General features: G+C 41.4%; 2 protein-coding genes across 4 annotated transcripts in view; one reads left to right on the top strand and one right to left on the bottom strand.

Moving 5' to 3' along the window:
• scai (suppressor of cancer cell invasion) overlaps positions 1 to 46,594 on the top strand; it is a 108,695-nt gene extending 62,101 nt beyond the window's left edge. For both annotated transcript variants that reach the window (XM_078271060.1, XM_078271059.1), the window contains 9 exons: positions 15,562 to 15,660; positions 15,925 to 16,026; positions 16,485 to 16,563; positions 31,370 to 31,469; positions 31,804 to 31,885; positions 38,726 to 38,798; positions 39,630 to 39,803; positions 41,870 to 41,970; positions 44,149 to 46,594. In XM_078271060.1, the coding sequence (XP_078127186.1) occupies positions 15,562 to 15,660; positions 15,925 to 16,026; positions 16,485 to 16,563; positions 31,370 to 31,469; positions 31,804 to 31,885; positions 38,726 to 38,798; positions 39,630 to 39,803; positions 41,870 to 41,970; positions 44,149 to 44,295 (957 nt within the window). In that variant the 3' untranslated portion in view covers positions 44,296 to 46,594. The remainder of the gene's footprint in view (positions 1 to 15,561; positions 15,661 to 15,924; positions 16,027 to 16,484; positions 16,564 to 31,369; positions 31,470 to 31,803; positions 31,886 to 38,725; positions 38,799 to 39,629; positions 39,804 to 41,869; positions 41,971 to 44,148) is intronic.
• Positions 46,595 to 57,427: 10,833 nt separating this feature from the next.
• On the bottom strand, positions 57,428 to 141,073 carry pam (peptidylglycine alpha-amidating monooxygenase). 2 transcript variants are annotated; one of them, XM_078271816.1, is made up of 19 exons: positions 140,994 to 141,073; positions 137,890 to 137,938; positions 137,721 to 137,788; positions 134,903 to 134,983; positions 134,740 to 134,816; positions 133,918 to 134,021; positions 111,855 to 112,048; positions 111,573 to 111,632; positions 92,080 to 92,209; positions 87,698 to 87,814; positions 85,255 to 85,327; positions 84,213 to 84,423; positions 82,625 to 82,825; positions 81,323 to 81,438; positions 72,014 to 72,110; positions 71,066 to 71,116; positions 70,259 to 70,504; positions 68,565 to 68,624; positions 57,428 to 60,838 (listed from the first exon to the last, which is right to left on the bottom strand). In XM_078271816.1, the coding sequence occupies exons 1-19, from the start codon at positions 141,043 to 141,045 to the stop codon at positions 60,660 to 60,662; spliced, it is 2,166 nt and encodes a 721-aa protein (XP_078127942.1). In that variant the 5' UTR covers positions 141,046 to 141,073; the 3' UTR covers positions 57,428 to 60,659. The 2 variants fall into 2 exon arrangements, with proteins under 2 accessions (XP_078127942.1, XP_078127943.1); XM_078271817.1 differs by lacking the exon at positions 57,428 to 60,838 and adding an exon at positions 61,313 to 61,510.
• Between the last annotated feature and the right edge of the window lie 3,106 nt (positions 141,074 to 144,179).

The raw sequence follows: 144,179 nt of genomic DNA, 5'->3' as shown, positions 1-144,179 counted from the left end.
GACACTGTTTTATAGGCAAAACGCAATACAGTCACTGCTTCCTAAAACGGGAAGGAAAGCTGGCAAAAAAAAAAAGCCGACGCTGTAAATGCGTAAATCGCAACGCTTATGAATATCACTCCCCCCATCAGTCAGGCACAAGATCTGACCATAATTACACTTGTGCTTTCCATAAACTGCCGTTGCTTTAGCCTATTATTTCAGTTGTAACCCTGGCAGTGGTAAGCGATTGTGAGAGCAAAGAAAAAATATAAAAACATAATTCAAACCGATGTGCGCATTGGCAACGCATTGGCAAGAAGCTGACAAATAGCCTTTACATAATTCCCTCCGCTGAAAATCTATATCTTTCATAAAAATACCCATCAGGGAATGTTTTAACTTGTGATACAAAAAACCCTGGGTTGAACCTGAAGTTACCTCGTTAACGCCAAATCTTGCTTCGTTTTCTCAAACAAACTACTGTATATCTGTGTGGACCTGTGTGTCTGAAAAAAAGTTGAACTGAATATCAAACACACCTTTTCAATATAAAACTTAGCAGTATTACCTGCATTGCTCTTGAATAATAGTTTCACTACCAAAGGACGTAAATGAATTTTTTTTTCACTCTGTTATTAAATACATTACACACACACAGGCCCGAAATACACACACATGCAAACAAGACCTATACACATGCATTAATGGATAGATGTTAGGTCGAGGGGCTGTCCATGGCCATGCGCGCCGAACATTTGGGGGGTCAGTGCCTTGCTCAAGGGCACCTCGAAAGTGTTCTGGAAGCAAACTGGCACCTCAGCTACCAGTCAACATTCACCCTAAGTCTTGTGGAGAATACTGTATGTATGAAGTATGTCAATTGTGTATACCAATTTTTTATAGATGTCCTATTTCTTTTTTGTGATTAACAAATTTTTTCACATTTTTCATTTCGCAAAACAAACAACTTGCAACATTAACAAATCTCCCCCCCCCCCCCTCGTCATTACCACACAAAAATCAAGAAAAGATGATAGTAACTACAGTATTCCAGATCATTTAACAAAATAGTCAATAAACATATGTATAAATGACCACACCATAAGCCCAGGATTAGTGTTTTGAATGTGTTCAGGTCAGTACAGTCACGGATGTGTATGAGTTCCGGAGGGAGGGGGCTGCAATGGTGAAAGCTCGGTCACCTGGTTATGGAGGACTTTGTGGGTGAGGAGGAGGACTTTAAACTGGATGCGTTGGGAAACAGGGAGCCAGTGGAGGTTCTGAAGGATGGGAGTGATGTGATCACGGAAACGGGTGTGGGTGAGGAGACGGGCAACATAATCATCTGCATAAAGCATAAGTTTGTGCACTACACCTCCTACCATAACACCTTGGCTGCTACCAAAGGCTCTATGGCTAAACAAAACAACAAAGGAGAGGAGTATTTTGTTCCCCTTCCAAGAGCAAAATATTCAGAAAGTAACCCGTTAGTTTGCACCACAGTTTCTGGGTGCTTATACAGCACCTTAATCCACTTTATAAATATGCTGCCTAAGCCATACATTTCCAAAATTTTGAACATAGCCCCATGTAACCATATGAAACGCCTTTTCGGCATCGGGGGAAATAGCAGCTATTGAGGATTGTCTATCAGCTACAGACCATGCAATATTAATGAGATGCCCTATCTGACGAGCTACACTGGCAAATAAACCCCACCTGATCAGGATGAATTAGAGAAGTAATAACCTTATTTAATCCATTTGCCAACATTTTTTAAATAATCTAACTGCATTAGGGAAATTGCAAATTCAGCAGCCTTTAAACTCTCGACGCAGCTTTCAACCTCATTCATTCTAGTGACCAGGCTGGAGAGCTTCGACTCCATTGACACAATGGAGCGGTGAATTTCCTTCAGACCTAGCTCAGCGGAGATTTTCTCTAGTGCTGCGAATATTTTACCAATATCTGACGGCGATATGTCGTTGTTAGCCTGTTGCTTTTCTGCCACAGTCACAGCAGCGGCGCCATTTTGACTCTTTTCATCCGCGTCTCCACCATGGAACATTTGCTGTTTAATATCTCCACCGACCGCTGACTTTTCGGCATCCAGAATGTTTCTCATCCTGGCTGAGCACAAAGATCTCTGGTCAGTATCTTCAAAAGGATAAATACAGCTGTGCACTACATGGAGCTCGTCAAGCTCCATGTAGTTGACCATTAGGTCACATGACTCTCCTAGTCCTGTCCTATTTCTAACAAGTAGTATAGACCGAATCACTATGACATCACACTAACAACAATCATTTTCAGCCGTAACTGTAATGTTTAAAGATAAATTGTTGTAAACACAGTGGTCCAACCTATCTGACGTTTCTGCTGGGCCTATTTGATGTACTGTGTTGCTTTCCTAGCTTCTTTGATAAACCAAATCTACCTAACATCTCACTGCTGGTCAGAGTGCTAGTTTTGGGTAAACTCATGCTGTCCTTTTCTTTGTGTCCCAGCAGGTAAATTAGGTCTCCAACCTAACATTAGTGAAAGTGTTGTTGATAATGAGATATGAAAGCATTAAACATGCATTTTAGATGAATAAGATGTATACACTTTTAAATAACAATTGAAATAACTCACCCCTGTTTGCTTGGCGCTTAATGTGAATTATAACGCTAAGTAGGTACATAGTTTACGTTACCATGGACGCAGTGTTCCAACCGTGAAGACGTAACAGACTATTTTCTTTAGCTGAAGCAATACAATTGTTTTTAAATTAATAATTCCTTTTTAAATTAATATTTTGTGTAAAATTCTTGATTTATTTGGTAAGTAGCCATGTAATAAGAGTTCGCTATAGTGACCAGCACTCTACATTATTCCTTACTTTACAGCTCACCACAAAAAGTATCCTGTGGAGTTTATTTGTAAACAAACAAAATGTTTGTTTACATTCAGTGTTTCTCATCAAAACACACCATTTGTATATTTGAGACCTAACTTGTTTTGAATGCATTTCCTTCCTCATGAAACATTTGCGAAGCCATTTTTCTTTTGAAATTATTTTGCTAGCAGTCCTTTTCTTCGCTACGTATTTGTTGGGCACGTTAACATCACTTGTACATCAGTGGAATAGTTTGAAACAATTGACCAGAACGTGTATCATCTTTTTACTCTTGGGTGACATTTTTGTAACTGCAGCCTGCCCACAGATGTAGCAGAACAGGTAGCCTTGTATAGCAATTTGGAGGTATGTATTATGCTAATTATCAAATCTCAAGAATGCAGCACCCTCTTATGAACATGTGGCATTCATCAAATTGAAACAAGCAATTTACAAGAAATGTTTGCGTTTAGAGGGTTTAGTGACCTTGTTTGGGAGGCAGACACCATCTCCACATTTAAGAGTAAGCTAAAAACTCTTCTCTTTAATAAAGCTTATAGTTAGGGCTGGCTCAGGTTTTCCTTGGTATAGGTTTAGACTGCCGGGGGACCTATTATACACTCAGTTCCTCTCTCCCCCCCTCTTTCTCCATCTGTTCTAACTTCTTCCCCAGAGTCCTTGTGCTTTCTCACCTCACAGATTTCCTTGGATTGTTGTTTTGCAGCTGCTGCTGTGGTGCTGCTCAATGCCCTGCAATGCTACTACTATTATTAATAACAATAATACATTTCATTTAAGGGCGCCTTTCTCTGCACTCAAGGACACCCACTCAAGGACACCGTATAGGGATACATAAGACATGTAAAAGCAGCAAAAAATATAAATAAAAATAAAGAATAAAACAACAATAGAAACAACAGACAGAGGCAGAGCAATTGACATCAAGTGGAATAGGCAGTTTTAAACGGATGTGTTTTGAGTTGCAATTTGAAATGAGGGAATAAATCAATGTTTCTGAGTTGGGGTGGTAAACAATTCCAGAGACGGGGAGCAGAGCGGCTGAATGCTCTGCTCCCCATGGTGGTGAGACGGGCGGAGGGGACAGACAGGTGTATGGAGGAAGGGGATCTGAGGGAGCGGGAGGGAGTGGGAACCTGGAGGAGATCAGACAAATATGGGGGGGTGGGGTTGTGGATGGCCTTGAATGTAAACAGGAGGACTTTGAATTGGATACGGAACTGGAGGACTTTGAATTGGATACGGAACTGGACCGGGAGCTGTTGCAGGACAGGAGTGATGTGGTGGATGGAGGGGGTTCGAGTTAAAATGCGGGCAGCTGAATTCTGGACCAGTTGAAGTTTATGGAGTGATTTGTGAGGGAGGCTGAAGAGGAGAGAGTTGCAGTAATCCAGACGGGAAGTGACAAGACTGTGGACAAGGATGGCGGCAGTGTGGGGGGTAAGGGAGGTGCGGAGGCGATTGATGTTTCGTAGGTGGAAGTAGGCAGAAACGGGTAATGTTATTGATGTGGGGTTGAAAGGATAGTGTGCTGTCAAGGAATACACCCAGACTCTTAACCTTGGGGAGGGTGAAACGGAGGAGTTATCAATAGTGAGAGAAAAACTGTCGGTTTCGGATAAAGTGGATTTTGTGCCAATGGGGAGAACCTCGGTTTTATTACTGTTTAATTTGAGGAAGTTTTGGGTGAACCAGGTGTTTATTTCAGAGATGCAATCAGTAAGGGAGGTGGGCGGAAGAGTAGACGAGGGTTTGGTGGAGAGGTAGAGCTGGGTGTCATCAGCATAACAGTGGAAGTGAATGTTAAATTTGTGGAAGATATTGCAGAGGGGAAGGAGGTAAATGATGAGGAGTAGGGTCCCCAGGACAGAGCCCTGGGGCACACCTGAAGTGACGGAGGAGGGAATGGATTTAAAAGACTTGAGTTGCATGAACTGAGTGCGTCCAGAAAGGTAAGATGTGAACCAGTCTAACAGAGTGTGGGTGATGCCGATGGAAGATAGCCTATTGAGGAGGGTGGTGTGACAGATGGTATCAAAGGCTGCACTCAGGTTGAGGAGGATGAGGATGGTGAGGAGTCCAGAATCAGCTGCCATAAGGAGGTTGTTGGTGATTTTGTTAAGTGCTGTTTCACTGCTATGGAGTGGGCAGAAACCGGACTGGAACTGTTCATACAGGTTATTGTGGGATAGGTGAGAATGGAGTTGAGAGGCAACTGTTTTTTGGAGATGAAGGGTAGATTGGAAATAATAATAATAATAATAATAATAATAAATTGAATTTATATAGCGCTTTTCACGAACTCAAAGTTGCTTTACAGGGCAGGTATAGATAATAAAGACAAACAAAACAAAACAAGATTCAGGCACAGATGAAAAGGGAAGGGGCGTGGGGCTACGGATAGGCAGTGGTGAAGAGATGGGTCTTGAGGCGAGACTGGAAGATGGTGAGGGACTCAGAGGTGCGGATCTCTTGGGGGAGGGAGTTCCAGAGCCTGGGAGCTGCCCTGGAGAATGCTCTGTCCCCAAAACTGCCTAGGTTGGACTTTTGGATATAGAGGAGACCGGCTGAGGTGGATCTGAGGGACCGTGAGGGTTGGTACGGGGAGAGGGGGTCAGTGAGATATGAGGGGGCCAGATGGTGGAGGGCTTTGTAGGTGATCCGGTGGGAGATGGGAAGCCAGTGGAGTTGTTTTAGGACTGGAGTGATGTGGTGCCAGGATGAGGCGGGCGGCTGAGTTCTGGACCAGTTGGAGTCGGTTGATGTTGGTAGAGCTGATGCCGAGAAGAAGTGAGTTGCAGTAGTCCAGTCGGGAGGAGATGAAAGCGTGAATGAGTCTTTCAGCAGAGGTGTGGTTAGGGAGAGAGATGAAGTGGGATCTGTTGGAAAGGTAGGAGCGGAGCCAGCTAAGTGCAGTACCTTCGATACCGAGGTCTTTGAGTGTGGTGAGGAGGATGTTATGGATCACGGTATCAAAGGCTGCACTCAGGTCGAGGAGGATAAGGATGTTGAGGGAACCAGTGTCAGCAGAGGTGAGGAGGTCGTTGAGGACTTTGAGGAGAGCGGTTTCTGTGCTGTCGAGGGGGCGAAAACCAGATTGGAGAGGTTCAAATCGGTTATTGGCATGAAGATGGGTTTGTAGTTGTGAGGCGAATATACGTTCCAGAGTTTTAGATAGAAAGGGCAGGTTGGATATTGGGCGGTAGTTGTTGAGGGAGGAGGGATCCAGACCAGGTTTTGTAAGGATTGGGGTGACAGCGGCAGTTTTGAAGGTAGAGGGGACAGTTCCAAGGGACAGTGAGGAGTTGAAGAGGTTAGTGAGGTAGGGGCATAGGACGGGGAGACAGGACTTCAGGAGTGGAGTAGGGAGGGAGTCAAGAGAGCAGGTAGTGGGTTTGGAAGAGCTGATGAGTTTAGAGATTTCAGGAGTGGTGACCGAGTCAAACTGGGAGAGGAGGCAGTGTGGAGAAGGGGTCAGGAGGTCAGGAGGGATGGGGAGAAGAGGGGCTGTGGTAGGTGCTGGAGTAGATCCTGGGAGGTCAGATACAGGGGATAGAGATTGGTAAATTGTGTTGATTTTGTCAGCGAAAGGGGAATGCTTGGTTGAGGGAGAAGAAGTCGTTGGGTTGTTGCCAGGTTTCGGTGAGCAGAAGGAAGTCCAGAGTGTTGTCAAGGATTAGTTTATGGAGGGCAGGGGCTTTATTGTTGAGCGATGGGGTGTTGAGGAGGGCAAAGTTGGCATGGTGGTGGGATGGGGGCAGGCTGGAGAGATCTGAGGTTGTCCCGGTTAGCAGTGTGTGTGGTCGGTGGGGAGGGGGGGGGCATTGCCGTTGAGGAGAGTAAATGATTGGAGAGTAGGTGTATGTGAGGTGCGGAAAGCACTGTAGTCCAGTCCGGATTTTCTGTGCAGCCTGACAGTGCGTTCAGCCCTATGTGATCCAGTGGGGGAAGCATTCTGATGACGTGGGAGAGGTGCGACAGAGCGTGCAGGTGACCAGATGGATGGAATGGATTGTCCGTGGTGGAAGTAAACAAACTTGCGGGGAGAGCTTCTGTGGATGTAACGGGGTGACCTAGAAGTATGAGCTGTTTGATGACTGGGATGCAGGATGGAATGGAGTAGTTGAGTTCGACCAATTGCAGAGTTGAATATTTGAACATGATGCCGAGCGGAGGGACTGAGGGCTCCGTGATAGCAGTTAGCCGTGGAGTAGTAGGGGCACAGAAGTGGATGACTGATGCGAGTGCCAAAATGATCCACGGCATGACAGGAGGAGATGAAAGTCCAGTCTCAGTCACGGCTCGCATCTGGTGGAGGTTGCCTGTGAGAAGGAGGTCGGCAATCGGGTTAGCCGCTGTAGCAGCTAGGATTAGCCACCACGCTTTGGGTGAACGAGGGCAGCCAGCTAGTGGCTAACCGACAAGGCGACAGTCTGGTTGAGGAGCCCAAGCGGCTTCGGGAACCAGCTGAGAGGCTGTCCAGAGGTAGAGAGGCTGTCCATAGGTAGGGGTACAGCAAACACAAACAAACAGGAACACAAGAGAATAGCAGACGGAGAAGCAGCGAATAAACGGCGCCAGCATCCTCTCACATCTGATTTTCAGTGCTGAAGAAGACTCATATCAAAAATGTAATTTATATATAGGATATAGGACGGAAGTTGGAGGGGTCGGCACAAGGTTTTTTTTTTAAAATAGGGGTAATGGCAGCAGTTTTGAAGGATGTAGGGACACTTCCAGTCGTGAGAGAGGAGTGGATGGTAGCAGAAATGAAGGGGACCAGGGAGGGAAGGCAGGCTTTAACAAGTTGTGTGGGGAGGGGGTCAAGTTGACAAGTGGATGGCTTGGATTTCTTTCTTTTATAAGATCAATTTTTTCATTAGTTTTATATTTTTGAACATACAGAAAAGATAAAAACAATTGAACAAGAACAAAAACTCTCTCTCACCCCCCACCCAGAGCGAGTGGGGGGGGAGCCAGCGTTGAGCTATCATTTTCTTGGTTGTGGTTGAGCCGGCTAGCCAAACTTTCTTCTGTCTATCAAGCAGGTGTAGTTTAGAGTCGTCATTAAGTAACAAAACAACCGGGTCAGTAGGAATTCAACATCCTATCACATCAGATATTATTGATGTTGTTTTATTCCAGAACTCATGCATCTGTTCACACTCCCAGACCATGTGTAGGAAAGTTCCAGTTTGTTCAGGTTGACAGAACGTGCAATAGGGAGTGGGAATGACTTTAGAAACGTATCTCTTCAGAGGATTCCAGTATGTCCTATGACATATGTTGAAGTGGATATACTGGTGATTTGGGTTCTTGGAACAATGGAAAATGTTGTCCCAAACTGTCTCCCAATTAATTACGTTCCCCTCAGGGCTCAGCTCTCGCTCACATTTCCTTGCTATTGGGAGTTCTCCTATGGATACTTGCACCAGTTTAGCATAGATCTTGGATGCTAATCCTCTCACAGGAAAATCAACAAACCATTTAATAACTGGGTGCGGCTCAAGACTGTTTACCCATGGCACTCCATAACATTTTAGGGCTGCTCTTAAGCGCAGATACAAGAAGAAGGATGTCCTGGGGACCTCAAAACTAGCTCTTAGGTCTTCAAAACTCAACATACCTTTCTCATTGAATATCTGGTTTACAGTATAAATGCCTCTGTCACTCCACTGCTTACAAGCAAAGGGTTTGTTACCAGACATTAAGTGTGTATTGTGCCAAATTGGGGTGTCCAGATGCCACTTGTTGGTGTAGCATAGTTGCTCCTCCACCTGTTTAAAGTTAGTCAATGTGTTGGTGATAATACGGCCATAGGCTAGCATACACTTATTTGGACACACACCTGTAAAGGCAAGGTCTTGCAGTCTTAAACTTCCAGTGAGGTTTTGCTCTATTTCTCTCCATGGGACTGTAGACGAGGGGTCCATCCACACTCCCACGCCCATAGCTGAAAGGCTCTGTGATACACTTTAAGGTTGGGGAGGACCAAGCCTCCCGTGTTTGTGGTACGTTGCAGGGTAGAGTATTTTAGCCTAGGTTGTTTATTATTCCAAATATATTGCCGAAATAAGGTATCAAGTTTCTTTCAGAAATTTGGTGGGGGTAAGGGGATCATTGTACTTAAGAAATTCACACAAGGAACTATGTTCATTTTAACAACGGCAATCCTGGAGCGTAGTGATGCCGGCAGCGCAGACCGGCAATTGGCCAGATCCCTTTGAACACTACTTAATATAGTTTCATAGTTGTCCTGGACAACTCGCTGTAGGGATGCGTGTACGGTGATGCCCAAATATGTAATTTTGCTTTGGGTTGGTATTGTAACACTAATGGTTGATGCCACATGCCTGTTGTTCAATAAAAGGTTAGATTTATTCCAGTTCATTTTATAGCCCGAGATTGAGCCAAATTCGTTGAAAATCTTAAGAATTTTTGGAATAGAGTCCTCAAGATCAGCAATGTACAACAAAATATCGTCTGCAAATAATGATATTGAGCTGCTACTGGATTTAATCTGGATATTACAGATTTTATTTTGCCTTATGGCTTGGGCTAACGGTTCAAGAGAGATTGCAATTAGCATGGGGGAGAGCGGGCATCCCTGTCGCGAGCCCCCCTTAATGGGAAACGGCTGGGAGTGCAATCCATTGGTTGAGACTATGGCCGTGGGATTCACATATTAAGTACGCACCATGTCAATGAATTTGGCCCCCAAACCAAGCCTCTCCATTACTTGCCACAAGTAGTTCCACTCTAGGCGGTTGAAAGCCTTTTCCGCGTCTACTGATAAAACTGCTGCCATTGTTGGAAGGTTTTTGGCTTCTTCTATTACATGAAATAGTCTGCGTACATTGTCTGCAGCATAACGCTTGGCTATAAAACGTGATTGGTCGGGGTGGACTAGCTTCTCCATAAAACGCTCTAAGCGAGAGCCAGGACTTTGGAATAAAGCTTAATTTCAGTCCTGATGAGGCTGATGGGCCTGTAATTTGAGCAATCCGTAGGGTCTTTACCCTTCTTTGGCATAACAGAAATCAGCGCGGTGTTGGTTTGTTGGTGGAAAGTACCCTTCTCTATGGCTGAAGTTAAAGCTTGTAAAATGGTAGGTCCTAATATGTCAAAATACTGTAGAAGTTCTGATGGAATTCCATCCAACCCTGGTGTTTTCCCTTTAACTGTTTTTAATGCTGATTTAAGTTCCTCTAAGGTCAGTTGACCCAGTTCTTCTGCCTCTTCTGGGTCAAGAAAAGGCAGGTTTAGTTCTTTTAGGAACTTCTGGCGCTGTGTCGGATCTGGGTTGCAGGAGGACTCATTCAACTTTGAGTAAAAGGATTGAAAAGTGGCACTGATATCCTTAGGATTTGTTGAGATACCTCGATCTGTGCGGATGCTGTTGATAGTAGCCCTTGATTTGCTTGGTTTACAGCCGTTAAAAAAGTAATTTTGCCTCACTCTGTGCATTATGAACTCAGCCTCCTTCTTAGCAGATCATTCAGCTCTGTTCAACTTGTGACTAGAAGAGTTTATGTAGATTTAGAAAAACAAGTCTTAAGAGATTGCTCTAACGATTTACAGCGTTCTTCCAACTCCGCTATCCTTGCCTCTCTTTTCCTATTCAAATTGACCGCAAAGGAGGATGTAAAATCTCTAATAAATCCTTTAGTTGCTTGCCATGTATATGCGGGGTCAGAAACTGAGTCTGTATTAATTGATATAAATTCAGCCAGTTTGGTTCTAAATTCTGTATCAAAAGCTGTGTTCTGGAGAAGGGAATTATAAAATTGCCATCTCCTAGATCTTTCTCCTAACATATCACAACGGAATGTGGTTATCAGCATATTGTGATCAGACAGAATTGCTGGTTCTATTGCTGTCGTGTGGAACATTGTCTTAAGCTCACTGGAGCACAACATATAATCAATGCGGGAGTGGGTGAGGTGGCGTGTGGAAAAGAAGGTGTAATCCTTGCTAGTAGGATTGTGCATCCTCCATATATCTGTAAAATGGTGGGATTCCACAACTGCTTTAAACATGTCCGATATGCATTTTTGGGCTTTCGTTGTGATTGATCCCTGATCTATCTTGATTTAAATCTAGTACTGCATTCATGTCTCCCCCTATGATTAGTGAATATTCGTTGAGAGAGAGCAATTCATTGGTTAGGCGTGGGGGAAAAAACTATCATATGTAGCCTGTGCATATACCGAAACAAAGGCTATTTTCCTACTCCTTATCGTATATAATCTTATATATGTACTGCCTGATAAGTCTTTACTGCTTTTGTCTACGGTGAGTGCGCATTTCCGCAACAGCAACACAATGGAGCCCTTGGTTTTGGTGTCATCACTAGATGAGGCAGCAACCTTAAAGTATTTATTTTTTAGATGATTTACATCTCTTTTACGTAAATGTGACTCCTGTATAAGCGCCACGTCTATGTTTTTCCTTCTTAAATAGTCCAGGAATTTAGCTCTTTTGATTGGCTCGTTTAGCCCCCTGATGTTGACTGAAAGGATTGAGAGCTCAGCCATCTTCAAAATGTACACGCATATGTGTCTCGAGTACCCTACCGGATTTTGCCAACAAATCAGTAGCAAAGGGTGAACTGTTAGCTCTGAGCAAGGTGTGACAAAAACATAAAAAGTAAAATAAATCCCCTAACCCTCTGAGACCGCAGACCCCCTCCCCTATCTGTAAGATGCGTGACCACATCAAACGCAGTTTGAGCAAAACTCCAGCTCAAAACTGCACCTCCTCTCTTAAGTCACAGGTTAATTGAAACAGGTGAAACTAGTGAATACTTATGTTAAACATGAACAATATTATAAACACCTTAGAACTAGGTCTCAACCAGCTGTTAAGTTCTGAAGTAGGCTATGTGAGAAACTTTCTGGAATAAGCTGTGTGTAAAACACACCAATCTAGTTGGAGCAATAAGCAGACTATGAGCTGAACAGACAACATCCCTCATGATCTTTCAATCCAGGTAAATGTTAACAAACAGACTGTAAACTGACCAGCCAGTATTTATCATGTATTTTCAGTCTGGTTAAGTGTCCCTTTAAAGCCTGACTCCGAAACTTACATACCGTATCCTCAGGATTTATCATGTTTTTTTCAGCCCGATTAAATGTCCACAAAAGCATAGACTGTAGATTGAGTTGCCTGCATTCATCATTTCTTACAGTCTGATTAGATGTCCCTTCAAAGGTTGGTTCCAAAACCTACACACAGTGTCCTCCTGTCAAACTCGGTATAGTAGCCTAAATACCGTTAGTCCACCGGTGCTGAGTCCTCCAGTCACGGCCACGACACCGACCGCAAAGTCCCACCGCCGCCCTCCGCTTCCTCTGTTGGTAACGGTCCGTGGCGCGGGACGACCCATGCATGTAGCATGTCTTCCTCCAGTTCTAATTCCATCCAGAAAACACCCGGCTCTGCGGCTGCAGCAAAGGCAAACTCTCTCCCTCCGTGGATGGCGGGCAGGCAGCTAAATGAGTCTGAGTTGCGTTCAGCGTGTAGTTCATGTTGAGTCCCTTCAGGCACCCGAAGCCGCCGGACCGCGGACCGCAGTCAGACTGCTCCAGCTCACATACCATGATTTCCTGCATCTCAGGTTCTGCCTTGATGTGATGCTTCGAGGCATTAATTTCCACCAACACTCCTTTCACTGCGTTGTAGATCATGGATTCAAGCACACTTAGCTGCCTCTCCAAAACCCGAGCGATTAAAGGCCTTTTTATAGTTGTGCGTCGAATCGACGGCAGAGAGTCCAGCCGTAGCCTGACGTGCACCTCTCGAAAAATGTTAACTATACGTTGCGGCGACGCACGTCGCTCGGCCATGGTTTGGAAGCGTTGCATTTCCCCCGACTTATTTCCTGGTTCTCTTTCTCCATAAACAACATGAAATCAAGGAGAGGGTTAACTTTTCCTGCTACAGATTTCTCACCGTGGTAAGAAAACACAGGGCAGACACTTTGTTTCTCTCACTCTGACTCTAGACATAATCGGAGATAATCACTTTCTCACTTCTCCCTCTATCACACACACGCATGCCGGCTCGACGCACACACCAGCGCACAAGTATAAACATCAGGCCACGTACGTAGGCTATGGCGAAAGCTCTGCGTGGAGCCTCCGCAGAACTGTAAAACAAGCTTAAGTCCTCCATGTTAGAGAACGCGTTCACATCAGTTGCTCCATTAGCTAATGTTCCATTAGCCGCCGCCATGCTAACAAATTTCTCTGAACGACTAAATAGTTTAGGCGACAGCGAGACACGCTTTTTTGTGCCTGCAGGCGTTTTACTGAGTCACCGTGATAACAGACAAAACGGTTTGGCGTCGAAGAAAAAGTAATAGACCTGGTTATTTAATGAAATACGGAGGTGAGTGTGGGAGACTCAGTCTCTTGCAACCATAGCGGTGGCTGGTCACGTGATCCCCCGATGGCTTGGATTTCTGGGTGAGTTCTGTGATTTCTGAAATATCGGGGAGCTAGAAGGAAGAGAATGAGTGTGTGGATGGGTGAAAGTCGGTTGAGATGCTGAGGTGAGGGATTGATCCAAGGTGCTGGTGGATGTTCTTGGTTTTTTCAGTGAAAAAGGAGATAATGGAGTTGCAGAAGGAGGTTGTATACAAGTGAGGGGAGAGAAAGTCCTGGGGTTGGGTGATATTGTTAAGCAGGGAAAACAGTGACTTGGAGTTTCCTTTGTATGCAGTGATTATACTGGAGTAGTAGTGGGTTTTGGTGCTAGCAATGGAGTCCTTATAACGTAATATGTGGTTATTGTACATTTCTTTGTGAATAATGAGACCAGTTTTTCTATGAAGACGTTCAAGTTGCTGACCTTTGGCTTTCATGAGACGAAGGTCGGGGGTGAACCAAGGGGCGGAGACGGAAAAAGAAACATCTGTTTTTTTAACGGATCAAGGGAAATAAGAATATTATGGAGTCCAGTGTTGTAATGAGAGACCAGATCATCGGGGGTGGATAGATTGTGAGTGTCAGGGAGGCAGGAGGAGTGGATACTTGAAGTGAGAGTGGCAGGGTTGATATTCCTTATATTCCGAAATGAAATAAGGCGTGGTATTTTAGAGATGGAGAAAGTGAGTTTCACTGTAAATGAGAGGAGAAAGTGATCAGTTATGGGGAGTTCATCAGCTGTAAGGTCAGAAGGGGTGACACCAGAGCAGCAGATCAAGTCCAGAATATGTCCTTTGGAGTGTGTGGGAAAAGTAGTATGTTGCTGACATCCAACACTCTCTAGGCAGAAGGTCAAGTCTTTGGTGAGATGCAGATTGATATTGTCCATGTGGATATTGAAATCACCCAGCAGTATTATGTTTGGTGAGAGAGAGGATAAGTAGGTGAGAAAAGCAGCAAAGTCATTTAAAAATTCACTGTTCGGTTTAGGGGGGCGGTAGACAGTAGCAATGATGGTTGGAGTGGGACCAGACAACTTGCAGACAGCAGATTCAAACGAGCTGGAGACAGGCACAGACACCGGCGAGACTTTCCATAGACAGGTAGATTATCGTGAGTCGTCCTCCCCGGCGGGAGCCACGGGGTTGACAGATGTAAACAAACCCACTAGGAGTGGATTCATTCAGCTGAGAAAAGTCGTTGGGCTGTTGCCATGTCTCGGTTAAACAAAGAAAGTCTAGCTTACGATCTGAGATGAAGTCCGTGACAAGCCATGACCAACTGGCATCCTCCGGTCATCAGGAATCACGTCAGGCTCCAACCCCATTTAAAACAAAAATACGGCGTAGAGATGACAAAATGCGTAGCTATATATAACTATTGAACTTTGCTAATGAACTGAGTATGAAAATCAAACAAAATGATCTATGCATTTGCGAAAAAGAGTAAAATTACAGAAAGTAAACAAGCCAGACAGAGCGGCGTCCCCGTTACTAGGCAACTCCTATTAATTACTATTAGTCATAATTCTGTTATCTTTACTGTTACTATAATTGCCACTGTTCATCATGCCATTCCATTATACCTACTGCTATAATTATGAGTCATATTTCTGTCTCTCTCACCGGCCTTTTAAAAGTTTTTCCTCGACGCTGTTGCACCAAATGCATGTTCTTGTGGGAATTGTTGGGTATCTGTAAATTATAGAATGTGGTCTAGACCTACTCTATCTGTAAAGTGTCCTGAGATAACTTCTGTTATGATTTGACACTATAAATTAAATTTAATTGAATAGTGAATCTGACTCATACTGACTTGAACACTTGCACAAGCAAACCACACAGAAAACATTGAGAGGTTTAGGATAAGAATTATTGTTCTTGCAAGGGGCCCATGATCTCAAGTCAGCTTTTCATGTGCTTCTCTACTCTGACAAAACAAATCTGCATGTTCACCCTGGTCCTAACAACAACACTAACATAAACACTATGGGGTAGGAAAGTGTTAACCTACAATGTTTAGTCATTGGCCTTCTACCAGAGTAGAATCTTCATTCATATCAACATTGACTAGTAAATGAAATAATGAAGAATCCTGAAGAGTTCTCTTTATACTTACTTAATACAAGTCTGTATGGATATTTGAAGACATTTTTGTCAGAGGTATAAACTCAATGCCTAAAATACTGATTCTCCACAAATGTCTTAATGGTAAGGTTATGTCAGTGTTGTGTTTCTTCCATTTTTTTAGGTGAAGTTCAGTGAATTAACCATCGATATGTTCCGCATGCTTCAAGCTTTGGAAAGGGAACCTGTAAACTTGACACAGACCCCAAAACAAGGAACTCTGGTGAGTGTCATACGTCTCATAAATGATACAGTCTCTCACAGGGCCAATCAGTAGCAAAAACCTGTATGTCACCATGTTTTGGCCCGTATCAGCACCCCTGTAATTATGCTATCCTTGAGTGAAATGCATCATTCTTTCAAGAGTTGCATCATTCCCTACTGGTGTCTTACTAATTTAGGGTGACAAACATGATACGTCATACTTAAAGTAAACTGAAACTGAAATACGAACATATGAGTAATTATATAAAATATTTTTCCACAGGAGCCCAATGAGAAGCCAGCTAAAAGAGAAAACCCTCACAAGTATTTGTTGTACAAACCAACATTCAGCCAGCTTTTTACTTTCTTGTCGGCCTCGTTTAAGGTCAGTATTAACTTTAATCCTAGCCTTTCTGGGTTAAATGCTGCTTAAGTTGATGGTCTATTATTAGACATGCAATATCACCAAGATACCGTTACGTAAAATATATTGTATCTCTCATCCTCGAGGTTCACAAGTGTTGTTCTATTGTTGTTGTTGCTATTTAGATTTCTCACCTTTCCACTGCCATATTTATGTGAACATCCAAATGTTTTTGGGTTATTTTCTTGTTTTACTGAGAGAACATTGATTGTGACACAGGATCACAATCCCATTTACTGACTGGGGGAGAATTTCATAATCTGGATCCATATTAGGTTAGGTTTTCTTCTACACCCCCTACCCATTATTTTAGTTTCTGTTTTAATCTAATAGTCTAATCTAATAAAGTATATGTTGCACTTACATTAAACATAATCATATTACATTATAATGTTTTTCCCCATTGCCCTTATTTTCAGGAATTGCCTGCCAACAGCGTTCTGCTTGTCTACCTGTCAGCTACTGGAGTCTTCCCTACTGGGCATTCAGATTATGAAGGTAAAATGCTAAATATTAAACCCCACATTTCTTCCTGATATCATATGGAATTTTCTTGAAATATGGACATGCCACTAAACGGTTTAAATTGTTAGATTAAAAAAATTATCTAATATTGTTAAATGATGAAATTGCTGAGAAAATGTATTAGAACTGCCTTACTCAAACTATGGGCCGTGGACTGGCACCGGGCCGCATAGGAATGCCGACTGGGCTGAGGGACCTCCCAAATCAATATTAAGAGTTATTAATGAATACATTACCGGTGTTACGACCTGATGTCTAGGGGTAAACCGGACGCAACATAATGTGTGTGCCCCGACCCCCCCACTCCCAAACAGCTCCATGTGGATATTGAAATCGCCCAGTAGTATTATGTTTGGTGAGAGAGAGGATAAGTAGGTGAGAAAAGCAGCAAAGTCATTTAAAAATTCACTGTTCGGTTTAGGGGGGCGGTAGACAGTAGCAATGATGGTTGGAGTGGGACCAGTCAACTTGCAGACAGCAGATTCAAACGAGCTGGAGACAGGCACAGACACCGGCGAGACTTTCCATAGATAGGTAGATTATCGTGAGTCGTCCTCCCCGGCGGGAGCCACGGGGTTGACAGATGTAAACAAACCCACTAGGAGTGGATTCATTCAGCTGAGAAAAGTCATTGGGCTGTTGCCATGTCTCGGTTAAACAAAGAAAGTCTAGCTTACGATCTGAGATGAAGTCCTGGATGAGATGTCCCTTGCCCGTCAGTGAGTGGATGTTGAGCAGAGCGAAGTTGAGTGTGTCACAGCTGGTGGTGGTGCTAGCCGACCGAGCTAGAGCAGGGCAAAACAAATCACAAAACATGACCCCAGGGTCATAACACCTCCCCACCCAAGAGCAAATATTTTCAATAAAAAGTTTGACTCAAGATCTAGATAGAGCATCAGCCATAACGTTTTCCAAACCCTTTTTGTAACGAATCTCAATATTAAAATCTTGCAGTAACAAGGACCACCGCATGAGACGCTGGTTGCTATTTTGCATCCGAGACAGGAACACAAGCGGATTGTGGTCAGAGAAAACAAGGGTTGGCACAGGACTAGACCCGAGGTACACTTCAAAGTGTTGTAATGCTAACAGCAATGCTAAGGCCTCCTTCTCAATGGTGCTGTAATGTAGTTGGTGTTTCTTGAACTTTTTGGAAAAATAACAAATGGGGTGATTTAACAAAATGCTCACGGTCAACATAGGTTTTGAGCATGTTGACATGACACACGCGTTTTCTTTCTACGATCAGGGGTCTGGATTACATAATCTGTGTCACTAAGTCTACGATCGACCACGTAAAGACCAGAAAACTTTGCTTGCAGACTAGAACCAAGAATGGGTAACAGAACTAGCACGCGCTCACCTGACTGAAAGGTACGCGCTACAGACTTCTTGTCATAAGTAACCTTCATTTTTGTCTGGGCGCTCGAGTCTCGGGCAACATCGCACGCATGATGTAGCCTCTCTCGGAACAAACTAACATAGTCCAGAACGTTTTCATCTGGACTAGTTTTGCCTGAGAGCCACTTCTCTCTCAGGAGGCGTAATGGGCCACGCACAGTGTGACCGAAAACTAGATCGGCCGGACTAAACTCTAAGGATTTTTGACGTTCTTCGTCGTCTACTTCGTGACGTTTCCCACACTGCAAACAACAACAGCGGCACCCCTCATCCCACTCACGAGTTGACTCAGTGCAAAACTTGCGCAGCATACTTTTTAGAGCTTGGTGAAACCTCTCTAATGCGCCCTGACTTTCTGGATGGTACGCACTAGAGATATGGTGTGCCACATTTAACTCTGCCATGACCTGGGCGAAGATTTTGGACATAAAGTTTGTTCCCTGGTCACTTTGGATGCGTTTAGGAAGTACCAAAAGTAGAGAAAACTTAACAAGCGCATTCACAATCACACAGGCTTTTAATGAGCGCAACGGAACGGCTTCGGGGTAACGAGTAGCAGAACACATAATAGTGAGGATGTACTGGTTACCGGACTTTGTTTAGGTAAAGGACCAACACAGTCAACAATAACGTGCTCAAATGGCTCACCGACAGCTGGAATGGGCCTTAACGGAGCAGGAGGAATTACCTGATTTGGTTTACCTGAGACTTAACAGATGTGGCACGATTGACAGAATTTCACAACATCAGATTTAAGTCTAGGCCAAAAGAAATAACGAAGCACACGGTCGTACGTTTTCCTTATTCCCAAGTGGCCGGACATGCTATGATCATGGGCTAAACTCAAGACCTGCAAACGGAAAGGCTGTGGCACTACAATTTAGGACACCGACTCATGTGTAATACCAGAGCTTGGAGACCAGTGCCGCATAAGAACACCATCATCAACAAGGTAGAACACAGGCTTTTCACACGGTAGGTCCTCTGCAAGAGAAAAACAAGAAGTTAAAGTAGCATCAGCTTCCTGTGCTTTGATCAGCTGCTCTTTCTCTACAGCAAGAGTTAAGGTTCTATCGTCAGGCTGAAGCTCTACACAGATAGGTGCCTTATCATTAGACTCTTCATTACACTCTTGAGATGGACTCGTTGGATCAGAGCCACTCATGAAAGAGTTGCTAAGATCCACCAAGTCACCAAGCTTTCGTGCTTGAGCACGGGTTACAGCACACACAGGAAACAGAGGCAAGTCAAGAACATTGGAGTCGGGAACACATTCGTTCACAGTCGGATATTCGATCACCTGAGGAGATGGAAAAACTTTACCACCAGCCAAATCATTCCCGAGGATTAAGTCTACACCGGCTTTCGGTAACTGAGGACGTTTGGCGATACTAAATTTGCCTGACACAAATCTGGACGACAACTGAATGAAGTGCAACGGCGCCCGCACTGCACACATTTTAACACCCCATGCCAACACATCTGCCCCACAATAGGTCTCAGCTGAGAGGGGCAAAATACCATCTCAAATCAGTGTTTGTTTAGCTCCAGTATCCCGCAGGATAGTGATAGGGACTTGTTTTTCCTCACCCACTAGAGAAACAAAACCATGCGAAATAAACGGCCTAAAAGCCTCATCGATTTGGTCCCTTTGAGCATTAAGATTTAAATTTTTGCAGGGTGTAGTATGAATGAGCCCTATTGGAGAGGCTGTTGTGGCATTCTTACGGTGCTCCCTCTTTTTAAGAAGAGGGCAGGCAGCAATAAGATGTCCTTGCTCATGACAGTAAAAACACTCGCTGGCTTTGGTGGCGGCAGTTTGGTGGCGGCAGTGCGGTTGCGGCGATAACTCTTAGGAGAGTTACCCTCACGGACAACTGAGATTGGCTCCCTACGAACAAAGGGGGAAAAAACACATTTATGAGTTAATGTGAACTTGTGTGTAGATAACAATCTTATCTGGGAGCCGATTCTTAAATTCCTCCAACAACACAAGTTCACGCAGATCACCCAAAGTTCCCACCTTACTGACCCGACACCATTTATCAAACCGAGCGCCTTTCTCCCTTGCAAACTCTACATACGTCTGGGTGGCAGTTTTTTCACAACTTCTGAAGTTTTGCCTATATGCCTCTGGCACTAACTCATAGGCATGGAGGACAGTGGCTTTAACAATGTCATAATTCAAGTTGTCTTCTATGGACAGAGAGGTATAGACTTCCTGAGCCTTGCCCACTAACCTACATTGGAGCAAAAGAGGCCACACACTCTTCGGCCTATTCAGTGTAGCAGCAATACGCTCAAAAGCATTGAAATAAGAATCTACCTCAGTTTTTCTGAATGGTGGAACCAGTGCAATGTGCCTACTCACGTCAAAGCTGTCTTGGGGTCTTGGAGCGGGTGATGAAGTAGTATTGAAATAGGAATCTACCTCAGTTTCTCTGAATGGTGGAACCAGTGCAATGTGCCTACTCACGTCAAAGCTGTCTTGGGGTCTTGGAGCAGGTGATGATATGAGAACTGGCAGATATAGCGGCTTTTCAAATGCATGGCTTGCACCTCCAACTCTCGATTTCTCACCTCAGCCTCTCTGATCTGCAGCGTTAGCCTTAGCTCTTCCGTGGTCAAATTTGCCTGAGGCGCAAGGCCTTGAGGTGGTATTACTTGAGTGGGGCAACAATACCAGCCTGTTCACCTGGAACTCCCTCTGAAAGAGCCGACTCCCCAAACAAACCCCTTTCAGTTAGCTCTGAGCAAAGGAGCTCTTTCAACTCCTGCTTCTTAAGACTAGAGGGCACATGCACATCATAAAAGTTCCCCACCAAAATTAGGTCCTTCTTCTTACACCTATCCAATTTATCAACTGATGGACTAGTAGCAAAATCCTCCAATTGAAAGTCCATACCTGCCCCTATCACAAAAGAAAACTGCCAACCAGACAAAGAGCCTCAAGAAACAAACAAAAGTAAATCTCAGCCAAACGACACCGAAGGACAAAAAAAGAACAGACGAGCCCCCAATTTATGTTACGACCTGATGTCTAGGGGTACCTGTGTACACTCAGGAGAACAACTGATAGAGCAGGGCAAAACAAATCACAAAACATGACCCCAGGGTCATAACACGGGGCATGTGTTACGATGGAGGAAATTAAAGGACCCAAATGCAGGGAGAGGCAGGCAGGCAGGCAGGAGAAGGTTTGAGCACGAGGATTTATTAATGAAAACACAACAAAGAACCAAGGGAGTCCTGGGGGAAGCAGGCAAAAAAACTATTCCAAAAAGAAGACAAAAGGTATCCAAAAAACCAAGGAAGTCCAAAAAACCAGGGAAATACAGGAAGCACAGAGACTGACCAGAACGGACGGGGGAAGACACGACAGGCACAGGCATACACTCAAACTGACAGGGCACGAGCACAAACGGACACAAAACAATCTGACAAGAGACAAGGGGAACACAAGGACTAAATACACTGGGTAACGAGGGGCAGGTGACACAGCAGTTGAAACACATTAGGACAGACAGAGTAATCAAAAAAGGCGGGAAAACACAGGAAGTAAAACAAGACCCGACAAGACAGAAAACTAGACTATCAAAATAAAACAGGAAACGGAACATAATACAAAACAGGGAACAGAAATATACACAACGAAATACACAGTCACAGAATACACAAAACAGGATAAATTTACAAGACAGGGAACAGAATATACAAAAACAGGAAACATACAGAAATCTACAAACAGGCAACAGAAATAGAACAAAATACAAAGCAAAAATACCGAAACCATAACAGCATGGGCTTCTGTAGGACCGCTGTACTAGAGTGTGCACGGACAGGTCCGCAGTAATGACAGAGAGGCACGCAGGTGTGTGGCTCAAATCAAACAGGTGTCTCCCTCTGTTTTGGCAACTCCTTTGGCGCCGCCAGGTCATTTTTCTGGGGCAATATATATTTTCGAACTGTTGTTTCTGCTATGAGTACTTTCACCCAGAACGCGAATATTACGAATATTATTAATTGTGTTGTTTGTGACGATCATAATACAACGTGTTGTTGTAGGCTGTTGTCTGATTCATAGACTATAGAGATGGAAAACCTTATCGCTCTTTTCGTCCTTGACAAAGGCAGTGTTTACCAAAGACAATCTTTCTGTTCTTACCTTTCACAATACAAGCCCTAGTTGTAAGCACAGGTGAGACCACCTGCAAGGCACTTCTGCCTGACGCACTTCCGTCAGTGCCTTTTGGTCCGGCTGCAGGGTCATCAGTCAGGAGCCACCCTTCATAGATGTTTCGCTCCTTTAATCCCGGAACACCTCCGGGTGGTGGAGCAGTGGCAGGGACGTCTCCCTGCCGCCCCCAGCAGCCAGCCCTAGGATCCATCTCTCTCCCAAGCCTTGTCCTTGCTACAGAGCCAGAGCCAAAAGGGCTCTTTGAGGGCTCTCTCCAGTTTGGCGCCTCTGATGCCAATGGTCTTGAGGATTCGCTGGATGGAGGTTCCAGTGAAGCCCCTGCAACCAACTTCCACTGGGTAGGTGTGTGCTCTCCACCCAGCTTGTGCGCATGCATCTGCCAGTTCAGCATACCTCTCCTTTTTCCTTTCAAAGGCAGCCTCCAGCCCATCCTTCCATGGCACGGTCAGTTCGGCCATAATGACCGCCTTCGTGGCGATGGATCAAATCACGATGTCTGGCCGGAGGGAGGTTATGGCGATCTCCTGAGGGAATTTCAACTGGCGATCCAAGTCAGCTCTAAGGGCCCACTCCCCTCCAGGTGTCAGCAAGGACCTCTCTCTTACTGTGCTACTGAGTGCCTCTCCCCCTTGTCTAGCTAACTGGATGGATGGGTGCAATGTTGTGGTGGTTCACTTCTGCGGCTTCTGCTAGCTTTCGCAGGACTCTGTCGTGACGCCACCCGTAGTGCCCCTGGGTCAGCGCAGTCTTGCAGCCAGAGAGGATGTGCTGGAGGCTGGGACTTGCGGGTGGCCGCAAAGTTGGCACGGCTTCTCTGTGTCGTACCAGCGGTGCAGGTTTTGGGGGCTTGGGAGAGTGTCATACGTGGCTCTGATCAAGAAACTTAGCCTTGCTTGGGGCAACTTCCATAGATCAGACCACGTGATGGACCTGTCGGTGACAGCCTCCCAGGTTTTCCATCTGCCTTGCCTTGCATTGGGTCACAGCCATGAACTTGTAGCCCTCCTCTTCCTTCCTCCTGACTTCCAAAATCATGTTTCCTTTCCTCCCCTGAGGCTTTGGACCATGGCTTGGGTGGTGTTTGCCATCCAAAACCTGCTGTGCCATGTTGCACCACCCCTACGACCTTCTGGTGTTTCAGCCGGGTTATGGCCTGGTCTACTGCTTGCGATGCGTCCCATCTTCTTCCTGTTCGGACTTGGACTTTGGCACTCTGTACCAATGGGTCAGGTGAATCTTTCCGTTCAAACTGCAGTCTCACCTTCTCCAGTTTATAGCCCAAGCTGATGGTTTTCAGCAGATGTCTCAAGGTGTTCCTTCCAAATAGAGCTGCACTTGACAGGCATCAGGGAAGGCCTAGCCACTTCCGGATGTAATTGTTTGCCTTAGCATCCATCTTCAGGACTGTTGAAGAGGGGATGTCACAGCTTCTTTTTTTATGATCAATTTTGTTTATTATTTTTATATTTTTGAACATAGAACATACAGAACAAACAACTACAATCAAACAAGAACCAAAACCCTACAATAAAACAAAACAAAACAAAAATCACACCTTGCCTAGTCACTCACCTCTAATTCTTGTGGTATTGAGGTCATTAGGACTGATACTTGTGCTGCTGTGTTTTTCCATAGGTCTAGAGTCGATGACTTGGCTTTCTTTAATCCTTGCTGTAGAGAGCTCCAGCATAATTATGTCTAGGAAGTACGCCAACCACTTGAGCTATCATTTTCTTGTTTGCGGTTGAGCCAGTTAGCCAAATTTTCTTCTGTCTCCCAAGCAGATGTAATTTAGAGTCGTCATTAAGTAACAAAACAATCGGGTCAGTAGGAATTTGACATCCTATCACATCAGATATTATTGGTTGTTTTATTCCAGAACTCATGCACCTGTTCACACTCCCAGACCATGTGTAGGAAAGTTCCAGTTTGTTCAGGTTGACGGAATGTGCAATAGGGAGTGGGAATGACTTTAGAGACTCTTCTGAGGAGTCCAATATGTCCTATGGCATATGTTGAAGTGGATCTGCTGGTGATTTGGGTTCTTGGAACAATGGGAAATGTTGTCCCAAACTGTCTCCCAATTAAGTATGTTCCCCTCAGGGCTCAGCTCTCGCTCCCATTTCTTTGCTATTGGGAGTTCTCCTACGGATACTTGCATCAGTTTAGCATACATCTTGGACACTAATCCTCTCACAGGAGAATCATCAAGCCATTTAATGATTGGGTGTGTCTCAAGACCCCAAGTTCCCCCATGGCACTCCATACCATTTTAGGCTGATCTTAAGCGAAGATAAAGGAAGAAGGATGTCCTAGGGACCTCAAAGCTAGCTCTCATCATTGAATAGCTGATCTAAAGTATAAATGCCTGTCACTCCACTGGTTACAAGTAAAGGGTTTGTTACCAGACATTTGGTGTGCATTGTGCCATATTGGGGTATTCAAATGCCACTTATTGGTGTATCGTAGGTGCTCCTCGACCTGTTTAAAGTTGGTCAGTGTGTTGGTGATAATAGGGCCATGGGCTAGCATACACTTTTTTGGGCACACACCTGCAAAAGCAAGGTCTTGCAGTCTTAGACTTGCAGTGAGGTTTTGCTCCATTTCTCTCCATGGGACTGTATGAGGGTCCATCCACACTCTGAGGGCCCGTAGGTGAAAGGCTCTGTGGTACACTTTAAGGTTGGGGAGGGCCAGGCCTTCCATGTTTGTGGTACGTTGCAGGGGAGACTATTTTAGCCTAGGTTGTTTATTATTCCAAATATACTGCCGAATTACGGTATCAAGTTTTTTCCAGAAACTTATTGGTGGTGGTAAGGGGATCATTCAGCCAAATTCGTTAAAGATCTTAAGAGTCCTCAAGGTCAGAGATGTACAGCAAAATATCATCTGCAAATAACGATATTGAGTTGTTATTGGATTTAATCTGGACATTACATATTTTATTTTGCCTTATGGCTTGGGCTAACTGTTCAAGAGAGATCGCAAATAGCATGGGAGAGAGCGGGCATCCCTGTCTCGAGCCCCGTGCGATGGGGAATGGCTGTGAATGCAAGCCATTGGTTGAGACTATGGCCGTGGGACTCGCATATAAAGTACGTACCATGTCAATGAATTTGGCTCCCAAACCAAGCCTCTCCATTACTTGCCACAAGTAGTGTGGTGAAAAAAAGTAAAAAATACACATCTAGGTCTTTATTTTACTACACTTTGTCTGTTTGCGTCTGTAGATTTCTCCTAAATTCAACAAAAGTTGGCGTCCTAAATCATCCCGCTGCTCCGCGATCGCTGTCTGCACCCTGTCATGACATATACTGTTAGAAAGCTCTCTCTCTCCTGTGCAATGCTGTCGGATCCAAATATGGTCATTTCCTTTTTATCAGCAACCAATCGTGGAAGGGCGGATTTTACTCTAAATGTGCAATCTCATTGTCTGATGCCAATTTCTGACAACGTGATTCGTTTAGAATCGTCACGTGACGTGCTTTGACATTTCCGCGGTAGTTCAGAATGTCGAAAGAAATGTGTCAAATGGTCGAAAATCATCTCAGAGAAGACGAAAACAGTTGTCATTAACAAGAAGACACAGGGGTTACAAACTAAAACAGCAGATGATGAAATGCCATCACATAGTACGTCGATGTTTAAACTGTCATTCAGAAAACAGGAGTTTTCAGACAGCAGAGGTACTCAGTGTGTCTCTCTCTCTCTCTCTCTAACCAAGCAGTTTACAGAAATTCATAGCCTACATGTCATATATTATGTCATATATTATGTAGGTGTCACATATATATACTATTCTAATATAATTACTATACAATACTAAACAAATCTGTAATTTTGGGATCCTAAGTGGTGGTGAGTCCCTCAGGCTGTGGCAGGCAGATACATATTTAGCTGTCAGTGGAGCTGCTGTCACCTCTCCTAGGAGAACTTCCGGCTTATTTTCTGGTGTTAACTATTTTTGGCTATTTTTCCAAGGTGTAAATCTCTTAGTGAAGATACTTTTTCCCAGTGGAGGAGGAAGTCTGACCCAGTTGGTGGTCACTGAGCCTGTATTTAGTCAGGATCCGTCTCTTCTTCGTATCTCTGACAGTGTGCAGATACTCTGTCAAATAACAATTTAGACTACTTTGTTTGCTTTCGCTGTTCTAAATATTGGTCTTTTGAATGATTCAGAAGAAGCTCATCCCTGTGTATCACCGGATGTCCAGTGACAGTGCAGCATGGAGGCACTCAGAATGCCAACACATGCCTCAACTTGGTTGTATGGGCCCAATGTCCAAGTGTTTGTGGGGAAAAGCAGGGTTGAGGCTGCAGTCAGTATGGCTATTTCTGCATTCAATGAGGGTGCCTCTGCCATGCTGGCTGTGATGGAGAAATTGTGGCTTCAGAGCACAGTCTGTCAATGTAATGAAGGATGACGACATGGTTAGGATCTCAAAAGCCAATAGTGTCCATTCCGCCAGTGCAAAGCAGAGCTGTAAAAGTGTAAGCACAGCCAAAACAGTGAAAAGACACCAGCAGGAGATGGAAGAGGGCCATACATATGGTGCTGGCATGGATATGTAAACTGTAAATTAACTTGGGGGGAACTAGGCTGTGTAATGGTTGTGTTCTGTCAGTTCGAAGTTTGTGATGTAATGGTCTTCAGTTGAAGGCCATGTTGACGTGTTGTTTGAGATGTTATGATCAGTGATGGATGAAGCAATGAGTTTTGGATGTTAAACAGTGTGATACATGGATCTTACTTGGACCTAAAGGGATGTGTTTCTGTAATTCATGGCTTTCAATAGAAATTAGTGGAATTTTGCTATAAAAATCTTTAAAGCCCGTTTTCTCAAAATTACTTTTCTCTCATACTCCAAGTCTGAAATCTCCACTTCAGTAGCACCTTTATACACCAAACTTTCCAGTCTTGTACCTAGTTATATTATGAAGACATTTACAGAGGGATTTGTAAATATATTATTCCTAGCCTGATTTATATAACATTTTATTCCAAATAAAATTGATTTTTTTAAGGCTATTGACAGTATATTCTGATTTACAGGATAACAAAAGTAGATATCCATAAATCCCTCTGTAATGTTTTCCCATCTAATATGTGAACACAATGAAAAAAAGAATTTTGAACCTGGTTTATCCAATACTACAATTTCATAGTATTGGATAATTGTATAATTGTATGCAAATTAGCGCATATTTAATTAGATAATGCATAATTTGCATATTTAAACTTAAATTACAGAAAACTTGTAATACATTTTCTTCTCATCTTAATGTAAGTAATCAACTGGGAGAGTTTCATGGTGATATCTGCTAGTTAAAAATCTTACTCTAGTCACCTGGAGTGTCTCGTCTTAAATAGTCCAGGAATTTAGCTCGTTTGATCGGCCCGTTTAGCCCCCTGATGTTAACCCTTGTGTTGACTTCTGGTCACATTGACCCGTTTTAAATTTTTGTTTTATATCAGAAAATATGGGACGTAGAAATAAGCGCTGAAAATGTGTAGAAGAGAAATTTAAACAAACGTCGGGAAAAAAGTGCTTTTTTCAAGGTTGAAGGGAAGACAACACAAGTTAACTGAAAGGATTGAAAGCTCAGCCATCTTCAAAATTTACACGCATACGTGTCTCGAGTACCCTACTGGATTTTGCTGACAAATCTGTAGCAAAGGGTGAACTGTTAGCTCTGAGCAAGGTGTGACAAAACCTCCCCTAACCCTCTGAGACCGCAGACCCCTATTTGTAAGATGTGTGACCACATCAAACACAGTTTGCGCAAAACTCCAGCTCAAAACTACACCTCCTGTCTTAAGTCACAGATTAATTGAAACAGGTCTAGTGAATTCTTATCTTAAACATGAACAATATTATAAACACCTTCAGTCTGGTTAAGTGTCCCTTTAAAGCTCGGCTCCGAAACTTACATACAGTATCCTTAGGATTACCAGCCAGCATTTATCATGTATTTTCAGTCTGGTTAAGTGTCCCTTTAAAGCGCCCATATTATGCTCATTTTCAGGTTCATAATTGTATTTTAAGGTTGTACCAGAATAGGTTTACATGGTTGAATTTTCAAAAAACACCATATTTTTGTTGTACTGCACAGCTCTCTCTCACTGCTGCAGATCCTCTTTTCACCTGGTCTCTGTTTTAGCTACAGAGTGAGACCGCTTTTCTTCTTCTTCTTCTTCTGTACTATCTTTGATTGCACTCGCACATGCGCAGTAGCTCAGATGTAGATCATGTCAGCTAGCTAGCTCCATAGACAGTAAAAGAGGCTGTTTCTCCAACTTCGGTCAGTTACAAGGCAGGATTAGCTGGGAGACTTCTAAATGAGGGCGCACATGTAAGTAGTTCTTTTGTAGATTATGGTGAACTTGTGTGTGTTGTAGGAGTGCTTTGCTATTGAGAACGAGGTAGCATGCTAGTGTTAGCATTAGCGTTAGCATGCTAACGCTAACCCTACGAGCTAACGGTTGCGGTTAGCCAGCTCGTTTCGGCTTGTGACATCACAAGCCATGCCGATTTTGAACAGCTCACCCGGAGACTGAAGGCAGGACACATTCAGAAACCGTATTTCACTCAAAACAGCATGGATGGATTTTTTTCAAAGTTTGTATGCGTGTGGAAGCACCAGAGACACAAAAGAACACCCCAAATCCCAGAAAAAGTGTTTTTTTCATAATATGGGCACTTTAAAGCTTAGTTAAGCTTTAAAGGTGGTATTGAAATTTGACGATGGCCTAAAGGTGGTTTAGGGATGTAGCCAGGTGGACCAAGGGGACTTTCCCAAAGGTTGTTGCTTGTCTGGGTTTTTATATGGTCCTCCAACTCCCATTCAGTGATTCTTTTCTTTTCCTCCAGCAAACCCGCGGGCATACTTGAAAGGGTCACGGAAGAAGCTTGACCTTGCTTTCTCCTTGTGGCTTCTGCGTCTCCAGATTCTCTCTGCTCTCCTTAACAGTCCAAGTTTGGCTCGGATCTGGTCCCACAGGTTTTTGAGGCTCTCCTTTTCGTGGTCCTCGGATCTTTTCCATGCTTTCCGTAGGAGGCGGCGCTCTTTCACTAGCTGGTGTATTTCCCTCTCCCGTCTTCCGCTCTGCTTGGGAAGGCTCTTTCTTTGCTGCAGCTCTCCAAATCTTGCTTTGCCCTCTTCGTAGATGATGTCACCGAAGATGTTCAGCTTAGCGATTGTGTTGCCTTTCAGGGCGTTCTGGAGGATTGTATGCAGGCTCTCGTCGAAGCTTCCCCACTCATCCTTTTCACTGGCTTTCAGTCATTTGACCTTGGTTTTTCAGTAAGGTTCCGTGGCTGTAGCTCTTCTGGGCTCATCGCTTGCGATATCACAATGTTCAGGCTGTTGGATTTGTGGCGGATGATGCGTATCCTCTTGCAGGGGCTGGTCTGGCGTCGTTCTCCCAGGTGCAATGGTGGGCTCAGTAGCGCTGTGGTGCTCAACCAGGCTACTGTTCCTCCTTGTCTGATCTGCTGCTGCAGTGCAAGCTTGCGCCTGGGTGTTCCTGCCACACTTTCCCTTCCCCTGATGGATTTGCAGGCCAAGGTATGTGGTCACTTTGGTCCATCCACAGCTGCATTCTCTTAGGATCCTTTCTTTGTTCGTTGTGTCCGTTCCAGTCGCTATCAGGTTGTCCGTCCTGTTTGGTCCATCTTCCATCCCGCCTCTCGGTGGACCATCGGGCTGTTTCTCTTTATTCTGCTTGTAGTTAGTTAGGGAGTCTGTGAGACAGTTGCTTCACAAACGTGCGGACAGGGTAACTAGCCCCTCCGCCCCTCGTGCAGTCTTTCCTGGAAGCCAACTGCTCTGTTCACAGTAGTCACTGGTGGGCCAGAATGACTAGTTGTAAGCACAGGTGAGACCACCTGCAAGGCATTTCTGCCTGACGCACTTCCGCCGGTGCCTTTTGGTCAGAGACATCTTGACCTAGACATATAAACTACACTCCATACTGTTTACCAGAGGGAATTATGAGTATTTAGACCTCAAACTGTCCCACCGACATGGTAGATGAGCTGGCGCAAATATTCAAAACTTTTATTGAAAGCTATTATTATATTTGCAGCCGATTATTTCGCCTTTTCATGTCGTTTATTCGTCACGTCCCTGGTGTGTAACCTTAATAGTAAACAGTGGAGTTATAGTTCTACAATATTGTGCAAAGTTTGTGAAAAAGACACTACGGTTCCAGGCTGGATTACAAAGCTTCTGGATGGCCTAGGATCACACATCTTTGGAAGGCCGAGATTTTAGCATGCTAAACAATCAGAACGATGCTGGATATTGAATACTACATAACTTGATTTATGGATTCATAATTATGGATTTATTGTATAAAGGCACTGTAGTTTCAGGCAAAATTTCTGGAAGGCCTAAAAGCACAATCTACACTATTGATTATTATTGAGCTATTGAATATGACATGCTCTGGGGTCTACAATGTCGACCCCAGAGGGTTCTCCCTCTCACACATCAGGCGGCAATTATAGTGTGAGCACCTGAATAAAGCCGTAACAAACATTTAGCTAACACACATTTAGCTAATGCACACCTCTGTCTAAATGACAAAAATACATTACTTAGGCAGATAATGCCAATAATGTTAATGTATTCCATTATAACACAAGGCGGGAGGAGGGGGGGGTTGCTTAATTATCTGACAACAATGTAAAGCAAAATAGGTGCTTACTTTGTATATCCGGAGCTTATGAGAATTACTGCTTAAAGGTAAGGTATGTTGAACAAAAGTTTACAAAACTTTTTATTTTAGTACACTAACAGACATTAACAAAGCAATGGGCCTTGCCATTTGACATTGGAATTCAATCCATTTCTTGTGGACATGGTTACGTATTCCATGTCTGTATAGGGCCTCTGTCAGTCTTATTTCATTTGTCACAGCAATCTAATAAAGAACCCAAGTTTAAGTTATATTATTATTATTATTATTAAAGCTATTGGCATATTCACAATATTAATAAGAATATGTTCTGACCTTTAAGTGTCTGGTGTTCTATCTGGTCCACCTACTAATGCTTTAATTTCCAGTCTTTTAAAAGCAAAAATGTAGTGTAGAGTTGCACTAAAATATTTGATTTACATGTCACAATTCATGTCTTTTCAAGTTAAAGCAATTCATCTTTAACTTTCCTGTAGGACCATATGATTTTGGAGGAGTTCTAACAAATACAAATCGAGATGTGGTGAATGGAGAGACGGTGCAGAAGAGGAATCAGGCCCAGAACGAAATGCACTGGTGATTATTGATTTGTGTAATGTATTTATTATAATTTTTCAAAATGTTCATTTCACATTTTAGGAAAAGCTAACATTTTTAAATGTGTCAAAATGTGTAACAGAATAATACTTCCTGTGTACCTAACCCAAGACTAAATCAGTTTGCTTGTTGTGACTAATGACAAATAACCTCTATCTGACTCAGACGTCTGACTGCGGTCCACTCTCTGTCTTAATAACAAGTTTAGAATCTCTAACCATGTGTACACAACTTTAGCAGTGCAGAATCTCACAGTGGCCTTGCTGGGATAGAAATGTAGGTTCCTGATATTTACTTGTTTTTAATGTTGCAGCCTTCATCCAGGCGACTTATTCCCTTTCACCCGGAAGCCTCTTTTTGTCATTGTGGATTCTTCTAACAGCACAGCCTATAAGGTACGTAATTAGGTTAAGTTAACTGGGAAGAAAAAAAAACACATCTATATTATAAGACTTAAAGGAGCGGGAGGGAGAAACGTGACACACAGGAAGTTAGTTATTGTGGTTTGGCTGCTAATTTGGCTGCTCACCAACATGGTCAGCAGTAGCAGCAGTGTCTGTGACACACCGCTCATGGAGGCAATTAATGTACTTTAAAACACTTAACCCCAATTATTTCCCAGTCAAATCTTAACACACATCATTCGCATATTTTTTTGATTCAGTGTGAATCACATTTTCCACTTGCCTGAGAATCATCAGGTTTTTAAGTTTTCTTTTGAGTATCAAATTAATCCAGTAATAGTTGTCTGTACATCCATGAGTATGAACTGCTAATAGCTAATTCATCATACTTTTCTTCTTCTTTCGGCTGCTCTTGTTAGATGATCCACTGTGGCGACCCCTGTTTCATGTCGCGCCAACCACCTGCATCTTCTCCCTGACCACATCTATAAACCTCTTCTTTGGCCTTCCTCTTTTCCTATTGCCTGTCTGCTCTGATCTTCAGCATCCTTCTCCCGATATACCCAGCATCTCTCCTTTGCACGTCTCAACCATCTCAACCTTGCCTGTCTCACTTTGTCTCCAAGCCCTCTAACCTGAGCTGTCCTTTTTATATACTCATTCCTAATCCTGTCCATCCTCGTCACTACCAATGAAAAATCTTAGCATCTTCAACTCTGCCACCTCCAGCTCCGCCTCCTATCTTTTTGTCAGTGCCACTGCCTACAAACCATACAACATAGCTGGTCTCACTACCATTCTGTAAACCTTCTCTTTTACTTTTGCTGGTACTCTGTGACCAAATCACTCCTACAATCTTCTCCACCCACTCCACTCTGCCTGCACTCTCTCCTTCACCTCTCTTCTGCTCTCCCTGTTACTTTTTTTTTGTGATCAACTTTTTATTAGCACCTTCGGACATACAAAACAAATTCCACAATGTGTAACAGGTAATATCAAATGGTGCACAGAACAGAGAAACACAAATTGAACAAGAACAAAAACCCTCTCCCACCCTCCGCGGTCTCAAGGAAAACAAAACAAACAAACAAATAGAAACCACACCTTGCCCAATCACTCTACTCTAATTCTTGTGGGGTTGAGGTCATTACGTCTGATAGTAGATGATTTGGCTTTGTTAATCCTTGCTGTAGAGAGCTCAAGCATAACTATGTCTAGAAAATACACCAACCATTGTTTTATACAAAGCGAGTGAGGGGGGAGTCAGCGTTGAGCTATCATTTTCTTGGTTGCAGTTGAGCCGTCTAGTCAAATTTTCCTCTGTCTCCCAAGCAGGTGTAATTTAGATTCATCATTAAGTAACAAAACAATCGGGTCAGTAGGAACTCGACATCCTATCACATCAGATATTATTGATGTTTTATTCCAAAACTAATGCACCTGTTCACATTCCCAGACCATATGCAGGAAAGTTCCAGTTTGTTCAGGTTGACAGAACGTACAATAGGGAGTGGGAATGACTTTAGAGACGCATTTCTTCTGCGGAGTCCAATATGTCCTATGACATATGTTGAAGTGGATATACTGGTGATTTGGGTTCTTGGAACAGTGGAAAATGTTGTCCCAAACTGTCTAACAATTCATTGCGTTCCCCTCAGGGCTCAGCGCTCGCTCCCATTTCTTTACTATTGGGAGTTCTCCTATGGATACTTGCATCAGTTTAGCATAAATCTTTAGCAGTTGTTTATTGTTCCAAATATACTGCGGAATTAAAGTATCAAGTTTCTTCCAGAAATGTATTGGTGGGGGTAAGGGGATCATTGTACTTAAGAAATTCACACGGGGAACTATGTTTGTTTTAACAACAAGCGATCCTGGACCGTAGTGATGCCGGCAGCGCAGACCAATTGACCAGATCCCTTTGAACACTACTTAATATAGTTTCATAGTTGTCCTGGACAACTCACTGTAGCGATGCGTGTATGATAATGCCTAAATATGTAATTTTGCTTTGGGTTGGTATTGTAACACTAATAGCTGTCAACAGGTGTCATATGCTTGTTGTTCATAAAAGAAGATTAGATTTATTCCAGTTAATTTTATAGCTGGAAATTGAGCCAAATTCGTTGAAAATATTAAGAATTTTTGGAATAGAGTCCTCAAGATCAGAGATGTACAACAAAATATCATCTGCGAATAATAATGATATTGAGCTGTTATTGGATTTAATCTGAACATTACAGATTTTATTTTGCCTTATGTCTTGGGCTAACGGTTCAAGAGAGATTGCAAACAGCATGGGGGAAAGCAGGCATCCCTGTCGCGAGCCCCGCTCGATGGGAAGTGGCTGAGAATGCAAGCCATTGGTTGAGACTATGGCCATGGGATTCGCATATAAAGTATGCACCATGTTAATGAATTTGGCCCCCAAACCAATCCTCTCCATTACTTGCCACAAGTAGTTCCACTCTAGGGCAGGGGTATTCAACTAAATTTTAAAAAGGTCCAGTTAGAGAAAATGTTTTGAAGCAAAGGTCCGGAAGATCATAATGTCTAACAATTTAGTGTTATATATATTTAAGTAGCCTAGTAGTTGTATCAACATCTGAATGTAATCAATAACTGACCGTCAAATCAAATTAATTCAGTACAATTCAAATACTTGACAATATTTATTGTCACGTAACAGAGAACTGAACATATATGTATGACTGTAGATATGTATAATGTTCTCTCATTAACTAAATAAAACTAGGGCTGCATTTCAAAATAAGAGAAAATAAATAAAATATGAAAATTGTGCATTTTCAAAAAAAGTGCTTAACTTCAGAAAAATAATATAAAAGGAGGAAAAGTTTGAATTTTCCCTTTTCTGTTCCACATCTTGACTCAACAGTCTCAACCAATTTTACAAATAATAAATCTCAACAGATCTTAACAGTTGAATAGTTTTAGAGTATCACTTTCTTCCCCTCATATCCCACTCCCCCATGTTTTTGCTCAGTGAGAGAATTGAGCTTTAGCCTGTCTTGCCAGGATTTTAAACCTGGGCTTGAATGGAGTCAGGGCCATTCTCATACACATGTGAAGGTGCTCATTGGTGAGCCTGGAACGATATTTAGTTTTAATTATGTTCATTGTGGAGAAAGCTGCCTCACAGTTGTATGTGGAGCCAAACATGGTCAAGATATATAGGGCTACTTTCCTCAGATCTGGGAAAGCAGTCTCAGGGACCATTTGGAGCCAGAAAGTGAGACACACTGGTTTAGTGCTCCCATTGGGAAGTATGAACAGAAATGAGTCTGTCCATTCTGGATTAAATGCTCTGTTTTCACTGTTCCCTTTTCTTTTTTTTGGAGAGTGTCATTTGTTCCTTATTTCTCTGTTACCCTTTTTCTGCCTCACTCGTCTGTATCCCTCCCTTTCTCCGTCTCACTCGTCTTTTTCTCAACTTACTCCGGCGCACTCGTATGTAGGCTATCTCTCCCTTTCTCCGTCTCACTCGTCTTTTCCTCAACTTTCTCCGGCACACTCGTCTGTATCTCTCCCTTTCTCCGTCTCATTCGTCTGTTTTCGCTCCCTTTGTTTTCTACATGTATCGCTATCTTTTTAATCCGACTTTCTTTTCCTGTGTAACTTGCCTCTAACTCTCTCATCTGTCTGCACTGTAGAGTCCCAATGTTTATCGCCCAGAATGCAAAGACATTGGCTGAGTGGTATCACGTGGGATGGCTTAACTCACATGCAATGGGTCTGTGCGTTTCCTCATCCACTAAACCACTACCGTAAAGACTACTAAAGCTGCGCATATTAAAATAGAAGCGCCCCGTCAGGTTTTAATTCATAATCTTTTGTTTTGGTCCGGGTCCTTATGGGACGGCTTCTAGGTCCGGATCCGGACCGCGGTCCCCCTGTTAGTGACCTATACTCTAGGGGGTCGAAAGCCTTTTCTGCATCCACTAATAAAACTTCTGCCGTTGTTGGAAGGTTTTTGGCTTCTTCTATTACTTGAAGTAGTCTGCGTACATCGTCTACAGAATGACACTTTGCTATAAAACCTGATTGGTCGGGGTGGACTAGCTTCTCAATAAAGCACCACGTGACTGATATTAAGTTTTATTCCAAAATCTTGGCGGAGTGCCAAGACTTTGGAATAAAGCTTAATATCAGTCCTGATGAGGCTGATGGGCCTGAAATTTGAGCAATCCGTAAGATCTTTTTAGGTATAACAGAAATTAGCGCAGTGTTTACACTTTACAGATAGGTCTAAACCACACTCTATAATTTATAAAGTCCCAACAATTCTAGTAATTCCAGTAATTCCCCCAAGAGCAAGCATAGTGCGAGGAAAAACTCCCTTTTAGGAAGAAACCTAGGCAGACACAGGCTCTTGGTAGGCGGTGTCTGATGGTGCCGGTTGGGGATATGATGAACAGTGGCAATAATAGTCACAATAAAGATAATGTAACAGTGACTAAAAATGGTAGTCGTAGTAGTTCATGTCATGTCATAGCAGGGCACTGCAGGCAGTGTTGGTCATCTTACTTTAAAAAAGTAATTAGTTACAGTTACAAATTACTTCTCCCAAAAAGTAATTGAGTTAGTAACTCAGTTACCACATTGTAAAAGTAATTAGTTACTCAGCAAAGTAACGTGACGTTATTTTTTATGTTCTATAACGCTATTACGTTCTATAACATCTTTAACGTCTCCCCTCTCCCCGTTATTTTGAACAGTTGACCCTAGGTATTTATAGTCATCCACCTTTATCATCTCTACTCCTTGCACCTCCTGTCCTCCCTTTCATTCACCCACATGCATTCCTTTTTGCTTCTACTTCTTCCGCTTTTCTCCAATGCATACCTCCACTTCTCCAGGCTCAGAGCCAGTCCTTGATATAATCCCACCTTTATCTAAACCCATCTGCCACTCCTACCGCACACCTCACCCTTGTCACACTGCCCTCGTACTTATCCTGCACCACTCTTAAACACTTCCCTTCTACTCCCTGCTACTTCAATATCACACCTCCTCTCTCAATACATATGCTTTCTTTAGGTCCACAAAGACACAATGTAACTCCTTCTGACCTTCTTTATACTACTCAACATTCTCAAAGCAAACATTGCATCTGTGGTGCTCTTTCCTGGCATTAAACCATACTGCTGCTCGCTAATCATCACCTCTCCTCTTAATTTAGCTTCCATTACTCTTTCCCATAGCTTCATGCCATGGTCGGTGGAGGAGGACTTACTCCATCTGAGGGTTGTCCCCCCCCCCTAAAAATCATTATCATTAAAAACCATGCTGTGTAATGTAAATAATATAATAGTATGTACTGTACTTAAAATAATTGTGTAAGTAGTAAAACAATACAAACTGAAACACTGTTTTAAGTTTAGAAACAGCTTAGGCTAGCCTGCCTTGTCTCACAGTGGTTTGGTCCACTGCCTGCTTTCCCCCTTTAGGTCACTTACTCACAGAAGTACGGTGGGACACCGTGGGAGATAGCAAAGTTTGAATCGCTGCCATAGTTGTGAAACTTCAGTAAGTAGCCTGGTAAGGCTATTTTAGATGAAGTGATTATTTTCTCTAATACATCTGATGACTCAGGACAACATGCAGCAAAAGGCCACGGGATAGAATTGAACCTGGGCCACTGCGGCAAGGACTGAGCCTTTGTACATGGGGCGCACGCTCAACCAGGTGAGCCACTCAAGACGCCCCATACTTGCTGGAGTTTCACAACTACACATCCTATAAGTACAATTTGGGCTGTATAATTTGTGTCCCCTTTAAAAATTGCTCTTGAGACATTTTATTTTTATTGATCCCCAACTGTTGGATGAAATGTACACCCATGGTTGCAGGGAAACAAACCATCTTCAAGTACAGAGATGCCTACATTATGGCCTTTAGTGAGACATGGCTCACGTCTACAGAAACAGACCAGACAATTAGCAGATTTGGAGTGCCTGTAAGGCTGGACAGAGACACAAATGCTACGGGGAAAATCCCATGGAAGCAGAGTCTGTTTATATATAAATCAGCAGTGGTGCAATAATAATAATAACATTCAACAACATTCATCATCACACCTTCCAGCTTCAAACTCATTCTTGACATACTTTTTCCTAACCCCATTGCTTCTCCCATCCACACTATGGTAGAACAGTTTGAATCCACCTCTGATGCTTCTGGCCGTGCACCCCTTCCCCCTGGTGTCTTGCGCACACAATATATTTACCTTCTTTTTCTCCATCATATCAGCCAGCTCTCTCCCTTTACCCAGTCATAGTGCCAACATTCAAATTTCCAACTCTCACCTTTCACACTCCTACCCTTTAACCTATCCCACTGCCACAGGCAGGCAGGTAGGAACCTCTCCTCCTTCACCTCAATAGTAGCATAGCTTCCACTGGCACCCTGCTGACCAACAGTACCGGTGTCATTGTTAAACTGGGCCTCAACCTATCCGATATGGAAATCTGATTTATGATCAGCATATTTGATCTGGCATAGGTTTTACGCTGGATGCCTTTTTTAATGCAACCCTCTCCATTTATCCAGATTTGGGACCGGCACTAGAATGCACTAGCTTGTGTATTCCCAGTGGCTGGGTTTAATTCAGCATACTTTTAACTCAACATTAAAGTCCGTCTTTACATTCCCCAAAGCCCCCAAATTATAGGAATAATAACTTTTTTTCATGTTACCCTGAATGTTTATTGACATTGGGTGGTGGGGGGGGATTTGAAATGTGTGTATATGATGTGAATGTATATTCTAAAATGAATGGATTCTTTTCTGTCTTTCTGTTTATACAAATAGCATTTCACAAATCTGTTTGGCCAGCCTCTGGTGTGCCTACTATCACCTACAGTATATCCCAAGAGTGTGCAAGGTGTGTGTCACTTAAGAGCAACAGTTCATTAAATGATAAGTGATATTCTATGTTTCCTTACTGTCAACAAATTCCATGAACAGATCAAACCAACAATGTGTTAGTGTGTCTCTCAATACTTTATGACTACCCTGTTTGTAGCAGTCAGCCTGAGCCCATTGGTTCATACATAATTCTTTAAAAACGAGTCACAAATATGGTATTTATATTATATAGTTTCTTTAAAGGCTCAGTCATTTTCTGAAACAGCTGGCTAGTTTTTATCAAACATTACTCAACAGAAGAAAATAGTACATTTGTTGGATACTTTTTTCAGATGCGGGGTAATCCACATTTAATGTTCTAGTTGAGTATTTCTGGCAGCAGGACAGTGTACAGGTTACAGTGTGTGTTCATAGCATTGAAGAAACAGTGTGGCTCATTGAAGTTTTTAATAGTTTCACACAAAATACTTGTTAGTAAGATACAGTGGTGTTTTGGTCTTTTCATGGGGTTTGGTGACGATAAGAAAAATATAGAATATCACCAGGCATATGCTTTCAGTTAACAACAAGCTACAGTTATTTATTAGCTGACAGTTTTACATAATTTTATCTAAATCTTTGATTTAGAAATCTGTCCTTATCTGTTAACCTAAATCTTGGTTGTTAAGTTTTTAAAATTTCCAGTGTGTATGTATTTTATCATGTACTCACAGGTAGACTTTTTCATGTACTGTAATTGGTAAAGTTAGTGGCACAATGTTTTCAGGCATTGTGTTTATGTGAACATGGAGAGAAAATGTCATGTTTTCACATCTTACCTGTGCCGTGTCTTTGCTTACCTGTTCAGATCAGTCTCAGCGTGGGAGTCTCTTCACTCTGTTCCTCTACAGCCCACTCTTGGCTTTCTCTTCTGTGTGCGGCTTAAACAGCGTCCAACGAGGCCTGTGGGAAAGGGCTCAAGAATTTCTTCGTAAAGTCTACCGTGACATTGGGCAGATGATAACTCGATCACGGACCATAGGTAGCACATTTACCATTAATTTTAATAACATACTAGCAGACCTGAAAGAATAGAGTGGACCAGGAAAATTCTGTATTCATACATGTTTTTAGGGGTCCAAGCCCGAGTCTACAAGAACGGGCAATAACAAAGCTATGCCGTTCTTACAGCGGGGCTGTAGAACCCTATTGTTTTTCTACTGATTATTCATTATTTTTAGGGGTCCAAGCCCGAGTCTGCAAGAACGGGCAATAGCAAAGCTATGCCGTTCGCACAGCAGGGCTGTAGAACCCTATTGTTTTTCTACTGATTATTCATTATTAGGGGTCCAAGCCCGAGTCTGCAAGAACGGGCAATAGCAAAGCTATGCCGTTCGCACAGCAGGCCTATTGTTTTTCTACTGATTATTCTTCTTCTCCGCCTAAAACTCCGACTACAGCCTAAACCGTACATGGTGGGGGTCCAGAACTCCGCAAGGACCTCAGGCGCAACAATTCACCCACTTCCACCATTAGGTGGCGCTATAGCAGAAAAAACACGTTTGGCCCTATAACTCCCACACCGTACACCATACATTCAAAAACCATACATCCACGCGTTCCCTGGATAAAACTGAATCACGTCACATAGGCCACGGCCATTTCCGCCTAAACTTTTATGTGTGAAAAATCGCGATTTATCAAAAACCTACTTTTTCAAACTCCTCCTAGACCGTGCGACCATCGGCATGAAATTTGGCAGATAGCATCTCCAGATGGGCCGGACAAAAAGTTAATAAAAAGAATTTTGATAGGATAAAAATTGCAAATATTACGCACAAACAAATTTGTGTAGCTAACTATGAAAACACCAACTTTGCCATATCTTGGCCAAAATAAATGCCATCAACGCCAAACTTTAGATTCTTGTTTACCATGACCCTCTGAAGTTCACACACGCGTTTTACAAAAATTGGCCATTAGGGGGCGCTACAAGTACAAAAAGTTTATATCTCATGAACCGCTCATCTGATTTTTACAAAATTTGTAGGGTACCATCTAGGCCACTCCTGAGGCCAACCCTAGAGTGGGGTACTGAGGGGTCAAAGTGGGCGTGGCCTATGGGACCCACATCTAAATTTACTACTTACACTAACGTGAACAACTTTAAATTTACAGGGTAGATAGACAATGGGTCATGGACCACACCTACCAAAAATTACACATGTGGACCACTAGGTGGCACTATAGTGTTTTTTTTGCCTTTAACTCCCACATTACACTTTACACATTAATTTGGCAGCCCCCCTGCAGTAACTCTGAAGACATCCTAGGGGTCCCAGACCCCCTGTTGAAGATCTCTGGTTTAGGGTGTTAGCTGGTTCTGATAGACTCCAGAATTGAACGCAAGTGTCAATCTGGGCACTGCTTAGGAGCCTAGGTCACAGTCCAAATAAGTCCTATCCTTATTGGTTTAGTGCTGTTTTACAGTTCACTTCCTTGCGGGTGAAGTTACTAGGGCTATAGACCTTTTTCACGGCAGACATGTTGACATGTCATAGTAGGAAAAGCACAAGTGTATTCAAAACCATTAATGATGGCTGCATTCCACTTTGGAGAGGCCCTGGTATTGTGCATGCTGACTCACTGAAATAGCTTACTGGGACACTTTTTGGAATTGACCCATAGTTAAGGTTATCAATTTCAGCTGTGCTTTTCCTACTATTACAAGTCAAAATGTCTTCTGTGAAAATGGTCCATTACACTGCCTATTGCCTATTGGAGTAACCAGGATGTAGATTGTTGGTTGCCAATGGCACCAGTGAGTACGGCAGGCGTCGTACCTGCTTTGTCTGTTTTTCAGTTTTTTTACTAAACTTACTAATCTAACCTGAGCTATGTCACTTACATACGACAAGAAGACACTTTTAAATATACGGGACTCATCCCGTCTCACTAAAAATATTACTCCCGATCCAACCTGGCCCAGCGAGATTGCGTAACAACAACAACAACAGACGCACTAGCAACAGGTCACGGAAAAGGCATAAAGGGCAGGCATCAAAAACAGACATCAAAAAGTTGTTACTTTTTTCACTGTCTCCACAGATCAAGCCTTTTTGCAATTCTTTGGTGACGAGTTCCTTCGGCTGCTGCTGATCCGCTTTGTGTTCTGCTCAGCTGCATTGAGACTGCATAGACTCTTCCGGGTAAGTCACTGCTGCTGTCTAAGGAAGCCACATTATTTATTTGAAGTTATTATTTGAATTTAGAGAATTTAGAGCAGGGGGCTATGTGTATCTCACAAGTTATCACAGGCAGTAGACTACAGGCAGTAGCACTACACCTGCATAGTTGCTACTCAGACCAAAATTCAAACCTTCGTTCTCTAACCCCAAAAAAACATCAGGCCACTTACGTAGGCTACGGCGAAAGCTCTGCGTGGAGCCTCCGCAGAACTGTAAAACAGACTTAAATCGATTTGGATAAAGGCGTCAGCTAAATGACATGTAATGTAATGCTTAGGCAACAGCTCCACCCTATGGTTAAATAGGGTGTGTTGATCTGTAACAGCAGAGCCCACTGTGTGAGCCAGTATGTTTGTAGCCTATGTGAATACACAGATTAAGTGACAGACTGACTAAAAGGGTATGTTGCGGCCGTTTCGTCCTGCCACAAAGGCTACTGAGAGGGTTTTTGCGCATCCTTTGGTGAAGCATTTGTGGAAGGGGGTCAGACGACAGAAACCTGTCAACCACCTAAATGGGATTTAATCCCAGTGCTCCAGACTCGGGGGCGTTCCCCTTTTAAATATATGGCACAAATCTCTCTCAGAATGTTGTCCCTGACAACAGTGCTCCTCCTAGCCTTAACTTATATGCGCGCTGTCGGTCTCACCGTCCTGTCGGTCTCACAATTACGCATGCGAGAGGGATAAACCCCATAGCAAGGGCTTTGCCTATACTCATAGTATCTCAAGTTACAATGCAATCTGCTTGAATGCTACTTAAAAATCTGTTGGAGAAAGATGGATCGTCGTCTGTTGGGACCGTATATGTTGGCAATTGTGATTTTCACTGAGTGAGTACAATGGTTATAAAATAGCGACCTTCAGAGTCAGCATTTGTGGAGTGGTGACTTTGAGGGATTTTTTTTTAAGATTACATAAAGAATTGTTATGTAATTCTAAATGTGATAAATGAGAGCTCTTGCAGCAAACATGTCTGCTTTTGGTTTAGGAAAATGGTTTAAGATTTTTTACTTTTAGTCTGAGATGAGACATAATACGTAAATTTGTATGAGGACGTAAGTGGAGAAGGAGGGGAGAATGGTAAGGAAGAGCTGTGTGTGTTTATCGGCAGGTCGATAGTCGTGAGTGTATGTGCCTTCTCACTCCATGTTTATGCGTGCACCAGCTCTGCTCCTGGTGCACGCATAAACATGGAGTGAGAAGAATACAAGACGTAAAAGAATTAATAATAAACAAACCGAGTAAAGAGAAACCAGAGAGAGAAGCAGAGAAAAGGCGACAGGTGCATTATGTTGATCATTATGTCTATTATATGTTTAAAAGAGCCATGGAGTTATTAACTTTGTATTTCGGAGGAGTTGGCCGTCAATGTAAAGTTTGTCCACACCTACACAGCTGATTTTAGGAGGCCGTTGAATAACCATTACAGTAGTTTTGTCTCCTTGTTATTAATGCATGGATTCATTTCTCAGTCAGAGACAGAAGCACACACCCTTAATTCCCATGAATTTGGATGACTTACAGACAACAAATGCAGAAATTAGGTTAATATTGTTCAAACACCCATAGTCCATCTGATTTTTAACACTTTTCTTTCTGTACAAACGACTCTTTATTACTGTAGTAATAGTCGTTTGTACTCATTGCAACGAAGACAAGTGTGTCATCTAATGTATTCTGCTCGATGTACCTTCATATTAAGCTGGTTACATTTGTAAACATATCTATGTATTTCTTCTACGGAGCTTTTCAGTGAGGGTAACTTTTGCCGTATTTGTTCATAACATTATAGCTACACCAGCAGAGCTGTTTTTAACCTTGGATTTATGTTGCTCAGCACATCACCACCATCCGTTTTGAGATCTATGCATGTGTTTTTGAGCAAGAAAATCAATGTTTTAGTCTGTATGGATGGCTGAAATAGAGAGTAAAAGGTGCTTTTACAAATGTAACAGTCTTAGTTGGATGTGTTTCCAAGGTCCATTTAGTATAGACCTCTGTCTACAGTGAAACACTAATTAATGGCAGCTAGTAGTGACAGAAGCAATCTTTCTGCCAGTAAATAGTATTCCTTCAAAGCATGTTTGATATTTGCCAGTAATATTTGAGTCAGAAGTGTTTGATTTTGTACTTGCAGGAGTCCCAGAGCTTCCCGGAGTCCTACCCTGAGCTCCCTAAACAGGATACAGTGGAGAGCAGCCTTCTGCAGAAACATATTTTGGAGCTGGCGACCATGCTGGATGTACAGAGCCTATTTTGGGATGATCCACTGGAAGTCTACTAACATCTTTGCACAGGGCAAAATGGCATACGTGTACATACAGACTAAACAGCCAGAGCCCTCACTGTTGTTTTTTTTTTTTTTTTTTACAGGTAATGAAATACTGATTCAGCACATAGAATTCCATGTACTGCATTTAACTGTTACCTGTGGAGGCAAATGTAGTGCAACGTTAAAATGTTGACATAGATAAGCCAGAGTTGAATATAGTATAAATTCCCCATTTTGAGTCTAAACCGCTGGCCTCATAAATATAAGCAGCATGTAGGACATACTATAGTAAACAAACTCACCATTCCCCATTTAAATGTAAGTTTAAAAACGCAGCCTCATGTCAGAAAATTGTTGGCAGTTTTTTTTTAATAATATTTAGCATTGTTTATTGAAGTAAAGGATAGAGAATTGAAAAGTCCTGGGCAGCTTCAAGGTGTGACTTTATCTATCTGTATGAAGGCAAAGCAGGGTGGTGAGAACACATAACAAAACCCTTCATTGCATCAGTACAAATTAAAAACAAGTATAATGTTAGCACATTTTTTCCACACTAGGTTGGAATTCGAAGGATTTCACCAAAAATGTTGTTAATGGTATTTGCTTAACTTAACAGCTTAACTTGTAGCAGGCTGAGGTGCATGAGTTCATGTTGTGTGTAGTCCACATTAGTAAATATATCACACTACTTCATGGCATTAACCAGCAATTGTTGATTGTTTCAGCCTTGTGTGTTTTGTGATCATTATTGCTGTTCCATATCACTGTGCTGTATGCATGCATAATGCAAAAAAAGCATTCAATTTTGTTGTTTTACCCACAAAGAATGGCCTCCAACGTTAAGGATATAAAAAGGGTTGTAGGTTTTAAAATGGCATGGGGTTGGGCAGTAAATGGAGCCAGTGCATGTGTTGCATGTACATTTGTAGTTGTGTCAACAAATAAGAACAATCTAGTTTGATAAGAGTAGATGAAGGAAGGTAGCATGGTATGCACACCAACAAAAAAATCACCACACAGCTTTTATCATGTTACCCGCTGGTTGCTTGAATGGAATATCATTGCAACACCACTCATCTTCCTCATGCAGTCAGGTTACTTTCCTGACATGTCTGCTACTACATGGGGTTTACTTTTACCGTTGATCCACTGCTTCAAGCATAGTATAGTATAGTATTTGTTGTAATACTATAAAACAGATCAAATTTCCGAACTTTGCTGTGACTGTCCATAGTCTCAAAACAATGAATACTAGTTTTCTAGTTGACCCTTGACACATGCTCATGCTCAACTAGAAAACAAAATCAAATTGCCATGAAATTTCCTTTAGCATAAAGAATTAGACTGTTGCTTTTTATTTGTATTATAAGACCAAAATCAACAATACATTAGCTGGTGCTCAAATGACATTTGGGTCAGCAGGGCAATGAAGTTCATAGCTCATTCCTATGTGATGATAAGCTATATTAGGCTTTGGGACCAATATGGAATACCACTAGCCTTATCCTCTAAACATTAGGTTAGCCCACATTGTCAATATGTAATATATTTTCATCCATCACTACTAAGGCTACTAGCTAGGCTTCAGGCATGTTTGAATTATGTTCCACATCTGAACATACACCAAAGTAGAAACAAGCTGAATGCATCATTTAATTCTGACACCAATAGGGGGGGAGTGATTGCGCGAGGCCATTGTAGTGACTGCCCTTGACCAAAATGTTCAAATGATGGAAGAAAGTAGCCAAGACAGCTGGTTGGGATTAAGATTTTTGAATTGACAGAAATGATAGAACGTGTGTAAAGAGTGTTTATTACATGTATTGTTATTGTTAAGAGTATGTGTACAGATAATTTAACGCAATGTTTTGGCACAATGTGATTGTTCAGTATTTAGTAATGTCTATGAAATGTAATGAAATATGAAGTTGAATTTAAGGAGCAAAATGTTAATGAGGCCAATTTGTTCTTTGGCTATTTTTCTAAATATGTTACATTCCAACTTTCCAAGGACTTAAAAGAGAAGCACAGAAAACTACCACTGTTTTCTCCATTTTACATTTGTCTGGGAATTTCTACATTTTCTTCTATTTTCATTATAATATCAATATCCATGTTCCCTTGTGTTGAAAGTTAGATGATACAGGCTTGTAGTTTATGGTTTAATGTTGTTATGATCTTGTTGTTGTGCTTTAGGAGGAAAAAAGAGAAAGAAATCCTCTCATGTGAGTGTTCTTTATGCTTTATTTACACTGGTGACCTTTTTTTTCTTCTTTTTTTTTTACAAAGTAAAAATTGTGTGAGTCAGTGATTCAAACATTTTCATCACTTTTTTTAAACAGCCTCTGCCTGAAACATGTCAAATGTCTAATGTCCAAAAAGTGTTGAATAGGCAGCAATAAACATGCGTGGAAGAATTAGAAATCCTTGTGATTTAAGTCAGTGGTGCTCTAAAACAACAACAAAACATATCTACATATCAATCAGAAGAAATGTAATAATTTTATCTGTTAAATAATTGCAAGTTGACAAGTTTGTACGTGATCTAAAAATGATGTTTATATGTTTACAACGCATGTGTTCCCTGAACTCAAAATCCATGAAAATATCAAATATGTGACCTAATGGCAAGAAATAATCATTATTTAATGGAAAATAACCCCAAACGTGAAATACTTTGATATAATTATCACTATAAAAGAAACAAGCAAGAAACTTTTAGCTTTTGTTGAGATTTGCTTTACTGGTGCTTAATATTTAAAACAGGATAACTAGTAAATGTATTATCTAACACCAGAGGGATCATAAGCACAGAAAAAAATATGAATTAGAATTTGTGTAACTAAGCTAACGCTCCTTAAAAACAGGATTGTTTTTGATTTATTCCATGTTCTTAATTTGACATAAACTACCGCAGCATAACGGAGTGTACTATTGCGTACTGTAAATGACATTTCCTGCTTCAGATAATTTGATGAGTCTATCGGAATAGATTGTTACAGAGTCCTGGAAGCTAATACATTCTTTTTTAATATATATATATATATATATATATATATACTCCTTCATCAGATTGCAGCATTAGCCTGCTACGAAAACCAGAGGCTGAAACCGGAGGTCTCATTCTACTTCAAATTCTGGCGTTTTTTTGTTTCGAAAAACCTTTCGACAACTTCTGCACAGATAACTTGTAAAAACAAGATATAAGAGAGAATTGGTGGCTGATCTACAAAGATATGTAGGGTTCATAATAGTATGAACCCTACATATCTTTGTAGATCAGATGAGGGGCTCATATGGGGATTATATGCGAGGTGGACACTGTGACAAACCCAAGATAAAACCCCAAGATAAAACCCCACTCAAAAGGCTTCTTCTCTCTTCTGCTGCCATTAGCTTTACCTACATTTTATATATAATTGTTTTATGAGTGTTCAAATATTCTAGTGATTCGTGTATTGTAACCTGAGTTAGCCTTATTTGATAAAAGTTTCACTCTGATTTTAACCCTTTTTCACCTTTTTAACCTTTGGGGTATTATATATATATAGCTACTTTTGCATTCCTGAACCCATTATTGGGTTTATTGCCTTTTACTTATTCCCTTGCATAACTGTTCAAACTTAGATAAACATAGATGTGATCACTTACAAGTTGATTCAAGCAGCTACAATGAAGTTCCCTAGAGAAAATGTCTCCGCTACATAAAACATCAGCAAACAACAGATTTTTTGTTGCCGTCCCACAGAATCAATGGTTTCTTTTTCTAAAGCTGTGCACTTTTATCCAACATTAATACCGAGATGATGCAGGAAAATCAACACAAGGGTTGAAGGCTAATCTTAGGAGTATGATCTGGTAGGACAAATCAGTGCTCATCAAGTCAGTATTAGAATCTACAAGAGCACAAAAAATCACTTGATTTTGACAGGGACACGAAGCACAACAGCCAAAGCTCCATTGAGAAGCATGTTGACACTTTTTGGGAACAAAACACAAAAAAAACTGCCGATCAATTCTGTTTTCTACCCCAGAAACACAGGGGTCATTTCTACCTTTTTATACTTTAAAAATGTCCAAAAGATGGGTGCAGCCTTCCTTTATAGCAACATGTGCTTGTTGTGATTTTTCAGTCACTGTCAAACTGAAATGTATTTTCAAAAATTCAGTTTAAAAAATAGATAATTTTCTGTGTAAGCTGCATTTTTGTTTAGAATAGAAAGTGCCAAAATATGTGGTGTACTCTTGCTTTCCCATCTTCACAATAATTGAGTTCAATTATTGTATGATGATTTTTGTTTTTGTTTTGTTTTATGTTGTTTGCCAAAAGGAGCCAATAAAGAAAAGGAAAATTTGGCTTCATAAAAGGAACGACGAGTGTCTTTATTGTGGGAATGGGAATAATGTATAATTGTTACTTATCAAGTCAAGACAATGTTGTAATCAAACTCAAACTAACAATACTAAAACAAAACTAGCTATCAATATTGTAATTGCATCATCAACTTGTGAAAACAACATTTACCAGACCTATAACTAAACAAGCTTAACTTTCCTAAGTAGGAAATTGGTTGGTGCATTTAAATGCAGTTTTAGGAAAGTAATACTTGCAAAAAACAATATAAATGGGTTAGGGGTTTTAGCAGTATCTTTTATAGTTTGGATTGCTTTTCTGGTAGGTAGCTGTTTTATGATGGGAACAATCAGAATCACAAAAGACTGTATTGCCTAGTAAGTTACAAGTTACACTTGAATTTGCCTATGTACACAACAAACAAACAGAGATTCCGGTAGAAATGTTACAGAGTGATGGAAACCAGGTTTAATGTCAATACACGATTCTGTCATAGAAACATGTCATAGAAACATATCACCTTTATCAGAAAGTCTGTCTGACTGTAGAGAGGTTTTAGTGATGGGAAAAGGTTTCCACACTACAAGAATTACTTTGGCACTCAAACAATACAAATGATTCTGCATAGAAACATCTTTATAAAGATTCTGGTAGAATTTGAACGCCATAAAACGACATTTATAAATGATTCTAATAAGGAAATGACTGCAGAGAGGTTTTAGTGATGGGAAAAGGTTTCCACACTAAAAGATTACTTTGGCACTCAATAAACAATTCAAATGATTCTGCAAGGTTTATCTTCATAAAGATTCTGGTAGAAACTAACGCCATAAAACGACATTTATAAGAGATTCTGATAAGGAAATGACTGCAGAGAGGTTTTAGTGATGGAGTTTAAAAACGGAAGCCTCATGTCAGAAAAGCAGTCTTTTTTTTTTTTTTTTTTTTTTTTACAATATTTAGCATTGTTTATTGAAGTAAAGGATAGAGAATTGAAAAGTCCTGGGCAGCTTCAAGGTGTGCCTTTATCTATCTGTATGAAGGCAAAGCAGGGTGGTGAGAACACATAATAAAACCCTTCATTGCATCAGTACAAATTAAAAACAAGTATAATGTTAGCACATTTTTTCCACACTAGGTTGGAATTCGAAGGATTTCACCAAAAATGTTGTTAATGGTATTTGCCAAACAGCTTAACTTGTAGCAGGCATGAGTTCATGTTGTGTTAGTCCACATTAGTAAATATATCACACTACTTCATGGCATTAACCAGCAATTGTTGATTGTTTCAGCCTTGTGTGTTTTGTGATCATTATTGCTGTTCCATATGCTGTATGCATGCATAATGCAAAAAAAGCATTCAATTTTGTTGTTTTACCCACAAAGACTGGCCTCCAACGTTAAGGATATAAAAAGGGTTGTAGGTTTTAAAATGGCATGGGGTTGGGCAGTAAATGGAGCCAGTGCATGTGTTGCATGTACATTTGTAGTTGTGTCAACAAATAAGAACAATCTAGTTTGATAAGAGTAGATGAAGGAAGGTATGCACACCAACAAAAAAAATCACCATTCTGTTTATTACTTAAATGACACCAAAACACCTCTGTAACCTAAATGATGACAGCTTTTATCATGTTACCCGCTGGTTGCTTGAATGGAATATCATTGCAACACCAGTCATCTTCCTCATGCAGTCAGGTTACTTTCCTGACATGTCTGCTACTACATGGGGTTTACTTTTACCGTTGATCCACTGCTTCAAGCATAGTATAGTAGTATAGTATAGTATTTGTTGTAATACTATAATACAGATCAAATTTCCGAACTTTGCTGTGACTGTCCATAGTCTCAAAACAATGAATACTAGTTTTCTAGTTGACCCTTGACACATGCTCATGTGTCAAGGGTTAACTAGAAAACAAAATCAAATTACCATGAAATTTCCTTTAGCATAAAGAATTAGACTGTTGCTTTTTATTTGTATTATAAGACCAAAATCAACAATACATTAGCTGGTGCTCAAATGACATTTGGGTCAGCAGGGCAATGAAGTTCATAGCTCATTCCTATGTGATGATAAGCTATATTAGGCTTTGGGACCAATATAGAATACCACTAGCCTTATCCTCTAAACATTAGGTTAGCCCACATTGTCAATATGTAATATATTTTCATCCATCACTACTAAGGCTACTAGCTAGGCTTCAGGCATGTTTGAATTATGTTCCACATCTGAACATACACCAAAGTAGAAACAAGCTGAATGCATCATTTAATTCTGACACCAATAGGGGGGGAGTGATTGCGCGAGGCCATTGTAGTGACTGCCCTTGACCAAAATGTTCAAATGATGGAAGAAAGTAGCCAAGACAGCTGGTTGGGATTAAGATTTTTGAATTGACAAATGATAGAACGTGTGTAAGGATGTAAAGAGTGTTTATTACATGTATTGTTATTGTTAAGAGTATGTGTACAGATAATTTAAAGCAATGTTTTGGCACAAAGTATTTAGTAAATCTATGAAATGTAATGAAATATGAAGTTGAATTTAAGGAGCAAAATGTTAGGCCAATTTGTTCTTTGGCAATTTTTCTAAATATGTTACATTCCAACTTTCCAAGGACTTAAAAGAGAAGCACAGAAAACTACCACTGTTTTCTCCATTTTACATTTGTCTGGGAATTTCTACATTTTCTTTTATTTTCATTATAATATCAATATCCATGTTCCCTTGTGTTGATGATATATATTGTAGGCTTGTAGTTTAATGGTTTAATGTTGTTATGATCTTGTTGTTGTGCTTTAGGGGGAAAAAAGAGAAAGAAATCCTCCCATGTGAGTGTTCTTTATGCTTCATTTGGTATTTACTGGTGACCTTTTTTTTTTACAAAGTAAAAATTGTGTGAGTCAGTGATTCAAACATTTTCATCACTTTTTTTAAACAGCCTCTGAAACATGTCAAATGTCTGATGTCCAAAAAGTGTTGAATAGGCAGCAATAAACATGCGTGGAAGAATTAGAATTTGTGTGTGAATATTTTTTTTATTCGATGTTCTCAATTTGACATAAGCTACCGCAGCATACGGAGTGTACTATTGCGTAATGTAAATGACATTTCCTGCTTCAGATAATTTGATGAGTCTGTCGGAATAGATTATTACAGAGTCCTGAAGCTAATACATTCTTTTTAATATATATATATATATATATATATATATATATATATATATATATATATATATATATATATATATAACATGCGTTGCTGCCTATATATATATATATATACTCCGTCATCAGATTGCAGCATTAGCCTGCTACGAAAACCAGAGGCTGAAACCGGAGGTCTCATTCTACTTCAAATTCTGGCGTTTTTTTGTTGTTGCAAAATAAACTTTCGACAACTTCTACACAGATAACTTGTAAAAACAAGATATAAGAGGTTAAAATTGGTGGCTGATCTACATAATAGTATGAACCCTACATATCTTTGTAGATCAGATGAGATGGCTCATATGGGGATTATATGCGAGGTGGACACAGTGACAAACCCAAGATAAAACCCCAAGATAAAACCCCACTCAAAAGGCTTCTTCTGCTGCCATTAGCTTTACCTATATTTTATATATAATTGTTTTATGAGTGTTCAAATATTCTAGTGATTCGTGTATTGTAACCTGATTTAGCCTTATTGGATAAAAGTTTCACTCTGATTTGAACCCTTTTTAACCTTTGGGGTATAAATATAGCTACTTTTGCATTCCTGAACCCATTATTGGGTTTATTGCCTTTTACTTATTCCCATGCATAACTGTTCAAACTTAGATAAACATAGATGTGATCACTTACAAGTTGTTTCAAGCAGCTACAATGACTAGATAAAATGTCTCCAAAACATCAGCAAACAACAGATTTTTGTTACCGTCCCACAGAATCAATGGTTTCTTTTTCTAAAGCTGTGCACTTTTATCCAACATTAATACCGAGAAGATGCAGGAAAATCAACACAAGGGTTGAAGGCTAATCTTAGGAGTATGATCTGGTGGGACAAATCAGTGCTCATCAAAAATGTAAATCAATACAATTTTTGTAATAAGAAGCAAGCATTCAAGTAAGGCCTTAGCTTGTAAAATAAATAAATCAACAGTTCTAGTTAGACGTTGCCGGTGCCAGTGCCAGCTGGAGACGTCCTCGAGGGATGCGAGTGGAAATAAGAGCTGAGACGGGGCAACACTGTTTAAACTGTGAAACCATCCACATAAACCTATCAACATGATCCCCTTAGAAAGTAATAACACCATAAACCATCTTAAATTCCAATTTGTTATGAGCTATAAGCCCCAATCTCCACTGGGATTGATTAGAATCTCCATTGAGAAGCATGTTGACACTTTTTGGGAACAAAACACAAAAAACTGCCGATCAATTCTGTTTTCTACCCCAGAAACGCAGGGGTCATTTCTACCTTTTTATACTTTAAAAATGTATATGTTTTGTAATGTATTTTCAAAAATTCAGTTTAAAAAATAGATAATTTTCTGTGTAAGCTGCATTTTTGTTTAGAATAGAAAGTGCCAAACGATGTGGTGTACTCTTGCTTTCCCATCTTCACAATAATTTACCAGACCTATGACTAAACAAACCTAACTTTCCTAAGTAGGAAATTGGTTGGTGCATTTAAATGCAGTTTTAGGAAAGTATTACTTGCAAAAAACTGTATAAATGGGATGTATTTTAGCAGTATCTTTTATAGTTTGGACTGCTTTTCTAGTAGGTAGCTGTTTTATGATGGGAACAATCAGAATCACAAAAGACTGTATTGCATAGTAAGTTACAAGTTACACTTGAATTTGCCTAGGTGATTGGTGCATGAACAAACAGAGATTCCGGTAGAAATGTTACAGATTGATGGAAACCAGGTTTAATGCCAATAAGCTCTCTGGCGCTCAATACACGATTCTGTCATAGAAACATATCACCTTTATCAGAAATTCTCATGAAATGACTGCAGAGAGGTTTTAGTGATGGGAAAAGGTTTCCACACTACAAGAATTACTTTGGCACTCAATAAACAATACAAATGATTCTGCATAGAAACATCTTCATAAAGATTCTGGTAGAAACTGAACGCCATAAAAAGACTCTATCTTTATGAGAGATTCTGTTAAGAAATGACTGGTGTTTTATTGATATAAACAAGGGTTCCACGCTAACAGAATGATTTTTCACTCATGAGTTAGGATCTCAATATACGATTCTGACAAAAAAAAAAAAAATCTTTATCTGAGTGCAGAGAGGTTTTAGTGATTGGAAAAGGTTTCCACACTAAAATAATTACTTTGGCACTCAACAAACAATACAAATGATTCTGCATTGAAATCTTCACCTAGATTCTGGTAGAAACTGAAAACCATAAAAACACATTTATGAGAGATTCTGATAAGGAAATGACTGCAGAGAGGTTTTAGTGCTGGGAAAAGGTTTCCACACTACAAGAATTACTTTGGCACTCAATGAGTTAGAAACTCATACACATGATTCTGACATAAAAACATTTTTATCTGACTGCAGAGAGGTTTTAGTGGTTGGAAAAGGTTTCCACACTAAAAGAATTACTTTGGCACTCAATAAACAATACAAATGATTATGAGAGATTCTGTTAAGAAATGACTGGTGTTTTATTGATATAAACAAGGGTTCCACGCTAAAAGAATGATTTTTCACTCATTAATACAATACACATGATTCTGACATAGAAACATCTTTATCAAAGATTCTGATAGGAAATGACTATCCATTTTAGTGACGGGAACAAGGTTTACATGTTTATATTCCTTACATAGAAACAGCTTTATTAGAGATTCTGATAGGAAATGACTGCAGAGATGTTTTAGTCAGGGGACAACGGTTTCAGACATAAGAAGTTAGGAACTCAATACACATGAGTCTGACAAAAAAAAAAAAACATCTTTATAAGAGATTCTGATAAGGAAATGACTGCAGAGAGGTTTTAGTGATTGGAAAAGGTTTCCACACTAAAAGAATTACTTTGGCACTCAATAAACAATACAAATGATTCTGCATTGAAACATCTTCATAAAGATTCTGGTAGAAACTGAACGCCATAAAATGACTTTATCTTCATGAGAGATTCTGTTAAATGACTTGTTTTATTTAAGTAAACAAGGGTTCCACGCTAACAGAATGATTTTTCACTCATGAGTTAGGAACTCAATACACGATTCTGACAAAAAAAAAAAATCTTTATCTGACTGCAGAGAGGTTTTAGTGATTGGGAAAAGGTTTCCACACTAAAAGAATTACTTTGGCACTCAATAAACAATACAAATGATTCTGCATTGAAACAGCTTTAGCTAGATTCTGGTAGAAACTGAACACCATAAAAAGACATTTATAAGAGATTCTGATAAGGAAACGAATGCAGAGAGGTTTTAGTGCTGGGAAAAGGTTTCCACACTACAAGAATTACTTTGGCACTCAATAAACAATACAAATGATTCTGCATTGAAACATCTTCATAAAGATTCTGGTAGAAACTGAAAACCATAAAAACACTCTATCTTTATGAGAGATTCTGTTAAATGACTTGTTTTATTTAAGTAAACAAGGGTTCCACGCTAAAAGAATGATTTTTCACTCATTAACACAATACACATGATTCTGACATAGAAACATCTTTATCAAAGATTCTGATAGGAAATGACTATCCATTTTAGTGACGGGAACAAGGTTTACATGTTTATATTCCTTACATAGAAACAGCTTTATTAGAGATTCTGATAGGAAATGACTGCAGAGATGTTTTAGTCAGGGGACAACGGTTTCAGACATAAGAAGTTAGGAACTCAATACACATGAGTCTGACAAAAAAAAAAAAAAAACATCTTTAAAGAGATTCTGATAAGGAAATGACTGCAGAGAGGTTTTAGTGCTGGGAAAAGGTTTCCACACTACAAGAATTACTTTGGCACTCAATAAGCAATACAAATGATTCTGCATTGAAACATCTTCATAAAGATTCTGGTAGAAACTGAACGCCATAAAATGACTTTATCTTCATGAGAGATTCTGTTAAGAAATGACTTGCAGAGTTGTTTCATTGATGTAAACAAGGGTTCCACGCTAACAGAATGATTTTTCACTCATGAGTTAGGAACTCAATACACGATTCTGACAAAAAAAAATCTTTATCTGACTGCAGAGAGGTTTTAGTGATTGGAAAAGGTTTCCACACTAAAAGAATTACTTTGGCACTCAATAAACAATACAAATGATTCTGCATTGAAACAGCTTTAGCTAGATTCTGGTAGAAACTGAACACCATAAAAAGACATTTATAAGAGATTCTGATAAGGAAATGACTGCAGAGAGGTTTTAGTGCTGGGAAAAGGTTTCCACACTACAAGAATTACTTTGGCACTCAATAAACAATACAAATGATTCTGCATAGAAACATCTTCAGCTAGATTCTGGTAGAAACTGAACACCATAAAAAGACATTTATAAGAGATTCTGATAAGGAAATGACTGCAGAGAGGTTTTAGTGCTGGGAAAAGGTTTCCACACTACAAGAATTACTTTGGCACTCAATAAACAATACAAATGATTCTGCATAGAAACATCTTCATAAAGATTCTGGTAGAAACTGAACGTCATAAAAAGACTTTATCTTTATAAGAGATTCTGTTAAGTAATTACTTGCAGAGCTGTTTTATTGATGGGTTCCACGCTAAAAGAATGAATTTTCACTTATGACACATGAGTCAGACATAAAAAAACATCTTTATAAGAGAGATTCTGATAGGAAATTAATGCAGAGCTGTTTTAGTGATGGAAACAAGGTTTACTTGTTTCTATTCTGATATTATAGGAGCTCAATATCATGATCCTGACACAGAAACATCTTTATGAGAGATTCTGGTAGGAAATGACTGCAGCGATGTTTTATTCACAGGACATCTTCAGGCATAAGAAGTTTCCTAACTGCAGTTTTGTTGTATTTTTGTTGCCTTTTTGTTGTATTGTTGTTGCATTTTTGTTGTATTTTTGTTGTATTTTTGTTGCATTTTTGTTGTATTTTTGTTGCCTTTTTGTTGCATTTTTTGTTGCATTTTTGTCGTATTTTTGTTGCCTTTTTTGTCGCATTTTTTTGTCGCATTTTTGTTGCTTTTTCGTTGCATTTTTGTTATCTTTTTTTTGCATTATTATCGCATTTTTGTCGTATTGTAGTTGCCTTTTTGTCGCCTATTTGTCGCCTTTTGCCTTTTTGTTGTATTTTTGTCGCCTTTTGTATTTTTGTCGCTTTTTGGTCGTCTTTTTGTTGCCTTTTTGTTGCCTTTTTGTTGCCTTTTTGTTGCATTTTTGTTGCCTTTTTGTTGTATTTTTGTTGCATTTTTGTTTCCTTTTCGTCGTATTGTAGTTGCCTTCTGTCGCATTTTTTGTTGCCTTTTTGTTGCCTTTATGTTGCATTTTTGGCGTCTTTTTCTCATCTTTTTGTCGCCTTTGTGTTGCCTTTTTGTCGCATTGTAATTGCCTTTTTGTAACCTTTTCGTAGCCTTTGTGTTGCATTTTTGTCGTATTGTAGTTGCCTTCTATTTTTGTCTTTGCCTTTGTCGCCTTTTTTAGGAATTTTTGTCGCCTTTTTTGTTGCCTTTTTGTCGCATTTTTTAGACGTTTTTGTTGCCTTTTTTTCAACTCATCAGTGTAAAAATGTAGTTTCCCCTTGCGGGATCAATAAAGTATGTCTTAATGTTAAGCCCACAACTTCCATTATGCTTTGCAGATACTTTATTACACAAATAACATAGTTACTGAAAATAGTACTTTTGCAGCAAAACCATTGTGACAAAAATAAATATCAGATAGCCCACATGTGACTGCAACTTTAGAAATGCAATATCTATAGCATGCTATTAAGGAAGTCATTCATTCAAACTGTATGGCAAACTCAGCATATAGATAGAAACATAACTATTTGATGAGTCTCAGAATACAGGATTCAATTCAGGAATAGGGAATAAAATATTGAACAAATTAAATGAAACCAGAATGAAAAAGAATATTCTGATTAGACAAACAACATACTCCTCATACCACCACCTTTGTGTTTCCATTATGTCTGTGTATTTTTATGAGGTGTGTGCTGTGAATTTGCTTTTATTGATGGACATTAATTGTTGCATTATTAGAGCTACTCAATGTGCATGATTCAGATTTTTTTGATTGACAACCTATGACTTGCTTGAGTGAACATGTTTCCTACAAATTAGTATTGATCAAATCAAATGTGATCAATTAATAACTTTTTTCAAGTTAAATCTCAACAATATACTAAGTTGCAGTTGTTAAGAAACAATTCCAGTTATTAAAAGTGTAATGGAATGTTCAACGGCTGCTGTACCTGTGCACAAAAGATTATACTGCTGATACAGATCCATTAAAATGCAGACATGCACTTGCAGCCCTAATGAAGACAAAGATTTAAAGAACCATACAAGCTGTTTTGCAGGATTTAACCTGTTTGCTACAAGTTGTATTCTTTAAATCACAAACTAACCATTTTGCAAATGATGCTGCTATGCTTTAGAAATTTTGATTTTTTTCTACTGTTCCAGGTATTTCCATAAAATATATATATATTATCTATAATAGAGCTGAAGCAATTAGTCATTCATTCATTCAAAAATTGATTGAACGGGAATTAATCTGCAACTATTTAACAAAAACAAAAAAACTATTATAATTTAGGTAAAAATGACAAAGATTCACTGGGCCTAGCTTCTGAAAACTGAATATTTGCTAGCTTTCTCTGTCGTCTATGATAATCGTTATCTGGTTGGACATTTGAACATTTAAATTTGGGCTAAAGACGGATAATTTAAAACATTTTCTGACATTTTATAGACAAAATGATGATCAAGTAATCCAGATTTGCCAGATTATAAATTAGGAACATAGTTAGTTGCACCCCTACAATATTAGGTGATGCAGTGCAGACTTTTCAAATTACTCTACATTTTGAGTGCATTACCAAACAATTCATACGTTCACTGCTCTGGATTAGACAACTCAAGTGTGGTTTTTTTTTCAGCATGCATGTAAAAATGGAGATGGAAATATCAAATATAAATAATTTGTAGGTAAGAAGGAAACAACTTGCAAACAGAACAATGTGGTCCTCAACATGTTAAGACGTACATAGAAACTGTTTCTCAATTCATACTATTTCTTTATTCCTTCTGAAGTTATTAGTTTGATGTAATAGTTACAGTGCTCGAGACTTGGCTGTTTGATTGGCATCTTACACACACACACACACACACACACACACACACACACACACACACACAACACACATACAACACACGTAATAGTATCAATTTTCCATTCACTTGAATGAAGAGAAATCAATATAGTACAAGTTCTACTAGCAGCAGCTGGGGCATTTTGTAATGGCAGGTGCTGAAGAAAGGCAAAATACAGAAAAGGCACAACATTACAAGTGAAATGTTACTGAACTAAAATATTAACCAAACAGCAACAGCTCAGCAAAAGAAGTATCGGCTTATCCAGGAAATCAGATTGTTGTCTGATGGTGCAGAGTGGCACAAATCTGCAGCCAGAGGCAGATGGTGTGGGGTTTGACAATGACAATTGAAAAAAAGAATAAAAAAGTTTGCTGAAGCCGTTTACATGATTAATCCAACACTATTTCAGGCTTAATTCTTCTGTATCTCAGAATGTCAATAATTACATCATATTGTATGAAATGGTACTTTTGCTAAAAGCTTTTGAGTTAATGCACTGGGTTCATGTCCCGGTAATCTAGTGATCATGAACAACTGCTACTGTGGCACTTCTTAAATCAGAGGCTGTAGCTTTATCGATATACGTGTCCTGATGCCCTCAAATGTCTGCAGAAATGAACTAAAGGAGAAACTGTTCGCATGAACAGTATAAAGCAGCTGGGCATACAGAAACTGTAAGAATCACTCATATTATTTCATAGATCATCAATTTACTGATGTTCCATCAAGTTCCTTTCGGGTTTAACCACATTAAAGCAACCAAATGTGCTTAAAATTGGCAAAAAAAATGCACCTACTTGAATGTTTAACAACATTCTCTCCAAGTATTTAGTTTGCTCTTGTTGACAGAATCAACAAAGGCAGCGGAGTGACTTGCCTCAGAAACAGACATAGTTCAGAGACATCTATTCCCACCTTCACCAAACTTCTCCCAAAATTCCAAGGACTCTTTCTGCACTTCCACCTGTTTGTATCTCTCTTCCCACCTGGGCAAACAGCAGGACAAAGCTAATGTCTCGATCAGAAAAATAAAAAAAATTCCGTAGTTCTGCTTGTGCTGGTCATAGCACTGCCATGAAAACAGAGACATTAACATTTTCAAACTGGTCACTTTAAGTACAAATATATAACATCAACTGACTAACTGTAAAATACTTGACCACATTTGAGTCACAGAAATTCCCCATCTAAAGTAGTACATTCAGTAAAGTTTGGTTTATTTTTAGTTAAAATAAATAAAAATCCACAAATGGGCTTAGATTTGTTTTACCGGTTTCCAATACCAAATAACTTATTTCAAAATGTGTCCTGATTGTTCCTGATTCTCATTTTAAGAAAACTTCTAAAATAAGAAAAAAATTAAAAGTTGAGTTATCTCTTGTTTTGAGGTTGAATCTGACACCAGATATTGTAACGTGTGTCCAGGGGATTGTGCTAATAATTTCACTAAATACAAGTTTGATTTCGGAAAAGCAATCTTTCATCGTGATATGTGTGAATTGTGTCACCAAGACCACAGGTAAATTAAATAAAGATGAAATAAATTGTCTAAATTATGCTAAATTATTTTATATACAGCATATATTTAAATATATAAACAATACGATTGGCAGCTAACACAACAGTTACACACATGACGAATAACATACATCTTGAATTGCAAGAAAAAACGAAGGTTGGTGGTCCCAGAGTGTCTAAGAGGAGGACTGAAGAGGCGGCAGAGCAGAGTACTCCTCGTTCTCGGAGTCGCTGCTGTCCTCATCGTTCCTCTCCTGGTCGCTGCCTTCAGTACTCAGCTGGTCAAAGCCCTGACGACTGTAACCCTTATGGGATGCAAAGAAGTTCCCAAGGTTCAGACTGCCCACAGCTTTACCTGGCAGAAGGAAAAGCACTAACAATGATTATCTACAATTTTAACAAATACAATTTGCTCCTTCTCAAGGAAGATTCAAACTTGTTGCTGGCAGGTGTTTAGCATGGAAAGGGCAAATGTTTTTTGACCGCTATTGCTGTGACATCGAAAGCTATGATGCTGGCGCGCATTGGTGCCAAACCCTTTCTTCAAACGTTATCTTATTGTTTATGGATTTAATGCTGGTAAAGAATGGACATTTTCATGCTGTACGGTAAAGACTCAAGATTCAAAATCCTTTATTAATCCCACAATGGGGAAATTCACACTGTTGCAGCAGAAAGGAATAAGAGGAAAGTAGAGGACACACGTTAACACACAACAATAAGACATATTAAATAGAGTTTCAGAGACCTTCAGACTATTAAAATAGTAAAATGTATTTACAGTAATTGCACAGTAAATAGTAAAAAGTAAAATGTATTTACCAAATAAACCAAATAAACGCCAGGGTACGTTTGGGACGGAACGATCGGTGTGAGAGAAAGGGAAGGTCTGTTTGTAGCTGTTTTGGATTTCTGATCTGGATTTTTACTACGCTGGAGGAGTTTGCCGTCAGCTGTTGGAGTACAGATGATGCACTGAAGCCGGTCGGTTGTCGGACATCATATCACCGGATCATCGAACGGTGCCCTACGGAAGTATGAGTAAGCTACACTTGAATGGCCATTTAAACGTGTACACACATAAAGCATAAACCCAATGCATTAGTTGCTAAAGAGTGCAGACAAAAATACTTTTCACTGACTGTTTGCTACAGCATCATGGATTGTAACGCAGCGTCAGACCTATTGGTGTGCGTAAAAGTAAAGGTACCACTGCATCCAGCAGCGTGACTGGCAGGCATGAAGTACAAACTGAGAAACAGGTGGTTAAGCTTACTGAAAAAGCGCTTGCTTGGTAAGCATACATCAATGGATGTGCGACAGAAGGAAACTAAGCAATGCTTCTAAACATCACTGCAGTATTGAACAGCAGCAGGAAAGCAATATGTTTGGAACATTGCATCATTCTCAATGCCAATCAACAACTGTGCAAATGAGGAATGATGAGCGCAATCCAAATACACTCATCAAATCAGTTAAAATCCACCTGGAGACATATTTCGCATCATGCACAGGTAAAACAAAATATCAGCTGCTTTGGTGCAGCAGCAGCGTTCGTTATCGCTGCCACTACGAGATATTTCCATCTTTGAAGGGGACCCTCTCCAATACAGAGCATTTATCAAAGCTTTTGAGCAAGGAGTGGAGGAAAAGGCAGGAAAGGAAGATTGTTTGTACTATTTGGAACAACTTACCAGAGAACAGCCACAAGAGTTGATGCGTAGCTGCCAACATATGGAGCATAAGCGTGGCTATGCAGTGGCAAAGGATCTTCTACAGGAGCACTTTGGCAATCAGTACAAAATTGCAACTGTGTATATGTAAAGGGCTTTGACCTGGCAAACAACAATAAAATCTGAGGATGTAAAAGCACTTCAAGCCTACTCCTTATTCTAGCGTGACTGTGGAAATGTGACGGAGGAGCATCAGTACATACAGTAATTGGACATGCCTACATGAGCGCCATCATTTCAAAATTACCATTCAAAATGAGGAAGCAATGGAGGACCATAGCTTATGGCATAATGGAAACCACTAACCAGAGAGCTCACTTCATTGATCTGATCAGATTTATTGAGCGTCGTGTCAGCATTCTTTCTGACCCGCTGACGACTTCACCAGGTTTAAATCCCAGCCCAGGAACAGAGCATATGGAAATATCGTCGCCACCACAGTAACATCTATGGACTTGCCTGAGAAAGTTAAGGAGCCAACATCGTATCAAGGAAAGGAAAGGAAAAGAAAGCTGGATGCCTTTGCTGTGCTGGTAGTCACTCGATGGAAAAATGCAAACAGTTCAATGGAAAGCAGCACAAGGAAAAGATTCACTTTCTGAGGGAAAAGGGAGTTTGCTTTGCATGCTTAGGTAATGGTCACATGAGCAGGGATTGTGACAGGCGCTTGACATCCATGGTTTGTGGTCAAACTCATCCCACTGAGCTACACATCAAAAGGCAAAGTACTGCTAAGGAACCAAGTAATCCAACCAATTTTATACGAAACATTTGGACATACAGGGGCCGGTAAGGATCAGTGTGTTCCATCCATTCTCCCTGTAAAGCTGAAATTGACAAAAGGAAATCGCATATATAAACCTATGCTTTTTTGGATCCTGGAAGTTCAGCCACATTCTGCTCGGAACATCTAATGCAGAAGCTGAATATTACAGGGAGAAAAACAAACTGCCTGTTGCGCACAATGGGCAAGAAACTGTTGTTCCAGCCTATTCCTGGACTAGTTTAGAGGTATCTGGTCTGGACAGCAATGGAGTCTATATGCTCCCAGAGGTTCTCATGCAAAGGAAAATGCCAGTTACAGCTGATGGTGACGCCTGAAGACCTGGCTAAATGGCCGTACTTGTCAAAGGTACCATCACAAGCATGAAAGCAAATGTCAACCTGTTAATCGGAACCAACGCTCCCAAGGTGTTGGAACCTTGGGAGGTCATCAACAGCTGCCGGAATGGCCCGTATGCTATTAGAACTGTGCTGTGATGGGTAGTTAGTGGCCCGATGAATGGAAACAGTAGTGCTTTGGAGGCGGATCTTCCCTCAGCTATGGCGAACAGGATATCTTTGTGCAAACTGGAAGAAATGCTAACCAATCAGTACAACCATGATTTCAATGAAAGGAATATGGAGGAGAAAGAAATGTCCAGAGAAGACCACAGGTTTCTTGAAACTATGGAGCACTCAGCAGTACTTCAAGATGGAAAGTATTGTTTGAAATTGCCATTCAGGAAAAAGGAAGTCTGTCTGCCCAACAATTTTGTAGTGGCTAAGCAAAGGATCAAGAGATTGAGGAAAAGGTTCCTTAAAGTGCTCATATTATGCTTTTTGGCTTTTCCCCTTTCCTTTATTGTGTTATATATCTTTTTGTGCATGTTATAGGAAAAAGCCCAAAGTCCACCCCAAAGGGACTTACCATCTTCCAGAGAAAACACTGTTCACAAACTGCTCCAAACAGCTCTATTGTAGTCCAACCTTTACTTCCGTGACGAACGTGCGTCACTTTGTAACACGTTATAATACTCGCCTAGCTGCTAGCATGGCACTCCCTCATACTCTGCAACTGACTAGCTAGCAGTACTTACTGTGCATGTGCGACTCCCAACAAAGATGGTACAGAAGTATGATGCCTCACTCTGTAGCTAAAACAAGGTGAAAAGAGGAACTGCAGCAATGTGCAGTACAACAAATATATGGTGTTTTCTGAAAATTAAACCACATAAACCTATTCTTGTACAACCTCTAAATACAATTATGAACCTGAAAATGAGCATAATATGAGCACTTTAAAGACAAATGCTTGCACCAGGAGTATGCAGAGTACATGAATAAGCTCGTTGGTAAGCCCTATGCGGAGCAAGTACCTCAGCAGGAACTGCGCCGTGGGAATGGGAGGGTGTGGTACATCCCTCATGGTGTCCAACATGCAAAGAAAGGATCCCTTCGTGTGGTGTTTGACTGTGGAGCCACTTGTCAAGGAGTCTCGTTAAACAGTGAGCTGTTGCAGGGTCCTAACCTTACCAGCTCACTGCTAGGAGATCTTACCCGCTTCAGACGGGAACCTGTGGCATTCATGGGTGACATTCAAGCACCAGGTGAAGGTTGCAAAGGGAGACAAAGACTTTCTTCGCCTTCTATGGTGGTCAGATGGTGATGTCAATAAGGAACTTGTGGAGTATAGAATGATGGTACACTTGTTTTGCGCTGTTTCATCTCCTAGCTGTGCAAGCTATGCATTGAGGAAAACTGTTGATGATAACCAGTCTGAGTTTTCGGCTGAAGTGCTTCAATGTGTTAAGCTGCATTTCTATGTGGATGATTGCTTAAAGAGCTCAGCCACTGATGGAGAAGCAATTAAGATGATCCATCCATCCATCTTCGTCCGCTTATCCGGTATCGGGTCATGGGGGTAGTAGCTCCAGCAGGGGACCCCAAACTTCCCTTTCCCGAGTCACATTAACTAGCTCCGACTGGGGGATCCTGAGGCGTTCCCAGGCTAGGTTGGAGATATAATCCCTCCACCTAGTCCTGGGTCTTCCCAGAGGCCTCCTCCCAGCTGGATGTGCCTGGAACACCTCCCTAGGGAGGCACCCAGGGGGCATCCTTACCAGATGCCCGAACCACCTCAACTGGCTCCTTTCGACGCGAAGGAGCAGCGGCTCTACTCCGAGCTCCTCACGGATGACTGAGCTTCTCACCCTATCTCTAAGGGAGACACCAGTCACCCTCCTGAGGAAACCCATTTCGGCCGCTTGTACCCTGGATCTTGTTCTTTCGGTCATGACCCAGCCTTCATGACCGAGGGTAGGAATGACAGAGATTGGATGGCCCTGAGAAGGGACCCCCTCACCCCATAATTCCGCAGCACCTCCCACAGTATCTCCCGGGGGACCCGGTCATATGCCTTCTCCAGATCCACAAAACACATGTAGACCGGTTGGGCATACTCCCAGGCTCCCTCCAGGATCCTTGTGAGAGTAAAGATCTGGTCCATTGTTCCACGACCAGGACGGAATCCGCATTGTTCCTCTTCAACCTGAGGTTCGACTATCGACTGAACCCTCCTTTCCAGCACCTTGGAGTAGACTTTAGCGGGGAGGCTGAGAAGTGTGATACCCCTGTAATTGGCACACACCCTCTGGTCCCCCTTTTTGAAAAGGGGAACCACCACCCCGGTCTGCCACTCCTTAGGCACCGTTCCAGACTTCCACGCAAGGCGTGTCAACCAAGACAACCCCTCCACACCCAGAGCTTTAAGCATTTCTGGACGGATCTCATCAATCCCTGGGGCTTTGCCACTGTGGAGTTGTTTAACTACCTCAGCAACTTCCACCAGGGAAATTGACGACAATCCCCCATCATCCTCCAGCTCTGCCTCTACCATAGAGGGCGTATTAGTCGGATTTAGGAGTTCCTCAAAGTGCTCCTTCCACTGCCCTATTACCTCCTCAGTTGAGGTCAACAGCGTCCCATCCTTCCTGTACACAGCTTGGATGGTTCCCCGCTTCCCCCTCCTGAGGTGGCGAACGGTTTTCCAGAAGCACCTTGGTGCCGACCGAAAGTCCTTCTCCATGTCTTCTCCGAACTTCTCCCACACCCGCTGCTTTGCCTCTTTCACGGCAGAGGCTGCAGCCCTTCGGGCCCTTCAGTACCTTGCAACTGCCTCTGGAGTCCTCTGGGATAACATATCCCGGAAAGACTCCTTCTTCAGTCGGACGGCTTCCCTGACCACCGGTGTCCACCACCTGTTCATGGGTTACCGCCCCTTGAGGCACCTAAGACCCTAAGACCACAGCTCCTCGCCGCAGCTTCAGCAATGGAAACTTTGAACATTGTCCACTCGGGTTCAATGCCCCCAGCCTCCACAGGGATGCACGAAAAGGTCTGCCGGAGGTGTGAGTTGAAAGTCTGTCGGACAGGGGCCTCCTCCAGACGTTCCCAATTTACCCGCACTACCCGTTTGGGCTTACCAGGTCTGTCCAGAGTCTTCCCCCACCCCCTGACCCAACGCACCACCAGATGGTGATCGGTTGACAGCTCCGCCCCTCTCTTCACCCGATTGTCCAAAACATACGGCCTCAGATCAGATGAAACGATTATAAAATCGATCACTGACCTTTGGCCTAGGGTGCTCTGGTACCAAATACACTTATGAGCATCCCTATGTTCGAACATGGTGTTCGTTATAGACAATCCATGACTAGCACAGAAGTCCAACAACAAACAACCACTCTGGTTTAGATCAGGGAGGCCATTCCTCCCAATCACGCCTCTCCATGTGTCTCCATCATTGCCCATGTGCGCGTTGAAGTCCTCCAGCAGAACTATGGAGTCCCCCACTGGAGCCCCATGCAGGACTCTACTCAAGGTCTCCAAGAAGGCCAAATACTCCGAGTTTTCCCCCCCACAACCCGCAGGCGTAGGGAGGCGACCCTCTCGTCCACCGGGGTAAACTCCAACGTAGCTGCACTCAGCTGGGGACTTGTGAGTATCCCCACACCCGCCCGGCGCCTCACACCCTGGGTAACTCCGGAGAAGAAAAGAGTCCAACCCTTATCCAGGAGTATGGTTCCAGAACCGAGACTGTGCGTAGAGGTAAGCCCCACCAGATCTAACCGGTAGTGCTCCACCTCCCGCACAACTTCCGGCTCCTTCCCCCACAGAGAGGTGGCAATTAAGATGATGAGAGATCTAATTGCGCTGTGTCGAAAGGGAGGCTTCATCTTGGAAAAATGGATCAGCAACAGTCGCTTTGTTTTGCAAGCCATCGCAAAAGTGCTAAAGACCTAAAGGAGTTGGATCTGGATCAGGACAAGCTTCCAGTAGAAAGAGATCTGGGTGGTGTGTCGAGACCGACTCGATCAGGTTTAAAATGAAGATAAAAAAACGGACTCTATGAGTATGTTGTCAGTGAACAGCTCAGTGTACGATCCTCTGGGTTTCCTGGCACCTGTCACTGTGGTTGCCAAAACGATGCAGCAAGAGCTATGTCGGAGACGTTGTGGATGGGATGATGCTTTACCACAGGACATATTACACCAATGGGAAAGGTGGTTGAAAGACTTGGATCTGCTGGCTGCATTCCATGTGGACAGCCAGTGGACTTTGGAGAGGTCAGACATGCCCAACTACATCACTTTGCAGACGCCAGTGAAGTTGGCTACGGAACTGTAACATACTGTACATGCGGATGTTAAATCAGGAAAACAACATTCAGGTCACTTTTCTGCTCGGTAAGCCAGGGTGACACCACTAAAAACCGTAACTATTCCCCGACTGGAGTTGACAGCGGCTGTCCTTGCGGTCAGAGTGGACTCAATGCTAAAGGCATAGTTGAAATTCCAGTTGGATGATTCTGTATTTTGGACATACAAGCACTTCAGTGTTCTAGAAAGGACATTTTCATGCTGCACGGTAAACCAAATAAACATATTATTCGCAACATCGTCAGACGAATGTAGCGTTCAAGAATAGTCTGACGAGGTTGTGTTGCAGAATAATAATATGTTTATTTGGTTTAATGTGCAGCATGAAAATTCTTTCAGTTTTCAGCGTTAAATCCATAAACAATAAGACAACGTTTGAACAAAGGGTTTGGTGCCAAGGCGTCCAGCATCACAGCGTTCGGTGTCACAGCGATAGCGGTCAGAAACCATTTGCCCTTTCCGGGCCAAACACCTGCCGGCAACAATTTGGTGCTAACCAGCATGTTAACATTAGCGCATCAGCAAGGTCACTCTGGGTTAAACCACCTCAGTAGTTACGGTATCAGGCCGAGCTCTTTAACAATGAGGCTGTTACATGTTTAACTTTTTTTTTTGTCTACCCTTCCCCCCTCCAACCACCCACCTACACCCAAACACTCACACACACACACACACACACACTCACACACACACACACACATACACAATGAGCCATATGTGGCCATATATCATTGAGGTAATGATACAGCTACTGCTACTAATACCTACTTGGTACTGGTAGTATTAGCATTGGGATGTGCACCAAGTATCAGACATACTTAAAATTTCTTGAGAAATTTTGTAGTTTGTAATATCATAAATTATTTACCTCTTATTTTTCCCAGGATCCCTCCCACAGAGCTGGGTTCAGTTTTCACCTCACATCGGTCTGCAAACAAACAATATTCAACAATATTAATCTAAATGTTGACCAAATTATAAGAGTACAAAAGACATATTTGTGATGTGCAAACAAGTCTCACATTAATGACTGAATATATTACCTTTTTTGATTTCATCAACCCCAATTAGGGTTTTAGAGCTACTTTTACCACAATCTTATCAACATTGACCTTAACCTGAGATTCTCTCAGCCTATGAATAGGGCATCAGAACATTGTTCTTGACTGAAATGTGCTTGACCAGAAGGTCATATATCTGCAACACCAGGCTCAATCTAAATACTAGAGCATTTGGCACACTGTAATTTTGCAGAAAAGCTAATGGAGTGGTCTGAAAAAAACAGTATTTTTTCACCACCACGTTGACATAAACTCCAAATTGTTTCACAGGCTTTTACAATCATTCTCACAACACTGAAGGAAGACAGTTCCAATCCCCACATCACACACATTACCAGCAAGAGCAAATAGCGAGCTAAAATCTGGAGCTTTCAGTCATGGGGTGCTTTGATCAGAACTACAGCCTCCTGACATACTTCAGACCAGATCTTCTTGGACAGTGGTGCTGTAATAGCATCAAAGTTGTGAATCAATCAATATCAGATGATAAGGGAACATGAAAGTCAACACAGTCCCACAGCCATCATCATTCACACTTTTTCCGACAGCTAACACTCCAACGGGCTTAGCTGGACCACACTTGTCATCCAAATTAGAAAACTCTGATCTATTTTCTAAATCAAGAGCTTCCACCAGTGGTAGTGGCTTGGACATATTTTTTTCAAAGCCAACTTCTGGCTCTGCAATAGCAGTTAACTACTCCTTTTTGAGTCTTTTAAAGTGCACAGAGGTCATATGCTCTGGAAACGCTTCCAGATGGTTCTCTAGACAAGAATAAAGTAATTTGTACGTACTGTCGATAAATTCAGTTACCACTGGAGTATGTCAAATCTCAAATACCACTTCACATTAAAAACTTCAATAGTAAACTACATTTGGAACAGATAAAAAATGTGTGATTCATTTGCAATTAATTGAGAGTTAACTATGGACACTCATGCCAATAATCGCAATTAGATTTTTTAATGGATTGACAGCCCTAATTTTAAACTAAACCAAAATACTTCAGGGATTAGGGTTTATTATTCATTTTCCATCACAGTCTCAACAAAAGATGTGCTCTTTGCAGCTTGCCACTCTAGGCGTCTGCCTTTAAACAAGCTTCACCAGCCTGAGTTAGACAAATTAAGTGGGTTACTGTCTTTTTAGTACAAAATGCACCCACTTAATTTGTCTAACTCAGACTGCAGAAGCCTCATATTATATTCAGCTGAACTTTAGAATGCCTTTTTGCACAGAACAAGGACTGTGCATCTCTACATTAAAACCGGATGGGATCTCTTTTGCGGCCGGTATGAGAAGGAGTAACATTACAGTAATCAATACCACTTTTAATGAACATATGGGCATGTGAGTATTCCATTAAGATAGACTTGAAAACAAAACCTTTAAACCTTGTCAAAAGGAGGTGTTTGACCTAAATTCAGTTACTTTCTATTTTTGGTGTTCTTCTATATCAAAACCCTTTGGGTCCTGTTATATACACTGCCCACGGCCTTACTGTTTTTCCTCCAGCAGATAAAGACTCCAATGGAGATGACCACCAGCAGAGGAATGAGCAGCAGTGTAGTGATAATGGCTGGGAGTACACCCCACTCTTTGTTTGGCTTTGCTGCACTCTTCTTCTCCTCGTCTTTCTCTTCTTGTGGTTGAGGCTGTTGAGCCACAGTTTGCTTCTCTTGGATGGCTGCTGTCTTCGACATGTTGTGCTCCGGCCTCACCTTAGTTTGGACAAATGTCTCCATTTCTACAAAGAAACAAATGTTGTGATTAACAAGTTTTACACTCCATGATTTCTTCTTTTTTTCAACACATAAGCAACCACAGGTGTGCCCAAACCGAGAGAATAACTCATTGGGTGTGCCATTTTCATAACCACTACATGATTTATTTTGTTCACTGCGGATAAAAAGCAAAGCTTTTGACATCTGACTTTCATGATTACACTGGGGTGACAGAAATAAGCAACGGATGTTATCTTTAAAAATATAGTGATGTTTGTCAAACAACCTGCTGTGTTAAAGATTTGTGGATTGCTGTCAGCCCCAGTGTCTTTTTTATTTCTACCACTAGGCTACTACCAAAGTCAGAACATTTCACAAGCAACACATGCTGACCCTGTCGAGTTGACTAATCTGTGGATCTGAATCTTTCTGCCACTTGGTTGATGACTTTGCCCGCTTCCCAGTTGATGCTGTGATTGGTTTTCGTCTGTTCTGAGCATCAACAACAGGGTGCAACCTCAGCAGCAGCAAGTACTTTTATTATCATGATGAATATAAAAACTAAAAAACTCAACAATTCTCACCTTCAAGCTCTTGAACCTCAATTCCAGCTTTCTTGACAGAGCGATGTAACTCTGAAAAATAAAGTTGAAACAAATAATGGCATTTTTAAATCCAGATACAGATTAATTACGGGTAGAGTTCATCTACAAAGCCCAAAAAAAAGACTTGATTAATAAAATTATATAATTTTTATATATATATATATATATATATTAGGGTTGTCAAAATGTACGTGAAAATAACAAGTTAATGCAAAGCCGCGGCGAACTGAAGTGCATCTCCGGTCTGATCTACAAGGACTGCTTGAGGTGTTCCTAGAGAACATGATCTGTGACGGCTTCACCTACACCGAGCATGCCAAGAGGAGGACGGTGACCGGCAATAATGTGGTGTACGCTCTGAAAAGGCAGGGCCCTGTATGGCTTCAGAGGTTAAACCTGATCCTGGATCATAAATAAAAGGCTCTTTTAATATCCACACACTCAATCTAAAGAGACACTTCCTATTCTGAGTAACAGCCATTATTACTTACATTTTTAACTAAAAATGATTCAAGAGTCCACAAAAAAGATAAAAACTCAGAAATGAATAACGAAAAGGGTCTTTTAAAGAGCAAGTTCAGTTTCAAAGCCCTTCCAGATGGTTCTCTCGACATGATTACAGTTATTTGCATGTACTGTCGACATGAATTGAGTTACCACCACAGTATGTTGAGTCTCAAATATCATCTGAGCATTAAAACCTTAAAAATATGCCTTTAAAAATACATTTACAAACATAAAAAATGTGCGATTAATTGCGAGTTAACTATGGACAATCAGTCGATTTAAATCGATTGACAGCCCTAAGTATGTGTGTGTGTGTGTGTGTGTATATATATATATATATATATATATATATATGGAGATGAATTCTGCACATGATTTCATAGTTTAGATTCAATATAGTCTTAATGAAGCTGAGCTTACTCTCAGTGGTGAACTTGAAGACTGATTTACTGTCTGCATCCCCAACAAAGACGCTGCCATCACTGGTTTCAACTATGTCGTGAGGCATTTTAAACTCCTGCAAATAAAGAAAAGTACAGCTCAATAAGAAAGTGTAGGCAACAAAAATGATTCATCAACATCCCAAAAATACAATGGTCTGATTACAGTAGATGTCTGGTTCAGAAGGTAGGCATTAAGTCTCCAGACTGGAGGTAAACTTGCAAACCTCAGCTTGGGTTTGGCTAGGTCATAGTTCACCTCTAATTCATACAGTATTGCAGTGCCAGTTCAAAACGTGCCTGTTTGGAATGTAAGATAAGATGGAAATAATTGTCCCAAAGGAAATTTTTCATGGACAAACAATATCTGCTGTTTAAAGAATTCAACACAACATAGACAGACATAAAGTACACAGACACAGACTGTTGCATCACTCTGCATGAACATGCTCATGTTGCATGCAGAGACTGCCACTAGCCAACAAAATTGCACACTGCCTGTTGCGCAACACATGATATGTGCAGTAAGGGTAAGCCGCCTTATCAACATAAAATCCTGGTAAAAGAAAAGTAAAAATGTACATGTGTGTTTAAGATAAATAAAAGCAGCATTTCAGGGGTTAGGCCGTCTTTCCATTCAGGGCTTTGATGGACAGGGGGACAAATGAGTTTTCAAAGCGGTTGAGTCTGCACCAGGGGACCCTGAAGCGTCTGCCTTAAGGGAGAAGCTCGTACTCATTGTGGAGGACATGGGTGGGGTCTGAAATTATCTTCTGGGCCTGCCTGAGGATAGTATTGTTAAAGACACTCCCTCCTGGAGTGTGGAATGCTGTCTGACTCCATGATTTTCATGGCTCTTTCTGTTCAGCTGAACACGGTTTCCGAACCAGGCTGTGATGCCGTAACAGAGGATGCTCTCAACTATGGCATGGTAGAAGAGGAGCAACACTTTCTGGTTGACACCGAAGACCCTAAGCCTACGAAGAAAGTTTAGCCGCTGTACCCTAGTGCAGACATTTTCTACCTGAACACTCCATGTCAGTTTGTTGTCCATGTGTATGCCCAAGTATTTGTAAGAGTTGATCCGGGTTATGGTGTAGTCATGGATAACCACTGGTGAGTGGTCTCCGATGGATTTGGGGTCAAATACCATCTCCTCTGTTTACTTGACATTGAGGATGAGGAAATGTTTGTCGCACCACTGGACAAAATTCTGGATCTCAGTTTTATACATAGCTGTATCTGATATGTCATGAGACCCAGGATGGCTGTAAACATTATCGTATGTAATTGTCAGTAGTGCTGCATGTACATTCATTAGTGTACAGGGTGAATAGGACTGGTGAACTGACACACCTCTGAGGGGCGCAAGTACTGACGGTCAAGGTTTCAGACAGGGTCCTGTTCACCCTGACCTGCTGGGTACGGTTGGTGAGGAATGAGTGGTACCATGGAGATGAAGGGGTTGACATTCATCACCTGAAGTGTATTAAGGAGAATACACTTCAGGTGATGAATATCAACTAGGGTTGCACAATATTGACAAAATGTGATATTGCGATATTGACTATGAATATCAATATTAATTTTGATATTTTTAAACATATGTAAAATTACAAAAGTTATGGGAAAACGCATCAAAATAGATTCATAACAAATTAAACAAGTTTTCTTACAACACAAGGTTTATTTCAACTGACAGTCATATTGGACTGGTACATGAATAAATAATTAACGACCATGTCTACAGAACAGGACATGTTTTACTGGTTGTAAAGTATAAAATAAATAAATAAAAAGAACACGACACAATTTTCATTCGCTTCTCTGATTCGTTCCGTTTTGTTGTCTCTATCTATTTCTTCACTTACATTGTCACTCTGTCGGCATTTTTTATTCATGCAGATAACAAAATGCGCAAAAATGCGCCTGATACAGACTGAATGAATGAATGAGGAAATGAAAGAGCGCTGTGTCAGATGGAGGAGACTGAGAGAAACTCAAGGTTTCTTGAAGAAAACCTGCTCCCGACCAAGTTAGGTTCACAGACTCAGTTACCATAGTAACTGACTCTGAGGTTAAGTTACCTCTCTTTCTGAAACGGGCTGGAGTTACCCCTCTCTCTCAGGTTTGATTAACCTCCCTTTCTGAAACGGAAAACCCAGAGTTTCCCTCATCTCAGGCTTAACAAACTCAGAGTTTTCACTACACCTGCTTTCTGAAACGGACCCCAGGTAACTTGAGACCTTTAGTATGTGTTGACAGTGTCATTCCTTCCACCCCCTCTTGCTCAGCAGCCACAAACAATATTGCTTTATTTATGCTGCAAAACGACCGCTCCATTAACAACAAAGCACTTCTTATTAGTCCCTCCAGGATTTTGCGGCCTTTTTTTGAGATTGTTGCGGCCCAAAATGCCTGATTTTGCGGGAGCTTTTGTAAAAAATTGCAATAAAAGTTGTAATGTCTTTTGTATTTTTGTTGCAATTAAGTTGCGAGTGACAGTGAAAATTGCAAAAAAGTTGCGATTTTTTTGTTATTGGTATAATTCTTTAAAAATAAAAAGGAAACTTATTTTGGGGAGAAAAAAACTACTCTGGGCTGAGTTTTCCTAGTAACCTTACCAAAAAGGCTCAGGATGCTGCAAATGTTGGTATAACATGAAAATGGTGGATTTAAGACAAAAATAATTTATTGAATGAATCAAATTTGAACATCTGTCAGTGGCTTGTTGATCTTTACATTGTTAGTTAATTTCCTATCCTGGCCTGGGACACACATTTAATATGGTTTGATAAAGTACTTATTGGACTTTAACTCATCATTGCATTACACGTCTCGTCTACATATCAGAAACAAGGAAATGAATTTGGCGACGTACGTGTGTTACGTCAAACCGTTCTCACTCCTACTTGGTCACATACTGACGCAAAGTTTGGCACGTGGGACTGCTGTGATTGGTTGAAGTCACAGGAAACTCCTGTTATTGGTCAAATTTGCGGTAAAGTTGCGGTGATTGGTCAAAATTGTTGTTTTGACCAATTGTTGCGATCACGACATCGCGAATTCCTGGAGGGTCTTATTCATGATATCATTACAGAAAAAAAAACAGACTTTCTCTGCTTAACTGAAACCTGGCAAGAGGATTACATGACACTAAACCGAGCCACCCCACCTGTTGACATCCAGAAGCCTCGCTCCAAGGGCCGTGGTGATGTCACCTCTCTGGAATGCCTTGCATTCAGTCTAACTGGGTCGGCTCCACTTGAGATTGTCCTTATATACTGTCCCCCTAAAGCCTCCACCACCTTCATATCTGAGCTATCTGAGCTACTCACCTCTGTCTGCTCCAGGTCTCCTTCCACACTCCTCCTTGGTGACTTTAATATGGACTCCACCAGCTGCACACTAGCCACCGAACTTCTCACACAGCATGTCCAAGGTTCCACCCACACCAAAGATCACACATTGGACCTTGTGTGCTCCACTACGTGTATGAGGTTCCACTGAGTTATAACGGCAGTTGTCGGGGCAAGTTTTAAACGTGTTTTTAGCCTCTAAACATGTTTGGAATGTCATTACAAGTGCCTACCCATGTGCAGTAATTCCTTCCGAGGGAACACAGCGAGTCTGACTGCAGTAGATGTGACAGAAAGGCATAAAAGTTGTGTTAATCCATACCTCTGTTTAGTTCCTGTTTTCCAGTGAAGCCCACAATAGTCGATTGTCGAACTCATACAATCCAATATTCCAAAACGTATTTTTTCCACAAAAAAAGATTTGCCGTGTTTATGTCCATAGTAATGCCAGCAAGGCTGTAACCTGACACCACAGCTCAGCCAGCAGCAGTTCAGTTCAACGCGCATAGGTAACTATAGCAACAGTGGAAAGTCACAGACTGTCAGCTGAGAGAGAAAGACAGAGCTTTGGGATAATAACGAGATTATGTCAGTGTTTTTAGAATATCAACTCAGATGGATAGTTCATCCCAATCCGATGTGGAACACACAGAGGAGTTTTTGGAGTTTGATGGTCGGGGTTATCTTTTCGAACTAGACGACACAAGATCTTGTCGAGAGAAGGGCACAAACAGAGGAGCAGGCAGAGGCTTCTGCTTCAAGGACATGACGTGCGGGGACATGATGGTGCTCCTGTGGATACTGTATCGCAATGACCACTGAGGACGAAAGCCTGTGCTGTAAGGAATGGGATCTCATACAGCCTGGTCTGGATGGGTCCCCAGATAACGGACATGGTTTCGCCCATACAGAGAGGTTTCCCCATCTAATCTATAAGGATGTTCTGGAAGCGTTTTTTTTGTCCCGAAAGTAAATTGGAAGAAGCACCCTAAACCAGACGGATCAGATGGCCAGTTGTCTAATGAGTGAGTACAACAGGCTTTCGTGACTTTGTCCTTGCTTAGGTACATTTGCTTTTTGTTGTAAATAGATGCGCCACTATGTTAGTGAAAAAACCAAAGCTTCCCCCCGCACCCAGCCAATGCAGACTTGTGGCCTACCGGGTGATTCTAGAGTGGGTTCTGAGAGGAGAGCGCCTTGGCCGTGGCACCGCACTGGAAGTTACACGGGATTCAAAGAGACAGAGGACATTTTCTGAGTCTAATAATATGATTTCTAGTAATACTTCGTATTGTCTTTACTAGGAATTTAAAAAAAACAATTGCCTTTTGTACAAGTAAAGTTGAATAAGTAAATTGTTAGAATATGCATCTTGCACACTACTTTTCACTATTACTTTTTGCACTTTACATCCCACTCCATGTGTACTACTTAATATTATGTCTTATTTTTATATTTGTATTTTTGTATATTATGTTGATATGTTCCTATATGTATATTGTTGTCTCTATTGTACAGTGTTACTAATACTTGTCTATTTGTTGAATGAGTTAACAACTACCAAAGTCAAATTCCTTGTATATGTAAGTATACTTGGCCAATAAATCTGATTCTGATTCTGATTGTACAGTTCTGTAATATATTGCAAACACCTGTCTGTGGTATTGGCATTACTAAAAACAAGCAAAGCAATTACACAGTTATATTAGGAAATAGTAAGAATATGTATATTGTACAAGTAAAGTTGAATAAATAAATTGTAAGAATAAGTAAATTGTACAGTTATGTAATATATTGCTAACACCTGCTGTTATCAGTGGTTTTATAATATAAAACAATAGCCTACACATTCCATTTGTGCTTTTGTAATCTCTCTCACGTAAAGTTCGCAAGGGAGTTTGCACATGAAGCTGAAGTGCAACCAGCCACAACTGTAAAATCTCCTGGTTGTGGAGGGGTAGACGGTGAAAGCTCAAGCACAAATATCTCTTCATTTGGTTGCCGCAATTTGGAAAGGCACAAAATCAAACCATTTTCTCATATTCCTCCTGATCTAACTCCAAGCTCCGTCTCTCTCTCTCAGCTGACAGTCTGTGACTTTCCACCATTGCTATAGTTACCTATAGGCATGCTCAATAGCTCTTCATCTTTTGAACTGCTGCTGCTGGCTGAGCTTTTGGTGTCAGGTTACAGCCTTGCTGGCATTACTATGGACATAACCACGGCAAATCGTTTATTTTGTGGAAAAAATACGTTTTGGAATATTGGATCGTATGAGTTCGACAATTGTGGGCTTCACTTGAAAACAGGAAATAAACAGAGGTATGGATTAACACAACTTTTATGCCTTTCTGTCACATCTACTGCAGTCAGACTCACTGTGTTCCCTCGGAAGGAATCACTGCATATGGGTAGGCACTTGTAATGACATTTCGAACATGTTAAGAGGCTGAAAACACGTTTAAAACTTGCCCCGACAACTGCCGTTGTAGCTCAGTGGAACCTCATACACGTAGCTGCAGCTTCTCCGTGTTGCCTGCAGTGATTCAGGTCAGGGTTTTTTCAATAGAAAGTACACGCATATTAATAGCGATCAAGATTAACGTCAAAATTGGCCGGAATTCTCCTTTAAGTACTCCTTCTCACCTACAAATCCCTCCATGCCCTGGCCCCACAGTACCTCTCCGACCTCCTCCATCCACACAACCCACCCCGAAACCTGCGGTCCTCAGACGCTGACCTGCTCTCCATTCCCCACACCAGACTCTATACCTTCGAAGACAGAGCCTTTGGTGTTGCAGCCCCATCCCTCTGAAGTTTGCATTTGTTCAGGGGGCTCACTGAACTCCTTAGTGGCTGTAGTTGTTGATCATTTTGTAGACAGTGCTACGGCTTCACTACAGACGACTTTAGACTCTGTTGCTCCTCTCAAAAAGAAGATGATGAAGCAAATGAAACTAGCACTACTCTCAAACTCGCAAATTAAAACAAACCTCGCGAAAACTTGAAAGTAAATGGCGTTCCACCAATATAGAAGAATCTCGTTTAGACTGGCTAGACAGTCTGAAAACATATAAGAAGGCCCTCAGAAATGCCACATCAGCCTATTACTCAACACTAATAGAAGAAAATAAGAACAACCCAAGGTTTCTTTTCAGCACTGTAGCCAGGCTGACAGAGAGTCACAGCTCTATTGAGCTAATTAACGGTTCACCTTTAAACGCAGGACTGCTGGAAAGAACGACAAAACCTGACATATACTTAGACTGCTTTTATCCTATAGACCTTCAACAGTTAACGTTAAAGGTCTCTTCAGCTAAGCCATCTACCTGTCTCTTAGACCCCATCCCAACTAGGCTACTTAAAGAAGCGTTACCCTTGGTTAACACTTCATTACTAGATATGATCAATATGTCTATATTAACAGGTTATGTGCCGCAGTCAAAGTAGCTATGATAAAACCTTTTCTGAAAAAACCCACCCTTGATCCTGAGGTCTTAGCCAACTATAGACCTATATCGAATCTTCCCTTTCTCTCCAAGATCCTTGAGAAGGTAGTCGCTAATCAGTTATGTGACTTTCTACATAGCAATAGTTTATTTGAGGATTTTCAGTCAGGATTTAGAATGCATCATAGCACAGAGACGGCACTGATGAAAATTACTAACAACCTTCTAACTGCTTCAGACAAAGGACTTGTCTCTGCACTTGTCCTACTAGATCTTAGTGCTGCATTCAACACTATTGACCATACCATCCTGTTACAGAGACTGGAACATTTCGTTGTCAATATTATTAGGAAAACAATTAACTTTCACTGTTATGACACCCAATTATACCTAGCAATCAAGCCAGACGAAACCAGTCAGTTAGCTAAACTTCAAGCATGCGTTAAATATATAAAATCCTGGATGACCTACAGTTTTCTGATGTTAAACTCAGACAAAACCGAGGTTATTGTGCTGGGCCCTAAACACCTCCGAACCTCATTATCTAAAGATATAGCTACTTTGGATGGCATTGCCCTGGCCTCCAGCACTACTGTCAGAAATCTAAGAGTTATTTTTGATCAGGATATATCCTTTAACGCCCACTTAAACAAACCTCAACAACAGCCTTTTTTCAACTGCGTAACATTGCCAAAATTAGGCACATCCTGTTTCCTGACCTACAAAGCTCTAAATGGTCAAGCACCAAAATTTCTTGAAGACCTCATAGTACCTTATTGTCCGACTAGAGCACTGCGCTCCCAGAATGCAGAGTTACTTGTGGTTCCTAGAGTCTCTTAAAGTAGAATGGGAGCCAGAGCCTTTAGCTATCAGGCTCCTCTCCTGTGGAACCAGCTCCCAGTCTGGGTTCGGGGGGCAGACACCGTGACCACATTTAAGAGTAAACTTAAAACTCTCAGATCAGTGTTAATGGGAACTTCTATATTTACTTTGAATTCAATTCACAACGTGGCATATGTAATAAGACTGTACAGATGTCGTACATTTTTATTTGTTGTATTTAACACACACACACACACACACCGGTATAGGCTATTTTAACACTACAAATATTTGTATGAAAAGAACTAGGCTATACAAATATATAGGCCTAGTATATCATATAGCCTACACACAAACACTATCTATCTATTGTTGATGCGTAGATCGGCTCATCCGAATCCGCATGTAGGCTTAAAATCATCCACCCTGAATTAAATATTTTCTCTGATACAGAGACCCATGGACATTAACTGCCCCTCTATAGTCCCTGTAGGCTACGCTGCTTTTTAAATGATTTATTGTAAGTATGAGTGTTTTCTATAATTTACCTAAAATGATAGAGGCTGTTTGTAAACGTTTCCATGCGTGCAGTAATGTCACTGCAGCTAATATCGTCGGGCATTTTAGCAACAAAAAAAGAAACAGTACTAGAAATAATCCTTATAAAGTTAAGCTACTATGTTTATATTTTAGAAAACGTTAATATTTTCCTCGTTAATGTATTATTTCGCCCACCCGCTATTAATCAGAATGTTAATTTATATGATCCGACGGCCCGATCAGTGGATTTTCCTCTCTCTCTCCATCACGCCTCTCTGTTTACATGCCACGGGTAAAAAGACTTCTGCAGAGGATTCATCAGTGTTTTCTCGATTATAGCTCCTCCGGGGAGCCTCCTTGCTCCTCGAGCAAAATGTCCTTCAAAATGATTGAGAATGATTTGGTGGTTTTGGTGTAAAACTTTTGGAAATATGCCAAAATATGAGGGCGCAGTGACAACAAAAATGTCTGAGTATAATATGTGCTGTTCACAAAACTTGCCAAATGCTTTAACAAACTTAATGTAAATATCTGATATAATTTCCTTATCCACCAGAATAATCCATTCAGAACTTAATTTGCAAGTGAATATTTAAGCTTTCTACTATATTAATTCTAGAATCTTGAATAGACTTCTGCTGTATTTATAACTTAGGCTGTGAAAACAATGAAAATGCAGTTCAGCTCTATACTCTCTATACTCACTATGAGATACAGTTTGTAGTCAAATAATTTCAATAACTGTAATTGTATCTATAACAATGTCCCTGGCTCAATTCTGCATTGTGAATGGATGAGCAGGATACACAGCTGCATAGAATCAATCAATCATAACTGGCAACTCTAAATTGCCCCTAGATGTGAATGTATAGGTATTCTGGTGGGCACCTGGGCTAAGAAGCGTACAATTTAATTGCAACTTCCCAGGTTCACTTCTAGCTGAGGACCTTTGTTGCATGTCACAATCTACAAATAATTCGAATGAGTAGGGGCTCATAAGTTTCTATCTTTAATGATACAAAGCCTTCACCAATGTTTCAGTATAGTATACATAGAAATGAGTGTGTCTATGTGTGTGAATGAGAATCTATGTATGTGTGTGTGTATGTGAGTGATTACCTTTTTCTCTGGGTTGAAGGTATCCAATATGTCCATGGTTGAATAATCTATTACAAAACCTCTTAGTGGAGCTGAGCGATATGGAGATTCCCCATTTACTGCAAAAATCAAGCCATCTTTATGCGTGCACGCACACACACACACACACACACACACACACACACACACACACACACACACACACACACACAGTCAGGGAATCCTTGAATCATTTATTAAAAGCATATACTAGCATTTTTAGCTAATACATCCTGACTTTTACCCTTTACATATGTTACACCTCCAGTTTGTAACACACACTTTCTGTTTGTGTCTGAGCCCAGGCCAAGATAACCCCAATGACTTAATTTTGACATCCCATGAAAGACATTGTACTAACCATGAAAGTAAATTGATTTCCCTTTTAAATTTTATTAGGACTGAAGTGGGATTGAAAAGGAAAATAATAGGAATGCACCAATTGCAAATATCTCAGCCGATTCCGATGAGTAGAATTTCCATTTGGCTGATGTCGATTCCAATGCCAATGTTTGTTTTCTTTTGCGCCAGGTAAACAAATAAATCTCATTATAGAAAAAATATGAAACCATTTTCATCACACTAACTGTCCCCACCATTAGCGAGTCTGAAGGCACCATGGAGGCCCGTCATAGCAGACATGCTTCGTTGTTTGTTTACATAACTTACTAACAGGGAAGGCAAAATGTTGTCACACCGGTGATTTCATTGAAGCAGGAGGATTTTATGTTGTTTCTCCGTCATGTCGGACTCCGGCAGTGGCCGTGGTGTTTGGAATAGTCAAGTTGCAGGCTACCGGTAAGCTAACACTACCCTGTGTCTTTAGCTGCATGCTACCAGCCGGTAAGCTACGCTGTTCGCTGAGATTTCACTTTTTTCGAATCCTGTGGTTAACATGGGTTGAGTCGCTCTGTCGGTTTGTGCTTTCTTGGCCTCCAGGTCACCTCTCCGTTTTTAGCTTTCAGGTTATTGTTAAAATAACGAAAATTCTTTTTTTAAGCTGGGTAGGCTACTGTTGTATGAGTCAGACCAATTAACACAAGGCAGCGCAAAATAAGTAAACATCGGCTACTGCCATCGCCGCATGCCCCCTTATTTGCCGAGCCAATCAGCAAATTTTGATGTCCAGCCGATGCATGTCGATTTTGCTTGTAGGAATATAAACACAACTTTGACAAAGTTCTATAATCACAGTTTGGCATTAGAACTGAGTAACAGGAAAATAAAGCGAGGGACAAGGGGATGACATGATCGATGTCCCTAGCCAGGTCAGTCAGTACTCACCTCCAGCAGGGCTGTAGGTTAGGGCAAACACCTCCCCTCCAAACTCCTCTTTCTTTATTTCCTTGACAAATTCTCCAGTTTTGGCTATGAAGCACTGGATACGTCCGTTCTCCCTGTCAGCCACACAAACTTCCTGTCTGTCAGGAAGAAACACCAGGCTGTGGGGGATCCGGAACGGTATGTGCCTTCTGTCTGACGAGCCTTTAGTCAGAAAAATAAGGCAAGATGGCTGAATATGTGGAAATGGTGTCCACTGGTGCATTGGTGTTGGTGGTGTGTAAACCTACTGAATGATAGCGTTATTAAAAAAGTTCCTCTATAAAGAAAACAACAATGTTAGCAGCCAAATAACACCTTATAAAAGTCATATTGTCTTTTCCAATGATTGTTTTTAGTTACAGTACCTTGGGCTTTTTGGGCTGTGGTTAGTGTGTGTGTGTTTGTGAGAGAGAGAGAGAGAGAGAGTTTTTCCATACACGTGCTCCTTGGATTGGCTCGCCGCGTTAGCCCAGCATGGCAGGGATTTGCATTTCCATCACAACAGGGCCACCCACTTGGTGGTGAGTCTTCAGTGCTGGTGAGTCGGTGACATAGCGATTTATAAAAAAAAATAGCCTACAGTTTATGGACATAGTATGCATGGAAAAAAAAAATTCAGCAGATATAGTTTAGTTACAAGAAGATTGAGCTAGTAATGCAGTTTTATGTTTCTATGTGTGGTATTATTCGTTTGGGAAACGATTTGAAACAAAAGCATGATGCAGCCAGTGCAGAGGTCAGTAACACTAAAGTGAAGCACACCCTCTTGTGTAATATTGCTTAGTAAAATAAGATACATAGATAGATATCTAAAAGTACAAACAGGGAAAGAAACTTTAAACCACAGAGATTCAGTGGTAGATACAAAAGTACTGGCACTTAAGACACCGTCAAGTGGGTGGCCCTGTTGTAAAGAAAATGCAAATCCCTGTTGTGCTGGGCTGATGCGGCGAGCCAAGTTGAGCAGAACTGAGCCAAGCCAAGCCAGCACATGTGTATGGAAAGACCCTACGAGAAGGTCCGTCTCGGACGCGGCTCGTAGCCCTGATACTAATAATGGAAATGCAAACCAGCACGGCATGGTTTGGCTCAGCCAATAGAAAAACCCCAAGCCAGAGAGAGAGAGAGGTGTGTGTTGTTTGATTCTGGGGGGTGACAGGGAACAGTTTCTAATTGTTTATTTATATTACGTTATACATGTTTTTGTAAAATTAAAATAAATGCCATTGTCACTTTAATTTTATTGTATAGCCTGGTCGTATTTAATTGATGGAGTTTATGTATTACATTAATTCATTTTCAAATCCTACACAGGGGTGTTTAAAATGTATACAGAAAGAGGAAAAACTGGACATAAGAGAGTGAAATAACATTTGTAACATAACATGCTCTCCACATGCAGAATGCTTGTCATTTTCATTGGTTAGCTTACTGGAAATGAAACTGAATGTTTGTATAATAAAAACTATAAAAAAGGGGCCTTTATCTAACAAGACCTGCTTTAAAAAAATTCAAGAGTGTTTGTGCGTGTGTAGAGTCAGATTCCTACCTGCACCCCACTCAGACAGGTATTTGCCATCAGCAGAGAATTTCAGTATTCTGGCATTGCAGTAGCCATCAGACACAAATATGTTTCCAGTCTCAGTATCTACAGCCACATCAGTAGGCTGGCAGAAGTGGTTGTTGTCACTTCCTGGTATGAAAGCCTCTCCCAGTGCCAGCAACATTCTGTCTCTGCCGTCACTGCTCACTTTTAACACCTGATGAGTGTGCAGAAGGGTGTAATGGTAAATTACTGACTTGTTTTATTGCTTAATCTCTCACAGTGTTCACCTTGTATATACAGTAAATGTTTAAAATGTCATGATGTGCTGACCCTGAACTTCTAAGTGTTACATTTCTTCTGATAGCCAGCTACAGAACTGGTTCAAACTGTCTCTCTCCCTGCCTGTTGCTTCTTGGCCTTGGAGAGAGCTGATGAGGGATAATAATTCATCCCCTCCCTTCAAGAAGGTTAATAAGCGAGTGATTCTTTTGAGTCTTTATTCATTCCCTCAGACTCTCCTGATTTTCTAAACCTTCTTTGCGCAAAGAATAAAGACTTAAAAGACTTTGTTGACTGAAGCTTTATTTCAGAACTCACGTATGTATAGAATTTCCACCACAAGGGCCACTCTTCATTGGTCCTAAATCATTATGTATTCATAGATTTGATCTGTGTATTGGATCATTTACAAATAATTTACAAATAAAGTGAAAATGACTAGTTAAACCATTAACAGATAATTTTTTGTTGACGAAATATACTTTTAGATGTCACATATTGACCAGAGTTTTCACTCAAATAAACTTCCCAAAATATTACTCACACTTGAATTCATTCACATGATGTAACTGCTATGCTATACGTACTATATATGCTACACTGTAAATATGTTTTGTTTTTAAAAAGCATTGGTTACTTGTGATTTAATATTCTTAAGAAAGCTGCACATTTCATGTTCAATAAAACTCATAAGTAATCAATAACTGGCTGCGGAAGTGGATTTTATAGAGCTAGTTATTAAACGAGAATACTACCTGCAGCTTACCTGATGAAGAGCCACATCAGTGACCCAGTAATTATTCTTCTTGTCAGTAGTTATTCCATGGGGCAAATAAAACCTGCAACGTCAAAGATATGAATCACTGCAAGACTAGAGATGCACCGATCAATTGGCTGGTGACCAGAATCTGCAGATTTTCTGCTTTCAGATATAGCTGATTCTGTGCCGGTCAAATTTACATATTGGTGGTTCGCGTCGCGGGCACAGCGGCACAGACAGTATTGTCATAGTCACACAGGTGACTTTCTTGCTAGATTGAGCGACTTTTTAGATCCTATAAGCAACTTTATTTCTAAAAAGTGACTAGTGAAAATTTAGCAAATTCTTATTCAGACCATCAGGAAAAATTGAGAAATATATTTGAATATATTACAATCCATTCCTATGCATGCTGCTCAGAAATCGCAGTGACTGGCTCTTCTGCCACAGAGCGTGGTCTCTCCCTCTCAGTAGGTGTGGGGCAGGCAGGAGGGCACTGCTCGCCGCAGGACTGGGACTTAATATTCTCTCTATAATAGGCCTACATACACAGTATAGAATTAGGGGTATTGCTATATAGATCCGGTTTTCTTTTGCGAAAGTAAAACGTGTTATATAAAGTATAACTCATTTTCAATTGGACTTTATTTGTACAAAAAAGCTCTGTCCACTAGCATGTAGCACTTTTTTTTTTACTTTGTTTGAGATGAGACTGAGAGAAGGTCCTGTAACCTGGTGAAGTTTTGGAGAAAATATAAAAGTTATCTTAAAGGTGCTCTAAATGATATCATGCGTTTTTTAAGCTACAACATTTTTTGTCACATACAGCAAACATCTCCTCACTATCCGCAGCTGCCTGTCCCCTGAACACGCTGTAAAAATAAACGCGGTCTCTGTAGGCGGCCCAGGCTCCACAAATGCCAACAAAAACAAACTGTGCCAACCTGCACCACGAAACATAACAAACAGTCTTCCAGCGTTCCAGCCAATAACCGACAAGAAGGGTTTGGGGGTTGGGGGGGGGGTTAGCGCGCGGAAGCACGGAAGGGAGGGAGAGAGGAAGGGATGAGGAGAAGGGAGGGGTGAGCTAGCCTCGTTTTGTTTGAAAATACTTCGAACGTCAACAAAAAGTGTCGTCACCCAACATCGCTTAGAGCACCTATAAGTGACTATATGTAACTTTTAAATGTTTCTGAAACTGTGTATTTTTTCATCTGATGATCACAAATGACCTGTAACAGCAAACGAGACTAACAGTGCAGTGTTACCTCTAGAATTGTTTTCAGCAGCGGGGGTCAAAAAGTGACGTTACCTGAAAACAGCGTGTAGTTTCTTTTTAGCATCTCACATCACACTTTCAGTCACTATGACCACTACTACGGTCAGAAACGCCAAAATATGAACAATAACATTGCTGTCAACGGGCTTATCTGCTAATGTTAGCTACCGACCGTTACCTTGAAACCATCCAGCAAATAGACGGTACCCTAGGGTGTTGTTACCTGAAACTGGTGATTTAACGTCACCGCTCATTTTACACACAGTTTAACAAAACAAAACGCTGAGTGAACATTACTAGCTACGTTTTTCATGTTGGTTTTGAGCGGTATGCACCCCCACTAACCTGGAAAACGGTTTTAAAACAGTAACGTTAAAACAGTAACGTTAATACAGCGTGTCGGAGGAATACAGCGTCTCCTGCAGCGGGGAGTCAAAGGCAGAGGGACCGCAGCGTCCGCTAACGTTAGCTTCTTGTCTCATCTGGGGTCTGATAAACAGTAAATTCATCAAATTCAGTGTCCACAATGCTATTTTCCAATAAACTGTAGCTGTCATATTTCACAGGACCCGCGTGAGTGCGTATTTCATGTCACGGCTTTCGTTGCTGTTTGTTACTTTGCCTAAGATTGAGTGACAAGTGTACTCGCCCTGTTGTTTATTTGGTAGCCATGACTTTGCGAGTGATGACGTCCTGTGACTGTTCCAGTTGCTCACCCTAAAGGGGATAGAGAGGGGATGACACTTCGCTTGAGTTCAGTAGAGCAGACAGCTCTGCAGAGTCACGTAATTACGACTTTATGACTTTTCATAAACAGCTGAAGGAGCGGCGGTGCACCGCTGCTACATGTACATAGCGGAAACCCTGTTGTGTGTCTGCCCTATTTCTTCTTTTTTTTAAAGATTTTCTTTTAGGGCATTTTCGGCCTTTATTTTTGATAGGACAGCTGAAGACATGAAAGGGGAGAGAGGGGGGGAATGACATGCAGCAAAGGGCCGCAGGTCGGAGTCGGCCCGCTGCGTCGAGGAGTAAACCTCTATATATGGGCGCCCACTCTACTAACAGAGCTATCTGGCCGCCTGTGTATGCCCTATTTCTGATACTGTGGCGGCAGAAATTTTGCCATGTTCAGAACAAAGACATCTTAAATTAAAGCACAATATAACTTACATGTCTCTGCCAGAAGCCTTCAAGATGTTGCCTTTGGCAGGGTCCACAACCAAAATCGTGGACTGCTGAATTGGACCTATGGATCTCTGCTGATATCTAGCCTGGCTGTTAAAAGAGCTGAAAAAACAAACATTTTGTTTGTAGTTCCACACAAAAAGAGAAAGAGAGAGAGTGTAGTGATTTTTCCATACTACATTTTTAGTTAGTTCACTAACAATGTTTCCCACAGGTTGAGAATTTACTTGTGTTGGTGGGTAGCGCAGGATGCACGGCGTGTGATGACTGGGTTCAGTAGGCTAATAAACTAGTCAAACATTTTTACGGTTTATGAACTATTTATTGAAAATGACTACATAACATGATAATTTAGATGAAATAACTATTAAGATATGAGATATGACTGTGATCCATACAGAAAATTACGTTATAAATCTCAACACTGTGCTCACGGCATTAACTCCTGTTAAATCACATTAAACTAAGACTATCCAAAGTTAATTCTTGTTTATTTTGTTTGTTCATAGATCATTGTTTGGCCCCTGCCGCCGTTGCTGCATGACAAAGAGGCACTGGAGAGAGTGCAACTGGCCTGCAGCTGCTGTACCTTGTGTTGGGTGTTTCGTTGGCATCTCCGCGAGACGCCCCCACCCTCTCCCCCTGCAATGCATGTGAAGCACTGTCACACACAAGCACTGTGTCCACTCATGAGACCTATACTCGGCGTGATGTTGTTAGTAAGCACATCTCCCTTGGTATAGCGGCTTTGAGTAACATATCTAACCCCGCTCTGGCGCCGCTGCTTCCGTGTGTAGTCCTGGAACGGCACGAGCAAACTGCCGTCCTACTGAGCGGTGTAAAGCCTGGTTGCATTCGTCTCCGACAGGGATCAACACAAACTTTCACTGGCTCTACTCAGAGTGAAGGGGGTTTACACATGTCTATTTTCCCTCACAGATAAGAGGGATTAGTCACGTCTACTAACACAGCGTTATGGCGAGTAGCGGAGCAACGGTGGGTCAACTGATTGGATGGACAGGAAACTGAGACTGGGATACTCTCTCCAGTTCTGCAGCATACTCCTCCGTTGTGTTCAGGGACCTTATCACCAGCCTGGCCATTTCTGTGTCTGCCAGTTCTGCAGCATTCCTCCTCAGTCTATGGGCGTCAGGGAGGTGAATCTACCCTCCCAGGACATTTCCTCTCAGAAGGGGAGGGGACGGTGATGATGTTGTCATGGACCCCTCTCTCTCTCTCTCTCTCTCTCTCTCTCTCTCTCTCTCTCTCTCTGTGTCTGACCAAAGTAAAACAAAGAAACACGTGAATTTTGTTGTTTTCCTTGCCGGCCAATCTTCCATTTATGGAAGGTTTAACACCAGAGAGGGCCGAGAGGGGATATCACAGCTTATTAGCTGCCGCTCCGCAGCTGCCCGCTCGTCCCCTGACACAGTTTACGAGAAGCACAGACCCACGGAGTGGGTGAACAGGACGCTGAGACTGGGCTAGTCTCTCTCAGGAGGAGGTGGATTTCCTCTCGGGGGAGATCCAGGACCTGCTACAGATGAAGGCAGTGTCTGTCATCCCCATGCACGACAGATAGAAAGGGTCCTATATTTCAGACCGATCAGAGCGATACTGGGGGTCTTCACAACCCCTGTTAAAGGGGACCCCAAGTGACCTCATACATCGCGGTGTTCACGGACCCCTGCCAGACAAGTGAAGCAGATTTGGACTTTCGAAAGGCGGAAGTGGATTTGTTCACCAATAGGGGGAACACCCACTGCCCGCTGTGGTTCTCCCTAACACCACGGGACAGTCACACGTTGCACACGCAAACAACAAGGCCATGAAGGCTGCTTTACACTTTTCCGCCCTGATGGCCCCGGGTCATCATACAGCACCATGGTACGCAGAAATGACTCAAATTCTTGGGACTTGTCTCAGGAGGCGGGTGCGATAGGCGCTTAGGGATGTAACGATACACTAAAACCACGTTTCGATACGATTCACGATTTTAAGTTCATGATACAATTTTCTCACGATTTTTTTTTTTACAGAATGACATGACTGAAATATATCCCTTTATTAATATAAACTGTGCAAAACAGCAGATGTGTCCTCTTATTAAATGTGCAATTGAAATAGTATTTTATCTTGAACTAAAAATTTATAAAAAATTAAAGATATTCTTGTTTATTGCTAAGGCCATACGGTTACATTTAAATTACTTAAAATGTAATAACGATAACTTATAACAACTGTCATTTGCTGTTAAATCACAAAATGTAGAAACACTAGATGGCAGAAGGGTATTTTACAACAACAATAAATCTAACACAAGCTTACGGAGCCAGACCCAAACGCAACACTCCTTGTTGTTTATTCGACATCCTGAAAGCGCAGCGTGTCTCCTCTGTGTCTTTAGCTGCAGACTGTTGTACGTCCCGGTGCTGCAATCCATTCCAGTTAAATACAGTCACAATTTACACCGTTTAGCTGTCAGCATTTAACTGGTTTAAGCCAGCTAACGTTACTCGCTGATGGTAGGCTAACTTTACCTGCTGTATGTTAACTAGCGTCACACACAAGGCTGTTGCATCGCGATTCATTTCTTATCTCAACCGTTTGTAAACTTTACACATTTAAATCGATTTTTAACCGATTACCAATGCATCGTTACATCCCTAATAGGCACGCTACCCACTCTGGGCCAACCTCTCCAGGCCTGGCTCCTGAGAGGGACAGGCTGAGGAGGGCTGGACTGTCTGTACAGGTTGTGCAGACTATCCAGGCAGCGAGAGCAGGACCCACCACTGCCTGTTACAAGTGGCTGGGGCTCCAACGGTGGTGCATGTAGAAGAGGCTAGATCCTTTGTCTTGTGCTGTTGGCTCTATTTCTCTTTTTTGCAGTGCTTGATGGATAGAGGGCTGTCTCATGCCGCTATAAAAGTGCATGCAGCTGCCATCTGTTCCTGCCACGAGGGTTTAAGCTACAGACCAGACTTTGGCCACCCTCTTGTAAGGCAGTTTTTGCAGGGGGTTGGGAGACGACGCCCAGTTGTCCGTGTCTTCGCCCAGCAATGGGAACTGCCATTGGTGCTTGAGGCTTTGGTGAGGGATCCCTTCAAGCCTCTGGAGCGTTCCTCTCCCAAAGCGCCGTCGCTCAGGACAGCCTTTCTGCTTGCAATGGCTTCGGCTAAGAGAGTGAATGAACTGACCGCCCTGTCGGTATACACCGGTTGCTTGTTGCTCAGTGGTGGCCGCAGCGCGGCTACTCTCACACCGAATCCTCCTTTTTCCCCAGAACTTAAGGAGCTTGTTTACATTGAGGGTTATTCAGTTGGATGCTTTTTGTCGTCCACCTCATGCGGGGGTCAGAGAGGCAAATTGCATCTGCTCTATCCGGTTTGTGCATTGACATGTTTTGTGGAATGCCCAGCCCCAATCAAAAGCAAGTAAGTTTGTGTGCTTCTGGGATGGTGTGGTCGGTAAAGCCTTATCCAAGAAGTGCCTTGCAGGTTGGCTATTTGAGTGCATCTCCACAGCCTACAGGTAGGCTGAAAGAGACCCTCCCGCTGTGGTTCATGTGCAGTCCACAAGTGTCGTGGCCATTTTCGGTGGTCTGTGGGCTTTTCAGAGTCTGTGCTCGCTGGATCGACACGGGACTGGGGAAAAGGGATTGGTGTGTGCCAGTTGTGTCACATCTGGCCCCCCTCTGGGCGTGATACACCTACATGCTCCCCTGCTCCTTGATGACTTGGAGGATGTGGTGTGCGGGGTGCCCTTGCTTGTACTTTGACCCTTGCAAAGTTTCAGTGAGTGAACGCGTACTTGGGATTGAAAAGGATAACACATAGAGTCCAGTAGAGGACTTCGTCTGTGCTTATAGAACTAGGGTTATGAGAGCATAACGTTCCTTCGTTTTTCTCTTAACTAACACTTTGGTTGTTTTTTATTTTGGTTATATGATTAAAAAAAGCCTAATAATACCAGCTGCAAATGGCAGCACAGTGGCAGAGACAATATGGAAATAAATTATGAGAGACACTTTCAATCTGCATGGAGTAGCCCTTTTCCATTTCAACAATAAGATCCTATTATTGAAGTCATTTTTGTCCATATGCCCTGGCAAGATCACCAGCCATTATCTGTAAAAATATTTAGATACATTGGCCCTTTATGGACAACAAGCCTAAAAACGAAATGTGGGCTGTAGTTCAAACCAGATCTGTGCTGTCTGTCGGTGATGGATTGTATTTCATCTGATAGACAACTGAAAGATGTTACATTGCATTTAAAACATTGTACATTAGGATTTTTCAATTTCAAGGACTGGCAGAAACCCTGTATCAACAGAAAATGAATATTGAGTGAAAGAGACTTACTCTGCCCCCCAGTGGTGGTCACCTCTGTGGAAAATGACCAAGTTAGAGTCTGAGTCAAGGGTAAGTCCTGACACCTGACCCAGCTGGAGAGAACTCTGAGGCCACGCTGAGACTTGCTCCAAATGGTAGTCTACCACACACACACACACACACACACACACACACACACAGGTTATCAGTGACATTCTGTAACTGTTGCTAAAAAAGGGCTTTACATAGATCTGTTTTGTTTTAGTGTCTGTATCTCTAGTTCAAGTTGAACCCCAAGTTGACAATGGATAAGCACACTCAAAAACAATGTTGCAATGAGTTAAGATGAATGCATATCTATGACAAGAACCGGTGCTGAAATTGTTTTCTACTGACAGACCACATATACAGCACTACCCCTACCAAATCCCAGATAATCCCAGTCTATTTGGACTTCTGTTATTTGAGTTTTAAAACAAGTTGTACATAAGAGGTCTAAGGGCCGGGATTTGTGTTAACATCTCTTTGGAAAGCAAAAGTGTTTATAGCTGATTTGAACAGCAACTCTCAAGCAGGGTAAAAAGCCGGCCGTCATAGAGTGGCACGTCATAATAATCCTTTAAATATGGTGATAATGACACACATTTTCAAACAGTGTTGCACACACAAAAAGTGGCAGAAATAGTTAAAAAAAACGAGCATGCATACTTTCTCAATTCAACGTCTTTGCAAAATCTTATAGTCTGTGACTAAAAAGTCAACATTATGACAGATTGTCTTTATATGTGAGATGGTTGTCTTTAGATATGAGACAGGCTGTTATCTTTTTAAAGTCTTTTCAGTCTTCAAGTGTATGGTAGACAAAAAAAAGTCTGTGCTGAAAAAAAAAGTTTAATCGAAAAATTGAACTGAATTGTGACCTTTAAATCAAAAGTCCAATCGTTACACCCTAGTCAGAACTGTGGAGATCTACTTGCAGGATGTACAGGATGTACTTCCTGTGCCAACTCAGGAAGTTCAACTTGCCTCAGGAGCTCAAGTTTTACAATGCAATCATTCAGTCTGTTGCACATCCATCACTATCTGGTTTGGATGAGCCACCAAACAGGACAGGAAGAGAATACAATGGTCAGTCCCGACTGCAGAAAAAAAAATATGCGTGCCAACCTACCTGCCAATTAGGACTTTTACATGTCCACAGTCAGGAAACAGGCAGGAGCCATCACTACAGACTAGAGCCCTGCACCGGGAAAAAACTCCAGCCCTAGCACGGCCCCAGCCCAACAAAGTATTTTTTTTTTCAGCCTGACCAATCATTTTAAGCTCTCTCTGGTGTGCTCATGCTCAAATCAATGCCTGATGCTCTGGATGGTTATCTCAACTGTCAGGTGTAATGTACGTGAATAAAATGTGTGTAATGCCCGCACGTGAATAAAATGTGTGTGGATGCATATGAATAAAATGTGTATGTATAGTATTTATAAAATAATCAATAACAATATTTCATACAGTGGCCTAATGAGGTGTAAATGGGCACAATGAAAGGAGAGAAATCAAATGAGCCAGAGTCCGACCTGATCCAAGCCTATAAAAAAAGATGGCAAGAGTGTGGCCCAAATCGACTCAGTGTGGAGAGGCCCATGGGCTTGCAGATCTCTACTACAGACCCATCACACCCTATATATATTGTAATAAAAACATTGCGCAACAATCACATGCACATAATCTGCTTTGACACATGCAAGTCTAAACAGACTATATATTGTAGCCCATGCTAGAAAAGGAAAAAAGAAATGCTTGAAGTTGCTATTTTGTAAGTAGCATAGAAAGGGACGGTTTGATTCACACTGGGGTAGGCTAATTGTGAGACCTGTAGCCAATCGGTGGAGGCTCCCAGCGTTCCCTGCTGGTTGATTTAGAGCCTGTCACTTAGGAGTCTGTCTTGTTGCTCACTCTTCAGCAATATTTCCCGCTTTGTTCAGACTCTGCGTAAGCTGGAATCGTACATGCAAAATACAATTCCGTTGCCTAAGAACTGTGTTTGTTAATTTTGTGAAGGTCAAATGTTGCTGCTGTTAAGCCATGTTATCTATGTAGACTACTGAGATAAACTTAAAGCAAGCTCTGCTACATGTTTATTGAATCTAATTAATTTTACACTCTTTGGTGTTTTTCTTCTCATGGAGCTTCAGCGGTATATAGTATAAGTCATTAAGTGTCTCATGTAAAAAGAGCTAACAGTGAATTGATAACTGTTTTCGTAAACCTTAAATCAGGGGAATTTTTGGTTGTGAATATTGTTAAAGGAGATCTATTGTGCTTTTCTGTATTTTCTGTAATATCTATAATGTTACAATGTTGGATGCTCATTTTAAACAAGGCCAATGTTTCAAATAATGAGGTAAATTTGAAAAAAAGAATTGTTTCCACTGTTCTGATTGCTCTGGTTTTTAACATTTTTTTCTACTCTAGGCTTCGTATCATGTCATACCAAGCCAGGTTTCTATATATGGTCATGTGCTTCAGGCAGGCTACTGCAGTCAGTGTTTACGTTACATACTGTTGGAGCCAAAATTATGATTTCGATATTAAGTTTTATTTTGATGAATTGTGCATTGATATTTAGTCATAGACTCAGTGTAAACTGACAATTTGTGTTAATTGATCTTGATGCGTGGCATATCGTCACAGCCTTTTGACAATCAGATGAATAAGGCAGTAATTGAATCAGCTGGTGTATAATAGCCTAGCTGTCATTCAGTTGGGGTGCCTTTGGTTTGTAGCCATAAGTTTTTTTGACTGCTGCGTCATGTACCGCTCAGAACAGTTACGTGATTGTGAGTTGAAGTTGTGTTTGTTATATCTTTTATTTTTCGCTCTGCTGTCAATGCTTGTACACCATCTGGAAAAGACTGTTGTGGAAAAGAAGAAAACATATCAAATTGAAGTTTGAGTGATAAAGGAAAATAAATGTGACAAACAAAAGAAAACAGTGGAGTGATTCTGAGTCTTGTTTAAGCGCGTCGACCAAAATGAATTCCAAAGGACAAAAGGGATCAAAAACGTCAGAAAGTTGCTACTATACATACCCTCTGCCACATGTAGCTACATGCTAACGCCAGGGAAAGTTGTAATATTGGCTGCCAATGTTAATTTCTTCCAAATTTCGGATCACATTCTTGCAGTCAAAATTCTTTAATCTCAAAATTCTGTCTTTGAACTCAGAATTTTCACATGTAGCCCTAATCCTCTTCTGTACTGCTGGATCATGTCCAGTTGTGGAGTATTTGGTCAAGAAGCCTTTATCTGCAATTTTTTACAATATAAAGTGCTGCTATATTCCATTGCAATCCACTGTTCACTACATGTAGCTCCATGCTAATGCTAGGAAAAGCTGTAATCTTGGCTGCTGCTGATGTTATTAATTTCTTCCCCAGTTTCGGCTCACATTCCTGCTGGAACATGTCTGGTTGTGTAGTATTTGGTTTAGAAGCCTTTTTCTGCATTTTTTTTAAGGATTTGGCCCCAACAGGGAAAACTCTACAGGGCACTTTGAAAACAGGCAAACCCTCTGCACTGAAGCCAGAACAAATCTGCATGCCATGGGGCAGAGTGAATGAGTTATCAGAGATTCACATTCAGATAGCACTGTGTGTTAACAAAAATGCAAGGGGCTGCATTGATGAGGGTGGGTATGAGTATCATATCCATGAGTGACAGAAAAAAGGTATGAGGAGAAGACAGAAGAGAGGAGGAAACACAGGATGCAACATTCAGGGGTAAAAAGAAACACGGACAAACTTTTCTCACAGTAAAGCCCTGATTTAACAATAACGTGTACTATACTATATATACTATACTTTATACCATACACTATTTTTAATTGGTTTAAATAACTTTTAAGGTCATATCATAGCACAATCAATTTAGCAAAAACTGAAAGGATGTCTAAACATGTGTACTGTGTATGTGTTACAGTTTAAGAATACTGGACAATGCAAAGAAAAAAGGGGGGTGTTTTCAGCATCCATAACAATAATAAAATACCATTCAGGACCCACCTTGTCCTTTAGCTAGCAGCTTGCTTCTTGGCGGCTTGGCCGTGGCGTCAAGCTGATGGAATTTATGGACTCTGTCCCTCACTAAAACAGGATCTTCCCTGGTTTGGAAGGCTAGTCTGTCACTGGGAGAGCCCTGGTGTTTATGTTGCATTAAGCTATCAATCTGAGCCACCAACTCAGCCTGGGCTTTTTGCATCTCGCTGGGTTTGTACTTATGAATGTGAACTACGTCCTTGCTCTGGTCTAGAAGCTTAGACATAAGTGAATAGGGGTCACCTGTATAGACAGACAGAGAAGAACAGGAAAGAGTGGAAATAAAGGACAAGGAAACTGTAGGTTTTAGGCAAAGTCTTGCTAGATAGGGCAAATGTAGTGCTGTTGTAAAGAAGGCTGGTGAAATGTCATTGGGACGGTGATATCAAAAATATAAAATACAATAAATATTTATTTTCCACTACATAGCCTAGTGTAACAGTGTAGCCTAGTGTAAATGTGTAACAGGTAGTGGGAAGATTGTGTTGGAACAGTGAGGAGTTAGCTCTACAGTAGGAAAGGTTTTAACCAGTAGGAAACAACAGAGAGAAGAATGGACAGAAATGACATGTCATGCAATTTAATGCTGACACTGCACAAGCTATTGTACATATAGTACAACCTATTGTATATATTGTAATTTCAGTTGACAGGAGACATTATTTATACTAATTTTAAAGACTAATAAGCAAGTAGTTTAGCCCTGGTTCAACCTCATATACTGCATGCTCTTTGGCAAGAATTCAGGATGTTCTAAGATATTAAAATGATAAAACCTAATGGTGGGCATACTCTGTGACAATACATTTTTTGTACAGATGGAAAAAAAACACCATAAAAAACTTTTTACAAGGCCTACATGTGCAAAACTGTTTAAAAAAATATAGGATTTGCTTTACAGCTATAACCTGTATAACCCAAAATCTAGTCTGGATCGACGACGGTTCATTTACCAGATAATTCTGGTGATATGTTCATGTTGCAAATTGTATGTTTTGTGTGTTGTATTTAAAATAAATAAAAACATGTTATTAACAAAAAAAACTCTGGTCGAATTGAGGAAACATTAACCCGAACGTTGGAGCAACATTACACGCTGAAAATGTCAAGTTTTGAAGAAAATTTGTATTGTACAACAAGGCTGACCTTGTACAACAAGGTTGGTTAGTTCGCAGAATGATTGTAAAGATTTACAAAGAATATATTCACGGCATTTACTCTCTAAATGGGACGTTTTAGGACCTATTGGCGGGGATTTGCACACCTTGTGAAGTAAGCTGTTTTCACTATCTTGTATCCACAGTCTAGTTCTTTCACTCGATACCAAGAGCTAATGTGCATAAGTGAGGTTGCAATTGTAGATTTACTGATAAATCAACAAAATGCCTTTAGTCTCAGCTCACCCTTCATCATGACTCTACAACTCTGGATACTGCACCATGTTAGTCCCATCTTGTTAATCTTAAGGCCGTTTTATGGTCGTGTGTAAACTCCACGCCGCTCCTACGGCGTCGTGACCCTTTTGGAGTTCTGCGTCGGGGTTGAACGTGTTTCTTTGCATCGCGGTACATTTCACCGCCAGAACGCTAGGGGGGGTGTGGTTTCCGGAGGGTCAATCGCGAAACTCTTTGTTTACTTGTGCGTTGATGTGTGCCGAGGGGTTGGGTGGCGAGGGAGAAAGTGAGAGAGTGACGGCAATTGTCTTTGGAGCAAGTTGTGACTCTAGAGGCAGAGTGAGAGAAGCAAAGTGTCTCCCCTGTGCTTTCTGACCATGGTGGGAAATGTGTAGCAGGAAAACTTAGCCCTCTCCTTGATTCCTTGTTGTTTATGGAGGAGAACCAGGAAATGAGTTGGGGGGAATGCAACACTACCAAGCTACGGCCGAGCGATGTGCGTGGCCGCGACGTGTAGTTACTAGGGCTGTCAGAATAACGCGTTCATTTCGATTAATTAATCTGAGAAAAAATAATGCGTTAAAAAAATTAACGCAGATTAATCCATTCCATATTGACGTTTGCATACAGACGAAAATCTGGTGCCACTAATATGTCTGCGCTTGTCTCTAATGCTCTGAAACAGACGTTACAGGAAACACAAACCCCGCTGCATGTGACGCTAATTAACACAATACTCAACAGCAGCTAACGTTAGCCTACCGCTAGCTAGTAGCTGGATTAAACACGGTTAAAATGCTGACAGCTAACACTAAACGGTGTAAAGTTTGACTGTTTTACTGTAGAGGATTCAACACCGGGCTGTAACAATCTGCAGCTGCCGTCGGAGAAACAACACAGCTGGTGCGTTCAATGAAACTGGTAAACTACAGCCTCGTGGTGCATTTGAAGTTATTGTAAATGTCCTTTTCCTATCTGGTTGTTGTTTTTGTCGTTCAACAGCAATTTACTAGTGAAATAAGTTATTGTTATTGTTATACATTATTATTAAATCATTTAATTTTGACCATATGGCCTTAGCAATAAACAAGCCGTTCTTTAATGTCACCAACTGTTGTTTAGTACCCTTTTTCTTCTTCTTCTTTCTTTTCTTTTTCTTTTTTTTACCTTCTTAAAAAGTATCGGTTCAGGCACCGTTAATTATGTATGCGATTAATTTTGATTAATTAATCACAGAGTATGTAATTAATTAGATTACATTTTTTAATCGATTGACAGCCCTAGTAGTTACATTTTGTGTAAGACTCATGTCTCAAGTCTAACTATCAATATTTCTTTAGAGCCAGATGCAAGCCAGTTATATATTGATAAAATCAAAACCCCCTCAATGGAATTATTTGTTATAATTTCTTCTAAGGATGAGAGTGCAGGAAACCCAACTGATTGGTTTTGCATAGAATAAATAAAGTTCTTCACATTCCTCACATTTCCTTGGAATGTCATAGGAGAGATTTCTTCAGAGGTCATTAAAATCCTTTCTCTAAAGAGGTCACCTACTTTACTTATTCCTATCTTTGCCCATATCTGGAATTGTGCATCCAGCTTGCCTGGTTTAAATGAAACATTGCCCCACATTGGGCTGAAATGTGACAAGAGTGTCCAATATGTTAATATATTCTTTTACCTCATACCATACATTAACCATATTAAGAACTATAGGATGAGCAGTATGTGTTCTTAAAGCGTAACTCTCGCCAAAATGCAACCTAGGGTCTTTTTGTGAAGGTCAAGGTCAAGGTCTTTATTATCTTTATTATCCCCGAGGAGCAATTCATTGTGCAGCAATAGAATGCAACATAAACAACACATAAGCCATACAAACAACAGACACTATCAATAGAGGACACAAATAGATACATACTACACAGAAGTCCACGTCTCACATTGAATTATTAACAAACCCTATAGCAGCAGGAACAAAAGAGTTCTGCGTGTGTTTGTCCTGCATTTAGGCAGACAGAATCTGCGGCCAGACGGCAACAACATGAAGTATCTGTTCAGGGGGTGGCTTATATCAGCCAGGACTGACTGGGCCTTCTTCAAGGTCTTTGTCTCATATAGCGATTTTAAGTCAGTCAGAGAGTTGTGGGAAATTTTGCCACACACTTTAGTTATGTATTGCATAAGTTGCGTATGTTTTTGTTTTTAAGAGTGAGGGACCCAAACCAGCTCACAAAAGGCAAAAGAAAGAATAGTTTCAATAAAAGAACAATAAAAGATCCTCATAAAGGTCTTATCGACATTAAAATTGCGAAGTTTACGATAAAAAAACATGCGTTGGTGTGATTTTTTACAGACAGCGTCAACTTGTGGCTCGAAGGTGAGTTTGTCGTCTATTATAATACCGAGGTATTTGTATTGCTTCACTACTTCGATAGCTTGATCGTTAATAAGGGTGGGAGAGAGGGTGGGGGGATTCTTCCTAAAGTCGATCAGCATTTCTTTAGTTTTTGCCACATTAATGTTCATAAAAGACGACTTTCTATACTCAGGGTCGTTGTGCATCAGCAGCGACACTATTACCGAGTCGTCAGCGAACTTAATGATATGACGCCTGGTGTGCTGGCTTTGGCATGCATTTGTATATAAAATAAATAAGATCGCGGAGAGGACACAGCCCTGGGGGGAACCGGTGGAGGAAAAGAGAACATCGGATAAGATGCTATTCACTCTCACGCGTTGAGACCTGTCAGTTAAAAAGTTCATCAGCCAACAGATAAGACTAGGATTGATATTAAAAGTACTCTTTAAGGTCCCTGCTAAAATATGTGGTTGGATGCAACTAAAAGCTGAAGAAAAATCAATAAAAAGCAGCCGCACAAAGCTCTTTGCACCCTCAAGATGGGTATAGATCAAGTTAAAAAGAATACATGCTGCATCTTCTACTCCCCGTTTTGGTCTGTAGGCGAATTGAAGCGGGTCTAGTAGATCCTGTACAGAGTTCAAAAGTTCGTCTTTCACGATCTTCTCTAACGTCTTCATAATAAGGGACGTGAGTGCCACAAGCCTAAAGTCATTAAAAGACTCTGGAGCCTTATTTTTAGGCACCGGGACAATAATTGAGTCTTTCCAAAGGTTAGGAACGGTGTGGAGATGTGAGGACATTTTGAAAATAAAACAAAAAATGTCTGCCAGCTGTTCAGCACAGTTCTTTAATATACGGCCTCCAATGCCGTCAGGGCCAGTACTTTTCCTTTCCTTAACACCTCTGAAGAGTGTCAGGACCTTGTTTCTGTCAACCTGGACATTGCTCTGCCCAGGGGCAACGTTATTAAAGACTGACAACTCCTCACTAAAGTCATAAGTATTAAAACGATTATAGAAAGTGTTCAGCTCATTTGAGAGGGCACGGTCTGACATGCCATTGAGGGAAATTGGACACTCCTTAGACTGCATCCCCATCATGGCTTTCACTCCCTCCCATGCAGGATGTGAGTTGCCTGTGCTCAGCATGTTCTCAACTTTGTCTTTATAGTTAAGTTTTGCAAGCTTAAGTTCCTTTTTAGCTTGTTTTTGAAATACTCTATATTGAGTCATGTTACCATGGTTGAAGCTAATATTTTGTTGATTAATTATGCTTTTAACTGATTTGGAGACCCAAGGTTTATTATTTGGATATATGGAAATGAGTTTTCTAGGAATGACTAACTCCTCACAGAAGGTGATGTATGTGGAGACAGTCTCTGTAAGCTCATCAATATCCTTACATTCATTTTTTAAATAGATCCCAATCAGTACAGCAGTGGCATTCCTGTAGACACTGGATTGAGTCCTCTGACCAAACCGGAACCAACTTTCTTGCTTGTTTCTCTTCAGTACCGGTTTGTAGGACGGAACCAAATAAACAGAGTTGTGATCGGACATGCCAAGTGGAGCTCTGCTGTAGGATTTATAAGCACCATTGACGGATCCATATCAGAGGTCCAGCCTTTTGGTCCGTCGTGTTGCACAGGTGACATATTGATAACAATTACACAGGGACCTCCCTGGCTTACAGTTATTAAAATCGGCCATGACGAAGTTTGGTGCTTCAGGTGAAATTCCCCTGAAGCCGCTGCACACACTTCACCATAGCCCGAGTCGCTAGGTCGGCATTAGCCTTCGGGTGAATATAAACAAGTGTTACAAATATCTGTGGGAATTCCCTGGGCAGATAGAAGGGGCGTAGAGATACAGACAAAAGTTCTATATCAGGAGTACACAGTTTGACAATCACTGTATTGCACCATTTCTTGTTTATATAAAGACATAAGCCTCCACCAAGTGATTTTCCCGTCACTGTGGAGTCTCTGTCAAGACGGACAGGTTCCCCAAAACAGTCCAACTCAAAATCAGAGAGTGGATCCTGATCTTTGAGCCACGTCTCTGTCAAGGCGAGGAGACAGGCGGATCTGTATTCTGAAAGGAACTTTACTTTTGCCTGAAGCTCGTCCACTTTATTTCGAAGGGACTGGACATTGGCGAGGATAATTGAAGGAAGAGGTATCCGACGATGGCCTTGTCGCTTCAATCTTTGCCGTACGCCGCCGCGTCTCCCCCTTTTCCTCACTCCTGTCCTGGGTGCCCAACTCTGGTTCTCTGCGGTGGCTGCCGACCGGATGATCTCTGGTGGAAGAGCCGCCTGGGAGTCCACGATTCCCGCATCGGAGTTACGCAGGAACAGGAGAAACTCGCGGGTATATTTGGGGGACTCTTTTTGTTCGCAGAGTACGCCCAAAGTTTGCACAAGAGTGTAAAAAGGATAAAATATCCCATCAAACTAAGGTGAGTCATTGTTATGACCGTCACATGCAGATCAGTTAAAAATCCAGATTAGTAAGGACGCTAAAACCAGGTTAAACGTTAAAAGACAACACTCTCACTCTGCACTCTGTTGCTGCCTGTCGCCATTACAGCGCCAGTGGATCAACATACCCAAGTCAAACTTTCGTTTAAAAGCATAATTAGGACGGAAGCGCCACTTTTAAGATTGACCGTATTTTCGTTTTCGGTCAAATGGTCTTTTGAATGGGAGTGCTAGGGGCACTACTATGATCACATCAAAATCGCTATTTTTAAAACACTAAGAAGGCTGGACACAAAATGAAACTTTGCTCGACGTATCACCAGGGGCTCTACACATGAACTAGAGCATTGAGAACATTGTTTGTGTACACAGAGTTTACAACTCACTCACTTTAGCGGTTGTTTTTTCGCTCGCGACCATCTTGCCAGTCAAAAAGTGTCTGTGTGTAGTCGATAGCAAAAACAAACGAGCCAAATTGGTGCTAGCAACATGGAGCTGCTGCAGCTAATGCCGAGAGCTCCCAGTTAACTAGAACGGCAGTTTTGGGGGCATAAGATAAAGAGTGCCTGTGTGCCTCTTAGCTGACACAAAATGCAATTAAATTGTCTGTGCAACATGAACAGGGCCCTTACATGACAACAAGATGCGTTTTCAACACAGACGTTGTTTGAATTCACCTACCCTGTTAGCTGCTCTCTGCCGTCTGGGATGAGTGAATGTGTTCAGCCAGGCTTCGGTAATAAGTTCTGTGTGTATTTGTAGCATATATATCCATTTTGTGTGCGATCCATCTGGCGTTGGTGAATAGCAGTCTCTGCAGTGGCGAACTGTGTGTTAGTTGCCTTATCCAGGCTAGCAGGCCCGACCGGCATCCTTCTACTTCCTCCCCGCCTTCCCCGCCTACCGTGGGAACAATCCACGGGCGCCCGCTGGTCTGGTGGATGTCCTCCAGAGGTTCATGCTTTCGCAGTGAAAGTTTTGCGGCGAAAAAAGTTTATTTCCCCCGCAAAAATAGGTAATTGAGCACTGTAGTGGTTATGATCAGTGACTATGTAACTACATGGAAACTTTGGAACTAGATGGATTTTTGAAGTAACCCGTTTCCGTTTCGTGTTGTCAGCCGCGGCAGGCGGGGAAGGCGGAGAGGAAGTAGAAGGATGCACAGTTCGCCACTGCCGAGACTCCTATATTCATCAACGCCAGATGGATCACACACAAAACGGATATATGCTACAAATACACAGGGAACTGCTGCTTGATGATTATTACCGAAGCCTGGCTGAACACACTCACTCATCCCAGACGGCAGATAGCAGCTAACAGGGTAGGTGAATATAAACAATGTCTGAGTTGAAAATGCATCTTGTTGTCATGTTGGCATTTTAATTGCATTTTGTGTCTGTTAAGAGGCACAAAGGCACTCTTTATGTTATGCCCCCATAACTGCCGTTTTAGCTAAGTGGGAGCTCTCGGCGTTAGCTGTAGCAGCTCCATGTTGCTACCACCAATTTGGCTCGTTTTTTTTTTTTTTGCTATCGACAGTACTCACATACGTATAGCGATCAAGATTAACGTAAAAATTGCCTGAAGTTCTCCTTTAATTCATATATAATTTCCTGAAGAGTGCTGTGAGTTTCTTAAACATTACTGCAGGTGGCGCGAGAGGGATATTTTGAAATACATACATGCATTTAGGCAATATGTTCATTTTTAACATATTATTCTCCCTATCATAAATATAGGTAAGGGCATCCACCTTTCTTAGATGTATTTACAGAGTTCATTCTTCATAGTTTGTTGGTGCTATAGTATTATTATAGTATTATATATATTTTGAAATATAAAATATGTAAAATTTGATGAGAGCTTGAAAGTCAATAAGTATTGGTTTATATATTGTCTTTCATTTCCGTTAAGCAGCTTAAGTAATGATTTTGAAGCATTTACTTATATCCGGAGATACTACCAAACAGGCCGATTAGATCTAACAGTGACGGTATAGATGTGTTTAATTGTTTTAAGAATAGAATTACGTCGTCCGCAAAAAGAGCTATTCTATGATCTCTGTTGCCAATTGTAATCCCCTGTATTTGCCTACTTGGACTAATTTCTATTGCTAGTGGTTCAATTGCTAGTATGAACAGAAGTGGTGATAGAGGTGAACCTTGGGGGCAACCTCTTGTAATATTGAAGGGCTCAGACACCACTTCATTTGACAGTACCTCAGCTATAGGGTTGAGATGTAATAGTTTGATCCAGTTAAGGAAAGTATTTTAAAAACCAAATCGAGCTGTAACATCAAAGATATAAGTCCACTCAACTAGGGCTGCAGCTATCGATTATTTTAGTAATCGAGTATTCTACCGATTATTCCATCGATTAATCAGATAAGAAATACTTTTGTTTTATTGAAGAGCAATAATAAACAATAGTTTGGTTAAATTTTTGGAAAAAAGCTACATTTTTGTTGCCTACATTGCTTACAATATCATCTCTCAAAAAACTAAACATATGAAGTGCATTTAAGTGCCATATTACATTGTAAAATTTTTAAAGAAAACATTTTCTGAAATGACATCAACCTCACACTAAGGCATACATTAAACATACATAAACATTACCTTAAGTTGTGCAACTTAACTTTCAGAACTACAAGTTTCATCCTGAGACTGATCTGTATATAGGCCTATATGTAAATATATGTATATGTAAATATCAATTATACTCAATCTATTTTAATTTATATATTTGATTACAATGCTACACAGCTCTGTTACACTTATGCTAGTAGATCGTTGATCAGCTGTTTCTCCGTGAAGAGAGAGAGTGAGAGAAAATGGTGCGCAACAGTCAGCTGTTTCTCCGACGGGATAGTCAAAAAGTCGGCTCTTTAGATAAATTTGTGGTCACTGCTACTCGTCCATACAACTCCGTGATTTACTTTTGTCGAGTCCGCTTTGTGGAATGGATGAGAAATGTTTTCTGTTGAGATGCTGAAGCATTGACGTCGCGCTATTATTGTGGTAAGCTAGTTTGGTTTTTCAGTAGACACACTGTACAGAGTTTTCGTTTTAATTACGTTTGAACTGATTCCAAACTTTGGACACTTTCTGTCGTTTTCTCCAGCCTGTCTCTTCTCTTAGCCCCTCTCTATTTACGCTCTGGCATGTGTCGCCAGCAGATTGAGCAGTGTCTGGTGTGCGACAATAATAATGATCCGTGTGGATATAGCAATATAATGTTGGTAACATTGATTTAACGAAGCTTCGCTGCAAATCATTTTGCATCGAGGATTAGCAATTGTTGTAGGATTCTAGATACATCACATTAAGCGGAGTTGCCAATTTATCATTAAAGAATTTATATAAGTCAATTGGGAGGCCATTTGGCCCTGCTGTTTTCCCAGGCTTCATTGCAGCTATAGCTTTTAATATCTCAATCGTGCTTAATTGTTTATCCAGGCCTTTTTTACTTTCCTCAGGGATTTGGGGGATATTGAGTTTGTTTAAAAATTCAGCATGGCCATCCGCATCAGTAATGTACTGTGATTTATAAAGATTTTCATATTGTTTTTTAAAAGCAGTAATAATTTCCAGAGGGTCAACCATAGTATTTCCATTTGCATCCTCAATGAAATGTATTGCGCCCTTTCGGTTTCCTGTTGTCTAATCTAATAAGAAGTCTACCCGGCTTTTGTCCCTGATCATAACATTTTTGATTGAGCCTCAATAAGTTCGCAGCAGCCTGATTGTATGTTATCTCATTATACTGAGTTCTAAGATGTAGTAACTGTTTGGAGATTTCATTTTCATTTTGTCCATCCTGCAAGCTTTTGTTTTCAAGCATTTTGATTTTGGATTCCAGATCTCTAATTATTTCCAGCGCTTCTTTTGTTTTCCTGCTTGTATAGCTTATAATTTGACCATAATGTAACGTTAGTTAATAGGTGTGTTTCCTGTAAGAACAAAATCTTGGCTTTTAACCGTTTTAACCTGTTCATAACCTGCTTTACTTTGGTTAGTTTATACAGGCCTCTACAGTTCCATTAAATATATTCAATTAAAATATCTGTAATTTGTTTTACAGCGGGTAGCAATAGGAAAGCTGAAATAACAAAAATGATAAAATCCGCTTTTTTTTGCTCTGCATATTGGTGACTGCCAAATAGTGACTGATAAAAGACATTAAGGTTTATGAATAAAGTTGGTACCATAAGGGGGACCTCTACCTCACCCAGTAAAGTGTGCACCCTATGTAGGTGCACCCTGTGTAGAGTCCTTGGCAGCGGCTACGGGTTCGAGTCCGACCCGCAGCCCTTTGTTGTGGCCCTTTTACTGCTTGAAACAGGTCCACAACATAATGACAAACCGCTCTTCTGCATTTTCTTAAATCTCCTGTTCATGTTGCTCACTAAATTAAAATTAATCCAGATCTTTTCCAGAAATACTTAACGTTACAAACTGTGTCATACAGACAGCCTTTTGTAACTGCTTTAAACTTTAACTAATTACTTAAATCTTTCATTTTGCAATATGGTGCAAACATAAAATACATTAAGTAACCTAAAATATGGCATATATGACCTTGGGAAATTTTATGTGTGAAGGCATTGTAAGTCTTTGTGGCTTTTTTAACATTTCCTCCTACTGTACTTCTGGTACCAGCTCCCCCATCTCTTTGATGTACTTCCACGGGAGTATTAAAGACAGTTGGGAGCTCCCCGTTGATCAAAAGCAGTATGGCGGGGAAGATGATCCAATGTTTCATGAGTCCCCTGTGACACAGCTTCCTTTTCACGCCGTCATAATGCCTTTGCTGTTTATAAACATCTGCTGATAAGTCCAGGAGAAATCTTATCATTCTGCTGTTTTTGTAGATCACCTCTTCCTTCACCCTAACGGCTCTAAGGATGTTTTCTCTGTCTTTGTAGTTTAGGCACTTCACAATAAATGTTCTGGGAGTAAGTAGTGTCGGGTTTTTGGCCCGTTGTGATTCTGTGAGTCCTCTCCAGAACTGGGGGTTATATATTTTAAATATGTCCGCCATCCATGTAATGTCTCCATGTAAGAGCAGGGGTCTGAGCCCTCCTCCCTCTCAGGCACACTCAGTATGCGGACGTTATTGCGCTGCCTTCTGCCCTCCAAGTCCTCTTCATGTAGGAGTTTTGCCATCATTTCAAGTCCCTCCACAACATTTTGCAGCATGTCAACCTTATCCTCCGCCGTGGATATGCGTTGTTCAGCCTCAGCAACGCTGCTGCTGCATTCTCTAATGTTGGTTTTTAATTGCTGTCAGTACACCATCCATCTCAGAGTGAAAATCTTATTTGAATGACAGTGTAGCCTTCATGATGTCCATTGTGGAGGGGATGTCCATGATTTTAGTGCTGTTGGTACCTGAGTCTGCAACGCGTGCACCTCTTTCGTCGGTTGGTCCCATCGTCTCGTTTTCTTCATTAGCGAGTCCTCCAGCTGTTTTATATTTGTCCTTGGTTACTTTTCTCGGCATATTAACTTGTATTATAACTATTGTAATATGTTTTTACTCTAATTGGTAATATTTAAGTAGTATTTGTTTTTTTGAATTAGCAACAGAGCACAAGAATCCACGTCTGCTTACCACGCCTCCATAACTGGAAGTCGCAGCCTCTTTCTTTACTGATAGACAAAACTCAGCTTTCACTGCTGCCATTTTTTGTATTTCTGTTACCGTACATGGCTCAACCAGCGCCTCCGCAAGTAGGCAGCGGTGCTCAATACCCGGAATATGGTGTATATATGCAACAGTATCCCAGTTTCTTTTGGAGTACTCCAGGTAGCATATTTGGGTTTCTCTTCATAAAGATAAGGGGTTATCCAGCAACTCTGGAAGACTTGGAGGTAAGCTTTTCTTTGAGAAAAGAACGGCACTGAAGTCATTCTTAAAAAAGGAAGATGTGTTCGGGGTTTTGCCGACCGGATACGGCAAAAGTTTAATCTATCAACTAGCTCCGCTATCTTCTTCGTTGCTCTGCTTGGTTGTAGCGTACAGAGGGAATTTGAAAGACAACCGTTTATCCCGCCCCTCGGATTGAGCCCTGCCAATGGTTCCCAGATCCAACATCTTGATGTGGGGCTGGCTTGTCAGACTAAGATAGGCTATCACCCGATGCATGTCCCAAAATCTGGAAGGATGCTGTAGTGGTTCCAGTTCCTAAATGCATTAGTTCTAAAACTCTTAATGATTTTAGACCTGTCACTCTTACTTCAATTTTAATGAAAAATTTTGAAAAATTGATAAGGTCACATATTTTAAGGACCACTGAACATGCATTGGATCCCATGCAATTTGCCTACAGGCCACGCAGGGGTGTAGAAGACGCCACTCTCACTCTGCTTCATTTGCTCTTCAAACACCTTGAGGGAAGTGGGTCCCATGCACAAATTCTTTTTATTGATTTTTCATTTGCTTTTAATACAATTCAACCTTATCTTTTAGCCAACCGCCTCGTTGAGCAATTCGATTTTTGTCCTAATCTTGTTGGTTGGATTTTGGATTTTTTTAACAAACATGACACAGAGAGTAAGGGTGAACGAAGCTCTCTCTGGTCAGTTTTGTTCTTCTACAGGTTCACCACAGGGGTGCGTATTTTCACCCCTCCTGTTCATCCTATATACAAACACGTGTCGGAGCAAATATGTAAATAGGACCATCATTAAATAAGCGGACGACTCCGTCATAGTGAGCCTGCTCCATAAAAATGACAGAGGCCATGGACCAATAATTGAAGACTTTGTCCAGTGGTGTGAGGAGTCACACCTCCAATTAAACATATCCAAAACAAAGAATATGTACATAAATTTTGGAAAAACACCAGGATATGAGGCCATAACTATAAATGGTCAACTAGTGGATCACGTAGAATCCTATAGATATCTAGGAACAATTATTGACTCTAAACTAAATTTCCAGTAGAATTGTGAAGCTGTCTGTAAAAAAGAACGACAGCGTCTATACTGCTTGAGAAAATTTTACCATTTTCATACAAGACCATGATGACATTATTTTATCATGCCTTTATTGAATCCATCATATATTTTTCCTTAGTGTCATGGTTTGGGTGTGTTTCAGTTAAGCACAAGAATCGCCTAAATCAAATTCTAAAATGGTCAAGTAAGCTGACTGGTGAGTCCCAGCTGCACCCCACATCCCTGTATGCTAAACAACTACAGCGGATAGCTACGGCCATCTTAGAAGATAGCCTACACCCTCTGAATAGGGAATTCCAGTATCTCCCCGCTGGACGCAGGCTAAAAGTCCCTGGTTGTAGAACTACAAGATTTAAAAACAGTTTTGTCCCAGCAGCAATCACTCTGTTAAACAAACTGTAGAATTACTTGCACACAACGCACAAGCACTTTGGTCACGTACTGTTTTTTATTCTTTTTTATCCATGTTCTACTGTCTGTTTTATATGTTTTAATGTTTTGTGTGTTGCATGTTATGTGGTGGTCTACAAAGTTTTAAGGATGTCCTGCCTCTTAGACTGTATACTTAGTTTACCTACGGGTACCAGTAAAGTAACCTGACCTGTTATTATAAGTGCAATGATAAGTTAAAGTCCAATAAGTACTTTATCAAACCGTATGAATGTGTGTCCCAGGCCAAGATATGAAATTAACTAACAATGTAAAGATCAACAAGCCACTGACAGATATGTTTAAATTTGATTCATTCAATAAATTATTATTTTTTGTCTTAAATCCACCAGCCATTTTCATATTATACCAACATTTGCTGCATCCTGAGCCTTTTTGGTAAGGTTACTAGGAAAACTCAGCTAAGAGTAGTTTTATACTACCCGAAACAAGTTTTTAGTAATTTTCACTCTCTCCCAACTTCATTGCAACAAAAACACAATACGCAACATTTATCGCAATTTTTTACAAAAGCTCCCGCAAAATCAGGCATTTTGGGCCGCAACAATTTAAAAAAAAAGCTGCGAAATCCTGGAGGTACTGTTTTACATTCCAGTTTCAACTTCAGCAATAAGACATCAACAAAGGACTTCCCTGAGAAGGAGATCCTTAGACTCAAAAGTATCCAATTGGATTTTTAAGCAGCATGTCCTAAAAACTGTTATTGGAGGATTTAATTTGGGGGAATATAAGGCAGATATAAGGCAACGCCAGACAAAGAAATCTTCAGTAAGCTGTCCGCAACTTTCTGGGTTTTAGGTGAGTTGAACTCTTTTCAAGCACATTAAAGTCTTTTTACATCTGATTCTGACTCTTGTGGATTTTTCTAAGCCATTTTGGGACTTTGTTATACTTTGAACAAAAACAGGAAAAGTATTTGATAGAAGGCAGTTGGTGTTTGGGTCTGAGCCATTAATCTAGCCCTTGGCATCGGATCTATAATTTACTACAACACTACACAAACAAAGGGAGTTTATCAATTACAAGTTTAATTGTAATATCCTGGTAATAACCTGAAAACAAACACTACTTCCTTTTACAGTCCAATTTTGACTTATTTAATGGGTAAATATTCATGTTTTTCATAGTTATGTTGTGCAACCTATATGGTACAAGTTGGTGTTGACTGTATAAACAAAGGGAGTAATCTATTACATATATTTATATAGTAATATCCTGGTAATAACCTGTGAACAAACAAGACTTCCTTTTACAGTCCAGTTTCTGCTTAAGTACTCAGTAAATTGTGAATACATCTACAAGAACATACCCAGTACTTAAGAAGATGATCTATCCAGGAAACACTCTGGCCAATCAGAGCAGACTGGGCTTTGATGGGAGGGGGGCTTAAAGAGACAGGCGCTCCTTCAGAGCGTCTCATACAGAGGGTGAATAGAGAGACCTAGAACACAATACTTTAGCAAATTGAAGACTTTTTAAGGCCTACAATTTTGATCTTTTAATTTTAGACTTTTCAAGACCCCACAGAACCCTGAAGTTAGGACATCTTGTTGTTCACTAGTAAATGGTTAAAAAAAATGGCTACCAAGAGGGGAATGCCTCTGAATAATACAACTGTAATGGAATGGGAATTCAGCCTAATTATCAGGCAGGAGCTTTTGTTGTGAAAAACCAAATTGTGTTCAACGTCTAGGAGGGTAAATACTTTTGCAACCTAGCGTAGTTGTTGTAGTAATAGCACAATGATGCAGCTCATTTTCCTTGAACTCACCCTGATCCAGAACCTGCTCAGCTCTGTTTGTATCCAGTAGCAACCTGTTTTCTTGATGATCTTTGGGGGGGGAAAACAAAGTTTAGACAGGCTATTTAAAAAGATGTAAGCTGATTTAACAAGACAAGAAGGCACACATGGAGAAAAGTTTGACAGGTGAGTGTGAACCAAACATTAGCATACATTCACAACAGGAAAAGAAAAAAAAAAACAATTACATGCTCAATTGAATAACTATGGGTTAGCAGTATGCAACATAAAGAATATGTGATGCCTTTGTACCTGTTGAGTGCACCATATGCATCATAGAGTTCATATGACCTGGACTGACAGCTATGGGAACATTGGCCTCAGCTGGAATATGCTGAAACAGCTCTTTGGAGCCAGACTCCATGCAGTTCATGTAGGGGATGGCATGTTTGCTGTCCATGTAGTACATTATATAGAAGTTGCACATTTCATCATCAGCAGTACCACTGCAGACAAAACAAAAAAGTGGGTTGAATACATCACTACCTTTACTATACATAATAAATGGAGAAGCAAAGCATTAACACCTGCCTAATATATTATGACACTGTGACTGCTGCCTATTGTTACCTTTAGAGCCCTGCCAGTAAATTAGCAATATTTACTAACATTTGAACACTAACAGGTTTATTTTTTAACTGTTAAATGTCACGCTCAGAACATACCTTGGTCACAAATCTTTAACAATCAAATTTAAGAGATGCTCATCAAAATGTTTGCTTATGTTATGTGTTTATGTAAAACGGATATTGGCCAATATATCATTTTCAGATTGTTTAACTTTGAAAGACCTTTATCAGTATCTGCCTCTTAAATTTGGATCTCTGCATGTGTGAAGCTCTTTGAGCACAAGGCTCTTTGTATTACATGGGCCCATCATTCATGTCAATAAAACCACTGCAATGATGAAGTGATCTCATTCGGCAACATACTGTGATGGTCAATCAATTATGCGCAAGTAGACATTCTCGGTAGATGAATTTGTGTTCAAATTTGTTTATTAGGTTAAACCCCTTAAAATCCCAACATATAACACAATCATTACATAACAACAGAGGAGTGAGTGGATTACTAACTACAGTCAAATATAAACATTAGGTATAAACAGTAGGCATAATGATTGAATAACAATGGCAGTTCATCTTAAAGTGAGCAGACAGGGCATGTTTAAACAAACCAAGTAGTGAAATTGATCTTAGTTCAACAGGTAAATTATTCCAATCTGCTGGAGCCTTAAACTTAAGGCGGGACAGAGAAGTAGAGTTGAGTTGAGTGCCGAACTTCGTAGTTTGAGGTAAAAGGTACAAGATACTGTTGTAAATAAGGAGGATAAATGAAATAAATACATTTAAATATAAATTGAAGCCAGTGAGTATGTCTTCTAACACTTAGAGATGGCCATTTAAGTGCGACACAGTGATGAGTGAGAAAAGAACATCCAAGGAAAAATCTGCAGAGTCTATTATATACTGTTTTAAGTGGAACAAGGTCTGATTTAAATGCATTTTGATATACAACATCACAGTACATGCATAGCAGAGTGTTTCCGAGGACAGCAATCCGCTGAAAGAAGTCTGGTTAATTTGTTAGCTGTTAGTATGGCTATCACCAGACCAAGCTCAATCTTTTAAGATTGAACATTAGTCTGGGGAGTCTGCTCTGTATTTTCTACTGCACAAGAGGCGTGATAAACGGGCATAGTTCAAATTACTCTGTAAGCAATAGGATAGTCCTTCAACCAATCAGACCAGCTGACGTAGCAGCGACAGCGGCATCAATGGGTTGCTGCGCTTCGGTGCCTGCCATGTTGAATGTCAACAAAAAGCTGCTTGGTTGCTTCTCTATCGTCATTGTGTTAAACCCGCCAATAGCGCGCCAGGTGGATAAGCTAGTTTGTGATTGGTCCCCACAGATTTGTAACGGAAGCAGGATAGAATAATGTACAGGTTTCCAGCCTGAGCTGCAGGCCGAAATCAAATCGCCGGCAGATCGGGCTGGGTTTACCCAGTCTAGTCAGCTGTGGCAAAAAGTGGGGAAAGTGGAGCAACTCCTGTCCTCCTTGCTACATCGAGATGAATGAGGACAGAAACGGCCACATAAATAGTCCTAAAGAAGTCCCATTCACCGTGTCTCACTTCACTATTAATGGAAATGTTCAGTTTAATGTGAATTACAGCAGCTAGCTCACTTAACAACACCTCAGCTAATGTTGTGTCAACCCGCAGTGATTAAAACAGCAGCTGGGTGAATGAATTTGTCCACCATTAGCTAGCGATAGCAGTGCAGCACCTCATCACAGCACGACTCATTAAATATATGGCTGCTACCACAGCCCGTAAAGGGGGATAAAATGTGTGCCCGGACAGGTGGCTTTTGTCAGAAATGTATTCGCTGCAGGAGGAGGGTGGTGTAGAGTGACAGACAAAGGGTTGCAAATAAACAGCTACAGAGTTTACGTTGCTATGGATTTAGGATTCCAACCGTAGAGTTGGAACGGACTATTTTCTTTAGCGGAAGCAACACTATCGTTTTTAAATCAAGTAAAATCCTTTTTAAATCAATATTTTGTGTCACAGTAATGATTTATTTGGTAAGTAGCCATGTAATAAGCGGGATAATGTAGAGCGAAGCGGTCTTTGTAGTGAATACAACCCTGACGTGATCACTGAAAGTGATCAGGACCCTGACGCAAACTTGCAGGGTATGAACACGAGAAAGAAGACACGACGGGAAAAAAAAAACAAATCTGATGAATGAAACTTCGACCCGGATGCCACAGGCACAAACAATGGCAGATACCTGTGAAATAAAACAATCAATACGGGAGCTGAAGGATTTAATCCATGGAGAAATTAAAGACTTCAGAGCTGAATTTAAAGATTTCTGAGCTGATACAGAGAGGGACATTAAGAAAATAATGCAACAAATGAAGTATTTAAGACAAGATGTGGAGACAATGAACACAAGAGTATTAGAGCTAGAGACCAGGGTGAGTGAATTGGAAGATGAAAAACTGAAGGATCAGAAAACATTAAAACACCTCAACAGCTGTGTCATTGAGATGGGTAACCAGATGGACTATGTGGAAAATAAGTCCTGGCAAAATAATGTGTGTGCATCTACAACAACATAGCAGAGTAGAGTGAAGGGAAGGATGTGAAGGGACATGACTGCTATCATGCAGAAATTATTTAAAGATGTTCTGCTCATGGAAAATGAACCCCACATTACCCAAACACATAGAGTGGGTATATTAAAAGAAAGGGGCCGGTTCATAAAAGTGAAACATCAGTGGGCCTCATATAGAGCTGTACGTTAACAATTACAAAAGCAACAGGTCAAGTCACACATCCTGGCTCCAACAAAAACTCAAGTGTTCAATTAGGATGGCAATGCAACTATCTACAGCAGTGCAGAACGAGCAAGAGAGGATCTGGAGCGGAAAGGTTTCTACAAGTCGGATGGAGAAACAGAAACTTAATGGGAAAACGATATACAGTAAATGGGAATAAAAGAAAGATTCTACACTGAAGATTAAAAGACACTGTTGAACTGTAAGTGATAATTAATACAGCTATGGACTAATGGACCAAGTTCTCTCTCTCTGTTTCATTCGCTCTCTCTCTCTCTTTCTGTGTGTGTGTGTGTGTGTGTGTGTGTGCGCGCACGCACGTTTTGAGTGGGTACAATGTGGTGTGGAGGGGAGGGGATGTAAGGGCGGTGGGAGTGGGACTTTTGGGGTAATAAGATATTCCTGCATGGTCACTTCTGTTGACGAAGTAAATTCAAAACAAAACCGAGCAAGCTCGCCCCTCCCCCCATGTTTCCGTAACTGTCATGACTAACTGACTAACTGTCACTAACCCCCACCCACTCCCCCAACCATCTTGTCGGTGATTGGCTGGAGTGTTTGGTTGTATTTAGGTGCCTATCCTGTGCCTCTAGTGTTTGTTTGACATTTACAACCCCTGTGTTGTCTCCCGAGACCGGGCTTTTTCACAATGTATTCAGGGGGCAGGCAGATCAAGGAGAGATGCCTACAATTTGAGACAATAATGAAATCGCGCTGAAACCATGCAGGAACTCATAGTGCACCTTTAAGAAAACAACAAATGGCCTGGTAGATATATGGAGAATGCTTTCCCTGCATAATAAGGAATATTCATGTTACTCAGGGAGACATTTGGTCTATAACAGACTAGACTGCTTTTTATGTTCAAAAGCGATGTAACGGATTCGACTTCCGGTGGCGAGCTAGTTGGCATGGCTGCGTAATTTCACAGCTCCGGTATCAGCACTAAAATTCCCTACTTAATTCAACATTCTATTCACTCAAATCGATTAATATACACAATAATGAGCGGGGACAAATCCAAGAGAGGAGAAAGGACACAAAATAATGTGGGAAGAGAAATGGACCTTTATTTATCCAGGTAAGTTGATTGAGAACAAATTCTCATTTGCAACGACGACCTGTCACATTCACACAGTTACATTCATACCTGGAAGCTGCCCAGTACAACCACAGTCTGATCTGCTGGCCACTGAGCAGCTCCACTGGAGCGGTTGGGGTTTAGGGCCTTGCTCAAGGGCACTTCAGTGGTGGTAATGAGGGAGGGACAAGCTGCTCTTTCACTTTCCCCACCCAGATTTTATCCTGCCAGTCTGGGGATTGAACCGGCGACCTCCCGGTCCGGTAAGTCCTCATTGTTGGATTACGCTTTAACTGTTGATACCTTTGTATCATAGACTGAAAGCCACAAGACTTTTAGGTTTATCTAACTTTGCATTTTGAAGGCAGACAGAGTAAAACATTGTGGAGGTTAAACACTGGAATGCTATATGATGCAACTTTCATAACTGCAATGGAGACAGAACTAGGTATATACCTACAGGAAAATTACAACGGGGAGGTAAGCCCTAGTATATTATGGGATGCCTCCAAAGCAGTCCTAAGGGGTAAGATTATAGCCAGGACAGCAGAGATAAAAAAGATAAAAGCGCAAACACTATCAAACCTACAAGAGACATTAAGAGAACTTGAACAAACTTACATTTTTAATAAAGATCCTATTATTACTCAACAAATTAGAACTGCCAAGCAGGACATAGACAAAATATTAAGTAAGGAGGTTGAAAAAAAACCTTAGGTTTATGAAACAAAGATACTATGAGGCAGGCCCCAAAGCAGCAAAATTATTGGCTTGGAGACTTAAAAAACAAGCAATTCATAAGATAAGAGACCCTGTAACAAATAAGATATCTAGCAACTTAGATGACATACAAAAAGCATTTGAGACGTATTACAAATCTTTACACTCAAATCAATGATAAACGTATTCTATCAATAACTAGGGAGGAGATAGACAAAGCTATTTCAAGCTTAAACAACAAGTCACCCGGTACAGATGGTTTCCTCCCGGAATGGTATAAAACTATGAGAGAACACCTTATCCCTATATTAGACAGCTGTTTCAATCTTATTTTAAAAGAAGGATCTCCACCCCCATCTTGGAGGGAGGCTTTTATATCAGTTATTCCCAAGGAAGGAAAGGACATGATGGACTGTAAAGGATATAGGCCTATCAGTGTGCTAAACACGGACTACAAACTTTATGCCACTATCATAACAAAGAGGATGGAATACGTAATGCCCCAGCTAATAGATGAAGACCAAACGGGATTCATAAAGAATAGACAAACTCAATATAACATTAGGAGGGCCCTGCATGTTATTGAACATATTAACAAAGAAAACATTTGTTCTATTGTTTTAAGTCTGGATGCTGAAAAAGCTTTCGACTCTGTTGAGTGGGAATTTTCTATTTAGTAATGGCCAGATTTGGATTTACGAAAAAGTTCATAAGACGCATTCAGATACTCTACTCTTCCCCATTAGCAAGAATAAAGATTAACGGAAGCCTTTCTAATGCTATAAATTTGCAACGTGGCTGCAGGCAGGGCTGCCCTGCCAGCCCCAGCCTTTTCATTCATTGAACCCCTGGCTCAAGCAATACGACAGGAGACAGAATTGAAAGGCATATCTATAAGGGGAGAGAAATATAGAGTGAGTCTACATGCAGATGATGTGTTAGGCTCTGGTCTGCCCATACTGATGAAAATGCTGGAAACATATTGAACATAGTCAGGGTATGTTCTTAACATACAGAAAACCCAAGCTATTACATTCAGTTACTCCCCCCCACAAGAATGTGTTACAAAATACAATTTTAATTGGTTCTCCTCCAACATTAAGTACTTGGGAGTGTATTTACCTAAAGACCAATCACAACTATTTGATGTTAACTATAATCACATAAACAAAATGATATATGATGATCTTAATGGGTGGGGTTTTCTTCCTCTTTACTTTGGTGATAGAATCAGATCAGTTAAAATGAATACTCTCCCCAGATTATTATATATTTTTCTATCACTTCCAATCAAAATTCCGTTCAGAGAATGGAATAAGTATAGAGGTTTCTTTAACAAATACACCAATCCAGTCATTAATAGGATGTTTTGATAGGGAAAAAGAAATATTGTAAACAGAGAGTCAGTGGGTGAATTTTTCATAAAAAATATGGGGAGAAGTTGTTTGACACTTTCAACTCCAGAGAGAGATCAAACTACTTAGATGGCCGGCATATGACCCTGACTACATGCTGGCATTGATTGACTGTAGATACAGACAATGGGGGTATTCTGGTATCACTTGTTTATGCAAGATAGTTAAAAACTGGGAGCTTGCAAGTTTTGACTATCTTTGCCAGACTTATGTGTTGAGTAAGCAGGACATTTTCAGGTATCTACAACTTTGTGACTATTTTCGTAAAATGGTCAAAAGATCTAATCCAAGAGAGTTCACTACTGTTATTCAATTATTTGCTGATGCCTATAATTCTGGAGGTACCAAAGGACTAATAAGCAAGCTGTATTATAGCATCATATCACTGAAAAAGGTGTTCTGCCCACAGATGTTTGTGGTAAAAAAGAGACACTAAGTTGACTGTTTAAATATGCTTTTATTGTTAAGTATACAAAGTACTGTTGAGCTTTTATTCTGAAATGAAAACTTAGAGAGGAAACAGGAAGTAGAATTAGGAGACCTGTCAACAATGGGAGCGGCATGGCTGCATTTATTTAGTGCCTGAGTGCCTGAATGCTGAGGCTGAAGTTTTGGAAGCTGCTGCCGGAGCAGAAATTGAGGGCGCGTCCAGCGTCAGGAGCAGTGTCTCACCACAGACAATCAAACAGCGAACAGAGGCATACCTGGAAAATCAGGCTCAGGTCAGTTCTACACCTATCCAGTCACTTTTAGCCAAACCATTCACTCTCTCTGTTACAAAGACAAAGCAGGAAGACTCAAGCCTAGCCTTCCACCATGACGTCTCGCCCACAATGCCAAGTAATATACAACAGGGTGAGCAGTTACCTGTGTCAAAGCAGCAGGCACACCTGCCTCAGCACCCTAGCTCACACCCTCAGCCCACACATAATCAGGAACAGGGCACCGTTCCATTCAGACGTGCAAGCGGCCCAGATCGTTTTCCTAGGAATAACACTCAGGATTCCACAATTACTCCTGCCACCCACATGATAGACTTTGCTAAGTAAAAGAACACTACCAGGTTTGTTTTCCCCCATTCTCTTACTTTGTTGATTTTGTCTGCTGTCAGGCAAAGGCAAGAAACGATCCTAGTTTTGCCTTGACACACAGCCCTCGCACTCATCACCGCAATGAAAGGCCCACGGCAAGGCATGATGGTGTTAAAACCGTAAAAATCTGTCCACAAGACGGACGTGTCAGCAACAGCAGATTCAAGTGGAACACACAAAGAAGGGATGGACAAGAGAAACAACAGTGATCCAGTCAAATGTTGTCCACTTATAATAAACCTTATCCTTTGGAGAAATGTAGAGGCTTCAGGATGAAGCCATTGACAGAATGCAAGAACTTGCTGACAGAATACAAATGTTTCAGGTGCTGCTCTGCTACTCACATGTCTAGAAATTGTCCAGTAGAGCTTAAGTGCAACGAGTGTGAGAGTGATCGGCACTGCACGGTCATGCATCCAGAGGCAGCCATCTCACCAGCAATGTCTCCCACGACCGATCCATGCACGGAGCAGGAAAACAGCTCTCCTCCAGAGGTAACTTTAAGGTGCACTGAGGTCTGCGGAGAAGGTCTCCCGGCGCGATCTTGCGCAAAATATGCTTGGTCAAAGTTTACCCACAAGGACAAAGAACGCTCAGTCAAGATGTACGCAATCCTTGACGATCAAAGCAATCGCTCACTAGTCAAATCAGAGTTTTTCCAGCTTTTTGGCATCCAAGGTACCCTTTCACCTTACCTCATGAGGACCTGTGCTAGTACCACTGAAATGACTGGAAGGAAGGCTATGGGTTTCCAGATAGAAGCACTGAATGGTAAAGTGTGTTTGGACTTACCTCCACTAATCGAATGTAACGAGATCACGAGCAACAGAGAAGAGATCCCATCACCAGAGGTTGCTCTTTCCCATGCTCATTTGAAACCTATTGCACCTTACATCCCAGTGATTGATCCTGAAGTGCAGATTCTCATCTTGCTTGGAAGAGACCTCAATCGCGTCCACAAGGTGAGACAGCAAATCAATGGTCCCCATAACGCACCTTTCGCCCAGCATTTGGATTTAGGATGGGTGATAGTGGGGGAGGTCTGCATCAAGAGTGCCCACAAGCCTATGGTATCTGTCTTCAAGACCAATGTCCTGCAGAACGGACGTCCTTCTTCTCTGACACCATGTCAGAATCACATTTCTGTTAAAGACAAGGCAAGCTACGGCGGGGAGAACAGGCATATCTCCACTTATTTGCCTAGCAATCTTGATGCCAGAGTACCTGCAGAAGAGAAAATTAGACAAGGTGTGTTTATTACAAGAGAAAACGACAACACACCTGCTTTGTCTTTTGAGGATGAGACATTTCTGGACATCATGCAGAAAGAGTTCAAGCAAGATGAGCAAAACAGCTGGATTGCTCCACTACCATTCAGGTCTCTTAGACCAGTGCTTCCAAACAACCGTACTCAGGCCCTCTTGAGAACAGACATGCAGAGGAAGCTCCATCCCTGCATGACAATGAAGAATGTTGGTACTTACCTATCTATGGGGTGTACCATCCCTAGAAGCCGGGTCAAATATGTGTTGTGTTCGACTCGAGTGCACAAGAAGGTGGTCACTCTGTTAATGTCTTGCTCTCTGGCCCTGACTTGAATAGTTCACTGCTTGGAGTTCTGTTAAGGTTCAGACGAGAACCTGTGGCGGTAACAGCAGACATCCAACAAATGTTCGGTTTTTTTTGGGAGAGAGGACCACAGAAACTATTTAAGATTCCTCTGGTACAAAGATAACAACCTGACAAAAGAGATAGCAGAGTACCGAATGCGAGTGCACGTGTTCGGGAACAGCCCTTCACCTGCAGTGGCTATATACGGCCTTCGAAGAGCAGCCCAAGAAGGTGAACGGAAGTATGGATCTGACTCACGGCGTTTTGTTGATCGGCACTTTTACGTGGATGACTGTCTCATCTCCCTCCCGACTGAAGCAGAGACCATTGATCTGCTCAAGCGCACTCAAGCCTCACTGGCAGAATCAAATCTCAAACTGTACAAAATCGCCTCAAATAGTGTCAAAGTGATGCAAGCTTTCAAACCTGGAGATCTGGCTGCAGGGCTAAAAGACCTGAGCCTTGGTGATGAAGCTCTGCCTGTGCAAAGAAGTCTTGGGTTGTGCTGGGACATTGACTCTGATACTTTTACATTTAAAGTAGCAATCAGCAACAAGCCATTTACCAGATGTGGAGTGCTTTCTACCATCAATAGCCTCTTTGACCCATTAGGCTTAGTTGCACCAGTGACCATTCAGGGGCGAACAATGCTGAGAGAACTTTCTGTCGACGTTCCAGACTGGGACACAGAACTTCCTGCAGACAAGTTCAAAAAGTGGGAAACATTAATTACTGGAATGTGATCACCCGACGCACCCGGGGCAGTGCGGCTCAAAGTAAGCGGTGGGCTATTCTCTTTACATGCATGAGCACTCGAGCCGTGCATATAGAAGTTATAGAATCCTTGGACACAGCAAGTTGCATCAATGCCCTGCGGAGGTTTTTTGCTGTTAGAGGACCAGCGAAGCAGCTAAGATCAGATCAAGGTACGAACTTTGTTGGAGCAAGTTCGGAACTGGGTATGGGAAGAGACAATCCAAGCCAAGCGAACATCGGAAAGTACCTTCATGACAAAGGTTGTACATGGAAGTTCAACCCCCCTCATGCATCTCATATGGGAGGCGCATGGGAACGCATGATTGGCGTAACCCGGAAGATATTTGATTCCATGTTGCTGCGAACTAAACATACTCACCTGACTCATGAAGTCCTCTGTACTCTGATGGCAGAAGTGTCTGCTAAAGTCAATGCGAGACCATTAGTCCCTGTCTCCTCTGATCCTGCTTCGCCAACGCTATTGACTCCTACAATGCTTTTAACCCAAAAACCAGGTGTGTCTGCTCCAGCCGGTAGTTTCAGTGAAAATGATCTTTTCAAGTGTCATTGGAGACAAGTGCAGGCACTAGTAAATGAGTTCTGGGCCAGATGGAGAACTGAATACCTCCATACCCTTCAACCAAGACGGAAGTGGCATACAGCATGTCGGAACTTGCAAGTTGGAGACGTGCTTCTCAAACAGAGTCAGTCACCTCGCAACGAGTGGCCATTGGGTCTCGTCACTACTGCAATTCCAAGCAGTGATGGGAAGGTTCGCAAGTTAGAGGTCAGAACATCACAAGGCAAAGTGAAGACATTCTTAAGGCCCATTTCGGAAGTTGTCTTGCTTTTGCCGAGCAACAGTTGAGGTTCAAGTGGCATCAGTAAACCACAGATGTTTGTGGTAAAAAAGAGACACTAAGTTGACTGTTTAAATATGCTTTTATTGTTAAGTATACAAAGTACTGTTGAGCTTTTATTCTGAAATGAAAACTTAGAGAGGAAACAGGAAGTAGAATTAGGAGACCTGTCAACAATGGGAGCGGCATGGCTGCATTTGTTTAGTGCCTGAAGTTGAATCCTGAGCAATCCTCCATGTGTATCCCTCAGAAAGCAATGGCTGTAAGCATTTATTTTCCTTTACATGTTTATCATACCCTTCTCCGGGAACCATCACCTTATCGTGGTGGAGAGGTTTGTGTGTCCCTATGAACCTGAGGGCTGTGTTGTCTGGAGCTTTGTGCTCCTGGTAGGGTCTCCCAAGGCAAAGTGGTCTCAGGTGAGGGGCCAGACAAAGAATGGTTCAAAAATCCTATGAAAAATCGAGGAAGGGATGAAGTGACCCTGCCCGGAGGAAGCCCGGGGCCCCCGTCTGGAGCCAGGCCCAGATGGAGGGCTCGTCAGCGAGCGTCTGGTGGCCGGGTTTGCCACGGAGCCCGGTCGGGCACAGCCCGAAAAAGCTACGTGGCGGACATCCCTCCATCCCATGGGCCAACCACCTGTGGGAGGAACCGCTGGGTGCGCTGCCACATGGGTGGCAGTGAAGGTCACGGACCTTCGGCCTTCTTGGAGACCTTGAGTGGAGTCCTGCATGGGGCTCCAGTCGGGGTCTCCATAGTTCTGCTGGGGGACTTCAATGCGCACGTGGGTAATGATGGAGACACATGGAGAGGCGTGATTGGGAGGAACGGCTTCCCTGATCTAAACCAGAGTGGTTGTTTGTTGTTGGACTTCTGTGCTAGTCATGGATTGTCTATAACGAACACCATGTTCGAACATAGGGATGCTCATAAGTGTACTTGATACCAGAGCACCCTAGGCCAAAGGTCAATGATCGATTTTACAATCGTTTCATCTGATCTGAGGCCATATGTTTTGGACACTCGGGTGAAGAGAGGGGCGGAGCTGTCAACCGATCACCATCTGGTGGTGCGTTGGGTCAGGGGGTGCGGGAAGACTCTGGACAGACCTGGTAAGCCCAAACGGGTAGTGCGGGTAAATTGGGAACGTCTGGAGGAGGCCCCTGTCCGACAGACTTTCAACTCACACCTCCGGGCGGAGCTTTTCGTGCATCCCTGTGGAGGCTGGGGGGCATTAAACCTGAGTGGACAATGTTCAAAGTTTCCATTGCTGAAGCTGCGGTGAGGAGCTGTGGTCTTAGGGTCTTAGGTGCCTCAAGGGGCGGTAACCCACGAACACCGTGGTGGACACCGGTGGTCAGGGAAGCCGTCCCGATTGAAGAAGGAGTCTTTCCGGGATATGTTATCCCAGACGACTCCGGAGGCAGCTGCAAGGTACCGAAGGGGCTCGAAGGGCTGCAGCCTCTGCCGTGAAAGAGGCAAAGCAGCGGGTGTGGGAGAAGTTCGAGAAGACATGGAGAAGGACTTTCGGTCGGCACCAAGGTACTTCTGGAAAACCGTCGCCACCTCAGGAGGGGGAAGCGGGGAACCATCCAAGCTGTGTGAGGTGGTTAAACAACTCCACAGTGGCAAAGCCCCAGGAATTGATGAGATCCGTCCCAGAAATGCTTAAAGCTCTGGGTGTGGAGGGGTTGTCTTGGTTGACACGCCTCTTCAACATTGCGTGGAAGTCTGGGACGGTGCCTAAGGAGTGGCAGACCGGGGTGGTGGTTCCCCTTTTAAAAAAGGGGGGACCAGAGGGTGTGTGCCAATTACAGGGGTATCACACTTCTCAGCCTCCCGGTAAAGTCTACTCCAAGGTGCTGGAAAGGAGGGTTCGGTCGATAGTCGAATCTCAGGTTGAAGAGGAACAATGCGGATTCCGTCCCTGGTCGTGGAACAACGGACCAGATCTTTACTCTCGCAAGGATCCTGAGGGAGCCTGGGAGTATGCCCAACCAGTCTACATGTGTTTTGTGGATCTGGAGAAGGCGTATGACCGGGTGCCCCGGGAGATACTGTGGGAGGTGCTGCGGGAGTACAGGGTGAGGGGGTCCCTTCTCAGGGCCATCCAATCTCTGTACGACCAAAGCGAGAGCTGTGTCCGGGTTCTCGGCAGTAAGTCGGACTCGCTTTCAGGTGAGAGTTGGCCTCCGCCAGGGCTGCGCTTTGTCACCAATCCTGTTTGTAGTATTTATGGACAGGATATCGAGGCGTAGTCGGGTGGAGAGGGGTTGCAGTTCGGTGGGCTGGGGATCTCATCGCTGCTTTTTGCAGATGATGTGGTCCTGATGGCATCATCGGCCTGTGACCTTCAGCACTCACTGGATCGGTTCGCAGCCGAGTGTGAAGCGGCTGGGATGAGGATCAGCACCTCTAAATCGGAGGCCATGGTTCTCAGCAGGAAACCGATGGAGTGCCTTCTCCAGGTAGGGAATGAGTCCTTACCCCCAAGTGAAGGAGTTCAAGTACCTTGGGGGTCTTGTTCGCGAGTGAGGGGACAATGGAGTGGGAGATTGGTCGGAGAATCGGCACAGCAGGTGCGGTATTACATTCAATTTATCGCACCGCTAGATTTAAAAAGAGAGCTGAGCCAGAAGGCAAAGCTCTCAATCTACCGGTCAGTTTTTGTTCCTACCCTCACCTATGGTCATGAAGGCTGGGTCATGACCGAAAGAACAAGATCCAGGGTACAAGCGGCCGAAATGGGTTTCCTCAGGAGGGTAGCTGGCGTCTCCCTTAGAGATAGGGTGAGAAGCTCAGTTATCCGTGAGGAGCTCGGAGTAGAGCCGCTGCTCCTTTGCGTCGAAAGGAGCCAGTTGAGGTGGTTCGGGCATCTGGTAAGGATGCCCCCTGGGCGCCTCCCTAGGGAGGTGTTCCAGGCACGTCCAGCTGGGAGGAGGCCTCGGGGGAGACCCAGGACTAGGTGGAGGGATTATATCTCTAACCTGGCCTGGGAACGCCTCGGGATCCCCCAGTCGGAGCTGGTTAATGTGGCCCGGGAAAGGGAAGTTTGGGGTCCCCTGCTGGAGCTGCTACCCCCGCGACCCGACCCCGGATAAGCGGATGAAGATGGATGGATGGATGGATGTTTATCAGAGTATATTGATGTTTCTTTTATGGAAATGTATCTGAGTTTGTATTATTTAAATGCTATAATGTGCTGTAGCCTGCAAAGTTAATGTTAACGTAATATACAGTACTTACCTTAATTTACGCTTAACATACTTACCTGTTATTTGGCTGGACGTGTGTTTAGTTATCTTTTTTTTAATCTTCTCTTTTCTAGTTTTACACCTATTCAACTGTGTCATCATGACTTACCTGTTGTAAAGAAGTCAATAAAGCACACTCACTTCCTTGCTCTTTTGAAAAGGAGTATGGCTGGCTGTTTATTTATGTTAATGCTTGGATGCAAACGCATAAAGAGAACAGTACAGTAAAAAGCCAAATTATCGGAAGGATTCATTCACCACAACTATGGAGGCCAATGCAGAAGAAAAAGACGAAAAAGTGTTGTCAGTGTCGTCAGTGTCCAGTTCAAACACCACGTCTTTTGAAAAGGAGTTCGGCTGGCTGTTTATTTATGTTAACACTTGGATGCAAACGCATAAAGAGAAAAGTACAAAAGGACTCCACAGACTATGTGAAGCAACGCTGGGAAAGAGCTGGACATTGAAATTACCGAGGACATGTGTCTGGACAATACAATCATCCACAATCAACTCCTTGGCCTAGAGAGACTTTTACTGGAAAAATTTGATTTGCTTTTTTATTACCCCGAAGCAAAAGGCTAAACAAACAGGTAGCCAGTTATGCTGCTGGAGAGAATGTGGAGAAATCATGGTTGCTCATGCTCATGTCTTTTGGTCTTGCCCCGCTATCCAGACTTTTTGGAGAGATGTGGCAACAATCATTACAAGCCAGCCATGCCATTTTCAGGACTGGTCCAGATCCCAGCAAGGATCTCAGACAAAAAAAATTCACCCACTTCCACCACTAGGTGATGCTACAGCAGAAAACATGCGTTAGACCTTATAACTCCCAAACCATACATCGCACATAAAAAATACACACATCCACGCATTCCCTGAATTCAGCTGAATCGCCTGATATAGGCCACGCCCATTTCCGAAGACTTTTATTCGCGAAAAATCGGGATTTATCGTAAACCTACTTTTTCAAAGTCCTCCTACGCCGTGCGACCGATCTGCACGAAACTTGGTACATAGTATCTCCCGACCAACCTGACAAAAAGTTAGTTAGTGAATGAGTTAAAAGAATTTTTATCGGATGAAAATTGCGTAAATTACGCACAAACAAATTTGTGTAGCTAGCTACAAAAAACTAACTTTGCCATATCTCGGCCAAAATAAACGCTATCAAAGCAAAACTTTAGATTCATGTTTGCCATGACCCTCTGGGGCTCCCCAACACATTTTATGAAAATTGGCCACTAGAGGGCGCTACAAGTACAAAAAGTTTATATCTCATGAACGGCTCATCCGATTTTTACGAAATTTTGAGGGTACCATCTAGGGCCACTCCTGAGGCCACGCCTACAGTTTCGTCAAAGTGGGCGTGGCCTATAGGACCCACCTTTTGAATTCACCACTTACACTAATGTGAGCAACTTCATTTACAGTGTAGATGTACAATGGTTCATAGACCTCACATACCAAAAATGACATATGGACCACTAGGTGGCGCTATAATGACGTCAAACGTAATTTTGCCTATAACTCCCACATTACACATCACACATTAGAAAGCCCTTACATCCATGTGTTCCTTGAATCGAGCTGAATCTGACGATATAGGCCACGCCCAGATTTTTTGCAATATCGCGCAATGTGCAAAACCAACTTTTGCGAACTCCTCCTAGGCCGTGCGACCGATCTGCACGAAACCTGGTACGTAGCATCTCCAGATGGACCTGACCAAAAGATAACAAAATAATTTTGCTATGTTAAAGTAAGTGTGCATTTTGCAACCAAGCAAATTTTCCTAGCTAGCTACCAAACACGAACTTTACATCTCTGCCAAATTAAATGCTATCAGCATGAAAGATTATTGTTCAACATCGCACTACTTATTTTTTATTTTTTGCTCTTTTCCTATGTTTTTTTTAGTTGACAAGTAAAAAGTAAAACAAAAAAAAACGATGTAACATTGGTTGAAAGCTGTACTATTGGCAAAATAAATATGTCTGATCATGCAGCAGTCTACCTCACAACAACATTAAAAACTAGTATGCATAAAACAGTTTGGAGATTAAACAATTCACTTCTACAGGATAAGAAATTTGTAGAAAAAATTCAAAAGATAGTGTGAATATATAGAATTAAACAATATAGAGCAACATCATCAATAGAGCAAACTTTAGACATGGAAAAATTAACCTTTACAATCATAGAGCACACATACAAATGGAATAATATCTACCCCAAAGAAAAAATCTGTAAACTAAAATATCTCCATTTAAGACTTGTAATAATACCCAATACCCACTATCCTACCCTGCCCCCCTCTTTTGCAGTTATTGTTTATTAGATATTAATTTCTTTGTACATGTATAAAAAGGAAATGTGCAATGGAGTCAGAAGTGTTAACGATTGTCTGGAAGGGGGTGAAAGAACATTGCAATAAAGTGTAAAAAGATAAAGGACTCTACAGGTGAAGAGGGTGGCCTATAAATGCTATCAATAGTTAAACATTTATTTGCATGAAAGATTACCTTAACAAAAACACATTCAAAATGTAGAGGCTCAATTGTGGGTGTGATTAATTCAGAAACAGATCAGAGGAAACGTATATCGCCACACCTCCACCCCTGGAGCACCTATCAGATCTATATAAGATATAATTGTGAGGTTTATTTCGTTATCTGAGATGTTACTGTTAAGCCATGATTCAGACAGTGTAATAATGTTAGGTTTATGTAAAAAACAACCCATGCACGAAGTAAGTGAATTTTTGGCACAAGACTCCTAATGTTTAAAGCTGCACTATGAGTTCCTGCATGGTTTCAGCGCAATTACCGACAAGATGGTTGGGGGAGGGCGAGGGGGTGGGGTTTATGACCTGTGTTGTCTCCCGAGACCGGGCTTTTTCACAGTGTATTCAGGGGGCAGGCAGCTAGCGGATCAAGGAGAGATGCCTACGATCTACAGATACACTGACGCAATACAGGGTTGTAAATATTCCATAATTCACAAGTTTTAGCAGAATAGACACAGATACACAACACAAACAACAAAAAAATAAAATAAATAAACAAACACAAAACAGCCACACCCTTCAAAAACAACCCAGCACCCCCAGACACCGTATTCCAGAGCATTTCCATGAGTAAACCAAACTGTGTTGGTAAAGACCATATATTGAACTCAAGACTCAGTCTGTATTAATAAGAAAAAAGAAAGGAAAAGCGTAGCTCCAAATATTTTTAAAATAAAAAGTACACTACTTTACAAGCAGCATTTCCATACGCTAGCAGGCTCTACTTTTTACATTCTATGGCTGTAACATACCAAAGAATAAGAGGAAGTGACGCAGTCAGCTTTAAGAAAGCAGGATGTAAACAAACAGTTGACAACTGAGACTATCTACTTGTTGTATCTAACAACAATTAAAACACAAGAGGAGTGTTAACACCTAAAAAATGAGCACCTTAACAGTAGGTCATACCAGGGTTTCCTAAGCTAAGGCGGCCGCCTTAAGGCCCTGACACACCAACCCGATTATTGGCCATCGGACAGTCTGGCGAGGTCAGTGACTCGAGTCTGTTCCGTGTGTTCCGTGCCGTCGTCAAGTCGGAGGAGCCGTCGGCCTTCATTTGGAACGATTTGACCTTGTTGAATTGGAAGGTGGGCAGTCGGACTCAATGACCAATATGATTGGTGGAGTGCTAACCCGGAAACGACAAGCAGGATGAGCGTGACTAACGCCTCTCAAAATCTGACGAAAATCTTTTAAACTGACCTTTGTCGATCTGAAATGAAGACAGATTCAGCAAATGCATGGCCTATTTCTCGCTTAAAATGTTTTCAGAAACACATTTTGGTGAACTATTTTCGTAAAATATGAGATCGTATTCCGAACGAGCCGCCATTATGGTCGGGGAGAAGCCAGACCCACGTGACGCATTCGTCCAATCAGCTGCTGGGTTTAATTTTTTGGGCGACAAATAGAGCTGCAACGATTAATCGATTAGTTGTCAACTTTTAAATTAATTTTTAATTAATAATTAAACTATTTTGATAATTGATTAGTCGGTTTGAGTAATTTTTTTTAAGACAAAAGTAAAAATTCTTTGATTCCAGCTTGTTAAATGTGAATATTTTCTGTTATGGAGACATTATGTCTCGCGCACGTGCAGAATGTACACTCAAGTCGGCGTCGCTTCGGTGTGTTCCGAGTCCATTTCTGCTGAAGGTCAGCCGTTGGGTTGGTGTGTCAGAGCCTTTAGCAACACACGCCTGCCGCCTTAACTACGTTGTCAAAAAAGAAAAACGATATACGCTGTGTTACTCATTCCAAACCACACAGTTGACAACCTGCAGGTGAAGGCGGTGGAAACAGGCTCGGACAAGCTGCTGTGTACTTGTCAGTCTCGCAAGCGGTTTCAAGAAAGTGGCTGCATTTGTCCGACAATGCACAGAACATTAACCGGTACAATCCTACAGCTGTCCGCGGACACAGAGTGCGGAAAATGTGTCAGAGCCTCCCGGACAGGTGAACTGAGACTCCGTTTCCTGCTTGTCGGTCAATGGTTAATGATCGGTTAACATTTCATTTCATTGTTCTATCTTTTGGAAGGCTGGCTGCCAAAAATCACCACTTACTAGCTAATTAATTAGCCTGAGGTAAACGATAGCTATCAGTAAACAGAAGTGACGTGGTGGCTGGCGTCTGGTGTGCGCCAGTGTTTGTGTGTGTGTCAACCTGCCCCCCACGAAGCTCCGACATGCAGACAGCAGAGCAACAGAAGAAAGTAGCTGCACCTTCGCCAAAATGAAGACTGAAAAACAGAACTATTTTGGCACAAACATTTACTTGCCATGTGGCAGATAGCCACATAGATATAGATAGATAATAGATATAGATAATGTATTAATTATATATTATTATTAGTCTGTAATCTGTAGTCTATCGCAACGGTCTGAGGGCAAACCCCACCCTACCACCTTAACTAACAAATTTTCTGTGGGAAACCCTGCATACTGTAAATTTGTCTTGTGTGCTACAAGCTATTAGCTGCAGCCTCACCTCACTAGGTATCGATAATCGTTATCCAGGAGAAGTCGAATTGGACATGAAGGTAGCTTCAGCTTCTTTGTAGCAGCTGAAACGCCACTGTTTGCCATCAACAATAATGCACAGCGTGCAAGGATAATGGAGAAAATACTTCATATCGAGTTTTAATGCGGTCAATTAGAAAGTACAATCATAACATAACTGAGTTGTAAAATCGTATCTATAGTATTATAGACCTCTGTGCAGGGTGTTGGTTTCTGATAATAGGGTTGCATGATATTGACATAATGTGATATTGCGATATCGATTATGAATATTGCGATATATTAATTTAGATATTTTTAAACATGTAAAATTATAAAAGTTATTGGAAAACGTTTGTTTTCCTTGAGACCGCAGAGGGTGAGGGGTGGGAGAGGGTTTTTGTTCTTGTTCAATTTGTGTTGCTGTTCTGTATGTAAAAAAAAAGAAAAAAAACAATAAAAAATGTATCATTAAAAAAAAGTTATGAGAAAACGCATCAAAACAGATTCATAACAAATAAGTTTTCTTACAACACAAGGTTTATTTCACCTGACAGTCATATTGGACTGGTACAACATGAATACATAAATAACGACCATGTCTACAGAACAGGACATGTTTTACTGGTTGTACAGTATAAAATATATAAAAGAGAACAGGACAACTTTTCTTTCGCTTTTCTGATTCGTTCTGTTTAGTTATCTATTTCTTCACTTACTCTCTCTTACTCTGTCGAAATATGCACACACGTGGTACGCTACGGTTTGTCACGTAGTGGACCCGTGCGCTGATGTGTACTAACGTGCAAGTGGCACAGTAACTGGCTAATGAAATTGATCATTATAGCGTTTCAAGCGGGCTCTAAATCGAACACAACTAAAGGCTCGGACACACCAACCCGATTATCGGCCGTTGGACAGTCTGGCGAGGTCGGTGATTCGAGTCTGTTCGGTGTGTTCCATGCCGTCGTCAGTCGGAGGAGCCGCGGCATCCATTTTGGCCGATTTGACTTGTTGAATTGGCCAGTGGGCAGTCGGACTCAATGACCAATCTGACCGGTGGAGTGCTAGCCCTTGACTAGCGAATCAGTGCTTCTTCCACAAGAAGAAGCCCGAGAGCTGACAACGCCAGTATCTTCTTATTACTAGCCATCATATTTTCTTCCATTCAGCGAGTAATGACAACAACAACACTCTGATGAAAACAATGACTGACAACAGCGTGCTCTGTGTTTCCTAGGTCTAGAGAGATGTCATTTCCGGTTTTCATTTTTTGGGCGACAATACAGATTAGCGTCGTATGCTGTTATTGAGACGTATTACGTCTTGCGCACGCGCAGAATGTACGCTCAAGTCGGCGTTGCTTCGGTGTGTTCCGAGGCACTTTTTTGAGAGACGGGAGCCGCGACACTTTCGATATAATATTGCGCAACGTGATATCGCGATAACGATATTGAGTCGATATATCATGCACCCCTATCTGATAAGTCTTAAAACTCATGGATGTATCACTTAAACTGGCCTTACTGGATCTCATTTCATCATCTCATCTGGTGACAGCAATAAGTAGAGTAGACGAGTCAACCCCTTAGTCATTCAGCCAGTTCAGAATTGTGGCAATTGTCCAACATATTATCTATCTATTCAACTATCTATTCAAATCCAGATTATAGTCCACCCCCAAAAGCTCCAGGGGTCTTGTCCACTTGCAGAAAAATATGAGTACTTATATTGATGTAGTGTCCAAGATTTCCAAGAGTGACAACCTCTGAGATAAGAGATTTCCACATGGAAACATGGAATCACTGACCCACTTCACCATCATGGCTTTCCTTGCTAGTAGTGCTGCACGATTAATCTAATTGCAATTTCACTCTGTGTGATTACATAACCAAATTTTTTTTTGCAATTAAGTAAACAAAAGTTTGTGCTGTGCTCCACGTTGTAACACTCTTCACTTTACCGACAGTATTAACAGATGAAGTCACCGTGTCTTAAAGGTCCTATGACATGCTGCTCTTTGGATGCTTTTATATAGGCCTTAGTGGTCCCCTAATGCTGTATCTGAAGTCTCTTTTATATAGGCCTTAGTGGTCCCCTAATGCTGTATCTGAAGTCCGGAAATTCAGCCTTGGTGCAGAATTACAGCCACTAGAGCCAGTCCCACAATGAGCTTTCCTTAGCATGTGCCATTTATGTGTTTGTAGCTTTAAATGCTATTGAGGAGGAGAAAGGGGGGGCAAGGTGGAGGGTGGGGGTGTGGCCTTGACCAACTGCCATGCTTCGCTTGTTTGCAAGCCATGATGTCTCTCTCTTTCTCATGGGCGGGCCAAATGCTCTGGGCGGGCCAAATGCTCTTGCCCCTTATGACAACATAAGGGGGGAGATTCCAGATTCGCCCATCTGAGCTTTCATTTTCTCAAAGGTGGAGCAGCATACCCAGGGCTCGGTTTACACCTATCGCCATTTCTAGGCACTTGGGGACCATAGGCAGGCTAGGGGAACTCATATTTTTCATGCCATGGGACCTTTAAGAAGCTTTGTGTTTACTGTTAACTCATGGTCAAAAATGTCTATTTTGAAAAGATTGCTTTTTGTAATTTAATTATGTAAAATATTAAGTTATTTAAAAAAAACAGTATTGCACATTTTCTGTTCATGTATTTCTTTTTAGGTTCATTTAACTTTGTATGTTTAAACTGAGAAATGCACATACCTGTGCATCTTCCCTGTTACAATACCTTCATGAGATTTACATTTGGGACAATTTGGCAATGTGATGCATCCCTTGGTTCCTGGTTATAAAGCTCCCCCCCAAAGTGTAGACAGTGTTTTCAATATTATAAAAATAAATATAATATATTTATAAAAACACTGCATAAGCAATCAGACAGCAATTGTAAAGAAGCACAAGGTGTGCCAAGACTAGAAGAAAGCCACAGTGCCTGTCTATGCTAAATACCTGTAAGTTATATTCCAATACAAACACAGTTCAAAGGGAGCAAACAAGATATTATTCAAGTAGTCTGAATAAAACCTCGAAGAAACCATGGACACTTAAAAGGTACTTTTGAGATATAGGTAGGCTACAATGTGTGTAGAACTTACCCAATATACGTTTTGGAGGTTCTGCCCACCCCAGTAAACAAACATCTGGCTGCAATGGTGTCACCATACTTCACATTCACCTCCTTATTAGCAGGATAGAATGCCTGGAGAGAAAACACATTCACTGCCGAGCAGAGCAAACAGCACTCTACTTGAAAAACTGTTGTAATCAATATATTTTGGGTTGAATTCAGATATATTGGTAAGAATATACATCTAACCTTGTAATTATTAACTCCTTAAAGAACTGGGAACAACTTGGACAAGCTTTTAAACAATGACATATACGATTACTCTGATTTGGAGTCATATTTGTAAATCACATGAATGTCATCACAAATATGTAAGACGTTTAGCTACAATTACTAAATAGTGCAACTGTTTATACTGAGTTAGTGTTGTGCTACTCTTGTCTTTTAAACTTAGATCTACAAGAGCTGTCAGGAGACTGATCTACCTACCTAGACATACTCTGTCAACTGTCCTGAAATAACTAAATAAATGTTATGATTTGACACGATAAGTACAATTTAATTGGACTGGGTTTCTGTATGGGACAATGCAGGCAACAGTAAGCAGTGTGGTATTACATAAAACAGAACATTTTAATGTTTAAAATTGTTTTTTTGTTGCATTTTCCCTTTTTATTGATAGCAAAGAAGCAGACAGGAAACAAAAAGAGAGTCGGGTATGACACAGAACTGGTCAGACTCGACCCTGTGGACGTTTAGATTATATGGTATGCATGCGCCTTTAATCATTCCGCTACTGAGATACCCCAAACATGTCAGTTTTTAATTGCCTTCTGATGTGATAACTTACCTGTGGTAGCTGAGGGGATTGTCTCCCAATCAGGCTCCACTTCCCGTCTCGGATCCTGTAGCCACTGACCACTTTACCTGTGACAACAATACTCATCCAGGTTACCACTGCTACTGATAAAGTTACGCTGAAATTAATTGCTAAATTCTCTGGTATGACTCACCAAGGTGGTGTGTGTGGGTCCTGAAGGCAAACGGGTAGATGGGATATGAAGTGTAATCACAGGCGATGTCTGCATTTGTAACTAACAAAGAAAAATTAAGTGACGTCAAGGCAGGCCCAATCTGTAATCACTATACAGCCCCATTTCTGCCCCACCTGTCCTTTTATGCACTCCAACAGTAACATTTGTTGTGGATCATGGGGACTCAGAGAGTTTGGGCGGATAGCACCAATTGGTGCTAGAGCTGTTATTAGGGCCGAAGCACAAAAGCGCAAGGCCCCAACGGTGCCTTGTACTGAAAGTGCGAAGGAACCTATTGTTTTTGTAAGGATTATTTTTCCGAGTCCTTCGTCGCATTTTTGAGGGGGTTAGAATGCACAAAAACTCACAAAACTTTGCACACGCATCAGGCCTGGTGAAAAATTTTATATTTTAAGGGTTTCGGGAATAAGCGCACAAAAATGGCTCGCTAGCAACCCCTAGAATATTAAAGAAATTGAGCCCCTGCAGTACGTTTAACGTAGACTAACAGAACTTGGTACACATATGTAACATGTCAAGACGTACAAAAAAGCTCATTGGAGCTATAGCCTAAACCCCACAGGAAGCCATTTTGAATTGAAAGCTCGAGATTTGGCCATTTCCACATGTCGTACTTTAACGAACTCCTCCTAGAGATTTCATCCGATCAACTTCAAATTTGGTCTGTACCATCTTAAGACGTTGAAGATGAAAAGTTATTAAAAGAAAAACTTTTCATCATAGGGCATGGCCGTGGCGGGGGCGGCCATTTTGTATGTTTCGCCATTGAAACAGGAAGTGGGTGTAACTTGAGTGTACATTGTCCAACTGGCTCGAAACGTTTCAGGATTCATAACAGTCCAACCCTGACAACATCTACAGGCCGATATTGGCTCAAAGTCATAGCGCCCCCTAGTGGCAACACGAAGTAGACCTAAAAGTCAAGGTGCTATACTTTAACGAACTCCTCCTAGAGAGTTCATCTGATGGACTTCAAATTTGGTCTGCACCATCTCAACACCTTAAAGATGAAAAGTTATTAAAAGAAAAACTTTTCGTCAAATGGTGTGGGCGTGGCGGCCATTTTGATAAACGAAGAAGTTGTTGTAACTTTAGTGTACATTATCATATCTGCCCGAAATTTCTCAGGTTTGACAAGGGTCAAGGCCTGAGGACATCTACAGGCCAAAATTGATTTTTGGTCATAGCGCCCCCCGCTGGCAACTGGAAATCCGCCTTATATGACAAACATCATCCAATTTACATGAAACTTATAATGTGTGGTCTACATGTGATACTAAGCTGCCCGCTATACTTTAACCACACCCATGTACTTAGGCAACGCCCCCCTCTTATGGCTTTTGAACCGTTTAAGGTAGAGTCTTGTGTAAGGTATCATTGAAGTCAGCAGAGTTCCTTCTTCATGATTAAGCCATGCCCCCTTTCATAACTGGTGACCCATTTAAGGTAGTCTTGTGTGAGGTATCATTGAACTCAGCAGAGAGTTTCTTTTTGATTGGTGATGGTTTGACCTGCCCTCTATGCTGTAGCCACGCCCCTTTTTAATAATGTATGACCCGTTTGATGTAGTGTCTTATGTGAGGTATCAATGAGTACATTGATACCTCACATAAGACACTACATTTCATCTACAAAAAAGACCAATAAAAAAGGAAGTCTCTGTTGAGAGACTTCCTTTTTTATTGGTAAAGGTTTGCCCCGACCCCTATGCTTTGGCCACGCCCCCTTTCACAGCTAATTAACTGTATGACGTAGAGTCTTGTGTGAGGTATCATTGAACTCAGCAGGGAGTTCCCTTTTCATTGGTGATGATTTGTAGTGTCTGAGTGCCGCGCTAATGCACGGTCGCAAGGAGCGGCGTCCGTCAGTAACCCTGACGCGCGCAGAGGAGCGAGGGCCTGTCCAACACTTTAATTGTTATTGTCATTTCTTACAGCCAGTGAACATTTTAGCTTTTAATAATGTACAGTTTATTTTTGCCCAGACGCAGGGCTTTTAATTTAGGTTTAACACGTGTACTCCTTTTCCAACTATGCCCCCCCCTTCTTTGAGTGCCCCAGTCTGACCCACCACAAGCCCCTTCAAAAAGTGGTTTGTTCGAACTTCGCCATCTGTTAATGGCGATTTTGGATCCTGTTCTTCAGCCCCGAAGACACCAGAATGTTTAATTAAGGTTTTGCTGAAATATGAAAAAGGTCATGAGGCTTCTGGGTATTATTCTATGCTCATGCAGAACCTAGGGGATAGAGCTTGGTCAGCCCTCAAAAAGACATGGGAAAGGGATCTAAATATTACAGTGGATGATGAGGATAGCAACAGAATCTGTAGGAATATTAAAACTATGTCACGTGATGCGAGGTGCGCCTCATTCAGTTCAAGATTATGCATCGCTTCAGGTGAACAATACAAAGGCGGTGCTCTACTCTGCCTAAAGAATATTTACAACAGGCGCTGCAAAGAACAAGGCTAGGAGGACAAATTAATTGATTGATTGGTATATTATCAGTTGTAATCAACTCTATTTTGATACAAATTAAGTGTGATGCTGCTATTTTGCCATTTTAAAGATAAGCAATGCTGATTATAATCAGAAATTGTACAGCAGCTTTCAAACAAACGTTTGTTGACAGTTATAATTTCTCCAGGCCTCATTGGAAGAAAAACAAATCTGGCAGAGATGATGGCTTGGCCATGTTTTCCAGACAAGCCAATTAGATTAATTAAATATCTTAGCGCTTCACAAATTTACATCTAGGAAAAAATACATTAAACATACCTTTTTTTCCTGGAAGGATAACTGTGTCCACAGACATTAGCAGGTATATACCAGCAATGAATGGCTGCCTTTGTGGAGGGCACAAAGAGTCATAGTTATAGGGTAGGAGGCGGTAGAGTTTTAGTCACATTTTTATCAACAGAAAAGTTGCTTTTAAGTAAATACTTACGGTTTGGATGTCATTCTTAAGGTAAATCCTGAGCAATCTCTATGATGGTCTGGAGAACAAACCACAAACAATTAAAATTCAAAGTAAACATTTTTTTTTCATCTAAATGAGCACTATACCATCAAAGTTGACATAACACACTTAGTTTAGCGTTATGCCTAGGTCACATTACACAACTTTCCAAGTCGTCAGATTGCTGAACTGTACACACTACACATCTTGCTGTCTTGTAATCGGTAGGCTTAAAGTCATTGTAGTTTCACACTACATGACTGACCAGCGAAAGGTGGTCACACACGACAATTTTTTTATCAGGTGGAATCCCTGATGAGTATGTCTGGTCTCCAAACTATGTTTTGTCACGAAAACACACACAAGAAGTGACACGGGAAATTAGGTAATACCATGCGTGAGACAGAATTTTTTTGTTCAAGCAATCCGCGGAATTTTCCCTGTAGTCATGCTTGTTGATGTTGTCGTTGGCACACGTGTTCATGAAAATAGTCTATTAGGTACAACAACAACTTTGGTCCGTGTGGCAAATGCAACACATACAGTTCCTATAGTTACAGGCAACCCCTCCACCAGGTTTCCCCTCAACCCATGGCTCCCCGACAGGTCCAGATATTTAGCCTGCAGTCAGGGATGCATCGCAGACGCATTCCAGATATGTTTCACAGTTCACACATAACGCTTGAGCGCTGATTTGCTCCTCTGATCTCGGGATCTTGATTATTACAATTCATGTCACCAAAAGCCCCTAGCTGGCGGCGGCCCCGTGTACACGTCTGTTCTGGAGTGTAATTGAGCTTTTAGGTTTAACTAAGAACACTTTCATCTGCTCTGTAGCAATATCCTACATAATTGTGAATTCGGGTCCATTTTATGAACCTAAAAATATAAGGTTATTGTCTGCTGCTGGGCCCTGGGGACCTCAGTGCCGCAGACACCAAAGCATAGAACTTCAGAGAGCCGGAAATGACAGCAGGCGGGTGTCAGATCTGTGCAGAGCACCGGAACAAAAACACCGACACATTACTAACAGTGTGATAATAACATCCAAAACACAAGATTCACTCTCAGTGGTTTCTGTGACTTAAAAATACTTTCAAAATAGCATAATAGTTTAAAAATACAAAAACAGCCGAAATACACAGAGCTGCCTAGCTGGTTATGATCGCTCAGTAACATGAGGCGCAACCTGCAGCCAGGGACATGGAAATTGAAATAGAGCATTTCTTTATTTAATGTTTTTCAAATTCATTAAATAATCCATTATTAAATAGAGGAACTAAAAAAAGATCTTAAATATCTATAGTTCCTCTATTTAATAAAGGATACATTAATTAATTTGAAAACCAATTTATTAATTCCTGTTTTAATGTACAATTAAATACTAAATAAATTTCAATGTCCCTGGAGGTCCTTCATACTCAACGCCCAACCAACCTGGCTCACGTTTTCCAAGCGGTAAAAGACGTGTCTTGTGTACAGTATTAGGCCTAAAGTGCCTTTGGGTACCTTTTGAAGCACTATACGAATAAAATGTATATTATTCCTTTTATTATTATTATTATTATTAATAATAATAACAACATGCGCAATCAATATCAAATTAAAGTTTACAGTGTTTCCCTACAAAAGATTTTAAGAATTTGTATTCCACAATCCAAAAGAGTTGGAGATCCATCACAGTACCTGAGTGTTTGGTGGATGCTAAACTACAGAGAACTCTGGAGGATGTAGCTAGCTAGTAGTAAATATAAAACATTTTTCTAAGTAGATGTGTGTGAAAGTATATTTTTGGTCCTATTCCTCGTTCTCTTTCGTTTCTTTTTATTCTTTAGCATGTTTGCTGACTAAACTAAAAATATTGATATATCATAAATAAAACATTCCAGTTACAGCTGAGGGAAAAATGATTAAACAACATTTTGTTTCTGCTCGCAGACCTAATGTTTACTAAGAAGTGAAACTTCATGCAGGAGAATTTTGAATTGCTTTTACACTCTTGAATCTTTCGAAATCTTTCAGTGTTTCCCACACATCGACGAATTTGTGGCGGTGCGCCATACAATCAACACCGGCCGCCACATATTAAGTTTCGTTATTAAGGGTTTTTTTTTAACGCTATTTAAAACATGCAGCGTATTCGTTCAGCTGCATTTCCTTTCCCTGTTCTTCGCCGTCTCTCTGTTGCTCACGCGTCTCTCTCTCACACTCACACACTCTCTCACACACACACACACACACACACACACACACACACACACACACACACACACACACACACACACACACACACACACACACACACACACACAGCGTCTGTCTCCATCAAAACGAGAGAAAGACGGCTGGCGAAATTCACAAGTTCACGAAAGGTTGGTATCTCGTGAACACCTTTACACAATCACACATTAAAAAGTGCTATAATATAAATATTTTATATTCTGAATACAATGTTTTCAGTGTTAATGTTGGAGTCCCGACTCGATTGCGCCTGCTGTAGAAAGTTAACCAGTCGCAAGTTTGCGGTAAAATGCAGTTGGGTTGTCGAGGTCAAAACACTATATGTAGCAGCTGTGAATCTAATAAACTTATTATAAATAATGTTATGTCATTTCTTTACTCTTACACTGAATGTTTGCTGCTTCAATCCAGATGAGTATTGAAAAGTATTTTTTGCAACTAACAAACGCATGTGTTGTGGATGTGGACCAGCCTGAACCTGATGTATCAGTCTGAAACAGAGCTAAACAGTCCAACCAGTGCAATTAGTTACGTTATTAATTTGTTTACAATATTTTCAGGCTTCAACCAGTGCTGCTCAAGCAGAAAGACAGGGTCACTGGGAGAGAAAGAGATAGATTCGTTAAGCATTGAAGAAAGAGTATGAAAAGAGGACAGCATCCAACAGCGTGTCCTCCTCAGTTTTTGATACTTGATTGTTATGAAAATAAGTATTTCACCCCCTTGTGCGCGCGCACCACAAATAGCTTTCTAATCTGTGGGAAACACTGCCTTTACTGAATTAGATGTAACTGATTACATAAATAAGCTCTATTCAACAATGTTAGTCTTTCACTTCCATTAGGACTCACCTCTGAAAGCACTGATATCTCCATAATGGATCTGCAGCACAAAGTGGGACATTCCTGAATTTCTTCCAACTTTAAAACCAACATCTGATGAGATAACAGATAGAAGAACAGATGTTAGAAAAAGACATGAGACCACATGGAAACGTAAACAACTGAGGGACAAAAGATAGAAAGGCAGTATATAAACCACATACTTGACCATTTAGGATCTGTCTTCGCCTCATGTACTGTATTTTCAGTGGAACTAATTTCTACTTAAGAAAAAGTCTATGAAAACTGTGAGCTGTGAGGTCTGTGGATTATGGGCAGAAACATGACCCACACAAATACACAAACACAAATGACAATGCCTGTCAAACTAGTCAGCTGTGGTTCCTTTAAGCAGAAGTGTATACAAGTTTCTACTTGCGGAACGAATGCTCCGTGACATACAACTTGAGAGGTTTCTCATTTATTTGTCTCCTGACATATGAACAGTATGGGCCGTAGCATACAGCATTACATCCTAGGACATTTTCCCGACTGCCTTAAGCAATGTCACCCCCCTTGTGGCAGCCTCATCACTATGCGAGTAACCTTACACCGTTAACTAGATCCAGCATGAACAGTTACATGACATCTCCCCCCTTTTGAGTTGTAGGTTAACAGTTTGGAGCCAATAGAGTGCAACATCCCTTCTTAAGAAAATTAACAGTTTACAGCAGAGCCTGACCGATAAAGGATTTTTAAGGCCGATATCGATACAAATATTTGGTGATATAAAAATCTGATATTCTGCTATATCGGCCGATATATATTTTTTTTAAAATATCCAAAAACGCGTAACAAAACATAATCAGATTTCCCTAACATTAGTTATTTGTAGGTATTTATGAGTCCTCACTAAAATAATATGATAATGCAGTTTAAAAATAAACTTGTTTTATTGTCACAACAGAACAGAGGAACATCAAAATATATTAAAGTTCTGATAAATAAAATGTATAAAAATACAAACTTAAGATATGAAACTTAAAGGGTTAAACACGAGTGTTGCCAACAGGGACGTTGTAGAGTGCCCTCTGGTGGACAAACTATACAACGCCAACACTGTGTGAAGGGTGATTCGTCCGTTTTTATTTTATTTTTTAAATATTCATTTATCGGCCATTATAAATGCCAATACTGATAGTTTGGAAAATGCCTAATATTGGCCGATAATATCGGCCCACCGATATATCGGTCGGGCTCTAGTTTACAGCGGAAATCAAACCTAACCTTATGCGACTGTAACTCAAGCTTTTAACTCTTGAGGCACCTTCTACAAGTCTTATTAGTTTCTGTACATGATACACCATATACACCACATATGATTTTGTAAACAATATCAACATCAAAAGTGCTTTAAACAATGAACGTCAACATGTCCCTTTTAAATGTTAACAATAAACATGTCTCTTTTCCTTTAGTTTCTCCACATTTCACATGTATGCATTCTTCCCCCCTTCGATCAATACTTAATAAGATGGGGTAACCTGAGGTCATGAGGTAGACTGCTTATGCACCTCCATGCTGCTGGAGATTATTCTGCTCCAATAGGCAAGCTATGTGTTAATCACAAAGTCTTTCAGTCTCTTTGGTGGACGGATAATTCTCCCCCGTCGTCCAACCAGACTCACTGTCAAGTTTGACTACCACACTGTCCCCTGGATTGAGAGGTGGAAGTGGTCTGACGCCGTGGCGTTTGTTGTAGGGACACCTGTAGCTTCCTTTAGCCTTGGCATCAGCTTTACGCACTTTTGTGAGGTCGGGCCATTTTGGAAACAGTACTGTGTTGACTGTGGGCACTGTTGTTTTGATCTGTCGGACCATCATGAGCTGAGCAGGACTGCAACCCGTGGCATGCAGCAGAGTAGCTCTGTAGCTCATGAGAGCCAGGAACGGGTCAGCCTGCCAAAGAATCCTTTTCGCCGTTTGAACTGCCCTCTCAGCCTCCCCGTTGGACTGAGGGTAGTGGGGGCTGGAGGTAATGTGTTTAAAGTCCTTATTTGAAAACTGTCCTCCGTTGTCTGTGTATAGCTCGTCTGGACACCCCCACCTGGCAAATATGTTTTTAAGCCGTGCACAGGTGGTCTCACTCGTCATGTCAGGCAGATGGGCTATTTCGAGATAGCGAGAGAAATAATCAATAACAACCAGATAGGTCTGCTTGGCGTACTCACAGATGTCCGCTCCAATCTTTTGCCAGGGCCTTTGTGGTAGCGGTGTCGTTATCAGAGGATCCTTCCTTTGTGTTGGTCTGACCTCCATACATTCTGGGCATGTTGTCGCCAGGTCCTGGATCTCGCTCTCCAGCCCAGGCCACCACACGCTCATGTGCGCCCTCTCACGACATTTAGTGATGCCCTAGTGCCCATTGTGTGGGATGACGATGCGGTCGCCATAAAGCACAAGACCTTTTGACACAATCGGTCTATTTCTCCACTGGTGGTATGCTCTTGCTTGAGCTGGAATGTTACTTACATGTTTTGGCCAACACTCGATCACCTGTCTGCTCACCACCTGTAGTTCTCTGTCCATGCTTGTCTCCTGCTTGATCCTTTCCAGCTTCAGCGGTGACACAGGCCAGGGTGCATGAGCTGCCGCTTCAAATGCTGAGACATCACGTGTTAGTTCACACACTTCACTGTGTATGAGGGGTAGTGGCTGTCTAGATAGTGTGTCGGCTACTGTCAGTGTTTTTCCCGGAACATACTCTGCTGTGGGGTTGTACCTCATCAGACGCATAAGTAGGCGTTGGCACCTCAAGGGAACTGCGTATAAGTCTTTGTTATTAATCAGAGGAACCAATGATTTGTGGTCTGTGTGCACTGTGAACTCATTTAAGCCATACAGGTAAATGGAAAATCTTTCACAGGCCCAGACTACAGCCAGAGTCTCTTTTTCTATCTGTGCGTAGCGCTTTTCTGTATCAGTCAGTGCTCTAGAACAGAACGCTACTGATTTCAGTCCCTCAGGGTGTCATTACAGTAGCACACTACCCAGCCCATAGCTACTTGCGTCTGCACTCACTATTGTAAGTTTGTGTATATCAGGGTTCGGCAACCTTAGGCATTATGGCACGCGGGACCTTAATCAAAGGCACGCTGGCAATATGTGTGCAAGCAAGTTATTGATGTGTTGAAATCATGGTTGAAATGTTGAAGC

Source organism: Sander vitreus, chromosome 16 (assembly GCF_031162955.1).
Source record: "Sander vitreus isolate 19-12246 chromosome 16, sanVit1, whole genome shotgun sequence".
In the NCBI taxonomy this organism is placed as follows: domain Eukaryota; kingdom Metazoa; phylum Chordata; class Actinopteri; order Perciformes; family Percidae; genus Sander; species Sander vitreus.
Note: the sequence above shows the minus strand (reverse complement) of the source record. Positions and strands in the feature narration are given on the sequence as shown.

Excerpts from the sequence above, each read along its gene's own strand:
- pam (XM_078271816.1), bottom strand. The coding sequence starts at position 141,045 with ATGTCCCACTTTGTGCTGCAGATCCATTATGGAGATATCAGTGCTTTC. Across the intron at positions 134,817-134,902 it reads GACCCACACACACCACCTTG|GTAAAGTGGTCAGTGGCTAC; the intron begins GTGAGTCATACC and ends TTGTTGTCACAG. Across the intron at positions 111,633-111,854 it reads GCATATGGTGCACTCAACAG|ATCATCAAGAAAACAGGTTG; the intron begins GTACAAAGGCAT and ends CCCCCCCCAAAG.